Source organism: Rhinopithecus roxellana, chromosome 15 (assembly GCF_007565055.1).
Source record: "Rhinopithecus roxellana isolate Shanxi Qingling chromosome 15, ASM756505v1, whole genome shotgun sequence".
In the NCBI taxonomy this organism is placed as follows: Eukaryota; Metazoa; Chordata; class Mammalia; order Primates; family Cercopithecidae; genus Rhinopithecus; species Rhinopithecus roxellana.
Window position 1 is genome coordinate 94436384 of NC_044563.1, and position 144179 is coordinate 94580562.

The 144179-nt window shown below is 39.5% G+C and overlaps 2 protein-coding genes, 1 non-coding gene and 1 pseudogene across 9 annotated transcripts; 2 read left to right on the top strand and 2 right to left on the bottom strand.

Moving 5' to 3' along the window:
* Positions 1-13690: 13690 nt before the first annotated feature.
* On the top strand, positions 13691-14592 carry LOC115893529 (annotated as a pseudogene). The gene has a single exon (XR_004053560.1). The product of XR_004053560.1 is annotated as a cytochrome c-like (transcript).
* Positions 13777-68063, bottom strand: COPB1 (coatomer protein complex subunit beta 1). Of its 5 annotated transcripts, none has more exons than XM_010388381.2 (23): positions 67896-68063; positions 67027-67174; positions 62415-62644; positions 61839-62008; positions 58107-58221; positions 56017-56109; positions 53898-54035; positions 50562-50681; positions 48517-48624; positions 48287-48433; positions 46908-47053; positions 44561-44657; positions 43408-43568; positions 42147-42267; positions 36161-36388; positions 35500-35679; positions 26627-26771; positions 25234-25353; positions 21840-21985; positions 20871-20960; positions 19232-19387; positions 18496-18591; positions 13777-13866 (listed from the first exon to the last, which is right to left on the bottom strand). In XM_010388381.2, the coding sequence occupies exons 2-22, from the start codon at positions 67115-67117 to the stop codon at positions 18532-18534; spliced, it is 2862 nt and encodes a 953-aa protein (XP_010386683.1). In that variant the 5' UTR covers positions 67118-67174; positions 67896-68063; the 3' UTR covers positions 13777-13866; positions 18496-18531. The 5 variants fall into 5 exon arrangements, with proteins under 5 accessions (XP_010386683.1, XP_010386682.1, XP_010386685.1 ...); XM_010388380.2 differs by having other exon boundaries at positions 13789-13919; XM_010388383.2 differs by lacking the exon at positions 13777-13866 and adding an exon at positions 62751-62939 and having other exon boundaries at positions 18209-18591; positions 67896-68035.
* On the top strand, positions 46240-46301 carry LOC115893731. Its single transcript, XR_004053788.1, has one exon. It is a non-coding gene; the product is annotated as a U7 small nuclear RNA (small nuclear RNA).
* Positions 68064-73080: 5017 nt separating the features above from the next.
* On the bottom strand, positions 73081-88965 carry PSMA1 (proteasome 20S subunit alpha 1). Of its 2 annotated transcripts, none has more exons than XM_010388378.2 (10): positions 88312-88965; positions 86995-87039; positions 85906-86007; positions 85678-85781; positions 82444-82532; positions 81862-81932; positions 81616-81745; positions 78616-78695; positions 75847-75957; positions 73081-73453 (listed from the first exon to the last, which is right to left on the bottom strand). In XM_010388378.2, exons 1-10 carry the CDS (start codon positions 88312-88314, stop codon positions 73397-73399), a joined length of 792 nt encoding a protein of 263 aa, XP_010386680.1. In that variant the 5' UTR covers positions 88315-88965; the 3' UTR covers positions 73081-73396. The 2 variants fall into 2 exon arrangements, with proteins under 2 accessions (XP_010386680.1, XP_030773184.1); XM_030917324.1 differs by having other exon boundaries at positions 87920-88375.
* Between the last annotated feature and the right edge of the window lie 55214 nt (positions 88966-144179).

The window sequence follows — 144179 nt, forward strand, 5'->3', positions numbered from 1 at the left end:
GAAGGGAAATATGGAGAGGAGTGATGAACTTGGTAGAAAATGGTAAGGTCAAAGACCTGGTGGAGTCCAGGATATGAAGGAGAATGTATGGTGGGAGTAAGAGTGAGAGAGCTAGGGAGCCAGAAGGTGATAGTCTGAGATTTAGTACTCCAGACCTTAAGATCTCAAAAGTGGAGCAGTGCCAGGTCTTTAACAAATCCAAGACATAATCATGGAAATGAATGAGTGGAATGGCTGTAAGGTGGTGGTTACTGTTGCCAAAAATAAGGAATACGGAGGCTAGGATGTTAAATGGTTCCATATAGTGAAGTTACCTAGGTGACGGCGAGCCTTAAAGTGAAGAAGACTTTCTGCCAGGTACCAAAATCTTTAAGGACTGAAATGGTCAGAGGATGACTCCTGTAAAGATAGCATAGAAGAGGCCGGGCGCGGTGGCTCAAGCCTGTAATCCCAGCACTTTGGGAGGCCGAGACGGGCGGATCACGAGGTCAGGAGATCGAGACCATCCTGGCTAACACGGTGAAACCCCGTCTCTACTAAAAATACAAAAACTAGCCGGGCGAGGTGGCGGGCGCCTGTAGTCCCAGCTACTCGGGAGGCTGAGGCAGGAGAATGGCGTAAATCCGGGAGGCGGAGCTTGCAGTGAGCTGAGATCCGGCCACTGCACTCCAGCCTGGGTGACAGAGCGACACTCCGCCTCAAAAAAAAAAAAAAAAAAAAAAGATAGCATAGAAGATGGCATGAGCCTCAAACACAGGCCTTCCCCTCATTTCTTCCATTCTTGGATCAGTTATACAGCAGTCAAAGTTCCAGGACAGAGGGTCTGATAGGCTGAGCTGGATGGTATAAGCCTCAAATGACAAGTAGATTTTGCAAGGGGTAGAAGTAATGTGGTAGGTTAGTGTCAATGGGAAATGACAAGACTGCCAGTGAAGTCCCCAGTAGTATATGGAAGATGTGAGAAAAGCCAGTGTCTAATCAAGAAGCTGGAAGGCCCGGGCATGGTGGCTCATGCCTGTAATCCCAGCACTTTGGGAGACTGAGGCAGGCAGATCACCTGAGGTCAGGAGTTCAAGACCAGCCTGGCCAACATGGTGAAACCCCGTCTCTACTAAAAATACAAAAATTAGCCGAGCGTGGTGGCATGCGCCTGTAATCCCAGCTACTCAGGAGGCTGAGGCAGGAGAATCACTTGAACCTGGGAGGTGAAGGTTGCAGTGAGCCGAGATCACACCATTGCACCCCATCCTGGGGGACAAGAGCGAGACTTCATCTCAAAAAAAAGAAGCTGGAAGAAGATATAATGGAGGTATGGCACTCAGAAAGAGCCAGGTTTCCTTTAAGCAGGAGGCAGAGAAAGTAAACTGCCAAGAAATTAAAGTTCATAGGAGGGGTTTTTGCTTATTTGCCTATTTTTCAATGGATGAAGGATTATTCCAGCAGTAAAAGTAACAACATGTAATAGAGAGAGGACAGGCCCTGGTCAGAGGTCAGGGTTCCATTCCTGGCTCTATCACCTACTAGCCAAGCAACTTTAGCCAATTACTTTGCCAGAGCTCAGTTTTCCCACTTGTGAATCAGTAACCTTATAATTCAGTTACTTTGCGGATCAAATGAGATAATGGGTGCAAAATTGCATTATAAACTATAAAGTATGGTCCCTACATATTGTTATCATTAATGTGTGGTGAGTTTATGCAAGCATTTGGACCAAGGTTCTTATTCCTGACTCAGTTTGGAACAGTACTGGGAGGAATGCAGGCCAAATACTAACACCATTTTAGAGGTGGGACAAAGTACCATGCTAAATTGTGCTATGTGGTATAATGGTGGAATAGAGAATGCTGTGTGAGCACAGAAAAAGGAACAATTCAGAGCCTAAGTGAACTTTATAGTGGAAATGCCATGTGAGCTGGCCATTGAAGATTAAGTCTGAGAAAGGGAAAGCTATTCCACTCTCCTTAGTTAGTGGTAGAGATCTAAGTAGAAGCCAGGGCCATAAACATGCAGTTAGGTGCTGCTTCCCAGTGCTCTTTGACCCCCATATGCTGCAGCATATTCTCTTTGCTTTTGCTAAGGGCCTAACTGCCATGGGAGCACCACCATTCTTGCTTAGTCTCTTTGCAATTTGCTGTCAACAACTTACTGTCAGTGTACAGATGTACAGTTCACATCCCCCAGATATGCAGCATCACACTTCAGTTTCTGCCTCTGAGCCTCTTCCAAGTTGTCTGATGATGCCTGCTGTTGGCTGACTGCCATGCCTTATCTGGGAATCAATGAGACCAGCAGGTCAACTGTGAGCAGCTCTCCCAGGAAACCAGCAGGGTTTTAAAGGAATCGTGACTTGTCACACACACTGTGATTGACTTGTCACACACACTGCGATTGACTTGTCACACACACTTGAATGAGGTTGCTAGAGGTCCCTCCATCCTATCCCCTCCTCCCCTATTTCCTTCAGTGACTTTGCAGAAAAACCAGATCCTATTTGGTTTCCTTCTTCCTCAATCTCTTAGGTTCCCAAAGTCTGTTTCCTTCATACTTTTTCAAAGGGCATTGGTGGGGACCTGGTAACTCACCTTATTCATAAAAACTTGGTTACCCAGTGGTGGGCCATATTTCTATTTAATAGCCTGCCATAATAATAACCATGGTATATCTATTTTATAGATGAAGAAGGTAAACCTCAGAGAGGGTAAGAGGTGAGAGGCTCAGGGTGGGGAAAAAGCAGAACATGAGACAGTAATACAGCCTAAGGCAAGGCAATAATGACTATCTGTCAATGTTTGGTTGCCCAGCATCCATTTCCCCACTTCCTGATAGTACCCTGATTTCTGTACACATTATGTGCAGTCTTGGTGGAAGCAGACATTCAGAGAGGCCTGTTTCCCACTGCAGTTAGGGGAGGGCTACAAAATTCTGACCTTTGAGATTTAAGGGAAATAGCAGAAGTTACCTCCCTGCTGAGACTAGTATGCAGCCTAGCCCACACTCCATGTTTAGTAAATGTCATTTCTGCCCAGCACTGTCTTTTCTTACAGTCTGAGTGGTGTTAGGCAAGTCACTTAACATTATTTGCCTCAGAAATGATGTGTGTAGGCCAGGTGTGGTGGATCACGCCTGGGTGGATCACTTGAGGTCAGGAGTTTGAGATCAGCCTGACCAACATGGTGAAACCCTGTCTCTACTGAAAATACAAAAATTAGCCACGTGTGGTGGTGTGTGCCTGTAATCCCAGCTACTTGGGAGGCTGAGGCAGGAGAACCACTTACACCAGGGAGGCAGAGGTTGCAGTGCGCCGAGATCTGGGCAGCCAGGGTGAGAGAGCGAGACTCCATCCCGGAAAAAAAAAAAAAAAAGAAATGTTGTATGTAACGTCGCCATCGTTCCTAACGCGTGTTAAGTGCTCAGTGGTTAGTTACTGCTCTGATTGTCATAATTATTCTTTTGTTCCCAGTGAATGGGTTGAATCAATTGTGGTATATATCATCAGCATGACAGAAACTATTTAAAGTAATGTGGAAGCAGATATTGACTTACTGAAACAGAAACTGATTTATATGGTTGAATAAAAAGGTCAAATTATGATCATACTTTGATTAAAATATGCCCATAGGCCAGGCGTGGTGGCTCATGGCTTTAATCTCAGCACTTTGAGAGGCTGAGATGGGTGGATCACTTGAGGCCAGGAGTTCAAGACCAGCCGGCCAACATGGTGAAACTTCATCTCTGCTAAAAATACAAAAATTCGCTGGATATGGTGGCGTATGCCTGTAATCCCAGCTACTTGGGAGGCTGAGGCAGGAGAATCACTTGAACCTGGGAGGTGGAGGTTGCAGCAAGCTGAGATCACGCCACTGCATTCCAGCCTAAGCAACATAGCGAGATTCTGTCTCAGAAACAAACAAACAAACAGAAAAACAAAAGAATAGAATACACCTGAAACAGTATGTCCCAAAATGTTAACCAGTATTTATCTCTGTTTTATTTTTGCCTTTCTTCATTTTCTATTTTCAGTGAACAGACATTAGTTAATAGTTACTAATTTTTAAGTTTAAAAAGGCCATCACTTAGTGGAGAATTAAGGCTTGGTTTCAGCCAGGGGCAAATTCAAGCAGATAGCACAAGGCGGCCAGGTTCCACAAAATGGGGATTAAGTCAGAATAGCAGTCACATCAGATATCTGGATGGCATACTTCTGGTTGAAAGGGCAGTCCCAGGCAGTGGCTAGATACATAATTCAACCCTCCAGGGGAGCTGGGGGCCAGAGCAACTTAGGTCCTTGTAACTACTTTAATTCCCTGAAAACCTTTCTTAGTTACCCTCCCCATCTACCAGCCACTGTCTACTCCATTCGCCTAATTTATTTCCTTCCTAGGACTTACTCACTCTGAAAACACCTTATTTTGTTGTTGTCACAGGAATGTAAGCTCATGTGTGCAAATATTTTGTCCGTCTTATTCATCATATACATGCTGTGATATGAAGAGCGCCTGCACAAAATAGGAGCTCAATTAAAAACAGAGAATTAGCTGGGCGTGCTGGCTCACGCCTGTAATCCCAGGCTTTGGGAGGCCGAGATGGGCGGATCACGAGGTCAGGAGATCAATACCATCCTGGCTAACACGGTGAAACCCTGTCTCTACTAAAAATACAAAAAAATTAGCCAGGCGTGCTGGCAGGTGCCTGTAGTCCTAGCTACTAGGGAGGCTGAGGCAGGAGAATGGCGTGAACCCGGGAGGCAGAGCTTGCAGTGAGCCGAGACTGCGCCACTGCACTCCAGCCTGGGGACAGAGCAATTCTGTCTCAAAAAAAAAAAAAAAAGAAAGAAAAAGAAAAGAAAAAAACAGAGAATTATTGCAAAATCAAAACCCACCAGGGAATAAAAATAAGGGAAACTGAGGCAGAAATCCAGCTGTGCCTTTGGGATCTACAAGTGTGAGGGGTCAGCAATTATGAGTTCACCTTTTGGGGTTGGATTCAAAGTAAGGAATATAAGCAAATAAATACAATTTCAATGATATTTTTTCTTTTCAAAAAGCAGTTATCACATTTTTTAAAAATGGTGATGACACTTGCAGAAGAATATGACACAGTCTCCGTGTATGAGCTTATTGGAAGTCTAGGCTAAATGAGTAACTTCCTGAATGACGTGAAAAGTGATGAGGCTCTGGCATTCTGGGAAAACTTGATACAAATACTAAAGCAATTCCATGGAATGATATTTAAAAGTTTAAATGGCCACTTAGTCTAAAAGATTTTGGCTTGAAACTAAATGAATATTTCTTATAAACATCAAAATCCCTGGCATAACTCAGCTTTTATGAGACACAAGGAAGCAGAAAATTCTGAGTTTTATGTCAAACCTTTGGTGAACAAGCAAGTAGGAAAAATGAAAGGGAGAGGGGACACCTGAGACTTTCATTCAACATCTTTTATATGCCACACACTAACAAGCCATGACTTTTCTCATTTAATAACTCTACAAGGCAGGCACTATTTATTTCCATTTTCCAGAACAACAACAACAAGAAGCTGAAACAGATTGACTTGCCCAAGATCACAGTTAATAAATTACAGAGGAAAATCTAATTCCAGGTTTATTTGATTCTAGAGCCTGCATACTTTTAATTTACCACACTTGCCTCTCCAGCATTCCTGGAAATCCCCTTGATGAAATATATTGCTCATCTTAAAAAAAAAAAAAGAAAAAAAAAGGCAATAATATGGCTTAAAAGGAAGCAGGAAGTAATAGGAAAAACTAAGTAATTCACAAACTATTAGGTTGAATCACATACAATTGCTGATACTTGACTTTTTTTAACCCATAAAAGAAGCAGTTTCATATCCTTCAACCTCATGATAGGGTATTATTTCTGTGGATAAAGATCACCATGACAACTCTATTAATCACTACTCCATCACTCATCTGTACACACCTTTACTGATTAAATTTCACGTCGTTTCAGTAACAGTTTAAGACAGGAAGGGTTTTACATATGAGGAAGAGCAGATTTGGTAACCCTACCCATTTTTCAGAGCAGCATTTCCCTTAGGAAAACATGTAAGTTTTTTTAAAGGCTCCCATCTGTCCCTGACTCCCTGCCCCTTCCATGTCCCACTTTCCACATCATGTTCTGTCAAAATAAATTTTTTTTTTTTTCTAAAAAAAGACAGGGTCTCGCTTTGTTACCCAGGTTGGAGTGCAGTGGCACAATCATAGCTCGATGCAGCCTTGAACTCCTGGGCTCAAGTGATCCTCCCACTTTAGTCTCTCAAGTAGCTGGGTCACCATGCTGGGCTGATTATTTTAGTTTTTGTAGAGACAGGGGTCTCAATATGTTAACCAGGCCGGTCTCAAACTCCTGGGCTCAAGCAATCCTCCCACCTTGGCCTCCTAAAGTGCTGGAATTACAGGCGTGTGCCACTGCATGCAGCCTAAAATTACTCTTGAATTTTGCTTCTACAGTTGGCTTCTAACTGGTCTCCCACACTTCCAATCTGTTCTCCAAAGGTTTTTTCCTAAATGCAAACTTGGGCTGGGCTCAGTGGCTCACACCTGTAATCCCAGCACTCTGGGAGTCTGCAGCAGAAGAATCACTTGAGGTCAGATGTTCAAGACCAGCCTGGACAACACAGCAAGACCCCTATCTTTCAAAAAAGAAAGAATTTTAAAAATTAGCTGGGTGTGGTGGCATACACTTTAGTCCTAACTACTTGGGAGGCTGAGGTGGGAGGACTACTTGAGCCCAGGAGTTCAAGGTTACGGTGAACTATGGTTATGCCACTCACTGCACTCCCGTCTAGGTGACAGAGCAAGACCCTGTCTCTTAAAAAAGAAACAAAAAGCAAATCTGTCACTTATCTGCTTACAATTTACCATCTCCAGCCTAATCATATTGCCTCCCAAAAATGCTATGTTGAATAGAACCCACTTCTCTGTGTCATGCACCTCTGTGACTTTACCCCACCTATTTTGTGGCTGGAATGGTTTTTTCACCCCTTTTCCCCATCCCTTACTTGACATTAAACAGGCAAATTTATGCTTTTCAAGGCTTAATTCAAATGTCACCTCTTTATGAAACTATGCCTGACTCTCCTCTGATAGCCACCAGTTTTCTGTGCTCTCACAGCAATTGGTACATTTTTCTATTTTAAGACTTTCAAATAGTGCTCTGATTAGGTGTTTCTGTGCCCTTAAAATATTGACCAGACTGTATCTTACTATTAGTAACATCAGGATGTTGCATAACACTAGATGTATAGCAGGTATTACCAGTCAGAACCCAAGGGTCCTTAGTACTGAGTCCCTGTGTTATATCTCAGGTTGGGGAATGAGGGAAAAAGCATACAGGTTGAGTGCCAAAAACAAGGGTGCACTCTTCCAGGGCATTTCCAGAGTTCTTTTACAGTGAAGGCATAAGTTGGGGACTACCTGAACTTGGATTTATATTTTCATTACCAAGGCTTATTTCATTAGGGTAAACAGTGTTTATGAGCACTATATATAGATTACATAACAGCATTTGAATTTTATATTTTATACAAACATCTAGGATGGTAGTGGGGCACCTAGAAATCGAATTGTCCTTTGCTACAACCATGAAATACTGAGACATTTCATTCAATTTGATAAACAAGAAACAATTTACTAGCTGAAAATATATCTATGCAATATAAAACCACCAGGAGTACACATGGCCACAAAGACAAGCTGTTAGATCAAGAACATTCATCCCATCAAATATTAATATTGCCATAATGCTTCTTCAGTACTTTTAAATTTTGGTAGCAGGTATTAAAGTGTTAAAAATCTTTATAGAGAAGAAACATAAAATTGACAAAATTTGTTCTACTAACTTGGGAAAAAGATCATCACTATCTGATTTTAGCTGTGGGAACACATTTGTCTAGTTTGTGGAATACTAGTGTTTTAGCAGGGAAAGTTCGAAAAATATGCTCTTAGCCTAACAGAAAGCAGTCATACCTTTACTCAAAGCAAAGGATCACTAAAAAAAAAAAAAAGTGTGACTTTAAACAAGTTTGTAGAAAGAGAAAATTTTGATTATAATTCATTTAATTCACTTTTTTAGTGTTTTTGGGCTTTCAGATATGGTTTGCGTAGCTCAGTAGGGGTCAGTAATTTTCCCAGACTCCTTGAGCCAGATGGGCATTTTCCCTTTCCCCACACCCTGGCTGGTGAAGTCCTGTGTGGTAGGAGTCTATCCCCACTGTCTTATAAGGGAATACAGTGTTAACTCACAAGAGGATGCCCAGAAAAGGCTGAGGTTTCAGCCACTTTGAAGCTCAAGAGATCAAGATCACAGATCTAAAAATCACAAAAGCTGGAATCAGGGACTCTAGCCAATAAAATAGCTACACCCAGTAACGGTTAGACAGCATTTATTTTCAAGATGTACTGGAGATAAGACTGATGTGATATTTCAATTTCCTATTCACTTGGAAAGATAGGCAGTGTATCTGCAACATATCCTGACTCATCTTTTTTTTTCTTTTGGGACAGAGTCTTGCCCTGTTGCCCAGGCTGGAGTGCAATGGCACGATCTGGGCTCACTGCAACTCCCGCCTCCCAGGTTCAAGCTATTCTGCTGCCTCAGCCTCCCGAGTAGCTGGGATTACAGGTGCCCACCACCATGCCCAGCTAGTTTTTTTTATTTTTATTTTTAGTAGAGACAGGGTTTCACCATGTTGGCCAGGCTGGTCATGAACACCTGACCTCAGGTGATCCACCTGCCTCGGCCTCCCAAAGTACTGGGATTACAGGCATGAGCCACTGTGCCCAGCCCTGATTCATCTTATATAGGAAATATTATCATAATGTAGGAGACTGCTGTCTTTTTTCTCACCTAACATTTTTTCCTAGGCACATCCCCACAGTGCAATTTAGTCCACACCCTAGTCATCTTTATGACTATATGCACCATTCATTTGGTCACTCAACAAATATTTATTAAGCATGTACTATCTACTGGGTACTCTGGTACAGACTATAGACACACCACCATTGCTTGTCAATACTCATTTTGGAGCATCTTGATCATTTTTCATTTTTATTACTAAAAATATTAAATCTTTGGACTTTTTTCAGTGGCCTCTCAAAAATAGCATTAGCAGTGAAGAGTCTGACCACGTCCAAAAATTGTATAGAAACTGTTGTATGTGATTAAAATTAATGCATAGGCTTTAATTTTAAAATTATATGTGAAATTTATGGTTAGGCTACTGTAGTAGACCATGTTAAGGATGACAGAGTCTAAACCAGGACAATGGCATTGGAGTGGGGGAAAGATTAGAAAAATATTGAGGAAGGGAAAAAAATGAGTCTTGGTGTCTGATGAGATATAGGCATGAGGGCAGAGTTAAGGATGATTACTGGGTTTCTAGCATAAATTACCAGAGAACACAGTAGAGGAACAAGTTAGGGGAACAAGATAAATTCCATTTCATTTTGATGTGCCCATTGGTGACATCCAGGTAGATATATCCCAGTTGATTTACAGAGTTTGTTGAAGAGGTAGCTGTAAAAACACAAGGCTTTCCTGCTCCTTGTTTATGGCAATAAGGATATTTTTAAAAATATAAAAAACAAAAACAAAACGTACGGCTTTTTAGTATAGATTTTAAAGCCAGAAAGCCAGAAAGTCAGTTAACTGAATTGTTTCATTTTACAGATAAGGACATAGGCCCAGAGACATCTGTCTGTTTTCACAAAGCTACTTAGTGAATTGAGAATAGATTTAGAAAAATTCATTCAAGACTCTTTCAGTCCACCATGCTGCATGCCATTTGTGTATTTTGTTGGTTTTACAACTGTGATGGTTAATACTGAGTGTCAACTTGATTGAAGGATGCAAAGTATTGATCCTGGGTGTGTCTGTGAGGGTGTTGCCAGAGGAGATTAACATTTTAGTCAGTGGATTGGGAAAGGCAGACCACTCTTAATCTGGGTGGGCACCATCTAATCAGCTGCCAGTGTGGCTAGAATATAAAGCAGTCAGAAGAACGTGAAAAGACTAGACTGAGGCCGGGTGCAGTGGCTCATGCCTCTAATCTCAGCACTTTGGGAGGTTGAGGCAGGTGGATCACCTGACATCACAAGTTAGAGACCAGCCTGGCCAACACGGTGAAACCCCATCTCTACTGGAAATGCAAAAAATTAGCTTGGCGTGGTGGTGGGCGCCTGCAATCTCAGCTACTCGGGAGGCTGAGGCAAGAGAATCATTTGAACCTGGGAGGCAGAGGTTGCAGTGAGCTGAGATCATGCAATGGCACTCCAGCCTGGGCAACAAGCGCAAAACTCCATCTCAAAACAAACAAAAAAAGGCCGGGTGCGGTGGCTTACACCTGTAATCTCAGCACTTTGGGAGGTCGGGGTGGGCTGATCACAAGGTCAGGAGATCGAGACCATCCTGGCTAACACAGTGAAACCTTGTCTCTACTAAAAATAAAAAAAAATTAGCCAGGAGTGGTGGTGGGCCTCTATAGTCCCAGTTACTGGGGAGGCTGAAGCAGGAGTATGGCATGAACCCAGGAGGTGGAGCTTGCGGTGAGCCGAGATTGTGCCACTGCACTCCAGCCTGGGTGACAGAGAGAGACTCCGTTTCAAAAAAAACAAAAAAACCAAAAAGACAAGATAAGACTGGACTAGACTGGCCTAGCCTTCCAGCCTACATCTTTCTCCAGTGCTGGACTGGAGGACTGCAGGACTGGAGGACTGTTGGACTGCAGGACTCTTCCTGCCCTCGAACATCAGACTCTTCAGTTCTTCAGTTTTGGGACTCAGACTGGCTTTCCTTGCTCCTCAGCTTGCAAACAGCCTATTGTGGGACCATGTGATCATGTGAGTTAATACTTTATAAACTCCCCTTTACATACATATCCTATTAGATCCTATTAGTCTGTCTCTCTAGAGGACCCTAATACAATTATTCCACATACAATTATTCAAAAATACATACAATGCAAATTTTTCTCAGAATCCTATAATTATATACAGAGCCCAGATAAAAGACACAAATCCCACTTGCATTCTTTTGTCACTGCATGACTGACTTCTCAGAGATTCTGCCATTGCTAGATGGAGAAAATAAAAGAGGAAGTGGTCAGATTATTAGAAGTGACTTTTGATCACAGTGAGCAACCCCTAAACATCACACGGTTACTGTAACCTGGATGCACATATCTCTGGGCTCATTTTTAAAGAACTAGTCATTTGATTGTCATTCTGAAAGCAAACAAAGCCAGTATGTTCATCATAGATGATCTATCACATGAGGAACATGGGTTATGACAATCACGTTTAGCTAACAATAGTTGATAGGCAAAAGTGCCCAGAGCTTATTTAAAAAAACTACACAACAGACTGGGCACTGTGGCTCACACCTGTAATCCCAGCACTTTGGGAGGCTGAAGCGGGTGGATCACCTGAGGTCAGGAGTTCGAGACCAGCCTGACCAACATGGAGAAATCCCATCTCTATTAATAATCCAAAAATTAGATAGGTATGGTGGCAGGCGCCTGTTCTCCCAGCTACTCAGGAGGCCGAGGCAGGAGAATCGCTTGAACCGGCAAGGCAGAGGTTGCGGTGAGCTGAGATCGCACCACTGCACTCCAGCCTGGGCAACAAGAGTGAAACTCCGTCTAAAAACAAAAAACAAAAAACTACACAACAAATAGTTACAAAGTCAAGGGGTCAATGATACCTCAATCAAATAATTCTCAAGACATGAAGATTCTTTTAAGTCAGTTACTGTGTAAAATGAAGACCTAAATTCTGAGGGAAGTATAAAGATAATGAGAACAGGGTTCAGTCTTCTCTGTAAGGTAAGGAAGGTCAATACAGGAAGAAATGGAATGAATACTTACTGATGAGCATCTACTGTGTGCCAAATATTCATAATAAATACATTATATCATTTCATTTTCATATCACCTCTGTGAAATACATGTTAAAAGCACCTTACAAATGAGGAAACTGAGGTACAATTTATTAAGCTGTGGTGGCAATGTGTGACTAGTTACAAGGGCTTTAGTGTCAGATGCCCTGGCTTTATATCTGAGTTCATCTCTTACTATTAAACCTTGAATAAGTGACTTAACCTCTTGTAAGACTGTAATCATCATCTTTAAATGACGATATTAACAGTATTTGCCTTAGAGTGTCATTGTGAACACTGTAAATGTCATGGAAAAAGCATTCATGGTTATACCCAGCACAAGTAAGCACTAAGTTAGCTATTTACCATTGCCTGAGACTACATAGCACATAACTAGCAGATGTGATTCCATACTTTCCTAATTCTAAACTGAACTTCTGCATCACACCTGGTTACTTCTGTAGGTTCCTGAGATCCTGGAGGTAGAGAATGGAGCTGGGGACAGGTAACATTGATGGTGTACTGAGAATCTGGGAGAGGAAAGTAAGGCAGGGAGCTGGTATCCCTAACCGTTTTGAGGACAGCATTCAGAACTGTTAAAAGACAAACTATAATTTTAACTCAATCTTGATTTAAGAGAAAGGCTATACATTATTAGCTGACTGGAACATTCATCAATGTGGAAGGAACAAGTCACAAATTAAACTACTTACTTTACCCAATACATAGCAGAAATATTTCACCTCTGATACTGAGTTTCTAAAGATAGTATATTTTGGTTCTCTTACCTTTCTGATATCCCTAAAATGACTTTTTGTCTCCCACATTATTTCTCACTTAACTAGAAAAGTTTCTGACAGGTAGCAAAATATCACTATCAACTTGGCATTTTTTTGTTGTTGTTTTTCTGAGACAGGGTCTCACTCTGCTGCCCAGGCTGGAATGCAGCGGCATGATCACAGCTCACTACAGCCTTGACCTCCTGGGCCTTATCAGTCCTCCTACCTCAGCCTCCTGAGTAGCTGGGACTACAGGTGCATGCTACCATGCCCGGCTAAGTTTTGTATTTTTTGTCGAGACAGGGTTTTGCCATGTTGCCCAGGCTGGTCTTAAACCCCTAAGCTCATGCCATCTGCCTGCCTCAGCCTCCCAAAGTGTTGGGATTACAGGTGTAAGCCATCGTGCCTGGACTGAAGTTGTTTTTAAAAGAAGAAAAAGCAAGTTTTCTATTAGTAAGTAAAGAACTTGATGTATCTGCCAACGATATTAACTTCCTTCTCTTTGTTCTCATTTATTAATTACCTTGCAAATAGAAAAATAGCCAGGTGCAGTGGCTCACCCCTGTAATCCCAAAACTTTGGGAGGCCAATGTGGATGGATTGCTTGAGCTCAGGAGCTTGAGACCAGCCTGGGCAACATGGCAAAACTCTCTCTACAAAAAATACAAAAATTAGCTGGGCATCATGGCATATGCCTGTGGTCCCAGCTACTTGGGAGGATGAGGTGAGAGAGGTGGAGGTTGCAGTGAGCCGAGATCGCACCACTGCCAGACCCTGTCTCAAAAAAAAAAAAAAAAAAAAAAAAAAAAGGCCAGGTGCTGTGTCTCACACCTGTAATCCCAGCACTTCGGGAGGCCGAGGTGGGCAGATCACGAGGTTGAGATTGAGACCATCCTGGCCAACATGGTGAAACCCCATCTCTACTAAAAATATATAAAAATGAGAGAGTGGGGATGTCCTGCTCCGGAGCGGGAATCTTCGTTGCGCCAGCGACTAAAAAGAGAATTAATTATGGGTGATGTTGAGAAAGGCAAGAAGATTTTTATTATGAAGTATTCCTAGTGCCACACCGTTGAAAAGGGAGGCAAGCACAAGACTGGGCCAAATCTCCATGGTCTCTTCGGGAGGAAGACAGGTCAGGCCCCTGGATACTCTTACACAGCCGCCAATAAGAACAAAGGCATCACCTGGGGAGAGGATACACTGATGGAATATTTGGAGAATCCCAAGAAGTACATCCCTGGAACAAAAATGATCTTTGTCAGCCTTAAGAAGAAGGAAGAAAGGGCAGACTTGATAGCTTATCTCAAAAAAGCTACTAATGAGTAATAATTGGCCACTGCCTTATTTATTACAAATGTCTCATGACTTTTTTATGTGTACCATACTTTAATAGATCTCATACACCAGAATTCAGATCATGAATGATTGACAGAATATTTTGTTGGGCAGTCCTGATTTAAAACTAAGACTGGCTTGTGGTTAAATGAATATTTCAGTTTTTGAATTTTAACAGTAATTCCAATTCAGTAAATGCTATCACTGTTTACCCCTTCTAAAGATATGATTAGACTTTGTTATTAATGTTCAACTTTTCACAAAGATGGTGAGTGCCGTCTTAAAACTTACTGGAGATTGGTTTTATATTTAGATTTATATACCTGGTTATGTGAATATATTTAAATACTGGGGAAATTCCTTCACTGTCTCAGAACCAAGCAAGATTCACCTGTGTTTTGTGTTCATTTGCCTCTTAAAGGCAAGGGTTGAAGATAAATAAGGTAGCAATGTCTAGAGTTTTGGCCTTAACGATGCCAATCTAATTATAATTCCCTGTATTTAAAATGGTTCCTTTTACTTATTGAAAGGCATTTTAGTATGGTTTATATGTAATATTAAAGATCATTCAACACTTCTCACATCTTATAAATCTGTAAGGTCATATGCTTTTAAAATAGTAGCAAGTTAAACTTCACTCTTGAATTCTTTACAGTCTAAGTCAAACTAAGTTATAATTTAGGATTGTCTTTAAACAGCCATTCAGAAACATAAAACTGTAGAACTGTGTATTTGTGATTGGGAATGGTGCTTTTGCCAACTTAAAAGGATTAAAGGAGCGGAGATACACACAAATTTTAAAATTATGTGTGATCACAAGACTGAAGATAATTAAAAAGAAAACCACACACACACAAAATAAATAAATAATGGACGTGGTGGCACACGCCTGTAGTCCCAGCTACTCAGGAGGCTGAGGCAGGACAATTGCTTGAACCAGGGAGGTTGCAGTGAGCCGAGATTGTGCCACTGCACTCCAGCCTGGTGACAGAGCCAGACTCTGTCTCAAAGGAAAAAAAAAGTTAAAAAAAAGAAAAATAATCTTGCTTTTTCTTAATTTTTTTTTTTTTGATGGGGGGGATCTCTTTGTTGCCCAGGCTGGTCTTGAACTCCAGGGCGCAAGTGATCCTCCCACCTTGGCCTCCCAAAGTGTTGAGATTACAGGCATAAGCCACCATGACCAGGCTCCTTTAAAAAAAAATTGAAATTTGTTTTAAAAGACAGGGCGTCTCACCCTGTCACCCAGGATGGACTACAGTGCCAGAATCATAGCTCACTGCAGCCTTGAACTCCTGGTCCTGAGAATTTCTCCTGATTCAGCCTCTCAGGCACATGCCACCATACCAGGTTAATTTGTAAATTTTTTTTTTGTAGAGACAGGGTCTCAACTATGTTGCCCAGGTTGGTTTTGAATTCCTGGCCTCAATCCACCCTCCAGCCTTGGCCTCCCAAAGTGTTGGGATTACAGGCGCCAGTCACCACACTTGCCCCTTTTTCTTCTTATAAAACAAATCAAAGTGCCAATCACTTCTAATTGCAAAATGAAAAAAAATCACTGCATAGAGCTCCCTCTAGTGTTGTGACAGTGCAATGTAAGCCATTTAATTCTCTTGTAAGTTTTACAGGTTTATCCATATTCAAAACATTAATATATTAAGCTTTCATTTGGTATTGAATAATGTTTATTCCCTTACCAGACATCATGGTCCTAATTATATGGTATCTTATAATGTGAACAGCTACTACTCTTAAATGTATATCCTAAATACGGCATAGCGTAAACAGCCTCTCTCAACAATGTGCTGCTATCCAGTTCAGTTCGTATTATGCACAAAGCTAATGAAATGCTAATGAAGTAAACAGTTTAATGTATCTGACAACTGTGTTAACTTCTCTTTGTTCTCCTTATTTATGAATTTAAGAAAATAGCAATGTGAGGCAATCTGATTCCCACAAAAATGGCCCGAGTATGTCAGGCAGGCAACTTTCTAACAGTTATCAACAGAGATATATTCTAGGATGTACACAGGCATAATTCCTTCAGATTTGAAATGTGATACTGGTTGACTGGGATTACAACACTAATATCATGAACATGCTAAGTCACTTTTCCTGTCCCATATATTGCCAATAGGTCATGGAAAAAGGATTCCCTGGTAAAGTAAGGTTAGGATATACTGGGTTAAACCAAACTAATCTGCTTTCGTCTCAGAATCCGAGATCAGAATCAGAAATCTCTGGTATGCTAATGTGCATCGTGAATCTCCAGTGCAGGACAGTTTGAAGCTTTTCCCCAACTTATTTGACTATGGAATTACTTTTTCACTCAGAGTATCTAATGACATCTAAGGAAGCCAATGTTCAGTAAAACAGAGTTTGGGAAATGATGATCTAATCCAAACAAAGTTGCACCGGCTCCTTCGCTCTCATTGCAAATCTCTACCCTTGAATAGACATCCCTTCTCTGCATTTCCAGTATATCTTTCCCATTTGATAGGCCCTGGCTTTTTTCTAAGATCTCAGTGCTCTGGAATCTCAAATGCCCTGTAATCTTCTAGGCTTTTTTTCTTTCTTTCTTTTTTTTTTTTTTAAATGAAAGGCCTCACATATTTATTACTGAACCCAGCCAACCAACGCATTCATAATAGATTCAGAGAGGAAAATACATCGAACTCTCCAGAGACTGGTGACATTTTCAGTTTGATATGGTAATGTGATCGTGACCTTCAGACAGCACAAATATATGTGCCATCTCATGTGCAATTCCTTATAGACCCAGCTTGGTTCTTCTCCAATGTCTCTGGTTGGAGTTGTACCTTATTTTATTTCCAGTTTTCATCCGAATCCACTGGGGAATGGGACGATTTTGCTTTTGTTTCTTGGCCAGGAATCGCTTAATCCTGCAAGTCTTGTGAGAAGACATGGCAAGAAGTGGAGGCAAGATCACACCACGATGGCGGAGAAAGGAAAAGAGGGGGCTCTTTCTCTTTTTTTTTAAAAGCAAGTGGCTTCACAGTTTATGACATCATACAAGGTATCAATCTCTTTATAATCCAAACCAATCATTTCATTCTTATTGAAATAGGAGATGCTGCTTTCAGTTTTTCACAGGCTAAGCTTGTCTAAGGACTCATAGGGAATGCAGCCTGAAGCCTAGCTGGTAGATAAATAATAGTCTTAGGTTTAGACTTAGCTAAAAAATCAGACTACCTCAATCACCTCCAATGAAGGTAAAGGCCAAAAGGAAAGCACAATCAGACTCTGGGAAAGTTAGCTTGCAAATGCATTTGGAATTATACTGCAGTGTGATGGTACCCAGCCCTAGTGTGAAGTGAGGAAAAGGACAGGAATGAGTAAGGCACAGAGGCAAAGAGTTTAAAAAGGCAGCTTTTTGAATCCTCTCTAGTTGAATCCTCCCAGTACCAGCTTCAGTAATTGGTTAGAACCAGTTTAATTCCTAACAAACGTAGAACACCCCAAACTAAGTGTGAATGATTAAAAAAATCTATTTTGGATTATCTCTACTCTTCACTGTGATTCAGGATAATTAAGAACAGTATGTCAGCTGGGTGCGGTGGCTCACGCCTGTAATCCCAGCACTTTGGGAGGCTGAGGTGGGTGGATCACCTGAGGTCGGGAGTTCAAGACCAGCCTGACCAACATGCAGAAACCCCATCTCTAATTAAAAAATACAAAAATTAGCCAGGCATGGTGGCACATGCCTGTAATCCCAGCTACTCGAGAGTCTGAGGCAGGAGAATCGCTTGAACCCGGGAGGCGGAGGTTGAGGTGAGCTGAGATCGCACCATTGCACTCCAGCCTGGGCAAAAAGAGCGAAACTCTGTCTCAAAAAAAAAAAAAAAAAAAAAAAAAAAGAACAGTATGTCTGTTTCAGTCAGGGTACATAATACTTCTTTAAAGTGTAGGGCGATCTGTTTTTCTCAAGTTATTTTGATACCTTCTCCCTGGAGCTAAATTTGAGAGAAAATCCCTTCAAAACATAATGCATTTTTAGGGATAGCAATGTTTGAATATTAAGTAAGTAAAAAACAACCAAGTGAATCAAGGCCTACCTTATTTTATATCATTGAATTTGTAAATTCTCTTAATAAAGCTGCATATATTCACAACTCAGTAATTTAAATTTGTATGAGAAATTTATAACCCAACTAAAAGAAATCCATTGTCACATAACTAAAATTATGTAATCATTTATTTATAAAATAACAAAAATGTATGAATAGATCTGTTTATTGTACTGTGAAAAGGGTCTTGGTACATGAGAGAAATATTATATACTTTGAGGATAGCATTCAGAACTGTTACGACAAAAGACAAACTATAATTTTAAACTCAATCTTGATTTAAGGGAAAGGCTATAAATTATTGACTGAAATGCATTCAGCATGAACTCAGATTCTATGTAACATATAAGCATGAAAGAGTAAAAAAGATGTTGGAGTCCAGTAAGCCCATACCTAAATTAACTGTAAAGCTTCAAGGACTTTTTATTTTTATATACTAGTTTTCTTCTGTGACAAGTTGATTTTATCTCCAAGACTTAAGGCCATTCCCTGTAAAGAAAAATGAAGATATTTATAATTACTTAAACTATGTACAATCAGTAGGTTATTCCATATTATTAAGCCCCGATTCAATGACACCATTATCAACAATAAAACCAAGGACATACCAAACAGACTCACCAAAACTTTGCTAGGTTAATTACCTTTTAGTGCTAGATTTTCAAGCAGTCACTAGATTTTTTTTTTTTTTTTTTTTTGAGATGAAGTCTTACTCTGCCACTCAGGCTGGAGTGCAATGGCAAGATCTCGGCTCACTGCAACCTCCACCTCCTGGGTTCAAGGGATTCTCCTGCCTCAGCCTCCCGAGTAGCTGGGATTACAGGTGTGCGCTATCATGCCCGGCTAATTAGTCACTAGATTTATACCTTGGCTTTCAAAAAATTCTAGAGAACCCATTTCACAAACACCCCATAGGAATCAATCTGGTTTTAGGCAAATATCCCAGAATGAGGGGCCCAAAAGGTGAGAAATTTTAATGAGAAAAGTTATACTTCTATTCAGATAATATTATTGTTATATGTGTATATGCATGTAATGCTAAAAAGATATTACATATAAAAATAATAAAGTCATAAATTCCTCCCCCCTTGTCAGTCCAGAGATGCTCTCAAAAAAAAGGAATTGTTACCTGACTCTTTGCACGAATTCTTATATGGCCAGTAACAGCAGCATCTGGTCCCTGGTGAATTGGCTTCTCAATGCTGACATTTGCAAGTGCATCTTCACCAAATATGGAACGAGCATAAAGGTTGGCTGCCATAAAGCCACAATAACCAGAAAGGGCCTGAAAAAAAATTTGTGGTAAATTCATTACTTTACCAGATACCTACATAGAGGCAAAACAGCATAGATGATTTTTTTTTTTTTCTTTCTTGAGACAGAGTCTCACTCTGTTGCCCAGGCTGGAGCTAGAGTGCAGTGGCGTGATCTCAGCTCACTGCAACCTCCCCCTCCCAGGTTCAAGTGATTCTCCTGCCTCACCCTCCCGAGTAGCTGAGATTACAGGCGTGCACCACCACACCTGGTTAATGTTTGTATTTTTAGTAGAGACTGGGTTTCACCTTGGCCAGGCTGGTCTTGAACTCCTGACCTCAAGTGATCTGCCCACCTAGGCCTCCCAAAATGCTGGAATTACAGATGTGAGCCACCACGCCTGGCCCCATAGGCTATTTATCACTTAAAACAGTACTTAAGTGGCGGTGGTTACACAATCTTATGAGTTTGTCAAAACTCAACTATACATGTAAAAAGTGTGAATTTTACTGTGTATTATATCTCAATAAATCTGACGTTAAATAGTTCTTATTCTGATTTGTATTTATATATTGTTTACTTAACGTGCTTGACTGCCTCCCATATCAGACCTTAAGTGCCATGAAGGAAGAGACTACTTTTGTTGGACTCAGTATATGCTAAATAAACTAATATATAAATTAACACCTACCTGTTTGGTAGCAGACATTATTTTATTTATAAAATGAATATTATAACATTATAGAAATTTTACATGAAGAAAAAAAGTTCCTTAGAGCTCCAGCTTCATTTTTCTTTCTTTCTAGTTTTTTTCATACACACACAAACACAGCAAAAAGTATTAGAGCACATATATTTTAACTAACAATCAGAGCCCACGGAAGAGCTCATGGACATTTTCTAATCCAGTATTACAAATAAACGATTTTATTTAATTTATCTTTTTGAGACAGAGTTTCGCTCTGTCGCCCACGTTGGAATGCAGTGGTGCGATCTTGGCTCACTGCAACCTCCACCCCCTGGGGTTCAGGTGATTCTCCTGCCTCAATCTCCCAAGTAGCTGGGATTACAGGCATCCGGCATCACGCCTGGGTAATTTTTGTATTTTTAGTAGAGACGGGGTTTCACCATATTGGCCAGGCTGGTCTCAAACTCATGGCCTCAGGTGATCTGCCTGCCTCAGCCTCCCAAAGTGCTAGGATCACAGGAATGAGCCACCATGCGCAGCATAAACGATTTTAGAATGTGCCTCTAGCTGAATGGGGGAGAAGACTGAAAAGAAAACAAAAAAAATTAATCTATTTGGTTGGGTCACTGCACTAGGAAAAAGTAGGACGGCATATTCCAATAGAAAGAGGTAAGCAGACTCAAACATTCCATGGGATAACCTCTTTTAGACACCCCAGAATGGCACTGCATGTTGAATAACAAAAATGTGCTAGAGGAAATACAGGAAGGCCAGGAACCTACTCTACTATTCCATCAGATTTCAGAATTTCCTAGTCAAATTTTACCTTTTCTGGAGTCAGGCATTTCATATTGGTTGACTTTAATATGTGCTGTAAGTAGTCATTTAAATCAATCATATTGGTGTTAACTGTCACCTGTAGAGAGGAAAAAAAGTCAAGGAGATCATAAATCTTACTATGAGAAAGCTGTGAATCACTGGTATGTGTTATTAAAAACTCGTTCCAACTGTTTAGGTTGGAAAGAGTAGACACCAAGAAACTAAGTAACATCTATAAAATCCAACAAGCTGTAGGTTGGTATCAGTACTTCCCAATAAAGATACCTTCACAGAGATTCAGTATGAAACACACAGAATATTTCTTTTTTTTTTGAGACAGGGTCTCACTCTGTCACCCAGGCTGGAGTGCAGTAGCATGATTTCAGCTCACTGCAGCCTCAACCTCCCATGTTCAAGTGATCCTCCCACCTCAGTCTCTGAAGTAGCTGGGACTACAGGCATGCGCCACCACACTGGGCTAATTTTTTTTCTTTTTTGTAGAGATGAAGTTTCACCATTTTGCTCAGGCTGGTCTAGAACTCCTGAGCGTGAGCAATCTCCCTGCCTTGGGCTCCCGAAGTGCTGGGATTACAGGCATGATATATGCCCAGCCTCATATAGAATATTTCTAATAAAAGTCAAGGCTCCTCAACAGACCATGAACTTTGTAAAGCCTTTTTTGGGCACTAGATAAAATGGTAAACTCTTGGTCATACACAGAAGGGATGGAATATTATCTATAATGTCTAAACCTATCAGATTAGCTATAGAACTGCTAATCAATTTATAACAGCAAATTACCAAACTACTTATAAGATTTTTAGTTAAGGCTAATCTGCAAGAACAGATACTGAAAGACTATTTGCTTTTCATGTTAAACACTTTTTTAGCGAGATTAATTTTATTAGCAGACTCCTCAACAGCAGGCAAAAGGACGAAAGATAAAGGAGTATAAGAAAATCTCCCAAGGACTAACTTTGTTTTCCCATTCAAATTCGGCCCACATCTGACGGAATTCTGCATCAGTGCAAGTTGCAGGCTGGATATAGTCCATGATGTCAATGTGAATATCACTGAGAACCACACAATTTCTGTCACTTGCTGCTCCAGAGACATCATAAACTGCAATTACACATACAAAAAGATTCGCAATCACTGGGGCAAACTTGAATTTAAAAAATCTTAATATCCAAATATCCAAATAACTACACTATTAACAATAAGATTGTTTATATAATACTTATTATGTACAGTGCTCTATTCTGCATGCTTTCCAAATATTACTTGTTTAATACTCCCATCAATTCTATTGACAGTATTATTATTTTCCATCTTACATAAGAGGAAATGAAAGCACAGAGAAGTTAAGTAAGTTGTTCCAGACCACACAACTGATAAGTGGTGGGGATAGGATTCAAACTCTGGCACACTTTATTTTTTGTGGTTAAACAAATAATTCAATTCAGTGAGTACTTACATAGCAGTTGCAGCATACTAGGCACTGCAGTGGATATACAAGTAGATGATGTTCCCATAGGAGGTGCTTAACTAATACTTTTGAATAAATATTGCTGACCCACACTACTTAATGATACAAGATTACTCATCCCTCAGTATTAACAGGGAATTGCTTCAAGGACTCCCTATGGATACCAAAATCTATAGATGTTCAAGTCCCTGATATTAAATGGCATAGTATTTGCATAACCTATACACATCATCTCATATATTTTAAATCATCTCTAGCTTACTTATAGTACCTAATACAACATAAATGCTATGTAAATAATTACACTGTATTGTTTAGGATATAATGACAAGGAAAAAAGTCTATATATGTTCAGTATAGACACAACCATCCATTTTCATTTCTTAAATATTTTTAGTTCGTGGCTGGTTGAAGACATGGATGTGGAACCCATGGATAGGATACAGAAGGCTGACTGTATTTGCTTCTATGACCATCTCTTCCAAAGTAGAGAGTTATAATCTGATTGGAGCCTACATTCCTCTTTCTAGGCTCCTTTCTTGACATTCTTACACTCTTTCAGAGAAAACTGAGGCTACCAAGAATAAGCTCCTTTAATTTCAGCCCCACATCTAAAAATAACTCTCTCTCTTGGAATCCACTCTCATATCCTTCCCTCTCATACGTATCAGAGAAGTACTGCCTCTTTTCTTCAAGATTAATACTTCCTGCCATCTGTGATTCCTGCTTTGGTCCAGGACCCCACTCCAATCATTATCTCTTCCATTCTTATGTCTTTACTTTCCCATTCTCTACCAACTTTCTTCCCTTATAGTCTATAACAATACTTGAAGTTCTCCGTTATCTTCAAAAAATAAATCCTCACTCATTCTTGCCTTCTCTTCTTGGTACTGCCCTTTCTTATTTCTATCAAAGCCAAGTTCCTACACTCAGAATAGTCTACACTACCTGTATTTCTTCATGTCGTATTTAGTCTTCAACCTACTACCAATGACCAAGATGTCCCATAAGAAATGTTTTAAAATCACTAATAGCCAAAACCAAAGGACCTCTCTTTCAGACTTTAATAACTAAAGTTATTTTACCTTGTGGAGCTTCAGGTTTCTCCTTACTTTTCTAACCACACTTCAGATACCTTTGTAGGCGATTCTCCTTTGACCAAGCTTTCAGTGTTGCTGTTTGCTTGGATTCTGTTTTCATATCTCCCCTCTTTTTAGTCTTTATGCTCTCTCCAGGTGATTTCTTCTATTCCTATGGCTTTTAAACAAATACTTATCTCTAGTTTATTTTTACTTATTTATTTATTTTTGAGACGGAGTCTCACTCCGTTGTCTAGGCTGGAGTGCAGTGGTGTGATCTTGGCTCACTGAACCTCTGTCTCACAGGTTCAAGCTATTCTCCTGCCTCAGCCTCCCGAGTTAGCTGGGACTACAGGCGTGCACCACTATGCCCAATTAATTTTGTATTTTTAGTAGAGATGGGGTTTCGCCATGTTTGCCAGGCTGGTCTTGAACTCCTGACCTCAGGTAATCCGCCTGCCTCTGTCTCCCAAAGTGCTGAGATTACACCACACCCAGCCTGTCTCTAGGTTAGACCTCTTGTTCGTGTCCCAGACTCACATCAAACTGTCCCTGAATATCTTTAGACACTTTAATACCGAACCTGCTCAAGATTTAACCTATTATGTCTCTCTAAAGTTTGTTCATCTCTCCTGAATTTCCTGTTTTGGTGATGACATAAACAACCCAATAAACCCAATCTGGAAATCTGAGGGTTACTCTAGCCACTTCCTCTTCAATCATTAACCATATCTTTAACGTTATATTCATCCTTCTCTCCATTCCACTACTGTGTTGGCTCAAGTCCTCTGTCATCTCTCACTTGGGCTTCTATAATAGTCTACTAGTTAATCTTCCTGCCTCTTCCAATCAATCTTCTATAGTACTGTTGCAAAAAGATGTAAGGCCATAAGTCATTCATTTGTAATTCCTCAGTGTTTCCTCTCTCCACAGATAAAGTCTGAAATCCTTAGCATGACAAGTAAAATATGGCTCCCACTAACCTTTCGAACTTCATTTTTTTTCCTGCCATCATCCTCCAACCCATTCTGAACTCCAAGTATATCAAATCATTTTGCATTTGTTCTAACTGCATCCTTGTCTATCTGTAGTCTTCTACTGAGTACTTGCTCCTCCACGAAGCCTTTTCTAACCTTTTCTCCCAATCCCCCACCACTCTGAGAACTGACCAAATCCCTTTATGGATTCCTACCTTACTTAGTACAGGTATACTTATTTATTTTTTTCACAGCACTTACCATTACATATTGCACATATTTATTTTATGTATCTGTTTTCCCTTACTCAACCATAATCTCTTATTTGTTCCTCACCATGGTAGCCCTATCCTTATGACAGAAATTGCAATAAAATAAGCTTATTGACTGAATGACTCTATACAAGCTAATCCCTAGGTCTGAGATGCCCTTGTGTGTCTAGCAACAAATGACTCAGGTAAAATATTATCCTTTGATAATATACCATCTTCCTTTATAAAGCCTTCCACACTGTTAGGATTTTTTTTTTTTCTTAACCTCAAAGCATACAGTATATAAACCATCCTGTATCGCATTGGACTACAATTATATATTGCCTTAGCTAGCTCCTCCTTTTGCCTAACAGTTTCTTGAGGACAGTGACCCTATCTGGTTCATTTCTGTACATCCAGAACATAGTACAATGCCTGGTACCATAGAAAGTGTCTCATAAATTATGAATAAATGGATTTAGATCCTCTCCTCATACAATGTCCCCAGCTACTCACTATAGAAATTCTTCAGTAAAAATAGTCAAACATTACATGCCATAAAACAGCACCTTACCTATATTACCAAAAATTATTCCATTTTCTGTTGATGCTACTTTGACGTTAGCTTTAATATTTGCGAAATCATGAGGAGCAAGAGTCAAAGGAGATGGCTTTTCCACAAGTTTCAGATCCCCTGAAAGAGTTGGGATATGGTTAAAAAAAAAACATATATACACACACACACGCACACACACATTAACCATAAAACCTTAAATGTATGCAGCTTAATAGTTTCTAGGAAAATAAGGACAAATATGAGAAGAGTATGAATCAAATATAATGAGGACAAAATAAAGAAACCACTTAACCATCCTTATTATTCACCATCGATACGCATATTTTTCTTTTACAAGGTAATAGGCATCTCGGAGTAATTCCATATTTAATTTGTGGGAAGGGAGGATACTTTGAGCCTACCATTTATTTATTTATTTTGAGATAGGGTCATGCTTTGTTACCTAGGCTGGAGTATAACTGCATGATCATAGCTCACTACAGCCTTGATCTTCCAGGCTCAAGCGATCCTCCTACCTCAGCCTCCTGAGTAGCTGGGACTACAGGAATGGCCCACCACACCTGGCTAATTTTCTTCATTTTTTTGTAGAGATTGGGGTCATTTTGTTTCAATGAATGAATGCAAACTTCTCAAAAGGCTTAGGTCTTAAACTGTACATTTCATTATGAAGAAAGATAAAACAATCTGCAAAAAGACTTGTAAATGCTTAAGAAACATGTTTTTTTATACAGCCATCAAGCTATGCTGAGGACAACAGGGCAAAAGTATGTTTTCCCCTTGATATCTTGAAGTTCCTTAACTGTTGCATAAGCCATATGAAATGTGATGGGGGTACTTGCATAAGCCATATGAAATGTGATGGGGGTACTGCACTGTTCCCATATACAATTTTGTATTTTCCAACTTCAAAACCGGATGTGGAAGTAAGCAGTCTGACTCATGTGTCTTTATTAAGAAAAAAAAATACATCTCATATTGCTAAATGTGATATGATTTATTACTTTGGTCACATGTGGTATCTGACAGTTATGCATTCAGAAAATAACTTAGTTCTGTAATGAAGCAATTAGAAATAAACTAAGTGAGCTACCTGGTCAATCTGTGACTTAAACAGCTTGTATTATATCTAGAAATACTGACATTTGCTATATTAAGCTTATTAAATGAATCCATCTGAATGTGCCAAGAGCATAAAAAAGTCAGTATGACAAGAGGTTCAGAAAACTGGAGTTTAAGGGAACTAAATGATAAATGAAAAACTAAGCTTTGATTCAAAATGTCAGAAAAGGCTCAAGAGAGAATTTTTATACTGAAACCTGTGCACCTCCCTTAATCTGTCATAAAGATCTACTATGTGACAATCTCTTTCCTGAATGATAAATTTCCTCACCTAGTGTAGCTAATTCTAATGTGCAATTCTGCAAAGTATCACTGGTTTGGTTCACAACGAGTACATCCAGGACAATATCATATTGGTTGACGTGAACATAAGCTTCTGCATATACAGGATCTGAGAAACCTGTCAACTGGGTAACCTGTCAAAATAAAAACAAAAACATGATAAAATGGCAGATGCAATTTCACCAAACATATCCGAGCCAAATGATTAAGTCTGGTAGGTTATTAACAGAGTTGCTTAGAAGTCATTTTGAGATAGGTAAAATAAAATTGTTTTGTAATGCAGAAATGGAAATTGAAACCAGAATATTAGAAATAACAGGTCCTAGAGTTTAAGATGATATCCAGACATCTATTTGTTTTTAAGCTCAATAACTCAGTATAAGGTATTATATATGGTGACTTTTGAGCTTATAAGTTCAATAGCAGAAAAATGTTAAATATATTTAGCAAATACATTAAACATTATCCCAATTTAACCAACTAAATAAATTTGGGTACACTTTCATTTAAATCCCTCAGTAAGTATCTAAACTCACTACTTGATCTATGAAACTCAGGATCCAAATAAAATCCAAATCATGTGGTAGTCTTTGCTCCACAAACTGAGGAACTAAACAGATTATATAGTAAGAAATTATTGTAATGCCACAAAGATAAAATTACAAATGCCCTCCCACTCCAAATTTAAACACACCCAAAGTATAGCACTTTAAAAATGTAATACTGTCACCAAAAGCATAGGCAATAAAAGAAAAAATAGATTAAACATCAAAATTAAACACTTTTGTACATCAAATATCATCAACAGAATGAAAAGGCAACCTACAGAATGTAAGAAAACATTTGCAAATCATGTATCTGATAAGGGGGTTAGTTTCCAGAATATAAGAACTCCCAAAATTCAAACCAAAAAACCAAACAACCCAATTTAAAAACAGGCACAGGACCTGAACATTTCTCCAAAGAAGATATACGAATGGCCAATAAGCACATGAAAAGACACTCAACATCACTAATCATTAGGAAAATGCAAATCAAAACCACAGTGAGATACCACTTCACATACCCATTAAGATGGCTATCATCAAAAAAACAAAACAAGTGTTGGCAAGGATATGGAGAAATTGGAACTCTCGTGCACTGCTGGTAAGAATGTAAAATAGTGGGGGCGCCCAAGATGGCTGAATAGGAACAGCTCCAGCCTCCAGTTCCCAGCGTGAGCGACACAGAAGACGGGTGATTTCTGCATTTTCAACTGAGGTACCAGGTTCATCTCACTGGGGCGTGTGAGACAGTCAATGCTAGTCCGCAGGTGCAGCCCGACCAGCGAGACCTGAAGCAGGGCGAGGCATTGCCTCACCTGGGAAGCGCAAGGGGAAGGGAATTCCTTTTCCTAGCCAAAGGAAATTGAGACACACAACACCTGGAAAAGCGGGTAACTCCCACCCTAATACTGCGCTTTACCAAGGGTCTTAGCAAAAGGCACACCAGGAGATTATACCCCACACCTGGCCTGGAGGGTCCCACGCCCACGGAGCCTCCCTCATTGCTAGCACAGCAGTCTGAGATCTAACCACAAGGCAGCAGGGAGGCTGGGGGAGGGGCGCCCGCCATTGCTGAAGCTTAAGTAGGTGAACAAAGCCACTGGGAAGCTCGAATTGGGTGGAGCCCACACCACAGCTGAAGGAGGCCTGCCTGCTTCTGTAGACTCCACCTCTGGGGACAGGGCATAGCTAAACAAAAAGCGGCAGAAACGTCTGCAGATGTAAATGACCCTGTCTGACAGCTCTGAAGGGAGCAGTGGTTCTCCCAGCACGGAGGCTGAGACCTGAGAACGGACAGACTGCTTGCTCAAGTGGGTCCCTGACCCCCAAGAAGCCTAACTGGGAGACATCCCCCACTAGGTGCAGACTGACACCTCACACCTCTCACGGCTGGGTACACCCCTGAGACGAAGTTTCCAGAGCAAGAATCAGACAGCAATACTTGCTGTTCTGCAATATTCTATCTTCTGCAGCCTCCGCTGCTGATACCCAGGCAAAAAGGGTCCGGAGTGGACTTCAAGCAAACTCCAACAGACCTGCAGCTGAGGGTCCTGACTGTTAGAAGGAAAACTAACAAACAGAAAGGACACCCACACCAAAACCCCATCAGTACATCACCATCATCAAAGACCAAAGGCAGAGAAAACCACAAAGATGGGAAAAAAGCAGTGCAGAAAAGCTGGAAATTCAAAAAATCAGAGCGCATCTCCCCCTCCAAAGGAGCGCAGCTCATCGCCAGCAACGGAACAAAGCTGGATGGAGAATGACTTTGACGAATTGAGAGAAGAAGGCTTCAGTCGATCTTCTCAGAGCTAAAGGAGAAACTATGTCACAAGCGCGAAGAAACTAAAAACCTTGAAAAAGGAATGGATGAATGGATAACTAGAATAATCAATGCAGAGAAGACCTTAAAAGAACTGATAGAGGCCGGGCGCGGTGGCTCAAGCCTGTAATCCCAGCACTTTGGGAGGCCGAGACGGGCAGATCACGAGGTCAGGAGATCGAGACCATCCTGGCTAACACGGTGAAATCCCGTCTCTACTAAATGCAAAAAACTAGCCGGGCGAGGTGGTGGGCGCCTGTAGTCCCAGCTACTCTGGAGGCTGAGGCAGGAGAATGGCGTAAACCCGGGAGGCGGAGCTTGCAGTGAGCTGAGATCCGGCCACTGCACTCCAGACCGGGCGACAGAGCAAGACTCCGTCTCAAAAAAAAAAAAAAAGAACTGATAGAGATGAAAACCATGACAAGAGAACTACGTGACAAATGCACAAGCTTCAGTAACCGACTCGATCAACTGGAAGAAAGAATATCAGTGATTGAAGATCAAATGAATGAAATGAAGCAAGAAGAGAAGTGTAGAGAAAAAAGAGTGAAAAGAAATGAACAAAGCCTCCAAGAAATATGGGATTATGTGAAAAGACCAAATCTATGTCTGATTGGTGTGCCTAAAAGTGATGGGGAAAATGGAACCAAGTTGGAAAACACTCTGCTGGATATCATCCAGGAGAACTACCCCAACCTAGTAAGGCAGGTCAACATTCAAATTCAGAGAACACCACAAAGATATTCCTCGAGAAGAGCAACTCCAAGACACATAATTGTCAGATTCACCAAAGTTGAAATGAAGGAAAAAATGTTAAGGGCAGCCAGAGAGAAAGGTAGGATTACCCACAAAGGGAAGCCCATCAGACTAACAGCAGATCTCTCGGCAGAAATTCTACAAGCCAGAAGAGAGTGGGGGCCAATATTCAACATTCTTAAAGAAAAGAATTGTCAACCCAGAATTGCATATCCAGCCAAACTAAGTTTCATAAGTGAAGGAGAAATAAAATCCTTTACAGACAAGCAAATGCTTAGAGATTTTGTCACCACCAGGCCTGCCCTACAAGAGATCCTGAAGGAAGCACTAAACATGGAAAGGAACGACCAGTACCAGCCATTGCAAAAACATGCCAAAATGTAAAGTCCATCGATGCTAGGAAGAAACTCATCAACTAACGAGCAAAATAACCAGCTAATATCACAATGACAGGATCAAGTTCACACATAACAATATTAACCTTAAATGTAAATGAACTAAATGGTCCAATTAAAAGACACAGACTGGCAAATTGGATAAAGAGTCAGGACTCATCAGTGTGCTGTATTCAGGAGACCCATCTCACATGCAGAGACACATATAGGCTCAAAATAAAGGGATGGAGGAAGATCTACCAAGCGAATGGAAACAAAAAAAAAGCAGGGGTTGCAATCCTAGTCTCTGATAAAACAGACTTTAAACCATCAAAGATCAAAAGAGACAAAGAAGGCCATTATATAATGATAGAGGGATCAATTCACCAGGAAGAGCTAACTATTCTAAATATATATGCACCCAATACAGGAACACCCAGATTCATAAAGCAAGTCCTTAGAGACTTACAAAGAGACTTAGACTCTCATACAATAATAATGGGAGGAGACTTTAACACCCCACTGTCAACATTAGACAGATCAACAAGACAGAAAGTTTAACAAGGATGTCCAGGAATTGAACTCAACTCTGCACCAAGCAGACCTAATAGACATCTACAGAACTCTCCACCCCAAATCAATAGAATATACATTCTTCTCAGCACCACAACACACTTATTCCAAAACCGATCACATAGTTGGAAGTAACGCACTCCTCAGCAAACGTAAAAGAACAGATATTATAACAAACTGTCTCTCAGACCACAGTGCAATCTAACTAGAACTCAGGACTAAGAAACTCAATCAAAACTTCTCAACTACATGGAAACTGAACAACCTGCTCCTGAATGACTACTGGGTACATAATGAAATGAAGGCAGAAATAAAGATGTTCTTTAAAACTAATGAGAACAAAGATACAACATATCAGAATCTCTGGGACACATTTAAAGCAGTGTGTAGAGGGAAATTTATAGCACTAAATGCCCACAAGGGAAAGCAGGAAAGATCTAAAATTGACACCCTAACATCACAATTGAAACAACTAGAGAAGCAAGAGCAAACACATTCAAAAGCTAGCAGATGGCAATAACTAACTAAGATCAGAGCAGAAATGAAGGAGATAGAGACACAAAAAATCCTCCAAAAAATCAATGAATCCAAGAGCTGTTTTTTTTGAAAAGATCAACAAAATTGATAGACCGCTAGCAAGACTAATAAAGAAGAAAAGAGAGAAGAATCAAATAGAAACAAAAAAAAATGATAAAGGGGATATCACCACCAACCCCATAGAAATACAAACTACCATCAGAGAATACTATAAACACCTCTATGCAAATAAACTAGAAAACCTAGAAGAAATGGATAATTTCCTGGATACTTACACTCTCCCAAGACTAAACCAGGAAGAAGTTGAATCCCTGAATAGACCAACAGCAGGCTCTGAAATTGAGGCAATAATTAATAGTAGCCTACCAACCAAAAAAAGTCCAGGACCAGATGGATTCACAGCCGAATTCTACCAGAGGTACAAGAAGGAGCTGGTACCATTCTTTCTGAAACTATTCCAATCAATAGAAAAAGAGGGAATCCTCTCTAACTCATTTTATGAGGCCAACAGCATCCTGATACCAAAGCCTGGCAGAGACACAACAAAAAAAGAGAATTTTAGACCAATATCCCTGATGAACATCGATGCAAAAATCCTCAATAAAATACTGGCAAACCGGATCCAGCAGCACATCAAAAAGCTTAGCCACCATGATCAAGTGGGCAAGGCTGGTTCAACATACGCAAATCAATAAACGTAATCCAGCATATAAACAGAACCAAAGACAAAAACCACATGATTATCTCAACAGATGCAGAAAAGTCTTTTGACAAAATTCAACAGCCCTTCATGCTAAAAACTCTCAATAAATTCGGTACTGATGGAACGTATCTCAAAATAATAAAAGCTATTTATGACAAACCCACAGCCAATATCATACTGAATGGGCAAAAACTGGAAGCATTCCCTTTGAAAACTGGCATAAGACAGGGATGCCCTCTCTCACCACTCCTATTCAACATAGTGTTGGAAGTTCTGGCTAGGGCAATCAGGCAAGAGAAAGAAATAAAGGGTATTCAGTTAGGAAAAGAAGAAGTCAAATTGTCCCTGTTTGCAGATGACATGATTGTATATTTAGAAAACCCGATCGTCTCAGTCCAAAATCTCCTTAAGCTGATAAGCAACTTCAGCAAAGTCTCAGGATACAAAATCAATGTGCAAAAACCACAAGCATTCTTATACACCAGTAACAGACAAACAGAGAACGAAATCATGAATGAACTTCCATTCACAATAGCTTCAAAGAGAGTAAAATACCTAGGAATCCAACTTACAAGGGATGTGAAGGACCTCTTCAAGGAGAACTACAAACCACTGCTCAGTGAAGTAAAAGAGGACACAAACAAATGGAAGAACATACCATGCTCATGGATAGGAAGTATCAATATCGTGAAAATGGCCATACTGCCCAAGGTAATTTATAGATTCAATGCCATCCCCATTAAGCTATCAATGACTTTCTTCACAGAATTGGAAAAAAGTGCTTTAAAGTTCATATGGAACCAAAAAAGACCCCACATTGCCAAGACAATCCTAACCCAAAAGAACAGAGCTGGAGGCATCACACTACCCAACTTCAAACTATACTACAAGGCTACAGTAACCAAAACAGCATAGTACTGGTACCCAAACAGAGATATAGACCAATGGAACAGAACAGAGCCCTCAGAAATAATACCACACATCTACAGTCGGCTGATCTTTGACAAACCTGAGAGAAACAAGAAATGGGGAAAGGATTCCCTATTTAATAAATGGTGCTGGGAAAATTGGCTAGCCACAAGTAGAAAGCTGAAATTGTATCCTTTCCTTACTCCTTGTACGAAAATTAATTCAAGATGGATTAAAGACTTAAATGTTAGACCTAAAACCATTAAAACCCTGGAAGAAAACCTAGGTAATACCATTCAGGACATAGGCATGGGCAAGGACTTCATGTCTAAAACACCAAAAGCAACGGCAACAAAAGCCAAAATTGGCAAATGGGATCTAATTAAACTAAAGAGCTTCTGCACAGCAAAAGAAACTACCATCAGAGTGAACAGGCAACCTACAGAATGGGAGAAAATTTTTGCAATCTACTCATCTGACAAAGGGCTAACATCCAGAACCTACAAAGAACTCAAACAAATTTACAAGAAAAAAGCAAACAACCCCATCAAAAAGTGGGCAAAGGATATGAACAGACACTTCTCAAAAGAAGACATTCATACAGCCAACAGACACATGAAAAAATGCTCATCATCACTCGCCATCAGAGAAATGCAAATCAAAACTACAATGAGATACCATCTCACACCAGTTAGTATGGCAATCATCAAAAAATCAGGAAACAACAGGTGCTGGAGAGGATGTAGAGAAATAGGAACACTTTTACACTGTTGGTGGGATTGTAAACTAGTTCAACCATTGTGGAAAACAGTGTGGCGATTCCTCAAGGATCTAGAACTAGAAATACCATTTGACCCAGCCATCTCATTACTGGGTATATACCCAAAGGATTATAAATCATGCTGCTATAAAGACACATGCACACGTATGTTTATTGCGGCACTATTCACAATAGCAAAGACTTGGAATCAACCCAAATGTCCATTAGTGACAGACTGGATTAAGAAAATGTGGCACATATACACCATGGAATACTATGCAGCCATAAAAAAGGATGAGTTCGTGTCCTTTGCAGGGACGTGGATGCAGCAGGAAACCATCATTCTCAGCAAACTATCACAAGAACAGAAAACCAAACATCGCATGTTCTCACTCATAGGTGGGAATTGAACAATGAGATCACTTGGACACAGGAAGGGGAACGTCACACACCAAGGTCTATTGTGGGGTTGGCACAGGGGGGAGGGATAGCATTAGGAGATATACCTAATGTAAATGATGAGTTAATGGGTGCAGCACACCAACATGGCACATGTATACATATGTAACAAACCTGCACGTTGTGCACATGTACCCTAGAACTTAAAGTATAAAAAAAAATTTTTTTTAAATTAATAAAAAAAAGAAAAAAAGAATGTAAAATAGTGTAACTACCATGAAAAACATCATGGAAGTTCCTCAAAAAATTAAATGTACAATTACCATATGATCCAGCAATTCTGCTTCTAGATATATACCCAAAAGAACTAAAAGCCAGGACTTGAACAGATATTTGTACATCTGTGTTAACAGCGGCATACTTCACAGTAACCAAAAGGCAATCCACGTATCCAGGGATGGATATATGGATAAACAAAATGTGGCATATACTTACAAGGTAGTATTATTCAGCCTTAATAAGGAAGGCTTTTCTGATACATGCTATAAAATGAATAAATCTTGAATACATTATACTGAGTGAAATAAGCCAGCCACAAAAGGAAAAATACTGTCTTGTTCCACTTCTGTGAGGTACTTAAAATTGTCAAGATCACAGAGACAGAATGGTGACTGGGGGTAAGTAGGGGTTGAAGGGAAATAGGAATGAGGAGTTATTATTTAATGGACATAGTTCCAGCTTTGCAAGATGAAAACAGTTCTGGAGATAGCTGCATAACAATGTGAATTTAATTAATGCCACAGAACTGTACACTTACAAATAGGTTAAAATGGCAAATCTTTTGCAACTTTAACTACAATTCAAAAAAACTAAAAAAATTTTATAAATGTAGTATTATTGATATCGATTCCCAATTTTAAGGGAGAGAAATTGTTTTAGTAGTTCCAATTCTGCTACTGACCTTATCTTAAACAAAAGCAATGTAAGACTGTTCAGTCTAATAGATGAGCGATTAAACAATATCACTGATTCTTCAATTTATGTATCTAAGAGAGAAGAATCATTTTCCTAATAAAATTCTATATGGAACTCAGTATATTAAGAATATAAAAGTAGAACTGCTCTGCTTAAAGTAGCAGAGAATAAGAGGTGAGGTCAAGGTGTGGGAAGAGGCCAGGGCTGCTGCCTGTTCAGCTTCCCTTTAAAAACCTCAGTTAACCTTTAAGGATCCCCTTCCCTCAACTTCTATTTATTGGTCTATGATTCCACACACAACTGGATTGAGTTAAACCATCTGATGGACTTACAGTACTATCACATATAGTAGTAAGGTACTTCATCAGCTTTTGAGTTTCAACTGAGGTTTAATGGACCTATCACAGTGACTTGACAAAATAGTTATCTTTCTTTTAAAAATAGCAGGACTAACAACTTCCTTAAGGAGCCAATTTAAGTAATTTAGAGTCTATCAGACATTTTGTTACCTTGTTCAGTTTAGATGCTAGGGGATCTGCTGCCTCTTTCCTCTGTGTGTTACCCATTGCTGCCAGCAAACTCAGCTGAAACTGATCTTCCTTGCAGTTCATTTCATTCTTAGCAGTTAGTTGCATGAAGGAAATGGGGTCATCAGGCTGTACTGTCACATTCCTCTTTTCAGATTCTTTCTGTGTTGAGAATATAACAAAGTCTCTCTTTAATATGAAAAGATAGTTTTTAGAGGACTTTAACAGAGACAGCCCTCACATATAAAGACAAAAATCAAAAAAACAACAAGAAAACCCACAAAGCACTTTTCTTTTTCTTTCTTTCTTTTTTTTTTTTCCTGAGACAGGGTCTTACTCTGTTGCCTAGGCTGGAGTGCAGTGGTGTGATCACAGCTCACTGCAGCCTCGAACTCTTAGATTCAAGCAATATTTCCTCCTCAGCCTCCCAAGTAGCTGGGATGACAGGCACTTATCACTATGCCTGGCTAATTCTCTCATTTTTTGTTGAGACAGGGGCTTGCTATGTTGCCCACACTGGTCTCGAACACCTGGCCCCAAGGAGTCCTCCTGCCTCAGCCTCCCAAAGTGCTGGGATTACAGGCGTGAGCCACTGCACCCAGAGACACAAAGTGCTTTTGTTGCCTCATCATATATACCTTACCTTTTGGGATAATTTCTCCTCTTCTAGTTTAGCAGATAACATGTGAGAAAGGGACTGTCGGCATTCCTTATTGAAAATGTCATTCATTAAAGGTGAACATTCAGACAAGACCTTGAGGCACAGGGAAATTCGATCCACATCATCATCAGTAATTGGCTTCTTAGGAAGAGAAGATTTTCCCAAATGCAGGATAGTAGCCATGAGCAACATAGCCTCAGCAACAAAAGACTAAGAAAGTAGAGAAATGGGTTACTGATACTGTCGTGATTCTCAGATTGCAATCATGTCACTTCATTATAACTCAAAATCTAAATTTTCACTTCAACTGAATAGGACTTCAAATTCTTTGGATTTTATGTCCATATCTGTTTTTGCATTCTTCTCCTTCCTTTCTACTCTTAACTGCCACTCTCTAAGACCTGCATTAATCCTCAATTAGAGACAGCAGCGGCTTTTTAACTGTTTTCCTTTGCTCCAGTCCTTCTCTGTAACCACTTCACATGCTGATGCTGTCCTTTTTAATCCCAACTACAGAAAAGTTAAAAGAATGATACACTTTACCAACTGTTAACATTTTGCCACATCTGCTTACCTATTCTATATATGTACACTTATCTTTTTGGCTGACATATGAAAAAGTCTTCACCTCAAAAATACTTCAGCATTCATCTCCTAAGAGTCAGAACAGTTTCCTACAAACCACAATTTCATTTTCTCACCTGAAAAATTCAACAATCCCAAAATATAGCTTCTATACTCTGAATTCAAATAAATCTCCCTAAATTGTCTTAAAAATGTTTTTATTTTTTAAATTCAGGATCAGCTTCATGCATTTTATTTGATTGTTCTCTTTCATCCCTCTTAATCTAGACCAGTTCTCTGCCTTTTTGTTTTTAATCACACTAACTTTTTTAAAGAACTGAGGCGTGTTGTTTTATAGAATATCCCACACTTTTGATTAGAATACCAGATAGGTGATGTTTTGTATTTCACACTGTATTGCATCATAAGGTACCTAAAGTTAGGCGGTTCAATTATTGGTGCTGCTAAGTGTGATCACCTGATGCTGCCATCTTAATTTTTATACTGTACCAATCATTTCACTCCGCATGTAAATACCTTTAATGAATGTCAGCCTTCACACTGAAGTTCGTATTACTTAGCCTGCTATTCAAAGTCTTCCACAAGTGATTGCAACTTACTTTTTTAGTCTCATGTAGCATTATCCTGACACATATGCTCTATGCCCTTGCCAAACTGCCTTTGGCTGAGTATTGATCTGCACACATGCATGAAAAACTACTGGAGGCCTGGGGAAAAACCAGCAGAAGAGTAAGTATATATCCTCCAAGCTTGGATACTGTCTCCAAAAGGAGAGGAAAGAGAGGAGGGGACAGAAAATAAATCTGAGGAAATGAGTGAAAATTTCCCAAACTGATGGAGATATAAACCTGCAAACCCAACAAGCTCAGTGAACAAGTACAGCAAACATGAAGAAAACCACACTAAGGCACATCCTAATCAAACTACTGAAACCCAGTGAAAAGGAGAAAATTTAAGACCAGTGGAAGATACACACACACACACACACACACACACACACACACTCCACCCAGGGAGATAAGGATAACAGCAGACTTCTCACCAAAAAGCCAGAAGACAAGGGAGCTTTATCTTTACACTACTGGAAAAAACCCAGAAAACTTAGAATCCTATACCCACAAAGGTAACTTTCAAAAGTGTACAAAAAATAGACTTTTTCCAGACAAAAACTAGTAGAATCTGTTGCCAACAGATCTGCACTATAAGAAAAGTTAAAGCAAATTCTTTAGGCAAAAGATATATGATACCAGAAACTCAGTCCTACACAAAGAAATGAAGAATGCTGGAAATGGCATAAATGAAGGAGTGCCAGTGAAATCATAAGCAATCAAACTTCTTGTACCAAACAGTGCAAACATTATTAACTTGGTATGTTACAAGAAACTGGCTCTTCTAAGCAGATATCCATAAACATTCTCAACTTCCAGAAGTGACACAATCAGGAGAGGAAAGCAAATTCAACTCTGAGATAAAAAAATATTGGAGGTTTTTAAAAAACATACTTTAAAGATTACACTGACCAGACCTGAATAAATGCCCACAAGAGTTACAAAATAAATTACTGCTCATAAATCAAATCAATTGACAAGGGATAATATACCTTATAAATTACCTGGCTCTCATTTATGGCTTTTCTTATAATGGAATTAAAACAAAAACAAAAAAAACCTGGCCAGGCACGGTGGCTCACGCCTGTATGTAATCCCAGCACTTTGGGAGGCCAAGGTGGGCAGATCACCTGAGGTCAGGAGCTCAAGACCAGCCTGGTCAACATGGTGAAACCCCCAGTCTCTACTAAAAATACAAAAAAAATTAGATGGCCGTGGTGGCAGGTGCCTATAATCCCAGCTACTCAGGAGGCTGAGCCAGGAGAATCGCTTGAACCTGGGAGGCAGAGGTTGCAGTGAGCTGAGATCACGCCACTGCACTCCAGTCTGGACAACAAGAGTGAGACTCCATCTAAAAAAAAAAATTTTTTTAGACCAAGCTGTTAGTCTCCAAAAACCAAGGAAATACGAATAATGTGAGTGAAACTGTTTCAATTTACAAACCTGCTGTTTAGATAACCAACATAATACAAAGCTGAAGGAATCAAAAGGAGTCCCATTTATACAGGCCCTATTTGAATGTCAGAAATTGCTGTGGTAGGACATTGTAACCAACTTTGCCCTACTACCACAAATGTTCTGTGGATTCTGTTTCTTAAATAATAAGAGTTGAAACAACGATCTGTGGCTGCAGAATGGATGTTGTGTTAGCAGGCATGAAAACATTAATTTCTTTCTACATCTCCATCAAAGCCCTTGGGTGACCAGCGAAACTGTCAATAAACAGTAATATTTTAAAAAGGAGTCTTTTATTTCTGAGCAGTAGGTCTCAATGGTGAGCTTAAAATACTTAGTAAACCATCCTGTAAAGAGGATGTGCTGACATCCAGGCTTTGTTGTTCCACTGACAGAGCACAGACAGAGTAGATTAAGCATAATTCTTTTTTTGTTGTTGTTGTTGAGACAGAGTCTCACCCTGTTTCCCAGGCTGGAGTGCAGTGGAGTGCAATCTCAGCTCACTGCAACCTCTGCCTCCTGGGTTCAAGCAATTCTCCTGCCTCAGCCTCCCCTGTAGCTGGGACTACAGGTGCCTGCTACTACGCCCAGCTAATTGATTAAGCATAATTCTTTTTTTTTTTTTTTTTTTTTTGAGACGGAGTCTCGCTCTGTCACCCAGGCTGGAGTGCAGTGACCGGATCTTGGCTCACTGCAAGCTCCGCCTCCCGGGTTTACGCCATTCTCCTGCCTCAGCCTCCCGAGTAGCTGGGACTACAGGCGCCCGCCACCTCGCCCGGCTAGTTTTTTTGTATTTTTTTAGTAGAGACGGGGTTTCACCGGGTTAGCCAGGATGGTCTCAATCTCCTGACCTCGTGATCCGCCCGTCTCGGCCTCCCAAAGTGCTGGGATTACAGGCTTGAGCCATCGCGCCCGGCCAAGCATAATTCTTAAGAGCCCTAGGATTTTCAAAATGGGAAATGAGCAATGACTTCAACTTGGTCACTGGTTGTATTAGCCCTTACCAAGAGTCAGCCTATTCTTTGAAGCCAGGCACTGACTTCTCCTCTCTAGCTACTAAAGTCCTAGATGGCACATTCTTCCAATATAAGGTTGTTTAGTCTACACTGAAAATGTGTTGTTTAATGTGGTCACCTTCACCAATGATCTTAACTCTTCCAGATAACTTGCTACAGCTTCTCCATTAGGACTTGCTACTGCATGTCAAATTTTTACATTATGAAGATAGGCTTCTTTCCTTAAACCTCATGAACCAACCTCTGCTAACTTCTAACTCTTCTTCTGAAGCTTCCTTACCTCTCTCAGCCTTCATGGAATTGAAGAGAGTTAAGGTCTTAGTCTGAATTAGGCTTTTGGCTTAAGGGAATCTTGTGGCTGGTTTGATCTTCTATCCATACCACTCAAACTTGCTATCAGCAACAAAGCAATTTAACTTTCTTTCTTCCTTTTTTTTTTTTCTTGAGACGGAGTCTGGCTCTGTCTCCCAGGCTGGAGTGGAGTGGCGTGATCTCAGCTCACTGCAACCTCCACCTCCCAGGTTCAAGCAATTCTCCTGCCTCAGCCTCCCGAGTAGCTGGGATTGCAGGCGCCCATCACCACACCCAGCTAATTTTTGTATTTTTAGTAGAGACAGAGTTTCACCATGTTGGCCAGGCTGGTTTCGAACTCCTGACCTCATGATCCGCCCGCCTCGGCCTCCCAAAGTGCTGGGATTACAGGCGTGAGTCACCACGCCCGGCAGCTGTTTCTCTTTCTTATCATTCCTATGTTTACTGGAGTAGCACTTTTACTTCCTCTAAGAGCGTTTCCTTTGCATGCACAATTTGGCTACCTACTTGGCAAAAGAAGCCTAGCTTTTGGCTTACCTCAGCTTTTGACATGCCTTCCTCATTAAGTTTAATTATTTCTCACTTCTGATTTAAAGTGAAAGACATGTGACTCTTCCTTTCACTTAGAAGCCACTGTAGGATTATTAACCAGCCTAATTTCAATATTGTGGTATCTCAGGGAGTAGGGAGGCCCAAGGAGAAGGAGAGAGATGGGGTAACAGCCAGTTGGTGGAGTAGTCGGAACATACACACAACAGTTATTGATTACGTTTACTGTTTTATATGGGAATGGTTCCTGGCATCACAAAACAACTATGATAATAACATTTTAAAGATCACTGATCACAGATCACCATAATAGATGTAATAATAATGGAAAAGTTTGAAACATTGTGAGAATTACCAAAATGTAATACAGACATATGAAGTGAGCATATGCTTATTTGGAAAAATGGTGCCAACAGACTTGCTCAACTCAGGGTTCCCACAAACCTGCATTTGTTTAAAAAAAAAAAAAAAAAGCAGTATGTGCAAAGTGCAATAAAATGAAGTATGCCTGTAAATGCTATGTAAATAATTGTTACACTGTATTGTTTTCAAATTTCTATTATTTTTACTGTTTATCGTTTTTTTTTTTTTTTTTTTTTTTTTTTGGGGGGACGGAGTCTCGCTCTGTCGCCCAGGCTGGAGTGCAGTGGCCGGATCTCAGCTCACTGCAAGCTCCGCTTCCAGGGCTCACGCCATTCTCCTGCCTCAGCCTCCCGAGTAGCTGGGACTACAGGCGTCTGCCACCTCGCCCGGCTAGTTTTTTGTAGTTTTTAGTAGAGACAGGGTTTCACCGTGTTAGCCAGGATGGTCTTGATCTCCTGACCTTGTGATCCACCCGTCTCGGCCTCCCAAAGTGCTGGGATTACAGGCTTGAGCCACCGCGCCCGGCCCTGTTTATCGTTTTTTAAAAAAGATATTTTCAATCCATAGTTGGTTGAATCTGCAAGTGCAGAAGCTGTGAATATGGAGGACCAACTGCATACCATTGTAAATGGGTGTTTGGTCACAACAGTCAGCAGCTACAACGAAGGTGTGAACTACAGATGAAAATAATTTAAAAGACATTCTGGGATAAAACAGACAATAACCGAATGGATGCAGATGCTGGAGAGAAGGACACTTCCTTTGCTGGTCCTGAACTAATCCTAGCAAACTGAGGTGACTTCATAAATCCTTTACCTCTTCCACTGGAATAATCACATGACATTGTTATTATATCACTTTGTCAATTTTAATTTTTTTTAAGTCCAAACAGAAGAGGAAGATACTTTATCAATTTTAGAGTAATGTATTATTGTGTCCACTTCCGCTATTAAATCATACACACACTCAACTCTTCCATGATAGAAACTTAGTATTAATTTTTGCATCCTTCACTGTTCAATGCATATAGTAGGCACTCGATGTTTAATTGTTACATAAATGTACAATAAATGAACTTACATTTTGCTTTTTCTTCTCCTGAACCAAAGCTACATAGCGCAACGCAATCTTGGTCAGAGTTGTGGCAAGGGACGCAGCAACAAAGAAATCTCCATCTAGAAGGAATCCTCTCAAGGGAGGTCTACAAAGCAATCAAGGAAAATCAAACCCACCAACTTGTTAAGCAGCATGCAGCTTTTGCATAAATGATTGATATAGGCCTATTAAACACTCTTACTACCATCCTTCAGTGAAAAGAATACCTCAGTTAACTAACTCCTTAGCTCCCAGAAGAAAGAAGGAAAAAGAAAAATAATACATGACTTTAAAACATAACTTTGGCCGGGTGTAGTGGCTCATGCCGGTAATCCTGGCACTTTGGGAGGCCAAGGCAGGCGGACTACCTGAGGTCAGGAGTTCGAGGACAGCCTGGCCAACATGGTGAAACCCCCGTCTCTACTAAAAATACAAAAATTAGCTGGGCATGGTGGCACACATCTGTAATCCCAGCTACTCAGGAGACTGAGGCAACAGAATTGCTTGAGCCCAGGAGACAGGCTGCAGTGAGCCATGATTGTGCCACTGCCCTCCACCCTGACCGTCAGAGCAAGACTCTGTCTCAAAAAAACGACAACTTATCTCCAAATGACACAAAAGTCAACAGAATATGGAAAGATAAAATATTTAATTAAGGGCATATGTAATTGCAGCTAATGAAGTACATCCAAATTCCAGCTTACCTAGTTATCTACTAGTTAAGTCTCAAATTCCTCTTCCATAAAATGGAGATAATATATTCTATCTCAAAGGCTTATTGTCAAACTACTTAGCACAACACCTAGCACTTAGTGGGTATTCAATAAAATTTTAGGGATAGATTTCACCATCTTCACCATTAAAATTTACTTAATAGAAAAATGCACAATTTTATTCCATCATTTAGAAATTGAAAAATCTTCAAAATGTTTTCAGATGCTAATAAACAACAAAACTCAAATATCATCAGTTACCCCCACTTAGCATTTTCTGAGTAAAAATAATTTGAGTTTAAACAGAACAGTTATTTCCATAAAAACACTGGAAGGGACAGAAGATTAAAACCATCAATACAATTCCTAGGGGGATGAACTTAAACATCTTCCTCTTCTCAAGTACCTTAAATGGCAAATATTTTCATTTTGGTTGCAAAAACAAAGAGAAAAGAAATCATTTGACTGCTTTACATACAAGAGTAACAATAAAAATAGTACAGCTGGCAGAGTAATAATGTGCCATACATTACCTGTCTTCCTCTTTCTTGGTGGGTCTAGAACTGCTAAGGGCACTCTGAGTTGCATAGGTACCCATTTCAGTAACCAATTTCTGAACTGGCCCCACAGTTATTTCTTCTTCAGGTTTTAATTCACCAGCTTCTTTCTTTATTTCTGACTCTACAATTGGGATCTAAAAGTCAATTGGAAACATCATTTTAGTAATAGTATCAACAGCAAGCAAAATTATATTTAAATATTTGATCGTTTCTCTAAAAAAGAAATCCCATTACCCTAATGGGATTTTTGGAACTGGGAACTCTGCTTTCAATTTATTTCCTTCCCAGGACAATGTAGTGGGTAGAACAGGGGCTTCAGAGATGGATACTCCAGGGTTTGAATTCTCACTCTGCCACTTACTACTTTGGACCTCAGTTTCTTAATCTATTAAGGGGAAATCTTAATTTTTTCCACACATTTTACCTAATAGAAAAATGCACTAGACAGTGTCTAACACAAAGTAGATGGTCATTAAACCTTATTCCTCTTTTTCATTGCTTTCCTTGAAATTTTAACCAAAACAGTACTCATCCTTCTAAAATGAAATAAATCCGACTTATTTGTACATAATAAATTCATCAACTTTTAAATTAACTGAATGGCTATTATGTATTTATTACTCAATACCAGTCCATCATCTAATGTAAGAGCACTAAGAGTATTTAATCATTACCTATTTTAATTTCTTTATTTTATAGGTGAAAAAAACTGATGTCCAGTTAGGTTGAGGAACTTATATTCAAGGTCCTCCAGCTAACTGTGGACAGAACAATGACTAGAACTAATTGTCAGGTCTCCTGACAATGAGTCCACTGCTCTTTCTATTCTACCATAAGGTTGTTAGGATGAAGAATACTGTCAGTTTTAGTACATAAATATTCTAAAGTCAGACTTACTTACTCTAAGGCATTCTTCCTTCAAAATACAGGCTAAAGCAGAATTTTACAAGCTGCTTCTTCTTAATTTTTTTTTTTAAATAAACACAGAGTATTTTGTTCAAACAAAATCTAACCCGGAGTGTAAATAATGTAGGTAAAAACACAAAAGCAAATCACTACAAAAAAGTCAGATTTTCCTAAAGGAAAAACTATCATATAAAGTAGCATTTACTAAAGAAAAACATACCTCTCCAAGGGACCTGCGGATCTCAGTCATCACACTCTGAATGTCTTCCTTGGTACTACAGTATTCTCCCAGGATCCATAATGCTCCTCGGTAAATCCTAGGGCAATACAAGATCTGAAACGTGAACTTGGCAGACAAATCTTGAAGCAGAGATCTTTCTTTGTTAATTTAAGCACAAATAAAAACAACGGCCAGGCACGGTGGCTCATGCCTGTAATCCCAGCACATTGGGAGGCCAAGGCCAGCAGATCACTTGAGCTCAGGGGCTCGAGACCAGCCTGGGCAACACGGTGAAACCCCATCTCTACTAAAAATACAAAAATCAGCCGGGCACGGTGGTGCACATCTGTAATCTCAGCTACTGAGGAAACTGAAGCATAAGAGCTGCTTGAGACTGGGCAGTGGCTACTATAATCCCAGCACTTTGGAAGGCTGAGGCAGGTGGATCACCTGAGGTCAGGAGTTCAAGTCCAGCCTGACAAACACGGTGAAACCTCATATCTACTGATAATACAAGAAAATAAAATTAAAAAAAAATTAGCTGGATGTGGTGGCAGGTGCCTACAGTCCAGCTACTTGGGAGACTGAGGCTGGAGAATCGCTTGAACATGAGAGGCGGAAGTTGCAGTGAGCTGATATCGCACCACTGCACTCTAGCCTGTGCGACAGAGCAAGACTCCATCTCAAAAAAAAAAAAAAAGAGCTGCCTGAATCCAGGAGGCGGAGGTTGCAATGAGCTGAGATCATGCCACTGCACTCCAGCCTGGGTGACAGAGCACGCTTCTGTCTCAATAACGAAAAAACAAAAAACAAAAATCAACAAGATTCTGCAGTTCTAAAGTATTTTAGATAAACATTTCAGAAAGAATCTAACAAAACCTAGGTTTCAGTTCTCTCCAGAAATCACAAAGATCAAAAGTAAAATAACTGTTCTTATTAATTATTATTAGGAACATTCTAAAACTGGTAAAACAGTAAAAATAAAATACCAAAATGTTTCCCAGAAAAGTGTCCATTTAGGACACAGTGAAGGTAAATTTGGCTTTATCACTTACTATTATAAGAAATGTATTATTTTATGGCCAGGCATGGTGGCTCACACCTGTAATTCCAACATCTGTGGAGGATGAGGTAGGAGGATTGCTTGAGTCCAGGAGTTCAAGACCAGCCTGGGCAACATAGCGAGGCCCTCATCTTTCTTTAAAAAAAAAAAAAGAAGAATAAAATAAAAAAAGAAAACCAGGAATGTATTGTTTTAATATAAAAAGTAATTCACTTTTTATTTTCAGTCACTGAACAGAGAGGCAAGGTGTTGAACTAAACAATGGAAACAAAAGAAGTACAAGGGATCAGTAAAAAAAAAAAAAAAAAAAAAAAAAGGAAAGAAAGCAACCATTCATTCATTTAGATTAAAAAAATAAATAGAGACAAAGTCTCACCATGTTGCCCAGGCTGGTCTCCAACTCCTGACATCCAGCAATCCTCCCACCTTGGCCTCCCAAAGTGCTGGGAATATAGGTGTGAGCCACCATACCTGGCCAACAATTCTTTAGTTTACAATGTTAAACTGAATAAAGTCCTTAGTCATCTTCCCCTAAGATTTTAATTCAATTTTTTCAGAAAAAATTAATTATAGAAACCAAAGCTCTAAGAGATTATGGCTGTCAAAAACAAATCCTCAGTGTTATAGTTCTTTTAAAATTTGTTTAGCAGGCTTTCCAGTTTTTGCTGGAAAGCCCTCCCACAAAAAAAAAAAAGCCAATCCTTAATATGATTTTTTTTTTCACAAAAGAAGCAAATCCTGCTCTGTTCACTTCCATAAATATTAATATATTTTCATATCATAAAAACAATTTCGTACTTGTCCCTTCCTTCCTTCCTTAGACATACTTCAAGTCTGTTATAGACTATCTATCAGATGCTTTAAATGAAATAAAATTTGATGCAACAGTCCTTTCTCATTAGCAAAGGCTCTCTGAAGGAAAAGACAGATTTAGGTTGCATTTTCAATCTTTCTCTTCATTAAATGTGAAAGGAAGATACAAATAATAGTAATAGCCAAAAAGCGATGACATTTAGAAATACGCTCTTTAGTTACTTTAAGATTCAAAATGTTTTAGAGAAAATCAGAATAGAGACACTGAGCTAAATCACTCCTAAAAAAATTATTTTTTGGCCATATATTGTGGATTAACTGAGAGTAAAGGAAGCATGATGCTTGTTGTTACACTTGTCTTATTTTGGCTTGATTGTCCTCTCCATTCTATTTTCTATCCACTGAACCTTTAAAGATAAAAACCGATACAATGCTTACTTGACCTCACATTTAAATGTATTTTAAACATACTTGACAGATTTAATAGCATGAAAGACTTCAAGCATCTTCTCAACAATAAGCATTCTCAGGTTATCAAAGCGCTGAATGGCTTCACGAACAAACTCCAAAACATCAGCAGCTGCTGCTTCATTATTGTCACTGAGAAATTCCATTAACTAAAAGAAAAAAAAAAAGGGAAAATAGAACAATTTTCCAAAAGAAAAATTATCTAGGACAATAAATAAATCCATAAATTTATAAAGAATGTAATTTTTTGGTTGTTTTCTAAGAGACAGGGTCTTGCTCTGCTGCCCAGGCTAGAGTATAGTGGCACAATCATAGCTCACTGCAGCCTTGAACTCCTGGGCTCAAGTGATCCTCCGGCAACTTCAGCCTCCCCAGCAGCTAGGACTTCAGGCATGACACTACGCCTAGCTAATATTAATTTTTTTGTAGAGACAGGGTCTCCCTATATTGCATCGGCTGGTCTTGAACTCCTGGCCTCAAGTAATCCTCTTGCCTAGCCCTCCCAAAGTGCTCGAATTATAGATATGAACCGCCAAGCCTGACTCTTGTAATTCTTAATAATTTTCAAATACACAACAAAATGTAAATTGAGAGACAAGTGCTATTACGTAAAGAAAGTCACAATGGCTTTTCTGTTTTATGATTAAAGATAAGCCAGAGATCCAAAACTCAAAATAAATTAATTTCATCCTCCTAAATTGTAACTAAAAGTAGAATCATTTTAGAAAGAACTCAAGAGCTCAGAGGCAAAAATCAAATTATAATAACATATCTCACTTATCTGATAGTGACAGAAAGCAAAATATTCGGGGGGAGGGATTGCATCGGAAGTTATACCTGATATAAATGACGAATTGATGGGTGCTGACGAGTTGATGGGTGCAGCACACCAACACGGCACAAGTATACATATGTAACAAACCTGCACGTTATGCACATGTACCCTAGAACTTAAAGTATAATAATAAAAAAATAAATAAAAAATAAAAAAGAAAGCAAAATATTCTAGGTATGTTAATTTTTCCTATAACTGATTCCTTTAAGAGCTAAAGCTATTTAAAATAAGTACCTATTTGCCTTACTGAATAATACATACACACAGCATAATTTTACTTTAGGTAACTATATCATCAATTAAAATAATATGCAAAGCTATTTTTTTGGTCACTGTTTTTGTTTTTTTGATGAATATATAAGTGAAAGAAGTCACAGTCCTCACCCTTCTGAGCTTAAAGGTAGAGGTAGACATAAAGATCACTTCTCACCATGAGATTTAATGGTCCCAGGCAGTTGAGATTTCTGGAGTTTGGCTGTCAAATAACTAGCTTTTTAAAAAAATTCTTTTAGAGAATTGCAAAATTAAAGTGATCAGAATTACATACCACAGGAATAACATTTGCAGCCATATCTGGAAATCGGACAGAACAGGAATGCAATGTTCGCACTAGGAGTTGTCTGTATTTGTCAGTATCTTCATGCTCAGACACATTATTAGTTTTTATCACTTCCTTCTTCAGGACAATAACCAGCTATAGAACGAAGTAAAAATAAGTGAGAGTTACATCACATTTGGGCCTGATAGCTACAAAGTGCTGTCAGAGTTTCGTTTTACCTCTTCAACATTCCTAGAAGAGACAAGATCCAGTGCTAACTGCAGAGTTTTCTTTCGTACTTCTAAGTCTGGTGTGCTCAATACTCTTAGGATATCCATAACCAGATCCTAAAAAAGAAGAAAAAATCAAGAATTAACACCAATCTTTCTGGTCACAAGAAAAGTATATTTACTACAGAATGGTGGGGTTTATCTATCATCACTTTAATTCTTTAATCAACAACAAAACCACTAGTGGTGGAAGAACTAGATATTTTGGGTCTCCTGATACACTGCAGTATGAAGTAATAGCACATGACACATTCAAACTGACAATGTTTACTCCGACTCTGTCAAGCTAAAGCTCAAGCTCCAACTTAGTTTATAGAAAGTAACAGAAGTCAAAAGAACAAGCTAAACAACATAAGAAAGTAGCCATACACATCCAGAAAGAGGGGCATTTTATAGTATTACTGGTCTGGTCTCTTCAACAAATCAGTGTCATTAAAAAAAGATACTGTCCAAAATTAAGAGACTGAAAGGGCATAACCACCAGATATGATGCATGGTTACAAAATGGGCAAACTAAACAAAAAGGGCTTTTGGGACAACTGGGAAAATCTACATATAGACTTGGTATTAGATAACATTAATAAATTATTAACAGTTTCGTTAAGTGTGATAATATTATTTGACCCTATAGGAAAATGTAACATTTAAAAGATGCATACTTAAAAACAATTCGAAACTGATAAAAAAGTTCTAAGAGTGAACTCCCGTATATCCTTCACCTACATTCACCAGTTACTATCTTCCCACATTTGCTCTTTTTTTTTTTTTGAGACGGAGTTTCGCTCTGTCGCCCAGGCTGGAGTGTAGTGGCAAGATCTTGGCTCACTGCAACCTCTGCCTCCTGGGTTCAAGCAATTCTCCTGTCTCAGCCTCCCGAGTAGCTGGGACTACAGTCGCACACCACCACATCCGGCTAATTTTTGTATTTTTTAATGGATACAGGGTTTCACCATATTGGTCAGAGTGGTCTCGAACTCCTGACCTCAGGTGATCCACCCACCTCAGCCTCCCAAAGTGTTGCGATCATAGGCATGAGCCGCTGCACCCGGCCCACATTTGCTCTTTACTGCTAATCATTTTAGTGTATCTCTCTCAAGGGTAAGGATAATTTCTTATATAACCACATTATAATTACCAGAGAATTTAACATTGATCAATACTATTAACTAATATACACACCATATTCATATTTCTCAATCTGTCCCAATAATGTCCTTCATAAAAATTTGTTGTTGCTGTTGTTCTGATCCAAGATCAGACTGCATTTACCTGTCATGGGGTTTTATTTTTATAACCATTATTATTCTCATGGATTAAACAAATATGGTGATAATTTTCTAGAATCAGATCAACTTTTATTCTCAATCAATTGGTATAAGAATTTTCCATGAAATGTAAATTATATTCAAATTAAAATGAGTATGTCACTCTTTCTAAGAATAGTCAATACAGTACAAACCAAAAAGATAAAAAAGATAATATCGAGTTATTTTAGAAAAAAAATTTTTTTTTTGAGACAGAGTCTCACTCTGTTGCCCAGGCTGGAGTGCAGTGGCGCAATCTCAGCTCACTACAACCTCTGCCTCCTGGGTTCAAGTGATTCTCCTGCCCTCAGCCTCCCAAGTAGTTGGGATCACAGGTGCACTTTACCACGCCCAGCTAATTTTTGTATTTTTAGTACAGACTGGGTTTTATCATGTTGGCCAGGCTGGTCTCAAACTCCTGACCTCAGATGATCTGCCCACCTCTGCCTCCCAAAGTGCTGGGATTACAGGCATGAGCCACCATGCCCAGCCATTTGACAAATTTTTTTTTTATGGTAAAGATAATACCCCAAAAGTCTATGATGACTCAATAATTAACACTTTAGCTGATCAAAATATAAACCGCTCAGTTTTCAAGCATTTAGGTTAACCAAGATGGGCAAAGCTTTAGAATGACCTAAATTTGAAAAATACTTCATTTAGGATCTCTCTCTTTCAGATAACACTTACCTGTAATACTCGTTCATGAGCAGGATGCTCTTTTAATTCTATCAAGCGATCCAAAACTATGAGTTTTACATTGTTGTCGCTCTCCTTAATAATTAAATCAATGTAACACTGAGCAGCGGCCTATATAAAAAAAGAAATACATTTTAAGAAGTTATTCATCTATCATAAACATAAAATCTGAAAATAAGCATGCGCGTGAGTGTGCGCACGCGCGCATATACACACACACACTCCCATGAAGGCACAATACACTCATTAATTAATCCCTGTACTAGAGTTTATATATTATACATTTTGTTCTGAGGAATGGGTTCCTCTAGTCCCTTGTTATTTTTCAAACTTATAGAAGATTAGAGGCATTACAAATTAAAAGGATGAAAAAAAGCTGCTACAGGTAGAAATACTAACAGCCAAAAATTAAGGATTGAAACTAAGGAACAAGCCAGAAAAAAGCAGGAAAAGAATCCCAAGAAGTACATCTATTAAGCATATTTCAGTTTAGAGGCAAAGTCTAACTCACCTGCATTGCAGTACAGAAACAACAAGAATATAAAGATCACCCAGAGTTGTTAAAATATTTTAGTATTTATAATAATTATTAAGACAAAAAATGTGTATTTTAGAATGATAGAATAAAATATCCATACTGATATAAAGAAAGAAGGAAGGAAAAGAAGGGAGGGAGGGAAGAGAAAGAACAGCCCTTCCTTGCACAAGAATTTCATTAATAAATATTGAATGAGAGAAACAGAAAACCACCATTAGAATATCATAGCAATAATGTTGTAAGAAAATCCACTGATGGATGCTGAAATAAGTAGGTGTGAATTTGAGGAACAACAGTGTATTTGCATAGTTTCAAAGTATCTCCCCCCTACAACATTTACTGATTATACTAGAAATCATAAAACTGGAAGATCTGGCAGACAGCACCTTCACTGATCAAGGTTAACATCATCAGTAATAAGATATATAGAAATTATGTACTCCTTGATAAGATACACTGAGAAGGACACATCACTTCTATGATATTCTTTCCAAAAATGTACAACCTCAATCTGAGAAAACAGACAAACCCAAGTTGAGGGATATTTTACAAACAAACCAGTCAGTCTTCTTCAAATGCGTCAAGGTCACGAAAAATAATAAATGACTAAGAACTAGCACAGACTGGAGGAAACTATGATATGACCACTAAATGCAATATGAGATCCTAGATTAGATCCTGAACAAAAAACGGACATTAGTGGGAAAACTGATGAAATATAAATAAAGCCTGTAGTTTGGTTAACAATACTGTTCTAATGTTAATTCTGTAGTTTTAACAATTATACAATGATTATAGAAGATGTGAACATATGAGAAAGGTTTGGTGAAGAATATATAAGAACTATGTCCTGGTCGGGTGTGGTGGCTCACGCCTGTAATCCCAGCACTTTGGGAGGTCGAGGTGGGTGGATCACAAGGTCAGGAGATCAAGACCATTGTGGCCAACATGGTGAAACCCTGTCTCTACTGAAAATACAAAAATTAGCTGGGTGTGGTGGCGTGCGCCTGTAGTCCCAGCTACTCAGGAGGCTGAGGCAGGAGAACCACTTGAACCTGGGAGGCGGAGGTTGCAGTGAGCCAAGATCATGCCCCTACACTTTAGCCTGAGCAACAGAGTGAGACTCCATCTCAAACACAAACAAAAAAACCAAAAAAAAAAGAACTTTGTACTATGTTCGCAATATTTCTGTAAGTTTAAAATTATTTCAAAACAAAAAATAAAAAAAAATTTCAAGTTTTGGAGGGTAAAGCAGTAAATTCTCTAATTTAAACAATTTGGCTTTTAGAACAGCTCATTCTCTGAATAGATTAGGGGTTGCTGATGTAGTCTTGATAGACTAAATTAGAGAAAGGGAGAAAGGTAATACTCTATTATTGAAAACACTCACTAAAACTTCAAATCTACATGTAACATTTTTCTTTTAATTTTTATTTCCTTAGAGACAGGGTCTCACTCTTTCACCTAGGCTGGAGTAATCACAGCTCACTGCAGTCTTGAACTCCTGGGCTTAAGCTATCCTCATGCCTCAGTCTTCAGAATAGCTGGGACTATAAGCACACACCACCATGCCCAGCTAATTCATATTATTTTTTGTCTTGCTCTGTTGCCTAGGCTGGAGTACAGTGGCACCACCATAGCTCACTGCAACCTCGAACTCCTGGCCTCAAACAATCATCCCACCTTGGCCTCCCAAAGTACTAAGTCTCCAGGCATGCACCACCACACCTAGCACCAGCTAATTAAAAAAAAAAAAAAATGTTCTGAACAGATAGGGTCTCTCTCTGTTGCCCAGGCCGGTCTCAAACTCCTGGTTTTAAGCAATCCTCCCAGCTTGGCCTCCCAAAGTGCTGGGATTTTAGGTGTTAGCCTCTGTGCCCAGCCACACACATAATTTTTGACTCTCCAAAACTTAACTACTAATAACCTACTGTTGGCCAGAAGCCTTACCAATAACACAGTTGATTAAAACATGTTTTGTGGTCAGGCGTAGTGGCTCACGCCTATAATCCCAGCATTTTGGTAGGCTGGGGTAGGCGGATCACTTGAGGTCTAGAGTTCGAGATCAGCCTGGCCAACATGGTGAAACTCCATCTCTACTAAAAATACAAAAAATAAGATGGGCATAGTGGTGGGCACCTGTAATCCCAGCTACTCGGGAAGCTGAGGAAAGAGAATTGCTTAAACCCAGGAGGTGGAGGTTGCAGTGAGCCAAAATTGCCCCACTCCAGCCTGGGTGACAAAGCAATACCCTGTCTCATACAAAACAAAACAAAAACAAATAAACATTTCATATGTTAAATGTATTATATATTCTTACAATCAAGTAAGCTAGAAAAAAGAAAATGTTAAGAAAAGTGTATGGAAAATATTTACTACTCATTAAGAGGAAGTAGATCATCATAAAGGTCTTCATTCCCAACCTCTTTACACTGAATAGGCTGAGGAGGAGGAGGAGGAGGAGGAGGAGGAAGAGGAATTGGTCTTGCTGTCTCAGGAGTAGCAGAAGTGGAAAAAAAGTCCACGTATAAGTTGACCTGCGCAGTTTGAACCTGTGTTGTCAGAGGTTAATTGTACTGTCATTCTCTGTCTGTATCTATATACATGTGTATGAAAGCAGGAAGGAAGAAGGAAGGATGAACAATGTAAGGCATCAAATAGTTTTACAAAATTTGTAGTTGTTCTCTCTGTGCCATGTAACCACACAGTGAACTGCAATGTCACTAAATCATGAGTGCTAAGACAGAAAATCAATCACCTAACCTGGCCTCAAAAGAAATACACAGTACCTTGATTGCAGTTGGTGCACTAGAGAGTGTCACTAATGTCCCAGCAGCTTCATATTTTACAGCAGGGCTGGATGACTGTAGTAAGTTATAGATGCAGCGAATAAAACGAGCTCTTTCTGATGGATTAGCATGACAGACCTGGAAAAGAAAACATTAAGACTTCAATTGATTTCAGGAACGCTTGTTTTCAAATGGAGTTTTTTCATGAACGTCAGCTTATGGTATGCTAGTTTTCTCAATATGAAAGCTAAGAACAGTCTTATGAGGACATATGAAAATGTCAGCCAAAATGGGATGAGACACTATGACACAACAATGGTAATTTCAGAAAGAAGTAAGAGGCCAACAAAAACATAGATAAGAAATGGCTTTACTAGATAGGATGGTGTGAACAAAGTAATTTTTATAGCTATGCATTCATTTATTCATCCCATCATAATTTGTATTTTTACTGTTTCGTAACAGGTTTTCTGATGGCTTAAAACATGTGTATGTTATACACAAGTGAAAGAGAAAAAGAAAATGTAAAGTAACAAAAGTAAAGACACATTAACCCAGTACACTAATATGGGTACTGTCACAGGATATTAAATTTAGTCCTACATTTTTATTCTGGATGCCAAAGAGAAACATGACGGATGATATAAATCTCAATAGCTAATAAAAGGAAAATACCAGTTTTTCAAGCAAGAAAGATAACACATTTTTCCCAAGTACTACTACTTATTATTTGAAACTATATTTAACTTTGGAGAGAAAACTACAAATTTCTATCCCATTCTAAACGCATCCTGATACCTTTACTTGCATAGCAAATATCTCTTATTTTTTCTCTTTTGAAGTCAGTATTCATATTAGATTTTCCTAAAATATATATAGTCAAATCTCTATTACATGGACATGACTTAAAAGCTATTCCCTTTTACTAAAACATGGACCCTACTAAACAAGTCATTAGATAGCAGGGAACTGCTAATTTTGAGAACCTCAGTGGCATCCTAATACACATGAATTAAAAAGAACTATAGGCTGGGCATGGTGGCTCACGCCTGTAATCCCAGCACTTTGGGAGGCTGAAGTGGGCAGATCACGAAGTCAGGGGTTTGCGACCAGCCTGGCCAACATGGTGAAACCCCATCTCTACTAAAAATACAAAAATTAGCCCAGCACGGTGACATGCACCTGTAATTCCAGCTACTTAGGAGGCTGAGACAGGAGAATCGCTTGAGCCCAGGAGGTAGAGGCAACAGAGAGCCACGATCGCGCCACTGCACTCCAGGCTGTGCAACAGAGCGAGACTCCACCAAAAAACACAAAAAACGAAAACAAAAACTGTATATTTACAGTCTTGGTTTCATTTTAAACTTCCATTCCAAACTACTGGTACCTTGTGTTAAGAGGAGCCCCTTCCCCCAGAAGCAACGACAGCTATAATCAGTTAGTAGTATCTACTACAGATGTTTTGACCATACTACTGTATTTAATAAAGTCATCTGGACCTACATTTTGTTGGCCTCTAATGGTATCAATAGCAAAGTTGGATCTTACTGTACCTTTTATCAGAACATTAAGATGTAATAAACTCTTTCAAAGGATATATCACATTAAAGTATTGCCAATATAGTACTTCATTTAAAAATCCAAAATTCTTAGCTGGTTTTAGATTTCCTGTCAATGGCCTACAATGTCATATTTCATGCATTTAAATTTTTTCTATTCTCTTTTACAAACAGGGAACATAAAAGGTATTTAAGACTTTTTTGTTTGATTTTAGTAGTCTGATACATGCTCAAGAAAATCTTGAATTTTATCCTAAAGCTTAATTCATAATCTATTCAGTGACTGGGAAGTTCACAATGATTTATGTGAGCTACACTGGCTCAAGCCATGAATTTTTATCAGAATCTTTACGGAAGTTTGAAAGGATATAAGCAAGTATTCTACTTGGAAAACACAATAAACCAAAAGTAAAAGAAAAAAAGGCTTTACTAGGATATGCTATAAAATATTTATACTATTAAAATATATTATCCTAGCAATTATTATCCCAGAAAGAAACTATTTAACCCTGTCTTAAACTGCTGAGTTTATTTTACCCATCATAGATTATCATTCTTACCTTATAAATCAGTTCAACAATAACCAACTGCAGAATGTCTCCAAATGTTTGAACTTGATCAATACAAGTACTTAAGTAATCCAAAGCTCGATCCTAAAAAAATAAGAATATATTTATCGTCCTCCACCTCATTCAATAGAAGAATTTAATGCATCTTAAAAAACATTACAACTCAATATAAAACAAATGAGGAGATCAGGGCAAAGAGATATTAACTGGGAACAAAAATCAAGAATAAAGTTAACATATATAAGACATAAAGTTAAATATATTTTCTGGAAATGAGGCACAAACCTAGGGTCTGATTTTCTAGCAGCTAAACCAAAGAGGGAAAAACTACGTGTTATGGGATTCAGGGTATCCATACAATCAAAACCAGCTGCTTAGGTATGTAGTTATTCCTATTACTGAGACCTAAAAGAAAAATCTCCTATGTGTTCTCATATATTGGACACTGTAATATAAAGAACTACAATACTGAAAACATCTCTCCAGTAAAAGTATCAATAAATTTTATTGAACTATTTCTGATTATGTCCCTTAATGTAGGTTAACAGCATAATGCCAAAAGCATTGGTCAGTAAAACCAATTACACAAGAGGACAAAACACTGTGGCTCATATAAACAGCTTTCTCATAATCTTGTTTAGGAAGATAAAATGACAATATTGAATACTGCTTCACATGCCCACTAACATTGCTACTATCAAAAAAAAATAGTAACAAGTGTTGGCAAGAATGTGGAGAAGCTGGAACCCCTGTGCACTACCAGTGGAATGTAAAATGGTAGAGCAGCTGTGGAAAACAGTATGGCAGCTTCTAAAAAAATTAAAAACAGAAGTGCTATATATTCAGTAATTCCACTTCTGGGTATATACCCAAAAGAACAGAAAGCAAAGTCTCAAACAGATACGTTTACATCTACGTTCACAATAGCATTATTCCTAATAGCCAAAAGGTTGAAGCAACCCAAGCGTCCACCAATGGATGAACAGGTAAACCCAATGTGGCATATATTTACAATCGGGTATTACTTAGCCTTAAAAACGAAAGAAATTCCAACACATACTGCAACATAAATGAACCCTGAAGACATTATGCTAAGTAAAATAAGCCAGTTACAAAAGGACAAATATTGTATGATTCCACTTATATGGACTACTTAGAGTAGTCAAAATCACAGAGACAGCAAGTAGAATGGTGGTTGCCAGGGACTGGGAGGAAGTGGTAATAAGGATTTTTTTTTGATGGGTACAGAGTTTCAGTTTTGCAAGATAAAAAAAGTTATGAGGATGGAAGGTAGTGATGGTACTACATTATAAATGTATTTAAAATCATGGAACACTTAAAAATGGTTAAGGTGATAATTTTTGTTATGTGTACGTTACCACAATTTTAAATAATTAGGGGACAATCCATTAAAGGAAGATCTGGGGGAAAAAAGTAACAGTATCTAGATTTCAGAGGAATGGAAGGCCTCCATATTTTTCAGTCTTCATGCATATTATTTCCCATATTTTGATGATAAATACTGGCTAGAAAATTTCAAGATTAGATGGCATCAAGGTGTACAGAGTAATTGCTAACCAAAAGTAGATCCATATACTTTAACCACCAGCACAGCAGGATGCAGAGTTGGCACCCACGTATGAAAGTTGAAGAACCTAAAAGGACACACATCTACACTGAAGGCCACTCTATTTCCACAGGCATGGCTAAGGATGTACCTATGCAAAGCTACTATTTTTCTCTACAAAACAATTTTAGATCTATACCAACATAAGAAAGAACAGGTCATCAAAGCCCCAAAATAGAACACAGCCATAATAATTTCAATTTTAAAAAACTGTAAGGTGGCTGTTCTAAAATGCCTCTTCAATGTTTAATTGAAAAAAAGAATGTATATGTATGCAATATTTTAGAGAAGGGTTAAAAAAAATGTATTTTTCTACAAGCCTAAAATTATCAAAATACACAAACCACATGAACTAGAAACAAAATTACTGACTAAAAACATGATTAAGCCTATGTAATACTTTTAATTCTCACTTAAATACAGTAATGAAAGTATTTTTTAAAAAGTACTTCACCTGATCTGCATGAATTAGCATCATAAATGCATTCCTTTTGCAACTTGCATCCTTCTCATTCACCAGAAAATCATGTATCAGTTCAGGAGCATCAGGTATAAGATGTTCAAAATTTCTTTAAATAAAACAGATATCCATATTTAATAAAAACCTACTTTACTATTTTAATAACTCTCTGGACAATACCAAAATTAAATTTAATCAAACTTTACAACATAAATTATTCTTTTGCTTTTTTTTTTTTTTGAGACAAAGTCTTACTCTGTTGCCTGGGCTGGAGTGCAGTGGTGCGATCTCAGCTCACTGCTGCCTCCACCTCCAGGGTTCAAGCGATTCTCCTGCCTCAGCCTCCCGAGTAGCTGGGATTATACGGTGCCCACCACTATGCCCAGCTAATTTTTTGTATTTTTATTAGAGATGGGGTTTCACCATGTTGGCCAGGCTGGTCTTGAACTCCTGACCTCATGATTTGCCCACCTTAGCCTCCCAAAGTGCTGGGATTACAGGTGTGAGCCACCGTGCCCAACCATTTCATTTGCTTTTTAAAACTTTTTTTTTTTGCCGGGCGCAGTGGCTCAAGCCTGTAATCCCAGCACTTTGGGAGGCCGAGACGGGCGGATCACGAGGTCAGGAGATCGAGACCATCCTGGCTAACACGGTGAAACCCCGTCTCTACTAAAAAATACAAAAAAATTAGCCGGGCGAGGTGGCGGGCGCCTGCAGTCCCAGCTACTCGAGAGGCTGAGGCAGGAGAATGGCGTGAACCCGGGAGGCGGAGCTTGCAGTGAGCTGAGATCCGGCCACAGCACTCCAGCCTGGGCGGCAGAGCGAGACTCCGTCTCAAAAAAAAAAAAAAAAAAAGAAAACTTTTTTTTTTTTTGAGACGGAGTCTCGCTCTTTTGCCCAGGCTGGAGTGCTGTGGCGTGATCTCAGCTCAGTGCAACCTCTACCTCCCAGGTCAAGTGATTCTCCTGCCTCAGCCTCCTGAGTATCTGAGACTACAGGCACGCACCACCATGCCAGGCGAATTTTTGTATTTTTTTAGTAGAGACGGCATTTTGCCATGTTGGCCAGGCTTGTCTCATACTCCTGACCTCAAGTGATCCACCCGCCTCAGCTTCCCAAAGTGCTGGGATTACAGACATGAGCCACCATGCCTGGCCTGCATTTTGAAACTTCAAATCAATTAGAACTGGGAGAAGGAAACACAAAGTTACACCTTCATCTATTAAGTTATCAAATTATACGTTTTCTAGTTCAATACAGAAAAAGCTGATTTATTCAACATGCCATCTGTTAACTAGTGTCTCTAATAACTGTTGTGCATACATTTTAAGCATATGAATATATTAAGAATTACATTAAGAGGAAGAAAATAGTACCTTGGATTTTATTAGTTGTGCACTATTTACTTACTGACTTGACTCTTCTTTTGGAAATTTACAAATATTAGTACACAGAAGAGTGAACACTAGCTTAATAAAATGCATCACCTTGCTTCAACAATTATTAATTCATAGCTAGTTTTGTTTCATCTATATCCTTGCCAAATTTCCCTCTTGCCTTATTATTTTGAAGCAAATCACAGGCAACAGGCAATGCATCCTTTCTTCTGTAAATATATTGGTAGATTTCTCTAAAATCGAGGACTCTTGTAAAACTAATTATTCATCATCATATCTCACAAATTTGAACAAATTTGTTCAAATTTCCAACAGTCTTATAAATGGCCTAATTTTTCTATATGCACTATAGTTTAAATTCTGAAATTTGTGTAGTCTGTATGGTAACATTAAAGGAACTCACCTACATTATTAATACTATTTTTGAGACGGAGTTTTGCTCTTGTTGCCCAGGCTAGAGTGCAATGGTGCGATCCTGGCTCACCGCAACCTCTGCCTCCCAGGTTTGAGCAATTCTCCTGCCTCAGCCTCCCGAGTAGCTGGGATTAAAGGTATGTGCCACCATGCCCGGCTAATTTTGTATTTTTAGTAGAGACGGGGGTTTTCCATGTTAGTCAGGCTGGTCTCGAACTCCCAACCTCAGATGATCGGCCCTCCTTGGCCTCCCAAAGTGCTGGGATTACAGGCATCAGCCGCCACACCTGGCTCACCTACATTATTAACCAGAATACCACTTTCCTTAATGGGTAAAATCTAATAGTAAGATAACTATGAAATTGTATCTTAACCAACAAATCTACTAAAGTACAAAGATGCTTATAAACATTACATTGTAGTGCTTAATGAACTGATACCTGTGACTGTAAAAACTGAGCATTCTAGCTTCATCTAACTGATTCCTTGAATTGGTTTAAAAATTCAAAATCTCAGCCAGGTGTGGTAGCCCATGCCTACAATCCCAGCACTTTGGGAGGCCAAGGCGGGTGGATCATTTGAGGTCAGGAGTTCGAGACCAGCCTGGACAACATGGTGAAACCCTGTCTCTACTAAAAATACAAAAATTGGCTGAGCATGGTGGTGGGTGCCTGTAATCCCAGCTACTTGGGAGGCTGAAGCAGAAGAATCACTTGAACCCAGGAGGTGGAGGTTGTTGTGAGCTGAGATCGCGCCACTGTGCTCCAGCCTGGGCAACAAGAGTGATACTCCATCTCAAAACAAAACAAAAACAAACAAAATTTCAAAATCTTCAGCTTTCTAAGAATTAGAATCAGTTATAACTGTAGCCCTTCTCATTTAAAAAGTTCCTTCCTGGCCGGGCGCGGTGGCTCAAGCCTGTAATCCCAGCACTTTGGGAGGCCGAGACGGGCGGATCACGAGGTCAGGAGATCGAGACCATCCTGGCTAATACGGTGAAACCCTGTCTCTACTTAAAAATACAAAAAACTAGCCGGGCGACGAGGCGGGCGCCTGTAGTCCCAGCTACTTGGGAGGCTGAGGCAGGAGAATGGCGTAAACCCGGGAGGCGGAGCTCGCAGTGAGCTGAGATCCGGCCACTGCACTCCAGCCTGGGTGGCAGAGCAAGACTCCGTCTCAAAAAAAAAAAAAAAAAAAAAAAAAAAAAGTTCCTTCCTCAAAGCTTCTGACAGTAAAATGAAAAGACCGACATTCCACAAAAAGAATTCTAAAACAAGGTCCAAAGTTAAAAGCTAAGCAAGTGAACATATAAAGTGGCTTGGAGTAATATGGTTGAGAATGATAGGCACTGTCATAAAATGTAAAGTATATAACTTATTTAAAGGGGGTTATTGTTATCCAAGTTCAGCAGAATGTTGTTATGTGGAAGCTAGGGCCAGCGCTGCCAGATCTTTCGACTTTTCAATGTTCATAATAAAATATACAGTGCTGGCCATACAAAACATAGCTCCGGCTGGGCGCGGTGGCTCAAGCCTGTAATCCCAGTACTTTGGGAGGCTGAGACGGGCGGATCACGAGGTGAGGAGATTGAGACCATCCTGGCTAACACGGTGAAACCCTGCCTCTACTAAAAAATACAAAAAACTAGCTGGACGAGGTGGTGAGCGCCTGTAGTCCCACCTACACAGGAGGCTGAGGCAGAAGAATGACGTAAACCTGGGAGGCGGAGCTTGCAGTGAGCTGAGATCCGGCCACTGCACTCCAGCCCCAGCGACAGAGCAAGACTCCGTCTCAAAAAAAAAAAAAAAAAAAAGCTCCAAGCTATATTCAGTCTGCAAGCAACCATTTTGGAACCATTAGTCTAAAAGACTAAACAGTCTTCACAAAATGAAGCTGAAGCAGTATCTTTATTTACCTATAGATGGTATAGATGGCCAAAACAGCATTTCTTCTAACATAGCTGTGTCGATGCTCCAAACACGCACGAATAGCTGGCATTAAAGGTTCTAGCAATTCTGCTTCTTTCAATTTGCAAAGAAAACGAAGAGTAGATCCTCGAATAAATTCATTAGGATGCTGAAGATCCTGATATAAAAATTAAAATATGAAATGCTGAGTTTCAGCTTTTTACAAAAAGAAAATTTTAATGCAAAACTTTCCAATGGAAAAAATATACATTTGAGAAAAAAGACCTAGATTACCAGACAATTTCCATCATATTCTTGTTGACTGAAGCAATTTTTACCTATCTCATCAATGTCTTATATGTGTCACTGTTTTTTAATTAATATATACACATAAAATGTATAGAAAATGTCTGAAAAGAGTGACAATAAAACTTTTTACAATAACTCTTTACAACTTTAATTCCAAATCTCTACAATTTACATCTTATCAAAGACTCAATTTTAACAATTAAAACAAAGTCCATTCTACCAATTTTACATCTAAATTCAAAGCAATATTCAGACAAAATTAAGATGTGGTTTACCTTTCTATATGCATCACATACAAGGATCATCTCGTGTAAAAGTCTCCCATCTGGAGTTGTTTTAGGAACAATTTCCCAAAATACCAGAAGTAATTTCTTGATAGTGTGATCCTGAAGAGGTAGCACAAAACGAATGATGGTCATCAGAAGTCCAGGAAGCTTTTCACCATTCAGAATCATAATGATTACTTTCTTCAATGCTTCAGTCTTTGACTTTACATCTCCTTTTTCTGAATCACAAATTAAAAAAAAAAAAAAAAAAAGCACAATTATTTCAAAAGAAAACTCATCACATAAATTTAAAAGCAATTAACAAAATAAAATGTATCTTCTTACTTCAGTATCAGCAATGGTAATAAAAGTATAAACCCAAGTGACAAGCGTTCTTCACCTGGTTCTCCACCAAACAAGTTGTCTTTGCTCAAGTCATTTATCTCTGGAAATCAGACTCTTCATATACAATATGAAGGCACTGGATTAGATTTCTGGTTCCCAGCCAACTGAGTTAATGCAGACTCCATGAATCTACAGTCATACCAAGTAAACATGTGCTTCAAAACACATATAGCTATTTTTCAAAATGTAAACACATGTTATTAATGGCTTCTGAATTCAAAACAGCTTTTAGCTATTTGTGTGCATTTTAGCAAAGTTAAAACTACTATTAAGGGAGAATAAATATGTAATTTTTTTAACATTAGAAAGAGAAACGTCATACTCAAAAAGGCGGAAAACTAAAATAGTGCATTATTTCTAAAATCTCATCATAGTTCTACAGGCTGTAAAACTTTAGAATCTTTCTTATCATCTGGAAAACTGGGAGGTAATTCAAATGTTCTAGATTAGTAGTCATCATTTAGAATTAAGGATGACACATTTAAGATAAAATGCTAGTTTACTGTTATTTAGCCTAAAAACTCTGCAATATAAAGTATTTTGTGCAAAACTACCTATAATTTCACACCATTATCATTGCATACTGAAGAATTTATAGTACTAAAAATCTTCTGGATGCAAAATTCAAAGGCAGAGAAGTATGTAGTAGCACACTGCTACTACAACTGTTTAGATCATCAAAATAAATGAATTATCTTGGGAAGGGGAGAAGAAAGAGTGATCACAAGTCTTCAATAATCTCAGGACCATTATGAGAAAAAGAACTACAACTAATGGGTAGTAGTTACCGGGAACCAGATTTGGGCCTAAATATGAGAAATAAATTTATAATGATTAGAGTTAAGCAACTATTAAATGAAGAGTTCTGAGGGTCAGATGAGGTGGCTCATCTGGCCCACAGAACTCTTCATTTAATAGCCACTTAAACTTTTTGTATTTTTACTAGAGATGTGGTTTCACCATGTTGGCCACACTGGTCTCGAAATCCTGACATCAAGTGATCCACCTGCCTCAGCTTCCCAAAGTGCTGGGATAACAGGCATGAGCCACCGTGCCCAGTCTCAACTCTTCTTAATGGCAAAAATATACATTAAACTGCAGAGTACGTATTTATTTATTGGTTGGAGGAAGGTAGTTAAGGCAGCTTCAATTAAGACTAGGGCATCGTTCCAACTAGGGGCAAATTTTGTTCTTTACCTTCCTACCTATAACCTTAAGTATCCTGAGGATCTAATAATGAAAAATTTTAAATTTTGAGGGGGAAAAAACACTAATGAGTGTATTCACTATTTTGCATTCAAGTATCCCACATGAATATGGAAACGGAAATATATGTGGCTTATGCATATAATGGTATCATTTTAAATGTCATAAAAGTGGGTTTCTTTTCCCCTCTCTAAAAATAGACCTCTATAGAAACCTAAAATCAGGAGGTATTCCATTACTGCTGATTAAGAAGTGAGATTAGGCAAGTAAAACATTAAGTTTCTTTTCAAACTGCAAACTATCTTCTAAAAGACACTTTCTATATTTGAAGCATAATTCTCACTCTGCTCTGTTTAAACAATATTTATCAGTTTAAGTTATATTTATTTTTAGCAGTTCAATTAAACAAGAATCATAACTTTGGAAAGTGTATTAATTATAAATTTTTTTTTCTTGACAGAATCACTCACAAAGCGGAGACAAAGTATACATTTTTAAAATTCAGAAATATGATAAATTCAGTAAAGTTTGAGGACACAAAACCAACATACAAAAATAAGTAGCATTTCTATATGCCAATAGTGAACAATCTGAAAAAGAAATTTAAAAAACAATTTAATCCCATTTACAATACCCACACATAAAATTAGATACCTAGGAATTAATTTAGCCAAAGAAATGAAAGAGTTCTACAATGAAAACTACAAATACTGATGAAAGAAGTTGAAGAGGACATCAACAAATGGAAAGATCTTCCATGATCATGGATTAGAAGAATCAATATTGCTAAAATGTCCATACCACCCAAAACAATCTAGATTCAATAAAATTCCTATCAAAATACCAATGACATTCTTCATAGAACTAGAAAAAACAATCCTAAAATTTATATGGAACCACAAAAGACCCAGAACAGCTAAAGCTATCCTGAGCAAAAAGAACAAAACTGAAGGAATCACATTATTTGACATCAAGTTATCCTACATAGCTATAGTAACCAAAACAGCATGGTACTGGCATAAAAACACACACAGACCGATGGGAAATAATAGAGAACCCAGAAACAAATCCATACACCTACAGTGAACTCATTTTGACAAAGGTGCCAAGAACATACATTGGGGAAAAGACAGTCCCTTCAATAGTGGTGCTTGGAAAACTATATGCAGAAGAATGAAACTTGTCCCCTATCTCTTAAATTATACAAAAATAAAATCAAAATGGATTAAAGGCTTAAATCTAAGACTTTAAACTATGAAACTACTACGAGAAAACATTGGGAAAAATCTCCAGGTAACTGGTCTGGCCAAAAATGTCTTCAGTAATACCCCACAGGCACAGGCAACCAAAGCAAAAACGGACAAACGGGATCATGTCAAGTTAAAAAGCTTTCGCACAGCAAAGGAAACAATCGACATACGTGATGAGACAACCCACAGAATGGGAGAAAATATGTGCAGACTGCCCATCTAATAAAGGATTAACAACCAGAATATGTAAGGAGCTCAAAAAACTCTATAGGAAAAAATCTCATATTCTGATTTAAAAATGGGCAAAAGATTTGAACAGACATTTCAGAAACACATACAAATGGCAAATAGGCATATGAAAAGGTGCTCAATGTCACTGATCATAAGAGAAATGCACATCAAAACTACAATGAGATATCATCTCACCCCAGTTAAAATGGCTTTTATCCAAAAGACAAGCAATAACAAATGCTGGTGAAGATGTGGAGAAAAGGGAACCCTTGTACACTGTTGGTAGGAATGTAAACTAGTACAACCACTATGGAGAACAGTTTGGAGGGTCCTCAAAAAACTAAAAACAGAGCTACCATAGGATTCAGCAATCTGACTGCTGGGTATATATCCAAAAGAAAGGAAATGAGTACATCAAAGAGATATCTGCACTCCTATGTTTGTTGCAGCACTGTTTACAACAGTCAAAACTTGAAAGCAACCTGTGTCCACCAACAGATAAATCAATAAAGAAAATGTGGTACATATACACAATGGAGTACTATTCAGCCATAAAAAAGAATGAGATCCTGCCATTTGCAACAACATGGATGGTACTGGAGGTCATTACGTTACGTGAAATAAGTCAGGCACAGAAAGACAAACTTCACATGTTCTCACTTATTTGTGGAAGCTAAAAATCAAACAAACTCATGGAGATAGAGTAAAAGGATGGTTATCAGAGGTGGGAAGGGTAGTGGGAGGAAAGTGGAGATGGCTAGTGAGTACAAAAAAAAGAAAAAATGAGTTAGACCCAATATTTGATAGCACACGGGGTAACTACAGTCAATAATAATTTAATTGTACATTTAAAAATAACTAAAAGTGTAACTGGTTTGTCACACAAAAGATAAATGCTTGAAGGGATGGATACTCCATTTTTCCATGATGTGATTATTATGCATTGCATGCCTTTATCAAAGCATTTCATGTACCCCATAAATATATACATCTACTGTATACCCACAAAAATTAAACATTAAAAAAATAAAATTCACAAATATAGTTGTTTTCTTGTTTGCAAAAATGCTTAAAAAATGAAAAGTTAAACTTTTCTGGAAAATACATGTTTATTCCAGTGTTGATCTAATTGTCTGGGTGGGTAACCCAAAGAACAAAGTTCTTTTGGTTTTACAAGCTAAGTAACATGAAGTTAAGTGCACAATAAAGATATTCCAATACACATCCTCAATCTGCTGCCTAGAGAATATCAGCTACATTAAGTATAATATATTGAACTCCACAAAAATTATGACATTTTGAGGAATATCTAAACTATTAAAATTTCTTTAGGTTTACTGAGATGTTCTATTTCAAACAACCAATATTTAAAGAAGTTTGCATTTTTAATAGAAGGTCTATTGAAGAGATCCTAGAAACACTTTAGACAAAAATTAAGCATTTCTAATTATAAAGGAATATGAAATATGAGTTTTTTATTTTCGTCTTTTCTTTTTTCATTTCATTCTCAAAATAATATCAAAGTTTACCTAGATCATTTTTTAAGCTAATTTCAGATGGTGGTTCTGAATCCATTGGCACGTTAATTAACGTGTAGCACACGTTCTCAGCTGCCGTCATGGTTTCTGGTTATATTATAATTAATCCTTGATACAAGATTTAAGGATGCCAGAAAATCTAGAAAAATAAACACAGGTACATGATTACAAACCGCCCCCCCCCCCCCAAAAAAACAACAACAACAAAAAACCACAAACCAGTATCTATAGTGACATTTTAAAGTATTAGAAAGGACAGGTCAATCTATATCGTGTTCCCATAAAAATAAATTCTAGTAAAAACCACACTGTCAGCTCCCGCATAAGGTATATTATCTATCACTCCCTCCTTCGCATGCCGGTCCAGTGTTTGAGAATGCTGTACAGCCGAAGGAAGGCCCACAGAACAGTGCCAGTCCCCCAGCCAAACCCTACAATGTTATGGAACATACAGTTTTTAACACAACACACAATCTGCATGCTCAAGTTAGGAGACCTTGTGCCTGAATACTCCGCCAAAACCCCAAAGCGCTTTATCGCGGTCCTTGGTGGGTTCCGACTACATGTCCGCGGGTCCCTTAATCAGCGCGCTGCACCCCCACCTCGCCCCACCCGCTTCCTCCTCCCCTTCCCCCAGCAAAGCAGGCCTGGGCCGGAAAGGGTAAGCCTCCGGGTCTTGGGAGGGAAAGACCCCTGACCAATACAGAGGGCGGGATGGAGCGTCCGAACCGGAGCTTCCTAGCCCCCCGCCCCTACTCCCACTCCGTCCCCTCTGCCAGGCCCAGACGCAAGCGGCCTAGTCAATCCCTTTCCGCATCTTCCAGCTAGAGAGCCAGTTCTTCCGACTCTGCCCGACCCACCACTCCTCCGGGACTGGGGGACTTGTGGCCCAACTACCAGGCTCTGAGGGGTAGTGGTTTGGGGCAGCCGTGGATCCGTCTACTCCGGCTCCAACCCGCAGCAGCGGCTGCGGCTCCAGAGTCCTTGGCTGACGTGGAAGGGGGTGGGTTAACGACCAAAGCCACAGCCACCTAGCATCTACGGCGACTCAGAGAGGACATGCCTTCTTTGTGCAGCGCTTGCGCGCTGCAAGTATATCCTATTTTCTTACTCTTCTCTCGTCCAGGGTTGGATTAGGCCGCAGAGCAAGGAAACCACGTATTTTCTAGTTTTCCCTGAAAGCCAAGCGCTGAGTTAAGCACTATGCTCATTTAAACTCTGACTGGAAATCGTTCCTTCTTCCAGGAACAGTCAAGGGGAGGAAGTGCTTGGAGAGAGGGAAACTTTTGCGGGGCTGTATTCCTGTGAAAAACAGCTCTGGACTCGAAAGTGGAAACCCAGGAATCCTTTTTCTTGCTCACCCCTTAATAAACTGGGAAAGTAACTAATACTATTGGGAAACTAATTCAGTTATTTTATTAATGGTCTCTAGATTAAAATCCATTTCAGTTCTTAACATCGCTTGTAGTTTGAATCTGCCTCTCTGCAGGTAGGGCTCGAGTTATTTGAAAATCCAAAGCCACATTGGTATACTTTCTTTTTATTTAATAATGCCCTCTTTCCGTGATCCTTCCTGAGCACCCAGTAGATTAGAAAAAATTTTTATGCATAAAGGAAGATAGTCACTGTTATAAAGGATTTTACGTATCTCCAAAGACCTAATTGTTACAGCTGCAATCAGCCACAGTACTTTCGGTTTTGTCCATTTGAAGTTCCATAGCACGCCCCACCCCTACCCCTCCCTCTTCCTCCAAAAAGGTTTTATGGCCATAATAACAAAATATTTTAAAGCTTAAGCAAAATATTGTGAATAAAAAGAGATCTGACGGCAACTGCCCTAATTAACAGGTTCATCTCAGAAGATGGAACACCAATAGTACCTCATTTATGTAGGATCTAGCTCTTTTGAGATTTCTCTTTTTAGAACCATCAAGCAAACTACAAATTCTTTGAGCACCCAAAATGTATTACAAAAGCCATGTGTTGACAGCACTTTAAGAGTGCCCCCTCTGATTCTGTGCACTCATTTTTAAAAAACATTTAATCTTAATTGTAGAGTGACATGAATACAGAGTTTCCATATACTCTTTACCCAGTTTCTCCCAGTGGTAACATCTTGCATATAGTACAATATCAATTTCAAGAAATTGACAGACATAATTCACCCAACCTTATTCAGACTTCACTAGTTTTACATGTACTCGTTTTTATATTCACTTGTAGACAATTTTATCATGCTTATATGTCTGATATGTGATCACCAACACAGTGGAGACACAGAACAGTTCCATCACAAGGATTCTCATGCTGTCATGTTGTCCTTTGATAGCCATAGCCACCTCCCACACTAACCTGTGGCAACCACTAATAATTCTCTATGATTTTTATCATCTCAATGTTATATAAATGGAATTATACAATAATATTTTGAGACTGGATTTCTTTACTTAGTGTAATTCCCTTGAGATCAATCCAAGATGTGTGTACAACAGTTTGTTCCTTTTCTGTGTATTCATTTTTAACATGAAATTTTACAAATGCAGTTATCTGGTTTCCAAGCCCACTTAACTTACCAAAAAGTGGCAATCTGTCAGCAAAAGAGGTATAAAAACTAGACTTACAGTAAGAAAGCTCAGTTTAGGGCCATCATGGGGTAGGACTTAAACCGTACAGACTTCATTTGCCCCAGGGGTTCATTGTGTTACAGAATAACTTTGAGGTTTCTCATGACCCCAAGTCATTAAGTACTAAATATGAAAAGGCAAGAAAATGTAGTGTTTTACATATTACTTTAGTTAGATCTGAATCTACAATTGTTGTTGGCAGTGCATATATTTTTCCATATTCTTAAGTACAAAGCTTTTTGAATGGGTATAAGGACCTTAATATTAGCCTCATTAACTCTTCCTGATCTGTTGTAAAACACATTGTTTTGGGCTTTTTTACTCTAAGATGTAATCATATAATTTTGAATGCCTTTTAAATTATAAATGCAGAGCAAATACCTTGTCATTATATCAAGGACCATAGAAATTGTGATATCTAAAAAGTCAAGGCCTAGAGAATAGGGACTTGCCCCACCAAATCATGTAATGGCCAAACACTGAGTTAGAACTAGTACCTGAATCCTGTCATCTACTTATTACTTTTATTTTTTTGAGACAAGAGTCTCACTCTGTCACCCAGGCCAGAGTACAGCGGTGTGATCATAGCTCATTGCAGCCTCAGACTCTGGGCTGAAGTGATTCTCCTACCTCAGTCTCCTGAGTAGCTGGGACCACAGGTGTGTGCCACCACACCCAGCTAAGTTTTAAAAATTTTTGTAGAGATGGGGTCTCACCATATTGCCCAGGTTGGTCTTGAACTCCTGAACTCAAGCAATCCTCCCACCTCAGCCTCTCAAAGTGTTGGGATTATAGGCGTGAGCCAACGCACCTAGCTACTGCCTTTTATTCCATGCCAGTTTTTCAGAGCTGCACATATACATGCTCAATAAATGTCAGGTGAATTGAGTATCTTTGTATCAAAGTGACAGACTTTATAAAACATCATTAGGATTTTACTGTTTGTAATTATTCAGCAGACTAAATGGAATATGTGAGTACAACAGACTAAACGTGAAAGGGCATCACAATGAACTGTATATACAGTGGGGTTGAGTATTACTGGAGTGGGAGGACTTTAAGTTCTAAAGTCAGTATATAAGACTAAAAATCATGTTGAAAAAATTACTTAAATTGCTCCCGAAATACAATACAGAATATTTATTTATTTATTTATTTATTTATTTATTTATTTATTTATTTATTTTAGTTGAATACAAGCCAGCTAGTGGTTTGCATTTGTGGAACAGGTGCATGTTCCACAATGATAAACATATACAATCTTTGTTTTTATTTTTTGAGACAGAGTCTCGCTGTGTCGCCTGACCAGGCTGGAGTGCAGTGGCATTATCTCAGCTCACTGCAACCTCCGCCTCCCAAGTTCAAGCAATTTTCCTGCCTCAGCCTCCCGAGTAGCTGGGACTACAGGCGTGTGCTACCATGCCCAGCTAATTTTTGTATTTTTAGTAGAGACGGGGTTTTGCCATGTTGGCCAGGCCGGTCTCGAATTCCTGACCTCAGGTGATCCACCCTCCTCGGCCTCCCAAAGTGCTGGGATTACAAGTGTGAGCCACAATATTTTTAAACAACAGAATCATTCAGCAAAGACAGAGGCTCACCCAATGGAAGGCATGTGGAAGAGAGACCTGCCTAAGCAAAAGGCAGATCATTACATTTCCCGCTTATGCTCCCTCCCCAGACTATATACCCATTGAGTGTGGAGGCAGGTGGGAGTTCCTGAGTTCAGTATTGTGTGTGTGTGTGTGTGTGTGTGTGTGTGTGTGTATGTGTGTGGAAAGTTACATGTGCTTGATGCCAACTCCACTGTAGGTCAAATAGCCACATGGTACTTGCGTCTAACTCCCAAGATTACATGGTAGATTCCTGAGGCTACTGCTGGAGAAACTGACATCTTTCCCTTAATAGGACTCCCAGAGCTACTTTTACCATTCTCTAAGAAATCAGGGAGATTTAAACCTACTAAGGTTTTTGAAGATTTGGGAAAGTTGGGGGGAAAAATAAACTAACATTGTATGAATTTTAGAGTTTAAAAGGTGTTATCATATAAATTCTCCCTTTTAACCCTCAGTATAATTCTCCAAAGGGTTTCCTTAAAATAGTTAAGTAACTTGCCCAAAGCCAGTAGCAGCTAATTAGAATTAGGTCTAAAATGGGTTACTATCTGTAAATTAATTTCTCTTCAGAAAGATGTATTATCTCAGAAAATAAAATAATTCCTCTAGACTTCAACAGCCAAATTTTGGATTATGGGTTTTTTAAAATTAAATTAAAATTTTTTTTGAGATGGAGTTTCACTCTTGTTGCCCAGGCTAGAGTACAATGGTATGATCTCGGCTCACTGCAACCTCTGCCTCCTGGGTTCAAGCGATTCTCCTGCCCAAGCCTCCTGAGTAGCTAGGATTATAGGCATGTGCCAGCACACCCAGCTAATTGTTTTGTATTTTTAGTACAGATGAGGTTTCTCCACGTTGGTCAGGTTGGTCTCGAACTCCCGACCTCAGGTGATCCGCCCACCTCGGCTTCCCAAAGTGCTGGGAAACAGGCATGAAGCCACTGCGCCCAGCCAGGATTTTGTTTTGTTTTGTTTTTTTTTTAAATCAGATTATTTCCTCTAATTTCATTTTACATGGTCTAAGATAAAAATGGTTCTGCAATACCTGAGTATACCACTCATGGGAATAACAGAAGGCAGCCTAAAGATCATGCTGGAGTGGGGCTGGAGAGGATAAAAGGTTTAGGATTAAAATTTCCCATGTGTTGTTTTTACAGAAGTTCCCTACACAGATCAGAGCTACAACTACTGCCATCTGTTGGTTGGAAAGAAAACCATTCATATGATAATTGATGCTTATATCAGTAAGTGGTGGTTTCTTAGGTTTTAATTAAAATCACCACAGTTGAACCCTGAAATTTGTTTTTTTTTTTTTTTTTTTTTTTGAGACGGAGTCTCGCTCTGTTGCCCAGGCTGGAGTGCAGTGGCGCGATCTCGGCTCACTGCAAGCTCCACCTACCAGGTTCACGCCATTCTCCTGCCTCAGCCTCCCATGTAGCTGGGACTACAGGTGCCCGCCAGCGCGCCCGGCTAATTTTTGTATTTTTAGTAGAGATGGGGTTTCACCGTGTTAGCCAGGATGGTCTCGATCTCCTCACCTCGTGATCTGCCCGTGTCGGCCTCCCAAAGTGCTGGGATTACAGGCATGAGCCACTGCGCCCAGCCTGAAATTTGTATTCTAAACCAAATCTCCATGGATTCTCATGCAGCCTGTCCATACACTGGAGAATTGTTATACGGCTATGATAGATAAGAGGTATTATTTTTCTCCATCACTAAAAATAAGGCAATTTAATTAGGCAAATGACCAGTTGTAATCCCAGACTACTATATACAGTTGAAGCTACTTAAAAAAATAAAAAGCCAATATACCAGGCATTGAAACAATTTTATTTCACAGTTGTCTTTAAAACCACAAAGACACCTATATTCTTCATATAAAAACATTAGTATAGATACCCATACTTTCTAGAAAATGATTATACAGACCCTCTCAAAGAAAAATGTATTCCATTATATAGGTTTCAGTGAGGTTGCTTGGAAAAAACTCACATCTGGACTGACTCCTAAAACATAGCATTCCACCACTCTGCAACTTTTGGTTCAAAGTATAGATTATTGTCATCAGTATGTGGTGCCTATATTCTTACATATTTGATAATACATATATAGACTGGCTTATCACTTAATGTTCCATTGGTTCATCAGCCTTTTCTGCAGGTTCATCAGCAGGTTGAGCAGGCTTAACAGGGAAAGAAAAAAAGAAAATATGTAAAATGAACACTTGATCAGTATACACATCTAATCACAAATATTACATTATAAAAAATTGAGAAAAAGGGGTAAAGAGATATTCTGAATACACAATTTTAGTTCACTGTTCTGTTAACATTTCTGAGCAGTACTTTTTTTCTCCTTGAGTGCTCATGATTTGGGGTGAATAAAGATTTTTCATTAAAAAAAAAAAATACAGTTGACCCTTGAACAACAAAGGTTTAAACAGTGAGGGTCCATTTATATGCAGATTTCTTTTTCTTTTTCTTTTTGTTTGCTTTTACTCTAACATTGTTTAGGGTGAAGCTTTTGTTTTGTTTGTTTTTTTCCAATAAATATAAATTAGCAGACCAACTGTGTAGCCTAGAAATATAATAAAAAAGAATAAGAAAAAGGTATGCCATGAATGCATAAAATATATGTAGAAACTAGTCTATTTGGTTGGGTGCAGCGGTTCACACCTGTAATCCCAACACTCTGGGAGGCTGAGGCAGGAGGATTGCTTGAGCCCATGAGTTTGAAACTGGCCTGGGCAACACAGTGAGATCCTGTCTCTACTACAAAGAAAAAAAATTTGCTGGGCATGGTGGCACACACCTGTAGTTTCAGCTACTTGGTGGGGTAGGGGGAGGTGGGAGAATCGCTTGAGCCCAGGAGTTCAACCTTGCAGTGAGGTCTGATAGCACCACTGCACTCCAGCCTGGACAAGAGGGCAAGACGTTGCCTCAAAAAACAAAAAAAAAGAAACTAGTCTATTTATCTGTTAATTGCCAGTTTATGTAATCGGTAAGGCTTCCAGTCAACAGCAGGCTATCAGAAGATTTTTAGGAGTCAAAAGTTATATGTGGTTTTTCAACTGTGCTAGGGTTTGGCACTACTAAACCCCACACTGTTTGAGGATAACTGTACATATAATTTCACATTTCTGAAAACCTAAATATCATTGAACAATTCTACCATTTTATCATACTTTGCATTGCTCAGGAGTAAAAGCCTCCCTTGTATTATCACTATTATGCTTAAAATACAATCAGTACTTTTTAGACATTCTTTTCCCCTTTACCAAACTAGTTGTGTGGTATTCCACAGCATTCTTCCCAACAGTGCTAGTTTTTTACCAAAAACAGTTTAAATATTGCAAATCTTGCTCCCCCAAATAGTACCAACAATATCCTTTTCAAGTTCAAAATACTCATGCTGTAGAAATTTCCATACTAGATTCTTTTTTACTTTCAATTACACAGCTATCAAATAAGCATCTATAAATAGCAAATGTGTATTCTAAATATCCAGCAAAAAGACCCGTATTTAACCTGAGATTCACTTCTTGCTGCTTTTCTCTTCATGAAGAGCCATCTTAGTGTCCAAAGCTGGCCCCCAATGAGCATTTCTTCCAGTCTCCGCTCACACAGAATCTGGGCTGGGCCACTGACTCACTTTAACCAACCGAATGTGTATAAGTGATGTTGTGCCAGTCCTGCGTCTCAGCCTTAAGAATGCCTGGCGGCTTTCACTTCTGACTTTTGCAAGCCCCGAGTTGCCAACATGCTAGAGAGACCCTGCTGAAGAAGTGGCCCTGAAACTACATGGATAGAGGCTCAGTCATCCTAGCAGAAGTCTTTGCCTTATAGATGCTCCTCTAAGACACCTAAAAGGTGTTAGTAAAAAAGACATGTGACTAAAGTTTTCTTGGGTGTTCCAGTTGCACCCCACAAATGACTGCAATGTTTGAGAGATCCCAGACGAGACCAGCAAAGAACCATGTAGCTGAGCCCCAGTCAGCTGCAAAATTGTGAGAAGTAGTGCTTTTTGTTCTAAGCCCCTAAGTTTTGGGGTAGCTTATTACCTAGCAATAGATAACCAAATAATCAACACTTCTCCCCTGCCTTTTTTTTTTGAGAGAGAGTCTCACTCTGTTGCCTAGGCTGGAGTGCAGTGGCGGGATCTCGGCTCACTGCAACCTCCGCCTCCCAGGTTCAAGCGATTATCCTGCCTCACCTCCTGAGTAGCTGGGACTACAGGTGCCTGCCACCACGCCCAGTTAATTTTTGTATTTTTAGTAGAGACAGCCTTTCACCATGTTGGCCAGGATGGTCTCCATCTCTTGACCTCGTGATTCATCCACCTCAGCCTCCCAAAGTGCTGGGATTACAGGCATGAGCCACCGCACCCGGCCCCCTTTTTGTGTTTATGGAGATCACTGCCCTTTCAATATTTAACTTTATTCAGTTCTTAATTTTCCTGTTGCCATTTGAATTATGGGCCCATTTCAATATTTAAGACAAAATGGAAAATTTACAGACACAGTTGTGGTAAGAACAGCAGCTTATAATAGAACTAAAGCCTCTTGTATGATTATACCTGTGCCTTTCTCTGTGGCCTTTCTTCAAGACCTTCGAGGAATGGAGACACATCATCATCATCATAGATTGTAAACTCCAAGTCTTTACCAACAATTCCAATGGAAACATTCTGAAGGGTAAGAAATGGTAAAAGTAAAATAAGAGAATTTGGATGAAAAAATACATATGATAAAATATTGGGTAAAAAAAGGAGAATAAGAATTTATATAGCACCTGAATAAAACCTTAAAAACCATTTATGGGTAGGGGAAAAAAGAAGGAAACTAGCAGACCCTTGTCATTTGCAGATTTAATATTAATACTCACTTTTGATTATCATGAGTAACTCCAAAGATCTATATTATCTACAAACATTTTTTAAAAAAATTATGCAGGTTATAAAGTCTTCACATTGATATTAAACAATAATTATCTAATCACTATAAAAAATGGCTTGATAAAAGTGACTAATCTCACTTTATTAATGATCATTAACTTCAAGTAGGCCTTAGTGGTTCCTGGATCCCACTATACCTGTTCCTACATCATTCATGCTCCCCTTCTTTGAGACACTTCTAACATTCTCCAAGGTCTTTGCAGCTGCAAACCTTGATCCTTTATTACTGCAAAAACAGAAGCAATTGGAAGAGAACTTTCACAAGTTCCCACTGTATCCACTCTTTCCTGTACCTATGTCCCTAGATTCTCTCCTTTCCCATTAAAATTTCCTCTCTAAGGCCAACCCTTCCATCTATGTACTATTAAAGGACATTGCTCTAACAATTTTCTCATTATTTTTCCTCATAAATGCTTCCCTAAATTTACTTGGATTACTCTCACAATCATGCAGCAAATGTGATGTAATTTCTTGCATCTTAAAAAACAAAACAAAACAATTTCTCTCTCCTCTTCCAGTCACCACTCCATTTCTGTGGACCATCAACAGAAAATATCCTCCAAAGAGCTATCTCCAATTCCTCATCTCTCATTCTCTCCTGATTCCACTATCACGTTTTTGCCTTATTATTCCATGAAAGTTGTCTTGTCAAGTCCTCAGTGACAACTTCATTGCCCTTCCTCCTTGAAAGTTTATTCATTTGCCTCCAAAGATGCCTCATTTTCCAAGTTTTCCTCTTACTTCTTTGACCACCTTTCTCAGTCTGACTTTGCCAATACCTACTCATCTCCCTGTCACTAAAGGTTAGAGTGTTCTTGGTCCAGTCCTCATAATGCTTGTCTAACTATTCAAAATTCCTTTAGGAACCCCTTCCAGTCCAGACTCTAAATGCCATTTCTATATAAAGACTTCAAAAATTTGAAATGTAAGTTGGACCACTCTCTGTGGAACTCCATTGGTTGCTTATAACTGCTTACTCTGTACCGTCAATTGGACAAAAAGGCATTTCCAATTTTACATGTCCACAACTGACTGCCTGACCTTCCTTCCCAACGCCTACTTTAAAACCTGTTCCTCCCACTGTCTTCTTCACCTCAGTAAATCATAAATCTTTCCTTCCAATTAATCAGGCCCAAAACCTCGGAGACATTCCCCGCTCACACCCTACAACAAATCTATTAGCAAACTTTTTTGGCTGTAATTTCAAAAGATATCCAAAATTGAACCACTACTCTTCATCTTAAACTCTGTCACTCTGTTCCAATCACTATCATCTCTCACATGAATTACCTGAATAGCCTTAAAACTATTTCTACCGATAGCCCCACTATCTATCTACCCCTACAATCTGTTTTTCTTTTTTTTTTGAGATGGAGCCTTGCTTTGTCACCCAGGTTGGAGTGCATGCACCACCACGCCTGGTTAATTTTTTGTATTTTTAATAGAGACGGGGTTTCACCATGTTGGCCAGGCTGGTCTCAAACTCCTGACCTCAAGTGATCCACCCACCTCAGCCTCCCAAAGTGCTGGGATTACAGGCATGAGCCACCGTGCCTGGCCCACAATCTGTTGTTAAAATGCCAACCAGAGTGACTGTTTTACAACCTAAACCAAATCATGGTATTCCTCTGCTCAAACTCTTAATAGCCCACTCAGAGTAAAATGCAGAGTACCCACAATGGCTTATGGGACCTCCATTACCTCTCTGATTTCTTTCCTTTTCCTCTTCCTCTTGATGATTGACCTCAACACTACTGGCCTCCTTGCCTTGAATACTAGGGCCTTTGCATTTGTATTTCCTAGAATAATTTTGCTCTAGACATCTGCATAGCTCACACTCACTTACCTGCTTTATATCTTTTCCTCAAATTTCATTTTCTTGGTGAGAATATCCTTGACCACCTACCTACATCCAATTAGTCATTCTTTCTCCTTTTACCCTTTTTTATTTTTTACATAGCATTTATCTTCTTCTAATATACTATATAATGTACTTATGTGTACACTATCTTTCCCTACTAGGATGTATGTTCCATGAAGAAAAAGGTATTTGTTGTGTTTACTATATTTTGAATGCCTAGAAAGTGCCTGCACATGGTAGGTGCTCAATATATATATATTTTTGTTAACTAAATAATACCAAGATAGGCCAATCTGCTGAAAATAATGAAGGACATTTTGCATGAGATTTACTGGTTTTACTGCTTTGTACCAAAAAGAAATGCTTAAAAAATAAAATTGGATTACTTAGCAAATAGCTTAAAGGGAAAGAATCTGCCAAGACAATCATATCCCAAATTAAAGAATATTGTATCTATACTCCATTACATTTATGCAATAAAGGTTTAAACTGTAACGTTTATATCTACAATTGGAAAAGACAATACTTACCTTTGTAGTTAGGTCCTGTTCTGCAGGAAGTGTCTCTCTTAAGGCACGCAGACCATGTTTAACTAGTTCATTTAAATTGCCTATATGTAATAAATCAACAATTATTTCTTAATTTCATTGTTAGGCTTCTGTTATTTATCAAATCTACAGTCTGAAATTGTGGTTTTTAGTTACACACTAAATTTATCACAGTAAAAACAGCCAAGTTTAATGCTAGTCATATAATCTTTTAATAGCATTCTATGACATTGCTGATTATTATTTAATGAGAGGACTCATTATTTCTGTTACAATTTTGATCTCCTCTTTTGCTAGGTCAAATCAAAATCCCGACAACAAATTATACAACTCCAAGTTTTGTAGAATGTGTTCTGTAGAATCCTAGTCCCTATATTTGCTCATTGTAAAAAGGAGTCTCCAACTTATTCTATGTGGCCAGTATTACTGATACCAAGAATAAAGACATCACAAGAAAAGAAAACTACAGACCCAATATAGATGCAAAAAATAATAACAATAATAAAAAAATAAAACCCTCAACAAAAACTACAAACAGAACCTGGCAACATATTAAAAAATTATATACCATAGACAAGCGAGATTTATCCCAAGAATGATAAGTTAGTTTAACAACTGAAAGTCAGTGTAACACACGTTAACAGAAGGAAGGGGGAAACCTGCATAACCACCTCAAGAGATGCATAAAAAGCATGTGATAAAACCTAAAATCCTTGCATAATAAAAACACAAAACTAGTAATTGAAAGCAACCTCTTATAGAGGGCATCTACAAAAAGCTGACAGGTAACATCATTTTTTTTTTTTGAGACGTAGTCTCGCTCTGTCGCCCAGGCTGGAGTGCAGTGGGACAGTCTCAGCTCACTGCAAGCTCCGCCTCCCGGGTTCATGCCATTCTCCTGCCTCAGCCTCCTGAGTAGCTGGGACTACAGGCACCCACCACCACGCCCAGCTAATTTTTTGTATTTTTAGTGGAGACGGGGTTTCGTCGTGTTAGCCAGGATGGTCTCAATCTCCTGACCTCATGATCTACCCGCCTTGGCCTCCCAAAGTGCTGGGATTACAGGCGTGAGGCACCGCGCCCGACCAGGTAACATCATTCTTAATAGTGAATGACTAAAAGCTTTTCCCTTAAGTTAAGAAACAAAAAAAAAAGAATGTTTGTTCATGCAACTTCTATTCATCATTGTACCAGAGGTTCCAGCCAGGGCAATTAGAAAGGAGAAAGTCAAACTATCTCTATTCCCAGATGATACGATCTCAGGAATCTATAAAAAAATGACTAGAACTAATAAACGAGTTCAGCAAGATTGCAGGATATAAGATTGATATACAAAAATCAATTGTATTTCTACGTAGTTGCAATGAATAATATGCAATGAAATTAAGAACACAATTCTGTTAACAACAGCACCAAAAATAATAAAATACTTGTAAGACAAATATGATTTGTACACGGAAAACTACAAAACATCAGTGAAAGAATTAAATACCTGCCCGGGTGCAGTGGCTCACGCCTGTAATCCCAGCACTTAGGGAGGCCGAGGCAGGTGGATCACCTGAGGTTGGGAGTTTGAGACCAGCCTGACCAACAACATGGAGAAACTCCGTCTCTACTAAAAATACGAAATTAGCCGGGCGTGGTGGCGAGCCTGTAATCCCAGCTACTCAGGAGGCTGAGGCAAGAGAATTGCTTGAACCTGGGAGGCAGAGGTTGCAATGAGCCAAGACTGTGCCATTGCACTCCAGCCTGGGCAACAAGAGTGAAACCCCGTCTCAAGAAAAAAAAGAAAAAAAGAATTAAATACCTAAATAAATGAAGATATTCTATGTTCATGGATAAGATGCCTTATATCATTAAAGAAGCAAAATTATCTATGGATTTATTCAATCTTTAGGAATTTCCTATGCAGGTTGAAATGTGCTAGGCAGAGGGTGCCGATATGAGCAGTTCTGAATCAAACTGTGGACACTGAGTTTCCAATGAGCTTCCCTGGGCAGAAACATCACATACATATTGCTGCAAGTGTACTCTGTGACTCCTTCTGGGAAGGAAAGAGCATAAGGAAGCCTGCACATAGATTCCTCTGAACTGTATTTTTCCTTAATGATCCACCTATGTATTGTTATTTTATTGTTATAAGTCTTACCTGGGAGTACAACTATATGCTGAGTGCTTTAAGTCTTAGCAAATCTCCCAATTTAGGGGTAACCTTGGGGACCCCAATCCATTTACCATAATTTAAAATGTTAAACTTTAAGCAAGCATTTACCAAGCTTATTTGTCCAAGGAATCCTCTTTTCCCAAAGTTAAACCTATTGTCATCCTACAACAGTTTGCTTTGAGTAATGTCAATTAAACTATTTTTCTCTGCATTCACTAAACCCCAAATATTTCCTCCAAAGAACGCTATGTCACCAGAAAACAGATAAGATGACAAAGAGAAATGTAAAACCCAATACCCTCCTTCCAATGCAAAGCAAAACACTTGAAAACCTGCCCTGTCATAACATCTTACCTCTTTTACCTTCTTTTCCCTCAGCTACACTGCCTTTTTATTTCTTGTTTATGGACTACTAATGCAGAAATGTCTGTGTGGCTTAAAATAAGACTCACAGAAAACTAAAAGCGAACAGAGCTTACAACTGGCAGGTAGTATAGTGGTTCTCCACTCTCCACTCCACAGGGCACACTTCTGACCAACTGAATCAAGAATTTTCAAGGTTGGGAACACATTTATATTTTGAAAAAGTTCTAGTCGTGATTGAAACTACGGTATCAATTTTAACTTCTGGCGGTAACCAGAAGTTGAAGTTAGTATATGTGACAGAAACAAACTCTTCCTGGGCTTAATTAAAAAAAAAATTCTTTCTGTAAGACTGATAGTTTTATGCAGTTAGGATACTATATTTATTTACTATATAGACTGGAAGAGGCCAAAAAAAAAATAAAATAAAATAAAAAAGCAAGGCTATCACTTACACTCCATAAATTCAGACATATGTCTCTCCAAGTAAGTACGAGCTGACTGGGATCGGGCTCCAATGGACATGGCTCTGCAGTCAAAATAGTTGGCAGATGGACAGGTTTGGAAAATGTGAGGGCCCATATCCTACAAATAGAAATAAATACACCACATAATTATTTACGTTGGTTGAACTAAAAATTATAAAAATTTCTAGTTAATAAAAAAAATCATTAACATATAACAATATTCAATGAACTTACATCATAACCGGCAATAAGCAGCCCAACACCATATGGTCTCCGGCCATATCGTTGTGTTGGTATCTGGGTTTCTTAGACTGGTTAAAGAGCTTGTTTTAACAAGGAATGAAGTACTGTCTTAATTTTCAAATTATACATTATTAACAAAGGTATCTGGCTTATTCCTTAATTGTTACATAATCCACCAGAGAAATAACGCAAAAGGACACTATTTATTTGGCCTAATATAAAATGTTTGACTTTCTACCAAACCTAAGAAAGAGTGCCAACAAAATGATTTCTTCCCGTGTAAAACCTGATTTGTTTTGGATACAAGGGGTCTAGGGTTTCTTGGGACATCTAGAACCATTAAGAAATTTTAAATCCCCTCTAAAAAGATGCTTAATTTTCCTGAAGTTGGGCTTATTTATGTCTAGCAAATATCAATTGCTTATAAAGGCTAATGAAAGAGCAACTCAATTTGTTGTTTTAAAGTTTTCACAATCTTACCTATGTCACGTTATTATCATATTCCTAATAATTAACAGAAGTATCAAAACCCTTCAAAGTTCATATCCATAAATGCTAACATAAAAAGGATACTGCTTCCAATTAGAGATACAAGACGAGACACAGGCAGTGGTCTATCGAATACAAATCTGGAATCCAAACACTCCTGACGCATAAAATTACTAAAAAAGAAACAAAGTTTAGTAATTGCAAATTATATACAACTATTCCAATCTAAATTGTTTGATTTCACTTCACATTATTCCAAGTGTTTACATGGATCACATCCATATAAGAAAGACAGAAGGTAAGAAAGACATGCCTGCAAGGGTGCGTTTTTGTGCCAAACTCTGGAGCCACATAAGGTTTTTAAAAAATACTGAAATATTTTTTAGCTCTAGAGAATCTCTGTCTCACAGCACTTATAGAACAGAGAAGGCTGAACAAGAGAAAAAGAGCAACCTCTCTTCTCTTATCCTTCCCACTGTCAGCAAGCTTGTCTTAATTCTAGATCTTGAACCAGCAAAAAGATTATCTACTCTGTCCTTTTTTCTTGAAAGCAGACTAACATTTCCCCGAAAGAGCAACTATAAGAAATGGAAACCACAGCAGAGGGCATCTTTACGTGTTCCTGCCACTGTTACTTCTATTCATAAGAAGCACTCTAGAGGAGATAGTGGACACTAGCCGCTGAGTCTCACTGTTAAATCTGATGAAATTCAAGCAAGGTTAACATTGGGGAGAAGAGAATTCATGCCTGTAAATAAGATCAACAAGAAATGGATATGCTCCTTTCTTTCAATGTTGCTTTGTCCAGTATATGTGTATGTCACATCTGATCATCACATGGTTGACTACGGGAACCAAGCTATTTGTTCAGTACTTATATCCAAGTCCATTTCCCAATGCTGTCTAAAAGTAAACTGCCCAATATCGCATGCAATAATCACATGTGGCTATGGAGCCCTGAAAAGTAGCTAGACTGAATTCAGATGTATTGCAAGTACAAAATAACATACCAAATTTCAAAGACTTAGTACCTAAAAACGTGCAATAACTCATTAATAAAGTTTTTATATTGATTATGTATTGGCATGGCAATATTTTATAGATTGAGTTAAATAAAATGTTTGATAATATAATACATTTTCCATTTTGAAGAGTAGGTGGAAACCCTTAAGGCTGTCATTATATTGCTAACTTAGAGTAAGGGATTGGCTGAATAACTTGAAATTCTTTCTTTCTTTTTTTTTTTTATACTGAGTTTCACTCTTGTCGCCCAGGCTGGAGTACAATGGCATGATCTCAGTTCAATGCAACCTCTGCCTCCTGGGTTCAAGCGATTCTCTTGCCTCAGCCTCCCGAGTAGCTGGAATTACAGGCGCCTGCCACCATGCTCAGCTAATTTTTTTTTATTTTTAGTAGAGACAGGATTTCATGATGTTGGCCAGGCTGGTCTCAAACTCCGGACCTCAGGTGATCCACCCACCTCAGCCTCCCAGAGTGCTGGGATTACAGGCATGAGAAACCACGCTCAGCCTGAAATTCTGAAAACAATAGCACTACTATTTACACTGCTTTTGCTGCTGCTGTTGTTTTAAGAATAGGGTCTCACTCGGCCTGGCGCTGTGGCTCACACCTGTAATCCCAGCACTTTGGGAGGACGAGGCAGGCGGATCACAAGGTCAGGAGTTCTAGACCAGTCTGGCCAATATGGCAAAACCCCGTCTCTACTAAAAATGCAAAAATTAGCCAGGTGTGGTGGCACATGCCTGTAGTCCCAGCTACTTGGGAGGCTGAGGCAGAAGAATCGCTTGAACTCTGGAGGCAGAGCCGAGATCATACCACTGCACTCTAGCCTGGGTGACAGCATGAGACTCTGTCTCAAAAAAAAAAAAAAAAAAAATAGAGTCTCACTCTGTCACCTAGGCTAGAGTACAGTAGCACTATCATAGCTCACTGCAACCTTGAAATTCTGGACTCAAGCAATCCTCCCACCTCAGCCTTTTGAGTAGCTAGGACAACAGGTGTGTGCCACCATACCCAGCTAAGTTTTAAAATTTTTTGTAGAGATGGGGATTCACTATGTTGCCCTGGTCTCAAATTCTTGGCCTTAAGTTTCTCAAAGAGCTGGGATTATAGGTAGGAGCCACTGTGCCAGGCCCACCCTTATAATTTATATTCTTTCTTTCCTATCAAATCACAAATTTAAGAGATTAGTTTTAGCTAACTACCTGCCATCCACAACACACATACTCACATAATACCTGAAAGGCTCTGTGTTAGTGCTTTACAGTAGGCAATTTAAAATATTTAAAAATAGGCTGGGCATGGTGGCTCACACCTATAATCCCAGCACTTTGGGAGGCTGAGGTGGGTGGATCACCTGAGGTCAGGAGTTCAAGACTAGCCTGGCCAACATGGCGAAACCCCGTCTCTACTAAAAATAGAAAAATTAGCCTGGTGTGATGGCGGGTGCCTGTAATCCCAGCTACTCGGGAGGCTGAGGCAGGAGAATTGCTTGAACCTGGGAGGTGGAAGTTTCAGGTAGCTGAGATCGTGCCAGTGCACTCCAGCCTGGGTGGGAGTGAGACTCCATCTCAAAAAATAAATAAATAAATAAATAATATTTAAAAGTAGCCTTGATAAAGAAAACACTGGAAAAAATTCAGTGTTTAGGTATTTAGCCCAATCTCAGATACTAAGTGGTGAAGGTGAGAACTCAATCTGTGCAATTTCAAAGCGCTATCTCTTCATTTACATATTGCCTTTCAACCATAAATAATCTGTCTCTTCTAGACTCTTACAGAAATTTTTCTGTTATATTATAGATAAACTAGATTTGAGTTTATAGATAAACTTGCCTTCAAGTTCCTTTAAGACAAGATCCATGTCTGAGTCACTTATGTATACCCTGCGGTATCCAGTATTGAGCATTGCAAAAAATAAATGTCTAATAAATACTGATATATTGAAGAAAACAAGCACAAAGAAAACAAGTATGGTTCAGCTTCTCCTTGGAAACCAGACAAAAGTATCAAGCTCTTCTTAGACATAACAGAGTCTCAAACAATATACATTGTATTAACAAATATCACATTACTCAGTGACTTCTAAAAAGTGCTAATGTTTAATTTTATGAGTTATTCCTACGGGGATCACAAAATGGAAAATTTAATAACAAACTCAAACCCACCAAGGTATTCATAATCTTAATTTACAAGCATTCTGGCAGACAACTTCCTAAAATATCTTATCTGGATCTTTTTGAGAAAACTAATCAATTATGAATCAAAAAGGATGTTTATTTTTCATGATTATACTTACCATAACAGTCTAGCATCAGCAGTAAGCCCCGCAATTGAGATACCAATATGGTTGTCAACATGGAGAATTTTTTTCTGATGAGCTGCAAGCTCTGACTGCGCCCTCTAAATGGAGACATTATAAGATGTTAAAAAAAAATGTAAAAATAAGTTTACAACCTTACTGTCTATGGTGAAATTTACATTAATAGTTTTCTACAGAGGAAGACATATTTATTACTTTACTTACTTTCAGTGCAACCAACACTGCATGAGTTTTTGATTTCAAACCAACTGTGGCTGAACCTTGTTTAACAGCTTCCATTGCATATTCAATTTGATGAATCCTGCCCTAAAGAAAAAAAAAAACAAAACCACATCTTAGAAGACCTTTTATAAGCTAAAAATTAGAGTTTTCAAATGTCAGGTGGGCATAGTTAAATCTCAACTGATTTTTTTTAAAATCAAGAAACTTTTTTTTTGAGACAGGTTCTCACTCTGTCACCCAGGCTGGAGTGCAGTGGCACAATCTTCAGCTCAGTACAACCTCTGCCTCCTGGGCTCAGGCAATCCTCTCAACTCACCGTTCCCAGTAGCTGGGACTATAGGCAGGCATCACCATGCCCAGCTTATTTTTGTATTTCTTGTAGAGACCAGGTTTCATGTTGTTCAGGGTGGTCTTGAACTCCAAAACTCAAGCAATCTACCTTCCTCGGCCTCCCAAAGTGCTGGGATTACAGGCATAAGCCACTGCGTCTAGCCAAAAGCTTCTTTTAAAATAAATTTTGTTGTATAAATGATGTTGTAAGATACACATATATAGTAGGGTCACTATCACAGAATGAACATATCCATTGTCTCACATACTTACCCATTTTCCTTTGCTGTGGCAAGAGCTGTCAACTACTCATTTAGCAAAAATCCTGAATACAAAACACTACCTGCATTATTAGCTGTAGTCTTCATGTTGTACATTAGATCCTTCCACTTGCTCAACCTACATATTTGCTACTTTGTATCTCCTCTTTTTTCCTCCCCACTGCTATTCCCTACCCTGGTAACCACTGTTTTATTCTCTCTCTCTATATATTTGCTCTTTTAAACAAAATGTTCCACATATAAGTGAGAGCATGAAATATTTTTCTTTCTGTTTCTGGCTTATTTCACTTAACGTCCTCTAGGTCCATCAGGAGACTTATTTTAATTATAAACGCAACTTCCAAGAAGGACTAAAATATTATATTCCATTTTCCCCAAGCCTACGCTCTCACAATCTTCTAAATATATTGCAGCCACAAAAAGCCATTTCACAGAAATGGTTTAAAAAACATTATTTTACCTGCGGGCTCCAAACAGTGACATCATTGTCGTACTGATTTCGAAACTAAAAGTAAAAGAAAAAAAGACCTGTTAATAGAAGAACATTTCAAATCCCAACTCTTAACATTCATTAAGAAATATGCTTGTGTTTCCATTCAATGTTAAGGCACTCTGTTCATGCAATCTTACTGGAAGATTACTATTGTACTCAGACGTAAGCCAATTCTACATTTACCATAAACTGGTGGGAGAGGGAGAAGCAGATCTAAATGGGTCCTATTTTTCCAACCTCTTATTCTAACACCCTCCATAGCAATCCCTTTAGGCTCAATTACTAAAGTTCACAATCAACTTTCTTGCCTATTTTTGCTTATGCTGCTCCCTTTTATTGGGACCTAATAAATGGTTAAAAGCCTTCCTTTTCTTTAAGTTAGCTTAAATGTCGATTTCTGGAAGTCTTCTCCTTTTCTTCCCAAATCCCCCTAACACATACTCCCACAGTTCTTTATCTAAACGTCCCTTTCTGCTTTTATGATTAGGGACATGTATGACTTACTTTTGAACGTTCACTGTAGTTATGCTTGTACAAATGCTCTGTCTGTATATTCATATTGAATGAACAAAAATGTCCTCAGAAAGTTAGAGGTGGGCACAAATAGCTGCAGCGATAGAATCATTACGGCTATTATGACTATTATAACAAGTCTAGCAGTGCTGGGGAGAATCATCACGGGAGTGAGATTGAGTGCGAGCACAGCACTGGAAACCCAGAATCCTATGTTGTAACCCAGATTCCATCACTTCCCCTCTCAGTCTCGGCTTACTCATCTGTAAATAGGTGACTGGACAAAATGATTGAAAAGGGCCTCTTCTAACCGAAGTCTAGGGGAGAGATAAATCAGACGGACCCACCAGGAAAACGGACACGGTCCAGGAACACAAACCTGGGGGTCAAGTCCGCACTGGTGGTACAGGTAGGCCTCCAAGTCAAGTGTCTGTCTTCTCCTCTCCCATACACAGCACTAGGGGCTATTCTGGACCGCTCAGAATCTACTCCACTGAAGGAATCTGAGGGGCGAACTCATCTAGCTGACAGAGGAGGAAGTGTCGGAGGCTCCCCGGGAAGCGAAAGCGGTGGAAAGGCCGCACTGGCTACCGACAGCCCCTAGCCCGGCCAGGCCGGAGATGCTGAATCACTGCCGGAGCCCGGCCGTCTGCCGAGGCTCCCATACCTCGTGGCCCCGGGCGGCGCTAAGGATGACAGGAGAGGTGGCTCGTCATCCCCCAGTCACCGGAGCTCTGCCCTAAACCTTCCAGAGGTCGGGATTCAACGTACCATGGTGGTGGCGCGGGCCTGGTTGCTGCCTCCAGCAAAACTGAGAATCAAGGAGGTATTGCCGAAAGTATCGCTCAGCGATCTACAGAGAAGTCTGCCGGAGTCTGATGGCGGCAGCGCAGGGTAGCGCAGTCTATTCCAGAGATATCGATAGGCTTGCAACACTTCCCCTTCCTTAAAACTCTCCGACCGCTCGGCGGCGGGCGGAGCCTGGGAAGATCTAGGAACTGAGATTGGCGGGAAACCCAGGGCTGGGAGTGCCGGCGGCTGAGAGCTGCGGGGCGGCCCCTGTCAAGTAGCCCTTCTTGGTTCCTGTGTATTGCCGATTCCCTCCAGTTTCTCCCGGTGGCGGGCTGCATCTAAAGTCTTAAGAGGCAACAGCCGTGACTCCGGGTGATACTAGCTCTCATTCACCGTCCACAGATTTTGGGGTGTTATGTGACTGAAAGGAACGAGGCTGCAGGAAAGCCCCAAGATAACGATCCGTTTCTGTGTGTCAGCCGTATTCTTCCTCGAGTATCTTGTTTGTATAGACGCTTTTATTTGTATTAAGGTTGGTGCAAAAGTAACCGCGGTTTTTGCCATTTGGCAAAATACCTTGGAATGCTCTTCCTTATTCCCTGGAGATGTTATCTTTCAAGGCTCTGTTGTCGTTAACCCCTCATTATTATTATGATTGGTTTCCTCCACCAGACTTTGAACTCCATGAGGGCGCTTTCTGTGCCCTCAAAACCAAGCATGATACTTGATAGATTAGGCCACTGAGAAAAAAATGGACACTTTCTTTCGATTTACCTATTTTGTCTTTTGAGAGCATCTTTCCGTAATGAAATAGTCTGACATCTTTGCAAACAGCTGCCCATCTAACATCCACAGGTTATTTACATTCTTTGTAAAAAAAGAGACTGGGCGCGGTAGCCTGTAATCCCAGCACTATCGGAGGCCGAGGGCGGAGGATCGCTTGAGCCCAGGAGTTCGAGATCACTATATTATTTTAATACAGTGGGACCTCGTCGCTATAATAATAATAATAATAATAATACTAAAATAAAAAAGGCTGGGCATGTTGGCATGCGCCTGTGGTACCAGTTATTAGGGAAGCTGAAGTGAGAGGATCTCTTAAGCCCAGGAGGATCTCGAGCCCGGGAGATCGAGGTTGTAGTGAGCCGTGGTCACGCCATTGCACTCCAGCCTGCCTGGGCGACAGAGATTCTGTTTCAAAACAAAACAAAACAAAAGCCTGGCGCGGTGGCTCACGCCTGTAATCCCAACACTTTGGAAGGCAGAGGCGGGTGGATCACGAGGTCAGGAGATCGGACCATCCTGGCCAACATGGTTAAACCCCGTCTCTACCAAAAACACAAAAATTAGCCGGGCGTGGTGGCGTGCGCCTGTAGTTCCAGCTACTCAGGAGGCTGAGGCAGGAGACTCGCTTGAACCGGGGAGACGGAGGTTGTGGTGAGCTGAGATCGTGCCACTGCACTCCAGCCTGGGCGACAGAGTGAGACTCCGTCTCAAAAAAAAAAAAAGTACTAAATTGTTCTCCAGAAATGTTTTACCAACATATACTCTCAACAGTAGTATATGAGGTTGCCTCCTCTAATTCATCAACACTGATTATTGCTGTATTTCTAAAAAACACTGTTGAGTTGGTGGACTAAATTAACAGATTAAATTAATAGATTGTTCTCTTTCGTTTCTCCAGAACCTAGCACAATGCGTAGCACATATTGTTTATAAATAGTGCTAAATGATTAAATAAATGCTCATTTAAAAATTGTCATATACGACGTAAACATTTTGACAATTCTTTCCATATATATCTCTCTAGTCACATGCCTCACACAGATGTGTAATAAATATACAATTTCAAAAAATAAGATGATACTGTTTTTATTAATACACTTAAAAAGTTATAGCTATCATATGTCCATAAGTAATGGTCTATATTATTTTCAATAGTTGCATTAGTATTTTATTTTATGGAAATACAATAATTTGCCTAACTATTGGTGTGCAATTAGATTGTTTCCAAGTTATTGGTGTCATAAAAATACTATAATGAATATTCTTGTACATACACACCTATTGTGTGCATAATTACCTTCCCTCATGAAGAATTCATATAATTGTGGGGTCAAAGGGAACTTACATTTACAGTTATGATAAATATGGCTGAGTTGCAAAAAAAGTTGTATCCATTTAATATTCTACGCTGCCTGAGAGTCAATTTTCTCTATATTCTCACCAACACTGGATATTATAAGTACTTTTTACTTTTATCAAGTTGATAGGCCAAAAAAGAAAATGTGTTTCTTTTTAAATTGTATTTATAGTTTTTTATTACTAGTAAAAAAAAATCTTTTGTTGTATTTATTGGCTGTTTCTATTACTTCAGTGGATTGCCACTTCATTCCTTTCCTCATATTACTGTGTTAATCATTTTCTTACTGACTTGTAGGAGCTTCCTGCAATTAGGGATGGTAACCTCTTATTACTGTGTCACTTTTATAGAAAGCGCCTTTTGGATACAAATAAAAGAAACCCACTGAATCTAGTTTAAATAAAAGTTGAAGCACACATTGTAAGTATGCAACAGGGAATCACATAAATATCCAAACTTTTTTTTTACTTTTTTAAAACATTAAAAAAATTTACTGAGATGTTCCTAGTACCTGAAACAAAGCCTGGCATATAGTAGGCACTCACTAAACATTTGTTGAATGAATGAGTGATAGATCACTCCAAAACCTGTCCTTCTGATTATTATTTCCTAAGCAAATATCTGGGGCTTTGTGATACATCCTTTATTCACAGCAATTGTCTGGACTCTTCAGAATGGCTGTTATCAAAGCTCTACTTGTAGACCAAAATAAGGGGCGTTTGGTTGACCTTTTTGTTAAAACTGAAAGTCCCAAGGGCTTATTAAAGGTTTATATGACTTTCAGCTCCTCTTTGTGTGTTTTGGGGATTTGACTCAAGATACATCTTTAAAAACAACAACAACAACTTTTTTTTAAGAGATCTCTAGCTGTGTAGCCCAGGCTAGAGTACAGTGGCATGATCACAGCTCACTGTAACCTTGAACTCCTGGGCTCAAGCCATCCTATTGCCTCAGCTTCCCAAGTAGTTAGGGCTACAGGTGCACACTACCATACCTGGCTAATTATAAAATTTTTTGTAGAGGCAGGGTCCTACTATGTTGCCCAGGCCAGTTATGAATGCCTGACCTTAAAGTGATCCCCCCTCCTTGGCCTCCCAAAGTGCTGAAATTACAGGAGTGAGCCACCATACTCAGCTCCTCAGCTCTCAAGAGAGAGAGAGAGAGAGAGAGAGAGATATTTTTTTTTTTATTTTTTATTTTTTAGACAGGGTCTTTGTTGCCCAGGCTAGAGTGCAGTGGCACAATCACTTCAGCCTTGACCTCCTGGGCCCAAGTGATCCTCCCACCTCAGCCTCCCAAGTAGCTGGGACTAAAGGCAAGTACCCCCATGCCCAGATAATTTTATTTTTTTTGTAGAGACAAGGTCTTACTTTGTTGCCCAGGTTGGTCTTGAACTCTTGGACTCAAGTTATCCTCCTGCCTTGGTCTCCCAAAATGCTGGGATTACAGGCAAGAGCCACCATGCCTGGCCTCAAGATACATCTTGAGCATTAATCAGAAGCTGAAAAACTGATCAATAAAGATAAGTTGTAGTAAGACTAGGTCAGCGAACATAGCACTACTTCTTTAAAGGTCACTGGAAGCCAGGCAAAGTGGCTCACACCTGTAATCCTGACACTTTTTTTTTCCTCCTGCTAATGCAGGAGAATTGCTTAGGGTCAGGAGTTACCAGCTTAAGCAACATAGCAAAACCCTGTCTCAAAAAAAAAGAAGAAGAAAGAAGAAAGAAGAAAGAAGAAGGGAAGAAGAGAAAGAAGAAGAAGGAGAAGGAGAAGGAGAAGGAGAAGAAGAGGAAGAAAGGAAGGGAGGAAGGGAAGGAGGGAGGGAGGGAGGGAGGAGGGAGGAACGAAGGCAGGCTGGCAGGCAGGCAGGCAGGCAGGCAGGAAGGAAAGAAGGGAAGAAAATTCGCCAGGTGTAGTTGTATGCACCTGTAGTTCCAGCTACCCGAGAGGCTGAGGTGACAGGATCACATGAGCCCAGGAGTTCAAGTTTGCAATGAACTATGATCAGCCTGGGTAACAGACTAAGACCCTGTCTCAAAGTAAATAAATAAATAAATAAATAAATAAATAAATAAAGGTAATTGGTAAGTTATGTTAGGCTTTTAAAAGAATCAAATAAAAGTAAATTCTAATAAAAGCCAAGTTGAATATTTTTTTCATGGATGTGTAAATCTTATCGTGTTATTATATTTAACACCTGTAACTGGTAAACTGAACAAATAGATGTATAGGGTGCAATTTGTAAGTAACTTATTTTCACTCCACATGTTAAAACACACCTGGTGGAATTAATCCTTCCATGCTCATTGAATAAAATAAGATACACATCTCATGACTTTTCTGGTTGTTCAAGTAAAAAATGTTTGACTTCCCTTTTATTTCCCTGTCTAAAATTTCTCTCCTAATCCCCACCACCCCCACCCCCACCCCAACTCCCATCATCACCAACTCCAGGTTTCCTTCCTTCTTTCAAGTTCAAACAGAGAAAGAGGCAAGAAAGTTCTTAACTTGGCTACTACAGTTCTGTGATTAAGGGTTGCTACTCTTTGAGCTTGGCAGATGTTTACAGTTGACACTCGTTACTTAATGGGTTCTTTGGTAACACCTTAATTCTCACCTTAGCTCAATGAGAAAATACTGGTAATCTTGTGCTTACACTTGGGTAAATATATTTCATCTGGCTGTCAGCTCAATGTTAATTGCTAGCATGTATAGCTATACCCCCGGCTTTTTTCTGTGGAAATCTTATCCTTCTTTGTGACCGTTTCTAGTAGCCCTGGTCTAATCCAAATACTTACAGAGTGGCTTTGCCTCTGAGAGTGCAGACTTTGACCATATCCCAAACTAATTTTTGCAATTAGCCAAAATTTATTGCTCTCATCCACTAGAATGTTAGCTCCATGAAGTGGGGAATTTTTATCTATTTTGCTCACCACTGAATTTGCCTGTACCTAGAAAAGGCAAATACAGTGCCTGTACTTAATAAGTGCTACATTAAGTATTGAATGAATGAATTCCTCAGATATAAGTCAGACGCTAGTCCACTGTGACCTCAACCCCTGCCCTACCCCCCTGCCAGGTGTAGGGATCATACATCAAAGTTTCATTAAAGCCTCTTTCCCTAGGTGTGAGGTGAGGAAAAAGCAATGTCCACTCACAGCACACCAAAAACTCTCTCAAAATCTTCTAAACTCCAATCTCTGAATTAGGAGTAGATGGACAGCTAAGAGTTGCAAAAACAGTTCCCTTTCCACTCCCCCCACCCTTTTTTGGGCAATTTCTACTTTTTGTGGTTTTCCACTTTATTATAAAATGTAAGAATAGTTGGCATTTTACTTTCTTGGAGCCTCAGCCAAACTGAGACAGAAAGAGTCCCATTTTAAAATGCAATTACACATACAAAGCTTAATTGCACTTATTTGTTCACATGTTGTCCTCACACTAAATCAGGAGCCGCTGGAGGATAGAGAATGTTTCATATTTATCTTCGTACATATGTTTAATGTGTCACACTAACTAGATGCTCAATAAAGTTTAGTTAAAAGAGTTAGTGGGCTGGGTACGGTGGCTCATGCCTGTAATTCCAGCACTTTGGGAGGCCAAGACGGGCAGATCATGAGGTCAGGAGATCGAGACCAGCCTGACCAACATGGTGAAACCCTGTCTCTACTAAAAATACAAAAATTAGCCAGGCGTGGTGGCCCACACCTGTAATCCTAGCTACTTAGGAGGCTGAGGCAGGAGAATCGCTTGAACCTGGGAGGTGGAGGTTGTAGTGAGCCGAGATCACTCCACTGCACTCTAGCCTGGGTGACAGGACAAGACTGCATCTCAAAAAAAAAAAAAAAAAAAAAAAAAAAAATTAGTGGATGAAAAAAGTTCTCTAATAGTAGTAGTAATAATTTCAAATACTTTACATAGTACCAAAGGTTGAAGTCTAAAACTCTATGTTTCTCGTACTTTCCACAGTTGTGGAATTGCTTATACTTTAATGTCATTGTGCTAGATATTCTCTGATGACCCTATAGATATACTTCACCCTTTTTTTTTTTCCTTTTTTCAACTTTTGTTTTAGATTCAGAGGGTACATGTGCATGTTTATTACATGGGTAGATTGCGTGTTCCTGAGCTTCGGTGTACAAATGATTTCATCATGCACATAGTGAACATAGTACCCAAAAGGCCCTTCTTCCACTCCCTCCACTCAAGTCAGCCCCGGGATCTATTGTTCCCATCTTTGTGTCCAGATGTACTCAATGTTTAGCTTGCATTTGTAAGTGGAACATGTGGTATTTGGTTTTCTGTTCCTGTGTTTGTTCCCGTAGGATAATGGCCTCCAGCTCCATCTATGTTACTGCAAAGGACATGATTTTGTGTTTTTGTGTTTTGCTTTTAGAGATAGGGTCTCATTCTGTCTCACAGGGTAGAGTGCAATGGCGCAACCTTGGCTCACTGTAGCCTTGACCTCCTGGGTTCAAGTGATCCCTCTACCTCAGCCTGAGTAGCTGGGACCACAGTCCCATGCCACCACACCCACCTAATTTTTGTATTTTTTGTAGAGACGGGGTTTTGCCATGTTGCCCAAGCTGGTCTTGAACTCCTGAGCTCAAGTGATCCACCTACCTTGGCCTCCCAAAGTGCTGGGATTACAGGAATGAGCCACCATGCCCAGCCTCCTGTATTTTTTATGGCTGTATAGTATTCCGTGGTACCTGAATCTTTTATAGATTGCATCAGTAAGATTCCTTCCTCTCTAGCTCCTGGTTGGGCTCAGCTAATGGAAGACACTAGTAGATCAGAAAGCAACAGGAAAGAGATATCAGATTATTTATTACCTTCCCCCATTCCATGTTGGCCACAGGTTGGCAGTGGTGCTGCATTATCACTTGCTGTTCCCCTGCCCACATGCTGATTATACTCTCTTCAGTTACTCCTTTGGAGAGTGCATCTGTTTCTTGCTGAGACCCTGACTAATATAATACCATTTTATTTTTTTTCAGGATACAGGAGATAAACAATACTTTTTTCTGTGAAAAAAAATCCTCATCTTTTTTTGAGGTTAAGTTTATATTATACTTCTAGGAATGTTAATATCAGTAGGTCTAAAACAGCTGGAAAATAGAACCTAAGTTTATTATCTATGCCCTTCCCTATTTTCGACCTGTTCAAATATATAGGAAAAACAGCTTACAGCTGGTTTTATAATATACGTTTTTTTCTAATTAAAAAAGGGAGGCCAGGTGCGGTGGCTCACGCCTGTAATCCCAGCACCTTGGGAGGCCGAGGCAGGCAGATCTCCTGAGATCAGGAGTTCGAGACCAGCCTGGCCAATATGGTGAAACCCCATCTCTACTGAAAATACAAAACTTAGCTGGGTGTGGTGGCGCATGCCTGTAGTCTCAGCTACTCAGGAGGCTGAGGCAGAAGAATCGCTTGAACCTGGGAGGCAGAGGTTGCAGTGAGCCGAGATTGTGCCATTGCACTCCAGCCTGGGCGACAGAGTGAGACTCCATCTCAAAAAAAAAAAAAAAAAGGATATACATTTAAGATTTATTTTCCAATAAAGATAATATGATTGGCCAAGCGAGGTGGCTCATGCCTGTAATCCCAGCACTCTGGGAGGCCAAGGCGGGCAGACCACTTGAGGTCAGGAGTTGGAGACCACCTTGGCCTATATGGTAAAACCCCAGCTTCTTGGGAGGCTGAGGCATGAGAATTGCTTGAACCAAGGAGGTGGAGGTTGCAGGTGAGCCGACATCTGCCACTGTACTCCAGCCTGGGTGACAGAGCAAGACTCTGTCTCAAAAAAAAAAAAAAAAAAAGTAAAAAAACTAAAAATAGCTACTAAAAAAAGACAATATGATAAATTATTATATTGTACTAAGTAGTGAGACTTACTGTGTTTTTTCCCCTTCAATACTATCCATCTAGAGAAGGGAGACTATTCTGAGAATATATTTTCCAATATGTGTAATATGTATATACATTGTGTGTACATATGCACATTGTGTATATGATTCTTATTTCATAGAAATAAATACTGCATTTCTTTAGGTCCACTTGAATCTAAGCCTGAGCTCCCATCCTGCCATGCTGGTGAGAAATTCTATCTTAGTTATCATTGAGCATTTCCTCTCCATTCAGGGCTGTACAAAGTTTCTAGGACTTGAATTATTATAGAAGTACCTGGAATTATCTCAAATTATTTGGTCATCCACATTGATTTGCTGCTGGGATTCTCTTTTGTGCCATGTTTACTTCAGATCTGGTGACTCTCACATTTCCTTCCCTCCCTCCCTCCCTCCCTCCCTCCCTCCCTCCCTCCCTCCCTCCCTCCCTCCCTCCTTCCTTCCTTCCTTCCTTCCTTCCTTCCTTCCTTCCTTCCTTCCTTCCTTCTTTTTTTAGAGGGAGTTTCACTCTTGTCGCCCAGGTTGGAGTGCAATGGTGTAATCTCGGCTCACCGCAACCTCCACCTCCTGGGTTCAAGCGATTCTCCTGTCTCAGCCTCCCGAGTAGCTGGCTTTACAGCCACGTGCCACCATACCTGTCTAATTTTGTATTTTTAGTAGAGATAGGGTTTCTCCATGTTGATCAGGCTGGTCTCGAACTCCCGACCTCAGGTGATCCACCCACCTCGGCCTCCCAAAGTGCTGGGATTACAGGTGTGAGTCACTGCACCCGGCCAACTGTCATATTTCTTTACTACTCTTGGTACTCAAGAATCTGGAATCAAGTAAGTGAATGTGGCAGCCCCTGCACCCAAGTACAGCTTCCTAAGGTACCCCATATGGCTTTCCTCTTTGAGGTTTTGCCACTATCTGGGCTTTGTTACAGAACAAGATGGGAATCTTAGCTATTCACTTAAACTATAGGCTTCAGACTTTTAAGTTTTTTTTCTTCTTTCTTTCCTTCCTTCCTTCCTTCTTTCTTTTTTTTTTTTTTTAATAGAAACAGGGTCTCACTATGTTGCCCAGGCTGGTCTTGAACTCCTAGACTCAAGCCATCTATCTACCCAGCTCGGCCTCCCAAAGTGCTGGGATTATAGGCATGAGCCACTGAGCCTCGTCCAGACTTCTAACTTTTGAGGAATCCCTCTTTTACCTCCCTCTTCTCATTTCACAAGACAGAGCCTATGATATTTCTGAACAGTGTTTGCTTTTTGCCTTACAAAAATCTGAAGTCTAGATACTTGCTTGAATGGGAGAAAGGGGTAGTAGGATAGGAGAACACATAAAATTAATATCTCAAGGCTGGGCATGGTGGCTTACGCCTGTAATCCCAGCACTTTGGGAGGCTGAGGAGGGTGGATCACCTAAGGTCAGGAGTTTGAGACCAGCCTGACCAAAATAGTGAAACCCCCATCTCTACTAAAAATTCAAAATTAGCCGGGCATGGTGGTGAATGCCTGTAACCTCAGCTACTTGGGAGGCTGAGGCAGGAGAATCACTTGAACCCAGGAGGCAGAGGTGGCAGTGAGCCGAAATTGTGCCACTTTACTCCAGACTGGGCAACAAGAGCAAAACTCTGCCTCAAAAATAAATAAATAAATACATAAATAAATAAAATAAAATAAAAATTAATATCTCAAAATAAACTGCTATGAAAAATTTGTATCAAATTATATATGATTCTTTTTAAACCTGCTTTTCTATGTAAACATTAAACCATGAACATTTCTTCATGTCACATGCTTTAAATGTCTGTACAACTATAAGGTATTATATCATATAAATGTTTCATAATTTATTTGACTAATATTTGATAGCCTTTAAACAGCTTGCTTTAAACTAACCTTGTCTGCACCCACTCCCACCTTTTTAAAATTTTAATTTTAATTTATTTGTTTATTTTTAAGAGAGGCTCTTGCTCTGTTGCCCAGGCTGGAGTGTAGTGGTGTGATCAAGGTTCACTCCTGGGCTGACAACCCTCCTGCCTCAGCCTCTGGAGTAGCTGGGTCTACAAGAGTGAGCCACTGTGCTGACAATTTTTTTTTTTTTAATTACTGTGTTTTTTCCCCTTCAATACTATCCAACTAGAGAAGGGAGAATATCCTGAGAATATATTTTCCAATATGTGTAACATGTATATACATCATGTATACATATGAATATTTTAAAAAAATGAAAAAAACAGACAAACCTGCTTGTAGGAGGCCAGGCGGGGTGGCTCACGTCGGTAATCCTAGCACTTTGAGAGGCCGAGGTGGGCAGATCACATGAGGTCAGGAATTCGAGATCAGCCTGGCCAACATGGCAAAACTAAAAATACAAACTTAGTGGGCATGGTGGCAGACGCCTGTAATCCCAGCTACTCGGGAGGCTGAGGCAGGAGAATTGCTTGAATTTGGGAGGCAGAGGTTGCAGTGAGCCGAGATTGCACCACTGCACTCCAGCCTGGGTGACAGAGGGAGACTCCATCTCAGGAAAACAAAAAACAAAAAACAAAAAAAACCCTGGTTTTCTAGAAGCTTTTTATTTTTAACTGGTTATTCAGAAGCTAAGGTTTTTTTTGTTTGTTTTTGTTTTTGTTTTTGGTTTGTTTTTTGTTTTTTTTCTGGCAACAGATAACACTTGGAATAGAGCAAGCTGGAATTAACAGACATAATTGGGAAGAATAACAATTTAGAGTTATATCTAAACTGTATAGTATAATCTTCCTCCCTCAGTGTGTGACTAAAAGAGAGGCCTGTACAAAAGCCATGGCACACTTGAGTTGTTTAGAAATTTTTTTTTTTCCAGAAATTAAGCAATTATTACAGACTGTCATCTAGATAGTTGAGTAACAATGAATCTTACATGTTCATGGGAAAATTTCTTTTTCTTTTTTTTTTGAGACAGAGTTTTGCTCTTGTTGCCCAGGTTAGAGTACAATGGCACGATCTCGGCTCACCGCAACTTCCCCCTCCAAGGTTCAAGAGATTCTCCTGCCTCGGCTTCCCGAGTAGCTGGGATTACAAGCATGCGCCACCACACCCGGCTGATTTTTGTATTTTTAGTAGAGACAGGGTTTCTCCATGTTGATCAGGCTGGTCTCGAACTCCCGACCTCAGGTGATCCGCCCACCTCAGCCTCCCAAAGTGCTGGGATTACAGGCGTGAGCCACCCCGCCCGGCTAGTCGTGGGAAATTTTCAGTTTGGCTTTTATTAGGATTTTTTTTATTCTAAAAAAATCCTGAAATAACTAATAATTGTCTTTAAATTGGAGAATTAGTGTTGCTTTTCTGTTCCATTCTTCCTGCAAGATACCTCTATTGATCAATTTTGCAAATACTGGATAAGAATCAGGGTGTATCCTGATCCAAATCCCCAAATCATGCTTCGAGGAGTTGAAAGCCATTAAAACACCAAGAAACCAAATATCTCTTTTGTTGGTCCACAAGTAGGGCTTTTATATAAGAGCCACTCTGAAGTGTCCAGCCAAGTACTTTTAGCCACCAATATATAGGCATAGAAGGTAATAGTGAAAAGAACAGGAACAGGCTTTGGAGCCAGACATTTCTCATTCCTTCAAAAAATATTTGCTGACCACCTTACTATATACTAAGGGTTATTACTAACAATAATAACTGTTATTACTAATCCCGGCCAATGTCTTCTAATTTTCTTTTCTTTTTTTTTTTTTTTTTGAGACGGAGTCTCGCTCTGTCGCCCAGGCTGGAATGCAATGGCTGGATCTCAGCTCACTGCAAGCTGCGCCTCCCGGGTTTACGCCATTCTCCCGCCTCAGCCTCCCGGGTAGCTGGGACTACAGGCGCCCGCCACCTCGCCCGGCTAGTTTTTTGTATTTTTTAGTAGAGACGGGGTTTCACTGTATTAGCCAGGATGGTCTCGATTTCCTGACCTCGTGATTCGCCCATCTCGGCCTCCCAAAGTGCTAGGATTACAGGCTTGAGCCACCGCGCCCGGCCTCTAATTTTCAAAGCCTCTAATTTTCAAAATAAACCTCTCTTAGGCCGCGCGGTGGCTCACGCCTGTAATGCTAGCACTTGGGGAGGCCGAGGCGGGCAGATCACCTGCGGTCAGGAATTCAAAACCAGCATGACCAACATGGCGAAACCCCGTCTTTACTAAAAATACAAACTTTAGCCGGGCCTGGTGGTAAGCGCCTGTAATCTCAACTACTGGGGAGACTGCGGCAGGAGAATCGCTTGAACCCGGGAGGCGGAGGTTGCAGTGAGCAGAGATCATGACACTGCACTCCAGCCTGGGCGACACAGCGAGGCTCCGACTCCAAAAAACAAACGAACAGAAAAAAAAAAACAAAACAAAACAACCCAGATATTTCTTCCTCTAATAGGATAAAGGCAGTCTTTTTTTTTTTTTTTTTTTGAGACGGTGTCTTGCTGCCTCTCCCAGGCTGGTGTGCAGTGGCGTGATCTTGGCTCATTGCAAGCTCCACTTCCCGGCTTCAAGCCATTCTCCTGCCTCAACCTCCTGAGTGGCAGGGACTACAGGCGCCCACCACTACGCCCGGCTAATTTTGTTTTTGTATTTTTAGTAGAGACGGGGTTTCACTGTGTTAGCCAGGATGGTCTCAATCTGCTAACCTCGTGATCCGCCTGCCTCGGCCTCCCAAAGTGCTGGGATTACAGGCGTGAGCCACCGCGCCCGGCCAAAGGCAACGTTTTTTCTTTAGCTTGTTGCTGGAGTGGCAAGGGCAACAAGAGAACCGAGACGTCTTATGATGGAAGGAGTATGCTTACAAATAGGCCAAATATTTTCATTTGTTTTATTTCTTTATCTTTCCTCAAGACAAGAGAGAAAAAATTCAATCTTTAGTCTGCCAACAGACCAAATAATTGCTAAGATATTGTTTACAATAAAAGTAATATGTCCTTTAAAACTAATGTTTTCTAGAATTTCAGTGGCAAGTTAAGTGCGCAATTCCTTCCTCTACTGCTAGGTGGCAATTAATGCCTTATTTAGAAAAAAAAAATTCTTCCTCCCTGACTCCATCACCCTCGCCCAGAAAAATATGTGCATTTTCTCTTCCTTAAGGTAAGATTTCCCTTAAGGATAATATTCTTTTATTCCTGTTTTGTTTTGTCCAAGTGAATTTACATTCACCTTTTCCTTTAATTGTTAAGAATAACACATACAAATCAAACGCAGACTGCAATAGCTAAGGAAGAATAGATCATATCTTTTATAGAGGGTGGTTTCCAAACTGAGTGTATGTTCATGAATGATACAGATTAGGAAGTTGCTATAATTTTCCTACAGGGTTTTTTTTTTCAGTTTCGCTAAAGAAAAATTTCCTGGCCCATGCTAACATTGTGCCTAATGTGATTAATTATAAATGTAACATTATTAAATATAAAATAAAAGTAGACAAGGAAAATTATTTTAAAGACCTAAAGGCAATTTTAATGTGGTAAAATTGCTTTATTTATTTATTTATTTTTGAGACAGAGTATCACTTTGCCACCCAGGCTGGAGTGCAGTGCCGTTATCTCGGCTCACTGCAACTTCCATCTCCCAGGTTCAAGTGATTCTCATGCCTCAGCCTCTCCAGTAGCTGAAATTACAGATGTGCACTGCCACGCCTGGCTAATTTTTGTATTTTTAGTAGAGATGGGGTTTTGCCAAGTTGGCCAGGCTGGTCTCGAATTCCTGGCCTCAAGTGATCCGCCTGCCTCAGACTCCCAAAGTGCTGGGATTACAGGTGTGAGCCACCGTGCCTAGTCTAAAATTGCTTTTTAACGTGAACTATGGGAAAAACAATGAAATAATTATTCATAAAAGTAACTGAGGGGGTATAATATAAAAAAAATGTATTTTCAGGCAATCTTTCAATATTTATTCCTAGCAAAATTACTTAAAAACCACACATAGTTCCTACGTATTTATAAGTCCTATGAATCTGGTCTACGTTTTTTTCTAAGTATGTTTAATTGTGTGTACATTGCTCTCTCTAACCTTTTTTGCCAAAAAGAATACGTGTAGTGGATGTTTGTTTTATATAAAATTCAAATATTGAATCCCTGTTTAAAGAAGACTCAGTTTGGGTCTTTTTTTTTTTTTTTTTTGAGACGGAGTCTTGCTCTGCCGCCCAGGCTGGAGTGCAGTGGCCGGCTCTCAGCTCACTGCAAGCTCCGCCTCCCGGGTTCACGCCATTCTCCTGTCTCAGCCTCCGGAGTAGCTGGGACTACAGGCGCCCGCCTCATCGCCCGGCTAGTTTTTTGTATTTTTTAGTAGAGACGGGGTTTCGCCGTATTAGCCAGGATGGTCTCGATCTCCTGACCTCGTGATCCGCCCGTCTCGGCCTCCCAAAGTGCTGGGATTACAGGCTTGAGCCACCGCGCCCGGCCTAGTTTGGGTCTTAAACTAAAGACTTTCTCCAGGCTGGACTCAATGAAGTCTAAAAAGAAAAAGAAAAGCTGCTTCTCGCATTCTAGGCCTTCCCTGCATCCAGATGGCCTGTCTGTAGCCTAGCCAGAACCAAACCCTTCCTGCTGCCTTTTCAGCTGGTCTTGGATGACAGCCCCAGGCTACACCAGCTTCCATATCCCTTAACTCTTGAATGTCCAAGATTTTTAAGAAGAGGTGGGACTTCCCATGTGAATTTGGTTGAAAGGGTAAATCAAGTATTATACTTGAAGTTTAGTTTATAAAATATTTATTCACATCACTACCACCAACCCCCTTACAGGCTTCCTCCCACAGTAGCTCAGTCAGCCAATTGGCATCAGAGGGAGCACCGTTTGGAAGGGAGTGTGTGTGGGCAGCTTGCAGGTGAGGACAGGGCTGCCAAGGCAGACCATGCGGTCTGTCTTGTGCCTACACCCAGTACCTGACTTGTGCCTTTCCAGAGCATTTGTATACACACAGCAGTTCTGCTGTTTGGAGTGTGAGTAATTTCAAAAAGTATTTTTTAAAATAACTAATTGACAAGACTTACATTTAGCAAACAAGAATATATAACGGGAGATATAAAATGACCATGCATGGATTTAAGTGGGAACTTCTCTGAAGTCGTTGGGCCAGAAAAACAAATCTACTTCATGTTTTAAAAGTACCTTTGGAGATCTTACTAGTGGCAGCCATTGTTTTCATTTGGGTTCTGAAAGGCTTATTTGTCTGTGGGAATTTCAACAGAAGGTAATACACAGCCAAACTCTACACTTGAAGGCAATATTTCTCTCTGGCTTTGCTTTTCTCCACAGGAGATATTCTAACTGATTTGCAAGGGTGCTTCTCAGTTGGCTGGAATAGATATTTTCAGATGAAAGCCTATGACTCTGTGTCACTTTCCCTCTTATTTTTGAATCTCATGTCTTAGTTCTGCAGTCACTGTTATTTTTAATTATTATTATTACTATGCCTGTTGCCAAGCTATTCCACTTTATACAGAGTTGATTAGAGACCTGACAAATTCAGGCCAACATAAAGTCCTGGCTTCCAGATCAGACTATGTGAACAAAGAAAAAAAAGAAATCTAGCAAAGTGCCAGCTTTCAGAATGTTCTTCAAGGAAAAAAAGAAGGAAAAAAATAATTTTAAAAACCAAAAGAAACTAGAGTTATAAAGAGTGGAGCTTAAAAACAGGACCCATGGGAGGAAGATAAAGGATAAAAGATCCTGTATTGCTAAGATAAAAAGGAAAGATATAAATGAGAGAATAAAAATAGATCTGATATCACTACCGATTTGCAGCATTTAGCCTGGAGTGCTGGGTGACTACTCTCAGCAGCAGGAACCTCTCTCAACGGCTAACATAAAAGGGGCACTCTGGCACAGGCTTTCCATTTGTGGCTTCAGAACTGAAATGCTTCCCTTGACCCTCTCTACCCACCCAGCTCTGTTCAGATCTTCACTCCCTTGTTTTCAGCTTCCCTACTTGCTCTCTGCATTTGCCTGGCCCACAAATGCACAAAGTTGCCTTCTGTGGGTGACCTTGTCTTTTTGAAACTAAAATGATGAAAATTGGAACTCTCCATCCAGCTATGTTGTCTCAGGCCACCCTGGGTAACACTCCTCCCAGTTGGATCCAGTCCTCAGGACTTTTCCCTCTGAAAAACACAGTGAACTAGACAGGCTTTTAGGAAACATTATGTCCTTAGGAGAGATATGATATTGCTTATGGTTCAGCACACACTTCCAGAAAATAAACTGAGATCACCTAAATGCAGAAAGATTAAAAAAAACTCCATTATTTCTGGAGGTAAATGTCTCTTTTTCAGTTTTACACATACTACCTTACTAAAAGCTGATACCTGATGGATTGCAATTGGGTTTTCACAGAACAATAAAATACTACTCCTATCAGAAAGGAAATGTGGAAAAAATCGTGAAAGCAAAAAAGGAACATGTGGAGTTAAACATCAACTTTTCTTCTTAGAAAATCTGCAGAAAAGCCCAATTAAAGGGGAAGATTGTTTTAGAATAAGTCATCTAATGCTGGTTTACTGTTCTTTTTAAAAAAGGTATACTTTTTGTGAAAAGAATTTTACTTCCCCTGTCATTTTGGGATGGGGGACAAAAACTTGGGAGTATCATTCCCATGTTCTAGTGTAAAAGAAAAAAAAGTTGCTGGCATGAAAAATGTTCTAAAGTTATATATAACAATAATTTTCTTCCCTAATTAAAATGTATTTTTCTACTTTTCCACATTAACATGAGAATATATAAAAGGCATCCTTGCATAAAACCCTTTGACCAGATTTCACAACTCTAGTCCTATGCTAATAAGAAGTCTTTATTTAGTTTCAGTCTTTTCAAATAAGCCTGTATGCTTCTGACGCAGCAAACACCAGTTTGGTCCTCTTTGTCCTCTGTCCCTTGACCCCCTGGCTCAGTCTATTCACCTAAGGTAAAACTAGACCCTATTTGTACAAAACATATTCGTCTTTGTGCAGGCACACACAGAACTAGGGGGAGCTCTGCTCTGGCCCAGGAAAGAGATAGAGATTGGCTGCCATCCAGTTGAGTTGGCTCAAGAGAAGTTCAGCTTCCTTGTCCTCTCACAGACGGTCCCGTCCGTGCTGACCTTTAACTAATTGGCAGGGCTCTGGAGCCCTAACTCTGCTTCCTCACTGCCCACACTCTTTCCCCCCACATTCTTGGTACCTTTTGGAAGGCAGAAAAGCTGGAGAAAGAGGCACTAGGGAGAGAAAAGTGCAAGTCTGAGCCTCTTAGGAGTTCCCCTCCTTCTTGATAAGGGAGTAGGGCTGTTAATTTCAAAGGAAACCAACACATGGCATGGACACATGGAGAATTTAGCATGGTCTATGCATCAGGGTAGATAGTTTATAAACCTCGGAAGAATATGCTAGCCCTTCTGCAGATATCCCATATTCTTTTTGAAAGTCCATATTTAATGGAGCTTTTGCAAATACATTGCTGCTTTTTTATAATGAGCATTATCAGTATTTCCACTGTGAAAGATTAGATTCCAGGCAAAATTAGAACGCATACAATGATGAAATATATTTATATTACAGCTAATAGCTAAAGCTTTTTAAAATGCAAATTATAATTATTTAATTTTGAAAAAGACCCAACAATTCTATATTAAAAATTCTCTATACCATGGTGGAAACTTTAAAAAAAGTAAATACTACACAATAAAAATTATGAAATTGTGAAAGTACCTTTACAATTGTAAAAGCAAAGATTTGATTGTATTTTCCTGATTTTTGTTCCCCTTTCATGACATCAGTGATGATGGCTCAGTTACATGCTTGGCATCCTTCCTCCTGCTAATTTTGTACAAACAATCCTCTCCCTCATTTGGGGGCATCTGTAACCGATATATCCAGCCCACTCTATTTACCTTTCAAAGGCTGGCATTCAGCTGTAAGCAGGGTGGGGGGAGCCCAACAACTTTCCAGTTTGTTGGCAACTTGTTGAAGGCAATTGATTGCTTTTCAATAGAAAATGTTTCCTTCCCCTATTGTGTCACCTCTACCCCCTAAAACATTTCACAAAGCTCTGGCTGAGCCCTCCCATGATTGCCAGACAATGGCTTCCTTTGGAAGAAAAATAATAGAAGTAGCTGGTGTCATAAACCTGAGATTTTTTTTTTTTTTTTTTTTGAGATGGAGTCTCGCTCTGTCACCCAGGCTGGAGTGCAGTGGCCGGATCTCAGCTCACTGCAAGCTCCGCCTCCCGGGTTTACGCCATTCTCCTGCCTCAGCCTCCCGAGTAGCTGGGACTACAGGCGCCGGCCACCTCGCCCGGCTAGTTTTTTTTTTGTATTTTTTAGTAGAGACGGGGTTTCACTGTGTTAGCCAGGATGGTCTCGATCTCCTGACCTAGTGATCCACCCGTCTCGGCCTCCCAAAGTGCTGGGATTACAGGCTTGAGCCACCGCGCCCGGCAAACCTGAGATGTTTTTCTTAAGAGTCATTGCCCTCCACCTACAATGTCTGCACAATAAATGGCACCACAGAGCTGAAAGGGACTTCCTAATTCAATCCTACCTATTAAATTTTACAGGGCAGGAGCCTGAGTTCCAGAGAAGTAAAGATATATAATTCCCATTCTAGAGCAAGAGTTCTTCACATTTTCTGTGTCAGAAACCATCTTTGCAGGTTGGCGAAGCTGATGGATTCCTTCTCAGAATGACTTTTTTTCTTTCTTGAGACGGAGTCTAGCTCTGTCTCCCAGGCTGGAGTGCAGCGGCAAGATCTAGGTTCACTGCAACCCCCAAATCCCAGGTTCAAGTGATTCTCCTGCCTCAGCCTCCAGAGTAGCTGGGATTATAGGCGCCCACCATTACACCCAGCTAATTTTCATCGTGTTACCCAGGCTGGTTTTGAACCCCTGAGTTTAGGCAATCCACCCACCTTGGCCTCCCAAAGTGCTGGGATTACAAGCCAGGGCAGAATAAGGTTTTTAAGAGCATAAAATAAAATATATGAGACTGGACCTTTCCTTGCACCAAATTTCAAACATTAACTCAAAATGGAGCCAGATGCAGTGGTATGTGCCTATAGTTCCAGCTACTCCGGAGGCTGAAGGGAGAAGATCCTTTGAGACCAGGAGTTCAAATCCAGTCTGGACTACATAGCAAGACCCAGTTTCTTAAGAAAACAGGAATAAATCTGAAGACTGGATTTGGCAGTGGCTTCTTTTGTCTTTTGAAAGATAGCTTTATTGAAATATAACTCATATAACCCTAAAATTCATCCATTTAAAGCATATACAATTCGGTGGTTTTAGTATATTTACAGAGTTGTGCAACTATCACCATGACCTAATTTTAAAACTTGATTTGGTTTCTGTTTTTTTTTTTTTTTTTAAACAATAAGGAAGATTTATTGGCCTGTGTACAGAGAAAGTCAAATAATATAATAACACCAAGGTCTGCATTTTTCTCTGTTCTTCTGCCATTTTGGCTTTTATAAAAAACAGCTTTGTTGAAATTAATTCACATACAGTAAGTCCTCACTTAAAGTCCTTTCCAGGTATTTGGAAACTGCAACTTTAAGTGAAACAATGTATAGCAGGTCCTTGAATAAGACTGTTTAGTTCAACTTCATTTTATTATAGTGATGAGAAAAAAATACTGGTTTTGTTTTATGTCCTATTGCTTATAAAGTCATAGTTTCCAAGAACCTATTGACAACATTGAGGACTTACTGCACTATACAGTTCACTCATTTAAAGTGTTCTTATGCCAATAGTTTTTTGGCATATTCACAGAGTTGTACAACCCTCACATAGGCAGTGACTTCTTAAATATGACATCAAAAGCTCAAGCAACAAAAGAAAAGATAATAACTTGTACTATCTCAAAGTAAAAACTTTTTCTTTTTTGAGACACGATCCTGCTCTGTCACCCAGGCTGGCGTGCAGTGGCACGATCACTGCCTTGACCTCCTGGGCTCAAGCAATCCTCCCAACTCAGTCTCCTCAGTAGCTGGGACCACAGACGTGCACCACCAAGCCTGGCTAATTTTCTATTTTTTGCAGAGACAAGGTTTTGCCATGTTTGCTGCCCAGGCTGGTCTCAAACCCCTGAGCTCAAGCAATCTGCCCAGCTTGGCCTCTCAAAGTGATGGGATTATAGGCGTGAGCCACCAAGCCCGGCCGGTAAATTAAAAACTTTTATGTTGCAAATCATATCATCAGGAAGGTGGAAAGGCAGCCCACAGAATGGAAAAAAAAAATTGCAAATCATACATGTGTTAAGGAATTATATCCAGAATATATTAAGAATTCTTACAGTTCAACAATAAAAAGACAACCCAATTAAAGAATGGACTAAGGTTTTATTAAATAGATATTTCTCTAAAAGAAGATATACAAATGGCCAATAAGCCCATGGAAGATGTTCAACATCAGTAACCATTAAGGAAATATAAACCAAAACTACAATGAAATACCACTTCCTACTTACTAAGATGGCTACCATAAAAAAGACACATAATCACAGGGGTTGGAGAGGATATTGAGAAATTGAAACCCTCAAACCAATGCCAGTAGTAACATAAAATGGTATAATCACTTAGGAAAACAGTCAGGCAGTTCTTCAAAAGTTTAAATGTAGAGTTACCATATGACCCAGCAATTCTATTTCTAGGCAATAACCCAAGAGAATTGAAAACATACATCCACCCAAAAACTTGTACGTGAATGTTCATAGCAGAATTATTCATAATAGCTAAGAAGTGGAAACAACCTAAACATCCATCAACATTGATAAACAAAATATGGTAAATCCAAAGAATGGAATATTATTTGGCATTAAAAAGAACTGAAGTCCTGAAGTTCAGAAGATGGAGTGGAGTAAAGTGGAGAGTAACAGCTAATGGGTACATGTTTCTTTTTGTGGTGATAAAAAATGCTGTAAACTTAGATTATAGTGAAGATTGCATAATTCTGTGATTAGAGCCAGTGGATTGTATACTTTAAGTGGGTGGATTTTATGACTTATATCTCAATAAAGATGTTTTAAAAAATAAAATACGTAAGAATCCAAAGCAAACCAATTCTATTGAAATGCAGTTATCAAAATATTAAAAACAAATTTGGGATATAGTGATACATGTGATTGTTTAATTATTTTTTTAATTTAATTTAATTTTAAGTACCAGGATACACGTGCAGGACATGCAGGTTTGTTACATAGGTAAATGTGTGCCATCGTGGTTTGCTGCACCTACCAACCCATCACCTAGGTATTAAGCCCTGCTTGCATTAGCTATTTGTCCTGATGCTCTCCCTTCCCTTCCCCTCCTACAGGCCCCAGTGTGTGTTGTTCCCCTTCCTGTGTCCATGTGTTCCAATTGTTCAGCTCCCACTTCGCAGTGAGAACATGCAGTGTTTGGTTTTCTTTTCCTGTGTCAGTTTGCTAAGGATAATGGCTTCCAGCTCCATTTATGTCCCTGCAAAGGACATGATCTTGTTCCTTTTTAAATTAACACATTAAATTTAAGATATAGCGATAGATCTATTAACTATCATAATTTCAAAGTGTAATTAGTATATATGATGTTTTAGATATCTGCAACAAATGTGAAAGCAATAAAAAAAAGTCTGTGATTTCCACTGGAGAAAATCATAAGGACCGCTAATACTTTATGGTTTCTTGTCTACATTAATAATTGAAGAACCACGTGCCAATCTAAGTCTACAAATAGGAAGAGGTGAAAGATAGGGCAGAGGTTGGGGGAGATCCTGAAGGAAATGCTAAATTTCAATTAGAGGTCAGTGAAAATAAAGTAATTTTGCTTTCCTTCCAAGTTCATGCATACCCTAAATTCTGTCTGTAGACTCCTTTGGGGCATCCATCAAGCTCAAGTTAAAAACCTCTGTAAAGAGAGTTAGTGAAATAGCTGTTTTAAAATTCAGGCCTCCTGTTTCTAAGTTTCTTGTTACCTAATTCTACCTTTCTCTCTCTGTCTCTCTCTCTCTTTTTTTATTTTTATTTTTATTTTTTTTTTAGTAAAGGGGATTAGGTGGAAGAGATCGAGTTTTTATTTAAACTGCTAGACTGAGTCAGTTCTAAAAAGAGGGGGGCAAGAGGGTTGCTTATGTAGGAGTTTCCAAAGAAAAGAGGATTTTGATTATGACCCTCCCCATTTTTCTCCACCCTGCCCTCCTACAACACCAGCACCCATATAACCATATACAGCAAATGATGTTAGAATGTTTTTCCCTTTCACCAGAAGACATTACTTTAGAGAAATAATTGTTGTTTAGAGCTCTTGTGGAAATGTGGCTTTTTCTTTTCCCCCAGATGGATTCTCATTCTGTCGTCCAGGCTGGAGTGCAGTGGCATGATCTTGGCTCACTGCAACCTCTGCCTCCCGGGTTCAAGCAATTCTCCTGCCTCAGCCACCCGAGTAGCTAAGATTACAGGCATGCGCCACCATGCCCGGCTAATTTTTGTATTTTTAGTAGAGATGGGGTTTCACCATGTTGGCCAGGTCTCGAACTCCTGACCTCATGATTTGCCCGCTTTGGCCTCCCAAAGTGCTGAAATTACAGGCGTGAGCCACCGCGCCGAGCCTGGGAAATGGGGATTTTAAATTTTTCTCAGAGGGACTACTTTCTAAAATTTGCTTTTGAATGCCTGGAGAGGCAGAAAAGCTGCCAGCAGAGATTGAGTCAGTTGGATATAGGGTGGGGGTAACCTACCTCAAACCACTCATTTTGGATTTTGCAAAAATTTAGTCACTCTTCAATTTAGACTGGTGCTTACCAGAACATGCCTTATGATGAAGATTTAAATAGACAGGTGCTAATGTACACATGGTCACTAAGAGATGGAATAAAGGAAAACAGTGGCTCAAGTTGTTTGTTTCCATCATAATGCAACAACAAATATCAGATGATTACAATATGCATACACAAATAGAGTAAAATAATATTTTAAAATAAGAATGGAATGTGTGGATGCGTGGCAGAAATCTGCCATTAATTTGAAAACTGGGGCAAGGAGATTTCTGGGTCCTCCTCTGAACTTTGCCTTCTTTCCAAATCACCTCTATCATGTAATATGGTACAGCTTGTTAGAGTAGTAGGGCCTGGGCACTGGTTTAGAATTGGTCATCACTTCAGTGCTACAAATTAGAAGGTTAGAGAAACCTTTTTAAATGACTATATTTTGTGAATTTAAAAATTCAGGGAATTTTGCATTTTTGTCATTAACAATTTTCTGGGCAGTATACTTTGCATACCAAAACATTAGAGTCAAAAGGACAGAATATTTAAAGTTGACTCTCTCTGGAAAATCCAGGTTAAATGGTCATTATAGTTACAGATTTCAGGGAAAGTATCACAGATAAAGGGAACTGGGAGTGCAGTAAAAATGGATAGGAACTGGGGAAAGTCCAGAGCAAGATCATCATTCAGGATTCCAAACCAAAGGAAGGTCATGGGGTCAAGGTCCAGAGATTTAGACAGACACTACGAACAGGGATCATCAGTCGGAAACCAATAGACAACAGACAACCAGATGAGCTCAGAGGCTCTGTGGGGGACCAGAATAGGTAGCCAAAAATCTAGGGCCACACTCCTTAACTAGAGCTCTCCAGGGATTGATGGAGGGAGGCAAAACAGGCAAGATAGCAGACACGATGCTTGCTTAAAAACAGCTGCCGCCTCAGGTCTAAAGATTTGCTGTGGTAGGGACATGGATGCAGCTGGAAACCATATTCTCAGCAAACTATCACAAGAACAGAAAACCAAACACCGCATGTTCTCACTCATAGGTGGGAAATGAACAATGAGATCACTTGGACACAGGAAGGGGAACATCACACAGCGGGGGCCTATTGTGGGGTCGGGGGAGTGGGGGAGGGATAGCATTAGGAGATATACCTAATGTAAATGACGAGTTAATGGATGCAGCACACCAATATGGCACATGTATACATATGTAACAAACCTGCACGTTGTGCACATGTACCCTAGAACATAAAGTATAATAATAATAAAAAAAAATTTGCTGTGATTCTGATTGGAACAGAACTTAATCCCTACTTGGCTAACTTGAACCTGCAAATGGGAGGAGGAGGGAGATGGAGCAGAGGTCCCAGAGTAGAGGAGGAGATGGAGATGAGCATCAGCTGCTTCTGGGGGGCAAGATCCTGAGAGAGCACTATATACAACACACACAGACACACCACAGAGTAGTATATGCAGATAATAATGATAGCAAAAATAATAGCTGATGTTTATATAGTTCTTATATGTTACTGTAGTTAGCACTTTATATATATTAATTTAATATAATATATTAAGTACTACTTTTTATCTTTTATCTTTTTTTTTTTTTTACTTGGACAGGACTATTGCAGTAAGTGGTACTATTATTATGTTCTATTATTATTTTCTATTATTATGTTCACAAAAAAGTTAAGTGATTTACCCAAGCTCATATGACTAGTAGGTGGTAGAGGTGGATTTCAAGGTAGACACTGGCTTCAGTCTCTGTCACTACTTCAGACTTCTTGATATATGTATGTGGTGTATACACATCTGTACACACAGGTATGTGTGTGTGTGTGTATACACATACTTTTACATACATATGTATGTATATATACACATGTATAGATACAGTAGTCTATATGTATAGATACTGGTGTACAAGAGTCAAGAGTGCATATCTCTTCCCAACTCCATATTCAGGGACATCATATTGGTAGCTTGAAACTGGCCATAGTGGAAATATTTACAGTGTGGAAATGAGCAAAGGACTGAATTTTTTTAAGAGTTGACTTATCAGCACCCCACTGGATATACATATCACATAGACACACATATCATATGGATAGACATATGTAACATAGGTAACCAACAACATAAATAATTTAATTCGCATCTTAAGCCACAAATTAAAATATATTGTCTTTTCTTGACTGTGTAATAACTATTTTGATCTACTTTCCCTCACACCCAACCTATACTGATTAAAAGATCAAATAAAGAGATTTCCTTATAAGATACTTATAAATGTTAAACTAAATTTCAGTATAGAAAATAATGCCTTGCTACTGCTCTGTGGACAACACTTTATGACAGATCTCTATCAGTCCTATATCTGCTATGTTGTTATATGAAAAATACTGATTTTTTAAAAAGCCCTGATGGTTGCTATTATTGTTTTTTTTTTAATTTTTTTAAATTTTCAGGTAGACTCATGATAGAGTCAGTAGTGAAAAAGATACATTACAATATCTATTTATGGTTTTTGATGAAATGTGCTTATAGGTTGCTGTTAATTTTAAGTAAAAATTATTGCCTGGGACCTGCATGACTTTTCTGTTTAACTTAATAAAATCATCTGGATGTGGATTAATCTCCTTTGCTCAGTATTTATTATTGTTTCATCTGCAGTGAAATGGGAACTGTACACATTTTGATAAGTGGGTTGAAAGGCTTCTAAATCTCACTCTAGTCTGTTGGAGTGAGCCCCATTATATGCAATCTGATTTTGTGATTTCCTGCAATGAAAAATCAAATCTAGAGACATTCTTGGCCAGGCATGGTGGCTCACGCCTGTAATCCCAGCACTTTGGGAGGCTGAGGAGGGCAGATCACGAGGTCAGGAGATCGAGACCATCCTGGCTAACACATTTAAACCCCGTCTCTATTAAAAATACGAAAAATTAGCCAGGCGTGGGCCGAGCAGTCCGAACTGCTTGGGAGGCTGAGGCAGGAGAATGGCGTGAACCCAGAAGGCAGAGTTTGCAGTGAGCCGAGACGGCACCACTGCACTCCAGCCTGGGCGACAGAGTGAGACTCTGTCTCAAATTAAAAAAAAAAAAAAAAAAAAAAAAGAGACATTCTTGTCACCTCATATAACATAGCAATAGTAGGCAGCTCTCCCTGTGCCTACTGGATTCTCTTGGTCAAATGAGTGCACACAGTGTGCTCAAGGCCAGCACTCTGGCTGGGGCCATGAGAATGTGAACAGATTTTGCCCTACTGCTCCAATGGCAAGAGGATGGGGTCAGTAGATGATATGTTGGACAGGATCTTTGTTATCTTAGCAAAACAAAACATGTTAACTCTTCTCAGCCTCCTCTTCTCCTAATGTCTGGTACTCTGTATTTAACAAAATGTATCATGAGTAAAACAATCATCTGAACAGATTCTGGGCACAGTCATTATTTGTAATCATGCTGAGATGCAATGGAGACCATATGATTGCCCTCTGGGGTTATGACTGCATCTCTTCATCTCAAAGGACAGAGCTGAACACAACTAGCTTATTATTATTATTTCAAGTTTACGTGAAAAGGGGTTGTTGTGCATGAGTTAGAGGCAAACAAAACTCAAAGTAAATATATTCATGTATTTCATAAACATTAATACGTTTCAAAAATACTCAAGGAATCAAATCAAAATAAAACACAGCTTGATAGAAGCATTATGCTAAGTTTTATCCCCAACCCAGTTGAAGTGATCTTTAAAAAACTTCAGTTTATCATATACTGCCTCTGGAATCCTCAAATTGTAATGGAATTACTTCAGAAGCCCTAACATGCTACAGCTTATCTATTCATCTTGATAGATAAAGCTATTACAAAATCCCTCATAAAGCCAGTTGCCTGCTATTTTTTCCTGGCTTTATTGGACGTAATCAATTGATAAAGTTTGGAAAGATCTTATTAGTAATGGCGGGTACCCTGAAGGTGTCATTTTAAGAAAACTACAGAAGAAGAAAAACATTGAAAAGACAGGTAAGGCAAGCAAAAGGATTCTAGAGAATACCAGATAACTAAATAGAGTTTGAGGGTAAGGGATCAGTTGGAGTGTTATTTTTGCTGACGTGAGTGATGAAACTTGTTAAATTTTTTATGGGAAAATAACCTTATAATTTATTATCATTATATTTTTTTATTCTCCTGTAAGGTAGAAAATAGGATAATTCTTTGTGTGTGTGTGTATATATACACATACGTATATATATGTGAGGAATTACCATAAAGATTGCATTTAAGCCTTTTGCAAATTTGGAGTATCATACTTTCATTAGAACATCCATTATTTCTATGCAAAGAGTGGAAGGAAATGTCATGGACTTGCTTGACCTAAGTAGGTTATTGATATATCTAAAGTTGAGGTATCTAAACGTAGCACACAGCATGGTGTGTGAACTCAACACTTAAAAATCTGACTTCGGTGACATTACTGTTGTGTCATTTGCATCTAGCAGATTTCATCATTATCATACATGCTGCAATTAACTAGTCTTCAAATACTACAATGATGTAATTTTTTTGATGTATAATTATTTTTAAGTTCCTTAAGACAGTTTCTTTGGTTGGATGCTTCTGGTGTTTTGAATCCTAGATTGAAGATCTAATATAATTTGTTTTATATATGCCATTATCAGGATGTGATGGGTACTGGAAGGCTAACCCAAAAAGCAAAGAAGCTACATGGCTTTTAGAGAGTTCAAATTTAGAGTCCCTTCATAATTTACTGGAACAGATCTTTGCAAAATCATCCTGAAGAGACATGGATGTTTGGTCAGCAGAATTGGCCTGTTATTTGATGGAAGGGGTGGTGAGCTGTTGAAGCATAGGAAAAAGATGGCCTCCAGGACAAATGTTGACAGTGTTCATCCAAGTGCCCTCAGGGGAAGAGAGTCCCAGCCAGCCAAATGCCTCTGAAGACTGCAGCTCCACAGACAAGGACATTCTCAAAGTAAACACGGATTTGGGAGATCATAGCCAATGAACTTTCAGTGTTCCCAGCTCCCCTACCATGATGTGAATATTCCTATTGTGGGATTAATACATCAGACTCTGATAACCTGATCCCTTTAAATGCTGAACTATTCTAAAGCCCCTGGCTGGTTCATGTTCACCAAGTGACAGTCTAAGGAGAATCATGAAAGTCTACTTTAAAGAGGGGACAGTGGGCTAGCCATATGGATGTAACCCACTGCTGTGACATTTATTGCAAATTAATAAAGTGGCTTTTGTAGTTTGGTACGGCGATTTGTTAAAATATTAATTTTATTTTATCCTCTTTATAATTTCCTGTTCTCTGCATTTCAGAAGGTAGTGAGGCTTTATAATTTCTTATCATAAGCATGTTGGCAGGACAAAAATTAGAAGCAGCTTCAAGTTAGTGGTTTTCCTCAGCTCTGGAAAAGCTAAGCTGATTGACTAGATGTTGCTGGATTTCTTGGAGGGTTGAGAGAGAAATGATCTTAGAGGAAAGAGCCTTCTTTAGGAGTTTCCCTGAGGCTGGAGAGGGTGAGATGTCAGACCACAGAAAGATGGCAAGACCTCAGAGAGGAATGGCTACATGGAGTGCCCATGGAGGCTGGATCCTCGGCATGAAAAGTTCCTGAGTCCCAAGCATCACAAAAGCCACAGTCTCTACTCCTGAGAGTGCACTTCAGACTACAACAGTGGGTGTCTGGACAGTAACCAGACCAACAGTGCCTTGGCAAGGAATTACTTAGGCTGAATTTCTCTCCAGCTCATATGATGGGGATTTGGAGTTCAAAATAAGTTGATTTAAAGAAGAGAGAGAAACTTGTTTTCTTTTCTTGCACATCTGAAATTGCGGTTGAGATCGTCACACATAGTACATCAGTCCTGTGAGCTCAGTTAATATGAATTCATGCTAGGAAATCAAAAATTTGAACCTGAAAAGATAAGGGCAAGACAATTACTCTATGATAATAAGTGCTATTCTTTAATGACTCTTGAAAATATGCTACTTGCCTTCTTGAAGCAGTGAGCACCTGCATTAGAGTCCCCCTGGGTCCCTCTGCCTTCAAGTTTTGCAAGAGCAAAACTTGAGGAATTTCTGTAATTTCTACCAACAACCCAAATGTTTAATTTTATACAATACGTAGTTTGTCAAATAAAGGTGAACTTTAATCCCTAATTAATGAACTTTTATTATAGAGCTTATATAACTTTTTTTTTTTTTTCGAGACTGGGTCTGGCTCTATCACCCAGGCTGGAGGGTAGTAGTGCTATCATAGCTCATTGCAGCCACAATTTCCTGGGCTCAAGCAATCCCTACACCTCAGCCTCCTTAGTAACTGGGACTACAGGGATGCATCATGATGCCCAGCTAACTTTTTACTTTTTGTAGAGATGAGGTCTTCCAATGTTGCCCAGGCTGATCTCAAACTCCTGGGCTCAAGCAATCCTCCTGCTTTGGCCTCCCAAAGTGCTGGGATTACAGGTGTGAGCCATTACACCCAGCCTATAACATTTTTTATAAGATACATTTTTTGGAAACTTTTTATTTTAAAATTATTATAGATTCATAGGAAATTCACAGTACAGGGAAGTTTTGTGTACCCTTTATCCTGTTGCCCCCAGTGGTAACATTTTACATAACTATAGTACAATATCAAATTCAGGAAATTTATATTGGTACAATCTATTGAATTTATTCAGATGTCACCAGTTTTACCTATACTCGTGTGTGTATGTGTGTAGTTCTATGCAATTTCATCACATGTAGTAAATTCATGTAACAACAGTAAAAGGGAAGATACAGAACTGTTTTATTACCACAAATATCCCAAATGCTACCTCTCTATGGTCACACCTGTACTGCCCCCCAACCCATCCCTAGTGCCACTAATCTGTTCTTCATTTCTGTAATTTTATCATTTTAGGAATGTTAGATAAATGAAATAAGACAATATCCAACTTTCTGAGATTGGCTTTTATTTTCACTCAGCATAATTTTCTTGAGACTCATACAAGTTGTTGCATGTACCAATAGATTGTTTCTTTTTAATACTGAGTAGTATTCCATGATATAGATGCACCACAGTTTGTTTAGCCATTCACCCACTGAAGGACATTTGGGTTGTTTCCAATTTAAGCTATTACAAACAAACTTACGGCCGGGCGCGGTGACTCAAGCCTGTAATCCCAGCACTTTGGGAGGCCGAGACTGGCGGATCACGAGGTCAGGAGATCGAGACCATCCTGGCTAACACGGTGAAACCCCGTCTCTACTAAAAATACAAAAATTAGCTGGGTGTGGTGGTGCGTATGCATGCCTGTAGTCCCACCTACTTGGGAGGCTAAGGCAGGAGAATCGCTTGAACCTGGGAGGCGGAGGTTGCAGTGAGCCAAGATCACACCACTGCACCGCGCGGCCTAAGAGAGGTTTATTTTGAAAATTAGAGGCCGGGCGCGGTGGCTCAAGCCTGTAATCCTAGCACTTTGGGAGGCTGAGACGGGCAGATCACGAGGTCAGGAGATCGAGACCATCCTGGCTAACCCGGTGAAACCCCGTCTCTACTAAAAAAATACAAAAAAACTAGCCGGGCGAGGTGGCGGTGCCTGTAGTCCCAGCTACTCGGGAGGCTGAGGCGGGAGAATGGTGTAAACCCGGGAGGCGGAGCTTGCAGTGAGCTGAGATCCAGCCACTGCACTCCAGCCTGGGCGACAGAGCGAGACTCCGTCTCAAAAAAAAAAAAAAAAAAAAAAAAACAACAAATAAACTTACAATTGGTATTCTTGTATAGGTTTTTGTGTGAACATAAATTTTTCATTTCTCTGGGTAAATGCATAGGAATGTGATTGCTAGATCATGTGGTAAGTATATGTTTAGATTTTTAAGAAATTGCCAAACTATTTTGTAGAGTGACTGTACCATTTTACACTACCACCAGCAATATATGAGAGAGTCAGTTTTCTCCACAGGGATTTGGTATTGTCATTATTTTAGCCATCCTAATAGGTATGTAATGATATCTCATCATGGTTTTAATTTGCATCTTCCTAATGGCTAATGACATTGAACATATTTTATTTGCCATTTGTATATCCTCTTTGCAGAAATGTATCTTCATATCTTTTACCTATTTTCTAATTAGATTGTTTGTTTCCTTGATGTTGATTTTTGAGCATTCTTTATGGTCCTTTGTCAGATGTTTGGTTTACAATATTTTCTGCAATGCTTTTTGGTTTGCAGACACCTTCTTTCAGCCTGTGTCTGTCTTCATTCTCTTAACATGATATTTTACAGAGCAAAAGTTTTCAGTTTGATGAAGTCCAATTTATCAATTTTTCTCTTAAGGATCATGTTCTGGGTATCATGTTGAGGAACTCTTCACATTGCCCTAAGTCCTGAAAGTCTTCTTCTTTGTTTTTGTGAAAACATTTTATAGTTTGACGTTTTACTTTTAAATCTGCTATCCATTTTGAGTTCGTTTTTATATAGGGTGTGAAGTTTAGGTTGAAGTTCATTATTTTGCCTATTGACATTCAGTTGCTCTAGCACTATTTGTTGGAAGACTATCTTTTCTCCATTGAATTTTTAATTTTTTTTGCAATATTGTTGAAAATCAGTTGGTTATACTTGTGTGATGTATTTCTCTATTATATTTCGTTGATCTATGTATCTATCTCTCCATCAATATCACACTGTTTTCTTTACAGTAGCCTTAACATGTAAGATCCACTTTTTTAAAAAGTGGATTTTTTAAATGGATTTTTTTAGTGCTTATATATGCCAGGCATTGTTCTAAGTACTTCACATGCATAAACTCACAAAATTCTATGAGATGGAAATATTAGACCAGTTTTATAGATGAGAAGACTGAGTACAAAGTAGTTAAGTAACTTGTTTGACAGATTTGGAACCTAGGCCAACGATCTAACCACTATGCTTTATTGCCTCTCTAAACAGAGTTTTGTTTCTTCATAGAGTTGCTTTTACTGGGCACTGCATTGGCATTTGCCATTCACCTATGTTGAAAGACATGAGAAGACACAGCTCTATGAAACTTACTGTTGCATTTACTGTTGGCAAGTTAAGGAGGATGTGGTTCACTGCATCACATGTGTCCTCTTTAGGAGAACAGATGGGAGAACTGTCTCTCAGATCACAGTACCAGGAATAGCTATATTTCTCCTGAGTAAGTGGTTTGTTTTTATCCCTTGGACATTGTGAAACCATGTAAACAATTACATTTCCCACTTTATGCTGGCTGCTAAAAAGCTCAGAACCAAATTTTCGGCCTATCTTTAGCAATGATGTGACTGGATGATGTGTATTACTTCTGACTTCATCTTATTTTTTTCTACCCTAATTTTCTCTTCTCTCTTATTCCCTTTTAATTTTTTTTTTTTTGCTTTAGTCTTTTAAAAAATAGAAACACACAAGCATTCTTAAGGCATCATATCTAGATGAATAAAAATAAAAGAAAATATATATAAGCACATAGGATAAAAAGTCAAATCCAAGGCTTTTAACAACAACAAAAAGAAACAGTACTTTGCTCACTCCTCCCCACCTTGGAGTTTTGCTTCACACAGCTAACTGTAGTCACTACTTTAGCCATTTCTTCTGGTGCTTATACTTTTTCTCTCTTGACTTTTCAGTTTTAGATATCATCTCTTGATTTCCTATAAAGGTGGTTAGGATCTAGTTTTCTTCCACCACCCTCTCCAGCATAAACCCTTCACCTATCCCCATCCTCCCATTATATCACAATTTCAGTGTTTGCATTATTAGGCCTAAGAAAATATTGTTCACAGGTGAACTGCTTGCTGTTCACTTCATATCTGATACAATCATTTTGTTTTCCCTTTAGTTAATAATTGTCTTTTTAAAACATCAATGTTCATGAATTGATCACTAATTTCTCCCTAGCCCTCTGACAGAATTATAAATCTCTTCTTCTATCAGTTTTGTTTTCTCACTGCCTTCTCTTCTGGATGTTATCCTGGAGCTCTTCCTTGTCCAGCTCTGGTCTGGGTTGTTGCTGTCCAGGGCAGCCCTCCAGCTGTTTGAGATGCCCCCTTTTTATCATTTTGGGAATTCCTCCGCATCCCCCTTTTGTTGGATCTCCTATCTCCCTTTTGGTTTACTCACTGGGTTTGGTGGAGCTCATCCTGCAATAGCTTCCTGAGAAAAAGTTTATGGAATATATATTTCTTTGAGACCTAGCATGACTGAAAATGTTTTAAATTTAGCATTGCACTTGAATGAGAGTCTGAGTATAGACTTCTAGGTTGGAAACATTTTCTCTCAGAATTCTTCTTTGTCTTCTAACTTTCCATGTTGCTGTTGATATGTTTTACATTCATAATGTTTCCTATGGGACATGAAAGAGTTTTTTCCCCTCCTCTCTGGAAAATTTTGGAATCTTTTTTTAACGTTTCATGATGATACACCTTAGAATAGTGTCCTTTTTCATTCTCTATGAGGAATGAACGTCAACACAATAGACCTTTTAAATCTGAAAACACGTTTCCTTCAGCTTTGAGAAATTATTATGTGTATTCTTTTTCAAAAGGCCATATCAGCTTCAGGCATATTCTTATTTTAGTAATTCCCTCCCTTCCATTTTCTCTGCTCACTCTTGAGGAAATTTTTTTTGACATTTTACTTTTACTGTTTAACCTTTTTTTTTTTTACTGTTACCCATTCTGAGTTAGTTTTTCTATAGGGTGTGAAGTTTAGGTTGAAGTTCATTATTTTGCCTATAGACATCCACTTGCTCTAGCACTATTTTTTGGAAGACTATCTTATCTTCATTGAATTTTTTTGACATTTTACTTTTAAATCTGTAGAACTGGGGGACTTGCTCTGTTGCCCAGGCTAGGGTACAGTGGAGCAATCCTGGCTCACTGTTGCCTCCAACTCCTGGGCCCAAGCAATCCTTCCACATTGGCCTTCCAAGCAGTGGGAACTACAGGTGCATACCCAGCTACTTTTTTTATTTCTACTTTTTGTAGAGATGGGGGTATCACTGTGTTGCCCAGACCAGTCTCAAACTCCTGGCCTCAAGTGATCCTCTTGCCTTGGCCTCCCAAAGTTCTGGGGTTACAGGCATAAGCCACTGCACCCTGCTCTTTCTTTCTAGAACTCTTGATTCAGTTGTTGGATCACCTGAACTGACTTTCTAGGTTTCTTATCTTTCCTTTGGGAGATTTTTTTATCTTTTAATTTTTATTTTCTTTTTTTTTTTTTTTTTTTGAGACGGAGTCTCACTCTGTCACCAGGTTGGAGTGCAGTGGTGTGATCTTGGCTCACTGCAACCTCCGCCTCCCAGGTTCAAGCGATTCTCCTGCCTTAGCCTCCCAAGTAGGTGGGACTACAGGCATGCATACGTACCACCACACCCAGCTAATTTTTGTATTTTTAGTAGAGACGGGGTTTCACCATGCTGGCCAGGATGGTCTTGATCTCTTGACCTCGTGATCCTCCCGCCTCGGCCTCCCAAAGTGCTGGGATTACAGGCACGAGCCACTGTGCCCGGCCATCTTTTAACTTTTCTACTGAATTTTAAAATTTCTGCTATCACATTTTTATTTCTAAAAGCTATTTCTAGTTCTCTGTTTCCCCCACACTCCTAGAGGGGTGAGCGAATTCATCATTCAGTCTGTAGACTTCCATTTAAACCCCTTGTTTTCAGTTGTGTCTAGCATATACTGCCCAGGGTGTTTGACCCAGCCTTTCATGAGAATAAACCTTCGGGCTTCTTCCTGGATAGTAGAAGAGCAGTCATTTGACAATAGTATGTTGGGGAGAAGATTTGGGGATCTAAATGGTCATTATAAAGCTTTAAAATAATCTTTTCTTTCTACCTACACCCCACAATTCCATCTTCAGAGACATCTGGTGCCTCTAATTGCAGAATTGTGCAGGGTTCCATGGTGCTATTTATCTTCCTTCTTTCAGCTTTCTCTGATTTGTCCCAGTATGAGTGACTCTGAATCCTGATTCAGGAGCAAAACAAAAGTTTGAAGTCAAAGCCAGAGAAATGGTGCCCATAGTCAGATACAAAAGATGAGCAAAAACATGAAAGTTTCTGCAAGTGGAAGGATAATCATATGAAAAGTCACAATCTGGCTGGGCATGGTGGCTCATGGCTACAATCCCAGCACTCAGGGAGGCCAAGGTGGGGGCACTGCTTAAGGACAGAAGCTCAAGACTGGCCTGAGTAAGGTAGTGAGAGCCCATCTGTACAAAAAAAAAAAAAAGAAAAGAAAAAAAAAAATCGGTGCCTGGTGGCACGCATCTGTAGTCCCAGCTGCTAGAAAGGCTGAGACAGGAGGATCACTTGAGCCTAGGAGGTCAAGGCTGCAGTGAGCTATGATCGTGCCACTGCAATATACTCTGGGCAACAGAGTAAGCTCCTGTCTCTAAAAAAATTTAAAAAAAAAAAAGTCACAATCTTTGTCTACCTTCTCTCTACAATTTCCTGTTTGAAAAGACTCTGCTTTGAGATAATGTGCTAAAGAGGAGCTGTAGTTCCCTGTAGTTCTCTCTGCTGACCCAAACTATTCCCTGAGGGAGAAGCAAGGCTATAAATGGGAGAATGAATTGCAAGATCAGAACCTGGAGGTTGGGGAAAAGTTGAGATGTGTGTCCAGGCTTTAGGACTAAGGTCAACAACAATGTGAGGATGGAGAAGATCCAATTGTATGTGGTTTTTGATTTAGAAGTGCACAGGAGGGCCTGGTGTCTTAAAGGAGCCACTGGGAGGGGGCTAGGTTGTGGTTTCCATCCTCCCTGTCCAGTTGGCCTTTGAAGACTGGCTGGTTGATAGAAATCTGCTGGTTAGGAACATTCCACATTACTACACTAAATATAGTGGGCCTTTACAAAACTTGGAGGTGTTCCTACACAAAGAGAATGCTGTTAATAAATTCTCCATCCAAGGGCATGAGCTCTGGGTTGTTGGTCCAGTGGGATGTGCTGTAAGACTCAGCCAGACCAGCAACTTGCTGCCAACCTTGGGCCCTGGGGAAGTTTTGAGAGGGAATAGTTGTGTCCTTAATATCATATTTAATAACCTTAAATAAGCATAGGTATAGACTACCTTCACTTAAGAGATGACTCAGAGTTAGTGAGCAACAAATTTGCTTAAGGAAGGAGAGAAGGAAGCACAAAAGAAAGGAAGGAAAGAACTTGTTTCCATTTACAGCTTTGTTATTCAGAAATTGGAAAGTATGTCATGAATACAAGGATTTGCTGTGAAAAGGTGTTGAAATCCCAATGGGAAGAGGAAGTTGAAGATGTAGTGGGTTAAGGAAGGAACTTTCTAATCATGAGAGAACAGGGCAAAGGAAAGAAACAGAGAAACAAGATGGTGACTGCTAGCCAGAGGAATTTTAGTTTCCTTCCTCCTGGCAACACTGGAGAGATTCCCACAACTCTCAGCATCCGGAACTTAGTTCACAATGGGTGCAGGCAGATAAGTGACAGCTAGTGGGACGAGTGGCTTTCCGGAAGGGTGGGATGGAAAAGCTCAGGACTTAACACAACCAGAGAGCAGAAGGGGATAGAAAATGACCACCAGACAGAAGCTGAACTGAAAGTCTGGCTGCTTTTAGTATTTAGCACATGCAAGGAGGGTTGCAAGGAAACAAGGTGTCCATGCTGCTGGTAAGGTAAACGAACTTTCCAGACACAGATGACCCAGGGATTCTTAGTATCTACATACAGTCAAATGCTTAGAGCTTTCAGTGTTAGTGTTTTCTGTTAAAATATAAATACAAAAAATGAATATAACTGTGGTATGCTGAGTTCCCTAAAAATAGATTCTGAGATGGATATTTGCATGCAGAGAGTTTATTGGAGAGTGCCTACAGATTCAATATCAGAGAAAGAGTGAAGGAAGTAGAATTGGCTAGAAGAAGTTAAACTGCAACAGGGTCACAACAAAGGACTCTTGGTCAATCCGACAGGGAGCTCTGGAGTTGTCCTGCTTTGAAGCAAAGAAGGCTGGGCCTTAATACCTGGGCATGGACTAGTCATTAGATGTGGGCTACCTATGAACTTGGGCAGGATGACTCTCTTTAGCTGAAGATAATTATCAGGAGATAAATTATCTGAGAGCCATCAGCAGCCAATATTCCTAGTAGCTGAGGGAATAATTGCCTTAATCCAACCAGGGGATCTGAGTGGCAAACCACAGCATTCATTACAGCCAACCCTTTGTGTTGTATCTACTAATTTTGCATAAGTTCTAGGAACAGTTCCTCTGGTATCCTGGTTAGACTCTTTCCCGGGTCAACTTAGAAGCAGAAAGCTACTGGGGTAATCTAGGACCTTGTTACCGACCTCTGGTCTGAAAGTTGCAACTGATACTCATTGTGTTCCTGTTCTATAACCCATTTTAGTTTCACTCACCCTCAGCTCTGCCATCCAGGTGGATTACCTGGTGGGTTTCTGGTTACTATGTCCTTCTTGGGCCATGGCTGCTGTTCTTGCCTCCATTTACCATCAAAATTGGGCAAAGTGATACCAAGAGATGTCCCAGTCAATCACCAGGACCTCCAAACCCAGAAATCCCAGAGTTGCAGGGATAAGAAGCACAAATAACACAAGTAGATCACTGTAAGCAGTGGTAAGCAGGGCCCAGGGCCACTCCAACTTCTTACTTTTGGTTCCCAGACTTATGTGTTGTACCCGTTGAGAACACATGCCCATATAATGATGGTAGATTTAGAGTGTATGCTGCATCCAGGAAGATGTCACTCTGTCTTTGCAGGGTATCACCTATAAAGTAGCACCTCAGTTGCACCTGCAGAAGGTGATTTCATTACTCTGTCAAGCTGAGTAATGAAACAGGAACAGTGGAATAATTTTGGTTTTAAAATATAGGCATATAATCATAGGTATATACATACAATATGCAAGTATAAAAGATATGGAAGGAAAATTTTAACAGCAGTTAACCTTGGATGATTGGATTACAGATGGACATATTTTTCTTTTCATGTATCTGAATATTTTAACACATATTACAATGAACACATATCACTTTGTTGCTTAGAAGAGGAGAAACTAAATAAAATGAACATAAAAATATTAACTGTTAAATAAATCACAATTATTTAGAAAATAAAAAGAAGAGGAAGGTTGGGAATATGTCACATTATGGGCAAACTCAGATAGATGGCATTTTCTCCCTTTATGTGGCATTTTTCCTTCACCATGCTGACTCAAAACAGCTCTTTCAATATCCGTTGAACTGAGTTTTGATCATTGCTGCTTTATAACATCACCTGACTGTCCAGTCCACTATCTATACATCTCTGCATAGTTGCCTGCTAATGTGTCTGAAATGCCTAACTCTCCTATTCCAGTCTGTATCAGTCCTGTTCCTGGAATCTATTTCCTGTAATTGCAACTGCATCTGCCTTTGGCTTTTGCAGTCAGCTGGTTACCACAGTGACTAGTGTCACTTATTTCTTTCTGGATTTCTGGTAACAGATTTTCTTCTTTGTGTGTTTGTGTAATTCTTCTCAAATCTCTTTGTAGTCCTTCCTCAATTGTCAACCCTCCTCACTCTCATATTACCTACCCACCCATTCCCAGCTCCACCTGAACTGTCCTACTCTCAGTTGCATCAGAATGTTTGGGATGACAGACTATCTGCTCAATGTAGCCATGCCCTGGGCCTGTTTTGGGGGGCACAGAGGTGGATACCTGCCCAAAAGGGCAACAGCTTATGATTTGTGCACTCTGGTCCTAAACTAAACTAAACTAAACTAAACTAAACTAAACTAAACTAAACTAAACTAAACTAAACTAAACTAAACTAAACTAAATAAAGGGCAGTGTTGAAGCTAACAATGTATCAATCAGGGTCTAATCAGGAAATTAGAAACCACTCTAGATACCTTAAACGGAAGGGATTTAATTCATGGAATTTCTTACACAGGTGTTGGAAATCTAGAAAAGCAAAAAGGGGAAGCTAGGAAAACCAAAGATTCGTATTTCAGGAAATCATTACTACCTTCAAGACTGGGAGAACAAAAGTGAGCCAATGCTATGAACATCCTCCAGAGCTGCCACTGCTTCAGGGGCTGAGACTCTGGGAGGTGGGATGAGGTGTCCCCCAGTGAGTGCTCAGATCTCAGGGAGCAGCACCATGAAGAATTCTTGCGATATGGAGACAGTTGCCATGGTTCATAGTTTCAAAGCAGTGAGGTCCAGGTGTTCTGTGTTTCTGTCATTAGATGAATTGAGACAGCTTGTTATAGCTTTTTTTTCCCGCCTTGTACATGAGCTACTTTGAAGGAGGTCTCTGTGTCTTGCAAACCAAAAAACCTTTCCAAGACACCCATTGCCTCAATGGTCTCTAGGCCAGACCTCTTTCCTAACATTTTCCTTTACCATACTGGCTCAGAACAGCTCCTTCAATTTCAGTAGAACTGCCCAAGAGTTTTGATTATTGCTGCTTCATAACATAACAATATTTTTAAATCCATGCAAGAGTTCTACAGCATTATCTTTTTTCCTTCGTGAATCAATATGCTTCTCTTTATGAGCATTTTTTTTTTTTTTTTTTTTTTTTTGAGACAGGGTCTCACTCTGCCACCCAGGCTGATATGCAGGAGCATGTTCAGGGCTCACTGAAGCCTCTGCCTCCTGGGCTCAAGCAATCCTCTACTAAATCCTGTAGTTTTAGTAGAGACTCGTCTCAAACTCCTGGACTCAAGTGATCCACCCACATACTGGCCTCCCAAAGTGCTGGGATTATAGGTGTGAGCCACCGGGCCTGGCTGTATTCATTAGCATTTTACAATTATTATGTCAAATTCTGGTTTATAAAACTCTTAATGCCCCATTCATTATAATCTATGAATTAATATGGAAAGTGTTATGTCGGTTATGTAGTCTTTCCAGTTACGAGCAAAGATGGATATCCATCCAGTCTAATTACCTTTATTTTGTCATTATGGTTTCAGAGTTTTCTTTTTAGTTCTTGTTAGGTTGGCATTAAAATATTTAATGAGGATTTAGAATTTCATGTGGAGATGGGATTGCTTTTTATACTTTTATTCCTGGCTATTGATTGTAACAACTATTTTACAATCTGTTTGTGTTTCCTGCTGACCACTTGAGGAAATGAGAAATTGTCCAGTATGAGAAGAGGTGCTTAGCAGAAATGGATTTGAGCTGCCTGTTTACTTTCACGTGTTTGGGTCTCTTGTGGACATTGTTTGAGTAGTGCCTGGCCCTTGTGAGCCATGCCGGCAGTGTACCTTTACCACTTTCCTCTATGAATAAGCAGAGTTAATTGACCTGTGCTGGGATCAAACCCATATTCTTAAACCCCCTAATGGCACAGGCAGTGCAGACCTTTGCTTTCAACAGCTCTCATTTCAAATAATTAGAGCTGCCTGGGCTGCTTTGAGAGCTATTGGTTTCTATGGTATTAAAGACTGAAGTGACTAATTATTTCAGAATTGGTTGCAGGTTTTCAAGCAATGGATTAAGGGTTGGTCTAAATAATGTCTTTAAAACATTATGTTTCTTTAAAATAACGTCAGCAATATGTGTTCACTGTAGAAAAACAAGAAAATGCAGATGAGCTAAAAAAAAAAAAAAATGCCCATAATTCTACCATTTAGAGATAATCACTGTTAGGAAGACTTTGTTGTCTTTTCTTATTCTAAATGGTTCCCTATTTCTGATGCAAATAATTACACAAATAAATATGCATACTTAATATATTTCCTAGTTTCTAAGTTATACTTAACCATTTTTCACATTTCTGAAATTTAGGTGCAATTTTATAATCAATGATTAAATTTAATAATGTGTTTCTCTTCTCCTATGAGAGAACCATAATTAAATAAAGTCTGTTGGGAGAAAGATTTTTAATTAAACTTTTAATTTTTAGATCATTGTAAATTTATACATAGTTGTAAGAAGTAATACAAAAAGATATATCCTTTACCCAATTACTCCTAATGGTAACATCTTACAAACTTATAATACAGAATCACGAGCAGCATAATGATATTGATACAGAACATTTCCAACATCATAGGATATCCCATGCTGCCCTTTTATAATCATACCCACCTTCCTCCTACCCCCTCACCCCACCTACTCTGTTACCCTGGTAGCCATATATGTTCTTTATTTCTATAATTTTGTCATCTGAAGAATGTTTCAAAAATGGAATCATACGATGTGTAAATTTTTGGCTTTTTTTCATTCAGCATAATTCTCTGGTGATTCATCCAGGTTTTGCATGTATTGATAATGTGTTCTTTTTTATTGTTGAGTAATATTCCACAATATAGATGTACTCAATTTTTAAACTATTCACTCATTGAAGTATATTTGGATTGCTTCCAGTTTTTGGTATTACAAATAAAGCCGCTATAAAGATTCATGTACAGATTTTTGTGTGAATATAAGTCTTCATTTGTCTGAGATAAATGCCCAGGGGTGCAATTGCTGGGTTGTATGGTAGTCATACGTTTAGTTTTTAAAGAAAGCACCAAACTGTCAGAGTGGCTGTCCATTTTACTTTCCACCAGCAATGTATGAGTGATCTGTTTTTCCTTCATCCTTAGCAGCATTTGGTGCTATTTTTTATTTCAGCCGTTCTTACAAGTAAGCGAATTTCTTTTAGTAGTTATAGTACTTTTCTTTTCTTATTTTTTTTGAGAAGGGTCCCACTCTGTTGTCCAGGCTGGAGTGTAGTAGTACAATCACAGCTCACTGCAGTTCAACCTCCTAGGCTCAGGCCATCCTCCCACCTCAGCCTACCAAGTAGCTGGGACTACAGGTACACATCACTATGCTTGGTTAATTAAATTTTTTTTTTTTTTTTGTGGAGATGGGGTCTTCCTTTTTCTCCAGGCTGGCCCTGAACTCCTGGGCTCAAGTAATCCTCCTGCCTCAGCCTCCCAAAGTGCTGAGATTACAGGCATAAGCCACAGCGCCCAGCCTATAGAGCTCTTCAAATAATCTATTTCATATTGGGTGACTTGTGGTTGCATTTTTCAAGGAATTGGTCTATTTAAACTAAGTTGTCAAATTCATGTGTATAGAGTTGTTTTTAGTATGCCTTTATTATCCTGTAGATGTCTGCAGGGTCCGTAGTGGTATCTCCTATTTCATTCCTGATATTAGAAAGTTGTGTCTTTTATCTTTTTTCTTTCTCAGTCTTGCTAGAGGTTTATCAGTTTTACTGATCTTTCAAAGAACTAGCTCTTAGTTTTGTTAATTTTCTCTATTCTTTGTTTTTCACTTTCATTGATTTCTGCCCTTTGTTATATTTCCTTCCTTTGCTTTGTGTTTATTTTGTTCCCTTTTTCTAGGTTCTTGAATGTGAGCTTAGACTATTGATCCGATAATTTTCTTCTTTTCTTATATGTGCTTTTAGTGCCACGAATTTCCCTGAGAGACATTTTATATTGCATAGAGAAAGCCTTAGTGTATCTGCTATGTTTATAGCTACCTACCAAGGAATTCAATTCAACAAATATTTATGGAGGGCTTGGGCCAGGCACTGTTCTAAATCCTTGGTGTATCATGGAACAAAGCAGACAAAGATCTCTATCTTTGTGGAGCTTATATTCTAGCAGGGAGAGATAAGCAATAACTGGTAAGCAAAATATATATAATATGTTAGAAAATGATAAGTGCAAGAACAAAAGGTAAAGCAGGGGCAAGAAGGAATAGATCTGTGGGGAATTATAGTATTTATTTCCACAGTGTTTACTGTATGGCATTTATCCACCATAGTTATAGAATAACATAAATTAGTCAGGCAAGCCTTCTGGAGAAGATGAAATTTGAATAAGGATCTAAAGGAATTAGGGGAGTTACTCAAGTCATTATCTGTAAGAAGATTTTTTTTTCAGACAGATAGGGCAGCTGGAGAAAAGGCTCCATGGTGGGAACATGCCTGGATATCTGAGAAAAAGCAAGGCCAGTGTGGCTGCAGTGAAATGAGCAAGGAAAAGTAGTAAAGATGGAGTTGGAGGTAATGGGACTAGGGCTTTGGCTTTTACCCTGAGTGAAATGGGGAGCCAGGAGTGTATGTGAAACAAAGGAACCACAAGATATGACTAAGGCTTTAAAATAATCACTCTAGCTGCTACATTGGGAATAGACTATGGGTAGAAGCAGGTGGCCTCTAAAGCTACTGGAGTAATGCAAATGAAAGGCAGTGTGGCTTGGAGCAGAGGGGTAGTAGTGGGAGCAATAGGAAGTGATTATATTCTAAATTTATTTTGAGAGTAGAGCTAATAGGATTTCTTCACAGTTGGACATGAGGTGTTAGAAAAGGAGAAGGGTCTGGATAACCAGCTTGATGTAAATCCTTCAACATAAGTGGCCACATGCGATAACGTATGCACACCTCCAACCCCTTCAACTCTGCTTACTGCTTGTTAGGCTATGATAGGCCCTTACCTAGGGGCAGCTGATCAATAGGCTGGACACTGGCCTGTAGGGTGTCCTGGCAGGAAAATTCTGCCCAAACACATGGCAATTAACTATGTCAATAAGATATTTTCTTTCAATAATCAGAACTGGAGAGACACAGGGAAAAATTCATCAGTGAATGAAAGCTGAAATGTGCAGACTGAAGCCAGTATTCAGACTTAATGAGTAAGCAGGAACCATGAATAAACGGGAGCTCTGAGCAAACAAAAGTCACAAGGCAGCAAAAAGACACAGAGAATAACAACAGAAATGATAGACGATAACCAAGACAGATCAAACCCTCAGGAGAGAGTCAATGGCTGGTCTCGCTCACAGGCCAATCCTAGAGCCAGTCAGTTCCTGTTACCAGAACGGGGAGGGAGAATGGTGCTAGACAGGCAAAAATGAAAGGTGTGCACCAGACATGTAGAGTCAGGCTGGAATCAGTGCCATGGAAGTCAGAACCACATGAGAGTCAAAATTATGAAGGTGCAAGAAAGCCAGAGAAAGCAGAGGAAACCAGTCTGCTGAGAGAAGCATCTCCAGCAGATGCTCAGAGAGGCACAGAAGGCAGAGGATGCAGCCACCTGAGAGTTGGGACTTCTGATCTTCCTGTTTCAGTCCCATCACAGGGTGGCCTAGCTATGCTGAACCCTGCACTTCAGTGCCTCAAGAGATTGCCTCTTGTATCTGTTCAAAACACCTTCTTTTCTATTTGAGCTGGTGTGAGTAGTTTTTGGTCTATACTCCCAGGATAAAGATGAAACACTTGGCTGGAAGTTACTCAATATATACTTATCTCTCAGATTGAGCATGGCAGATAAGGTACAGGAAGTGAAAATATAAATATCTAGTATAAAGAAGAACTGTAACCATGCAAGGCATTTTACATACCTGCTTTCATTTAATCTGTAGTGTGAGGGAGGTATCGTTACTAAGGCTCACAGAAACTTAGTGCAGTTCATCCTCATTATTCATGAATGGATTTGCCTACTTGCTAAAATTTATTTGTAAGCCCAAATCAGTGCTCATGGAACTTTTGTGGTCATTTATGGATATGAGCAAATCTGTGACAAATTTGAGTTGTCTTAACATGAATATTCCCCGCTGAGGTTGAACAAAGCAATGCCTTGCCTTCTTGTTTCATCTCTTATACTGTGAACAACAACCTTTTTGCAGTCTATTTAGTGCCACGTGTTTCTCATTTTTGTGTTTTTTGGTAATTTTGCTGTTTACAATGATTCCAAATAATGATGTTGCAGTGTTGTCTGGTGTTCCTGAGAGAAAGAAGGCTGCGATGTGCCTTATAGAGAAAAAGTGTGTTAGATAAGCTTCATTCACGTAGGAATTATAGCCCTGTAGGCTCTGAGTTCAGTGTTAATAAATCAACAATATATATTAAATAAGGTGTCTTTAAACAGAAACACACATAAAACTAGGTTACGTATTGATTGGTTGATGAAAATGAGACCAGAGGCTTGCAGGAACCTAACTTTGTATTTCCCCTGCAACAGCTCATAGCAAATGCTAAGTCAATGCTTGAGATCTTACAGAATATTAACTATCGTAAAAGAGCATGAGAATTGACTGTAACATGTTTAGGATCAGGCAATCTGTGGAAGAGTGGAGTGCCCAACTCCAAAGCCATGCCTTTCTAATTCTGGGCACCTTGTGCTCGTTCCATCCCACCATGCTTCCTTTCAGAAGAGAAAGAAAAGCTGCTTTGCTCAGCTTCCACTGCTCCTTCCACTGCATAATGCTGCCTTCCCTGGAGCTTGTTGCCCAGTTGGAAAATCAACAGGTATGTGAAACAATTGTGAAAAATGTCAGATAGTCTACATTAGGGCTGGGATAGTGATGTGTGCCACATTTGCCCTCATTCATCCCTTAAATACATGTGGCTGACATTGCTAATCTATCATAGCTTCTTTTCCTGCTGAACTCAGATGGAACTTTCCAGTCCTTAACTCAGGACTCTAAACCACAACTACCAGTTACTCGGAGTTGGCATCTAAGACGGAATCTTTATCTTCCTTGCATAAGTGTTCTTACAAAATCAAGCATACTCCTGGAGGATCTGAGTTGCCGGGCTTAAGGAAATTTATTTGTCTGTTTCAAAGCCTATATCCTCTTAGGGAGCGCTTAGTGTCTTGGCTTGTGGTAGCTCTTAGTGTCTTGGCTGACTCTGCTTTGGAAAGGCTTTATGGAGTCCTTTGTGTAAGACTTTGCTTCTGCAAGATTCACTGTAGTGGGGACCTCTTTCTTTTTCATCTCTGGATCTCACCTGTGCCTAGAACACCGACTGGTATAGAATTGGTGCTCAATGATGTCTGCTGAATAAATGCTTAGGCACCTAGATCAACACCTGTCTTCTCCAGGGAGAAAGAGCTCTCATGTAGGCCAATCACAAAAAGGAATTCTTATGGGTATACAGTGGGGCCAGCACAGCTAGGGGTAAGAGCTCTTTAGAGGAGGCAGTCAAAGGATTCTAAATGAAACTGAACCAGACAAGCATTCTATTGACTCTCTCTGCTCCTTTCATCTTCTCCTATGACTTACCTCTATACCTCTGGTAAAATGGACCTGGGAATCCCAGACAAGAATGGGGTGGAGGCACACAGGGAAGAGGAGGCATGAGGTACACTGCTTAGGCTGGGATCTAGTCTTGGCTCTGAACTAAAGGTCCCTGGGCTTCAGTTTCTAGGCCTGCTTAGCATCAGTGCTGCCCAGTCTCATGTAGCTCTGGACTCTTACTCTTCTATCTGCCCAGTCCAATTCCTCTTACTTCACCCTATATCCTTTTCCCTTCTCTTCTTCATCAGTCATAGCAATAGAGGTTTGAGAGGACATAAGGAAGAGGAGATGGGAAGCTAGACCAGGAACCATGTTTGTTATTTTATTATTGGAGGTGATTTTTCAGTTCAAATCTCTGCTCTTGTGTTAGGAGAACTACAGGAAGCTGGAGACTCCCAGTCTGCAGCTGGTTCTGAAGTAGTATAGTACTTAAGGCAGTGGAAGATAATGGTGAAAGTACATAAGAGTATGGACTCTGCAGTAAGATTGGGCTGGGTTATCACTTGCCAGCTCTATGATTTGGGGCAGGCTCCTTAATCACTGTGTATTTTAGTTCTTTTATTTGTAGCATGTTCTTTATGCAATCATGACGGTTAAAAGAAATGAAGTTTATAAAGATTTTTGTGAAGTGTGTTTACAAAACTCAAATGGTATCCATTATCATTGGTAATACTAACATGTTATTTACTTGCAAGTGGTGAGGGCTTTCCTTTCCTTCTTAGCTCTGAGGAAGAAAGCAAAATAGACTGAGTTTCCAACAACGTATAAGAGGAAGACAGGCACTCATAGGAATCTGTGACTGTATGTCCAAGAAGCAATCCTGGTAATGTTAGGAAGCCTGTAGTCTTCCCCATCAGGGACTACAGTGGAGGCTTTGGAGACCATTAATTTCTAAAAACATATGGTGACCGACTAGGAAAAAACTTTACTTTGGGAAAGGTTGCTCTCATTGCCTGCTGCCCACCTCTGCAGTCTTGGAGGGTAAAGAGTGGCTATTTCCACCTTAACCAAGAAACAAACCAATAAGTCAGAGAGAGGCTATTATGGTATTTTAAGCCTTGAAATACTTAGCTCTGTGTTCCCAGCTTCTTGGATAGTTTCTCATAGCTGGACACATTGATACACAGCTCTCCACCCACACCCACACTGTCCTGGTGTGGACAAAAACAATGGGTATTTTTCCATTGCCCATTGTATTTGTTTTTTATTGCTGCTGTAACAAATTATAACAAAGTTGGTGGCTTAAACAACACAAGTTTATTATCTTGCAGTTTTGGAAGTCTGAAGACCAACTGAGTTGTCTTCAACTAAAAATCAAGGTGTTGGATGCCAGGCGCAGTAGCTCACGCCTGTAATCCCAGCACGTTGGGAGAATGAGGCAGGTGGATTGCTTGAGGCTAGGAGTTTGAAACCAGTCTGGCCAACATGGCGAAACCACATCTCTACTAAAATATATACAAAAATTAGCCGGGCAAGGTGGCTCACACCGGTAGTCCCAGCTACTCGGGAGGCTGAGGCATAAGAATTGTTTCAACCCAGGAGGTGGAGGGTGCGGTGAGCTGAGATCATGCCATTGCACTCCAGCCTGGGCAACAGAGTGAGACTCTGTCTCTAAATAAATAAATAAATAAATAAATAAATAAATAAATAAAATAAAATAAAAATCAAGGCATTGGTCAGGCTGTAATTCTAAGAGCCTCTGGAGGGGACAATCTATTTCTTTGCTTTCTCCAACTTCTAAGGGCCACCCTGGGTCATGGCCCCCTTCCATCTTCAAAGCCAGTAATGGAGAGTTGAGACCTTACAATGAATCACTTCAACCTCCGCTTCCAATATTACATTTCCTTCTGTGATGGTTTGAATGTGTCCCCTCAAAATTCATGTTGAAACTTAATCCCCATTGTGGCAGTGTTAAGAGGTGAAGCCCTTTGGGAAGTGATTATGTCATGAGGGATCTGTACCTTATAAAAGAGATGGAGGGAACTAGCCTAGGCATTTTTTTTCTTTCCTTTTTTTTTTTTTTTTTTTTTTTTTTTTTTAAGACAGGGCCTCACTCTGTTGCCCAGGGTAGATTAGAATTGCAGTGGTATGGTCACAGTTCACTGCAACTTGAACTCCCAGACTCAAGCCATCCTTCCACTTCAGCCTCTTGAGTAGCTGGGACTAGAGGTGCATGTCACCATGTCTGCCTATGTTTTTATTTTTTCAGTAGGAATGGGTTCTCACTATGTTGCCCAGGCTGTCTCAAACTCTTGGGCTCAAGTGATCTTCCTGTCTCAGCCTCTCAAAGTGCTGGGATTATAGGCATGAGCCACTAGGTCTGGCTGCTTAGGCCCTTTTTGCCCTTCTGCTTTCTGTCATGTGAGGACACAGTGTTTGGTTCCTCCAAGATGCATTTCATTAAAAAATGGCAGCAACAGGGTGCCATCTTAAAAGCAGGAAATCGAGCCCTCCCCAGACACCAAACCTGCTGACACCTTGATCTTACACTTCCCAGCCTCCAGAACTATAAGAAATAAATTTCTGTTCTTTATAAATTACCCAGTCTCAGGTATTTTGTTATAACAGCACTAACAGATTAAGATACCTCTGACTCGTCTGCTTGCCTCTTCTGCAATTAAGAACCCTTGTGATTACATTGGGTCTGCCCAAATAATCCACAATAATCTTATTTCAAGGTCCCCAGATTAGTAAACTTAATTCCATTTGCAACCCTTGCCAAAATTCCTCCTTGCCATGTAACATAACATACTCATAAGTTCTAGAGATCAGTACATAGATGTCTTGGGGTGTCATTATTCTGCTTTCCACAACCATTAGCCACTATGTCCTGCTCTCTAATTCTAGAATTAGGACTGAAACTAGTAAATTGCTTTAGATAGTGGGCCTGACCCATCATCTCTTTGATGGTGTCCATGAATCCTATGCCTGAAAAAACTGGTCTCTGTTTGGCCTGATGTTCTCTCTCCTTCACTTGACCTTTATATAAAGTGGTTCACAGTGCATTACACTGAGTATGAGAGTATTTTAATTGATCTTCCCAAACAGGTGAGTAGAATAAACTATTATTTCCTCAACAATATTTAGATTATTTTTTGTGACAGCTAGGTTAATAGATCCAATTTTTCTTTAATGCAGTTTTCAAATATAAAAAGCCTGTCTGTTCACAGTATATCACAGTCTTATCTGATAGTACTTTCGTTAACTCAATTAATGCCTGGGGACAGTTTATACAAACTACAATTATCATTAGCTACCAGTTCCTGAAACTACTCAGACGTGACCTGTACATTTTTTTAGATGAATGTATAAAGGCACACTCATTGATATAGTTTGGGTCTGTGTCCCACCTAAATCTCATGTCAAATTTTAATACCCAGTGTGGAGATGGGGCCTGGTGGGAGGTGACTGGATCATGAGGGCAGATTTCCCCTTTGGTGCTGTTCTTGTGATAGTGAGTGAGTTATCATGAAATCTGATTGTTTAAAAGTATGTAGCACCTCTCCACTCCCTCTTTCCTCCTGCTCCAGCCATGTAAGATGTGCCTGTTTCCTCTTTGCCTTCCACTATGATTGTAAGTTTCTTGAGGTCTCCCCAGCCATGCTTCCTGTATAGCCCGTGAAACCTCTTTTCTTTATAAGTTAAACCTCTTTTCTTTATATGTTATCCAGTCTCAGGTATTTTTTAAGTAGTAGTGTGAGAAATGACTAATACAAAAAACTGGTACCTAGGAGTAGGGCATTGCTATAAAGGTAGCTGAAGATGTGGAAGCAGCTTTGGAACTGGGTAACAGGCAGATGTTGGAACAGTTTGGAGGGCTCAGAAGAAGACAGGAAGATGAGGGAAAGTATGGAACTTCCTAGACCTGATGAACAGTTTTGACTAAAATGCTGATAATGCTGATAGTAATATGGACAGAGATGGTCTGGGTGATGAGGTCTCAGATGGAGATGAAGAACTTATTGGGAACTGGAGCAAAGATCACTTTTGTTATGCATTAGCAAAGAGTCTGGCGGTAGTGTGTCCCTGCTCTAGACATCTGCAGAACTTTGAATTTGAGAGACATGATTTAGAGTATCTGGCAGAAGAAATTTCTAAGCAGCAAAACATTCAAGAATTGCCCTGGCTGCCTCTAAAAGCCTATGTTCATATGCATGAACAAAGAAATAACCTGAAACTGGAACTTATATTTAAAAGAGAAGCAGAGTGTAAAAGTTTGGAAAATTCACAGCCTGGCCATGTGGTATAAAAGAAACACCCATTTTCAGGGAAGGAATTAAAGGAGGCTGCAGAAATTTGCATATCTCAAAGAGAGGGAAGTATTAATAGCCAAGACAATGGGAAAAAAACCCTGAAGATATTTTAGAGACCTTCACAACAGCCTCTCTTATCAGAGGTCCAGAGGCCTAGGAGGGAAAAATGATTTTGTGGGTCAGGCCCAGGGCACACTGCTCCCTACATTCCAGCCACTCCAGCTCCAGATGTGGCTCAGAGTAACCCAGGTACTTGGGCTGCTGCTTCAGAAGGTGCAAGCCATAAGCCTTGGTAGCTTTCACCCAGTGTTAAGCCTGCAGGTGCACAGAGTGCAAGAGTTGAGGCTTGGATGCCCCTGCCTAGATTTCAGAAGACATATGGTGATATGGCTTGGTTGTGTTCTCATCCAAATCTCATCTTGAATTGTAGTTCCCATAATCCCCATGTGTTGTGGGAGAGACCCAGTGGGAGGTAATTGAATGATGGGGGTAGTCACCCCCATGCTGTTCTCGTGATTGTGAGTTTTCATGAGATCTGATGGTTTTATAAGGGGCTTTTCCTGCTTTGGTCAGCACTTCTTTCTCCTGCCACCATGTGAAGAAAGACATGTTTGCTTCCCCTTCCACCTTAATTGTAAGTTTCCTGAGGCCTCCCTAGCCATGCAGAACTGTGAGTCAATTAAACCTCTTTCCGTTATAAATTACTCAGTCTTGGGTATTATCTTTGCAGCAATGTGAGAATGGACTAATACAGTAAATCAGTACCAGTAGAGTGGGGTGCTGCTATAAGGATACTCAAAAATGCAGAAGTGACTTTGGAACTGGGTAACAAGCAGAGGTTGGAACAGTTCGGAGGACTCAGAAGAAGACAGGAAAATGTGGGAAAGTTTAGAACTTCCTAGAGACTTGTTGAATGACTTTGACCAAAATTCTGATGAGCATTTTTTCATGTGTCTGTTGGCTGCATAAATGTCTTCTTTTGAGAAGCGTCTGTTCATATCCTTCACCCACTTTTTGATGGGGTTGTTTGATTTTTTCTTGTATATTTGTTTTTTTCGTGTACATTGGTTTAAGTTCTTTGTAGAGTCTGGATATTAGCCCTTTGTCAGATGGGTAGATTGTAAAAATTTTCTCTGATTCTGTAGGTTGCCTGTTCACTCTCAGGGTAGTTTCTTTTGCTGTGCAGAAGCTCTTTAGTTTAATTAGATCCCATTTTTCAATTTTGGTTTTTATTGCCATTGCTTTGGTGTTTTAGTCATGAAGTCCTTGCCCATGCCTATGTCCTGAATGGTATTGCCTAGGTTTTCTTCTAGGGTTTTTTATGGTTTTAGGTCTAACATTTAAGTCTTTAATCTATCTTGAATTAATTTTTGTATAAGGTGTAAGGAAGGGATTCAGTTTAATCTTTCTATAAAAGGCTAGCCAGTTTCCCCAGCACCATTTATTAAATAGGGAATCCTTTCCCCATTGCTTATTTTTGTCAGGTTTGTCAAAGATCAGATGGTTGTAGATGTGTGGTATTATTTCTGAGGTCTCTGTTCTGTTCCATTGGTCTATATCTCTGTTTTGGTACCAGTACCATGCTGTTTTGGTTACTGTAGCCTTGTAGCATAGTTTGAAGTCAGGTAGTGTAATGCCTCCAGCTTTGTTCTTTTTGCTTAGGATTGTGTTGGCAACGTGGGCTCTTTTTTAGTTCCATATGAACTTTAAAGTAGTTTTTTCCAATTCTGTGAAGAAAGTCATTGGTAGCTTGATGGGGATAGCATTGAATCTATAAATTACCTTGGGCAGTATGGCCATTTTCACGATATTGATTCTTCCTCTCCATAAGCATGGAATGTTCTTCCATTTGTTTGTGTCCTCTTTTATTTCACTGAGCAGTGGTTTGTAGTTTTCCTTGAAAAGGTCTTTCACATCCCTTGTAAGTGGATTCCTAGGCATTTTATTCTCTTTGAAGCAATTGTGAATGGGAGTTCATTCATGATTTGGCTCTCTGTTTGTCTGTTATTGGTGTATAGGAATGCTTGTGATTTTTGCACATTGATTTTGTATCCTGAGACTTTGCTGAAGTTGCTTATCAGCTTAAGGAGATTTTGGGCTGAGACAATGGGGTTTTCTAAATATACAATCATGTCATCTACAAAACAGGGACAATTTAACTTCCTCTTTTCCCAATTGAATACCCTTTATTTCTTTCTCCTGCCTGACTGCCCTGGCCAGAACTTCCAATACTACGTCGAATAGGAGTGGTGAGAGAGGGCGTCCTTGTCTTGTGCCAGTTTCAAAGGGGATGCTTCCAGTTTTTGCGCATTCAGTATGATATTGGCTGTGGGTTTGTCATAAATAGCTCTTATTATTTTGAGATATGTCCCATTAATACCTAGTTGAGAGTTTTTATCATGAAGGGCTGTTGAATTTTGTCGAAGGACTTTTCTGCATCTATTGAGATAATCATGTGGTTTTTGTCTTTGGTTCTGTTTATATGATGGATTACGTTTATTGATTTGCATATGTTGAACCAGCCTTGCATCCCAGGGATGAGGCCAACTTGATCATGGTGGATAAACTTTTTGATATGCTGCTGGATTCGGTTTGCCAGTATTTTATTGAGGATTTCTGCATTGATGTTCATCAGGGATATTGGTTTAAAATTCTCTTTTTTTGTTGTGTCTCTGCCAGGCTTTGGTATCAGGATGATGCTGGCCTCATAAAATGAGTTAGGGAGGATTTCTGTTTTTTCTATTGATTCTATCTGAAGTTAGTCAGAGGGTGAGATGCCTGAATTAGTGATTTGAAGATGAGGCAGGTTGACGTGATGTGAGGGTTTATGGTATGACAGTGGAAGTGGATAGCAGAGGTGGAATGGAGGGAAGATCATCATTGGAAGGAGAAAATTTGTAGTAGTATTAAAGTATGTTCTTTATGAGACTGGAGTACCTGAGTTTAGATCCTGCCTTCACTACTTAATGGCAGTGCAACCACGAGCAGATTTAATCCAATAGCTAGGAAGAATACTAACTGATTAGCTGGGGATAGCTCAGGGCAGCAGTTTGCAACTCATTAATGTGATGGGTTCTACCATAAGAAGAAAGCAGAATGAGAAACGTAAAAAGGCATTTTTGGCATGGGCCCAGGGGAAAAGCAGTCTGGCTGAAACCATTCAGTTTTGTCAGTCAGGAAGCAACTATCTACGTAAACAGGAAGTAGAGAAGGTTGCAGGAGAGGGCAGTGGTTAGTTGGTGACAAACAAGAGCTGATACCAGATGGGTGTAAGTGGTTACATGTAAAAGACATTCTGATAGAGGTCCAGGCATTTCATGTTAATTATCCCAGTCTTCTCCTGGGAGATCTTGTTTCAACAGAGTGTCTATGCAACATGTGTTGAGTCCTATTCTCAAATAGACAAGTCCTTGAGAGCCTGGTTCTTGCCAGTTGTCTGCTGGGTAGTTTTATTTCATCTCATTGAATCATCTCAACATTCTGTGAGGATGGGATTAGGTGAAGAAACCAGCTCAAAGGGATTAAGTTACCTGGCCTAAATTCATTTACATCATACTATCATACAACACTTTGGAAATTATCTCCTCTCTGAAAAGTAACTGTTAGGCATAACCCATTAGAAAGAAGGTGTATTGGCTTTCTAGAGATGCCATAACAAATTACCACAAACCTCGTAACTTAAAACAACATAAATCTATCCTTTTACTATTCTAGAGGCCAGAAGTCTGAAATCAAGGTATTGGCAGGGCCATGATCCTTCTGAAGGTTCTAGAAGAGAATGCTTCCTTGCCTTGTCCAGCTTCTGATGTCTCCAGCACTCTTTGGCTTCTAGCTACATAACTCTGATCTCTGCCTCCATCTTCATCTGGCCTTTCCTCTTTGTCCTTGTCTTTTACTCTTCTATTATAAGGATACTTGTAATTGGATTTAAAATCCATCTGGATGATCTCATTTCAAGATCCTTAACTTAATTACAGCTGCAAAGACCTTTTTTTTTTTTTTCCAAATAAGGCAACATTAACAGGGGCCAAGTATTGGGACATGGACGTATACTTTTTGGGGCCAACTTTTGACCAACTATAAGAGGTATCACTATTATAATATAAATGCAGATTTTGTAGTATTTTAATAACAACTAAGGGATTGAGAGGAATATGTCTTGATTAGAGTTTCCATGTCTAGATTTCTATTCTTTAAAATAATAAACTTTTACAAAATGCTAGTTCCCCTAGAAACCCCCCTCAAACCTTTGGCCTATTAGAATTTCAGAGCAAGAGAGGAGTGTGATGCAAAGGCACATGTACTTTGAAAATGCCCTCCAAGTGAACATGATATATCCTTCCTACAAGGTACACACCCACATGTGTTTGAGAATTGCTCCTCTGAAGAAATACCATTCTCAGACTGATGGATGGGTAAGAGGGAGCTTCAAGGTATATTGATTCTGTGTTGAGGGAAGAGACAGAAAAATCTATCTGTAGTGATAATGGAGGCCACACATTGGGTTGATCTGAAGAACCTCAAATCCAAAGAGCAGGGCTGGAAAGAAAGATCTGATTACTATAAGAGAGTGACACTGTTGTTCATGTGATCTGTCTGCAATACAAATCTAATCATGTCACTCTAGCTTGAGATCTCACTGGCTCTCTATGAATAATGGATGAATTTCAGATTCCAGAACACAACACACAAGAATTTCACAAGCTGGCCTCTACCTACTCTTTAGACTCATCTCTCACCACTCTCCCTCAAAGACTGTCTGCTCCTGCCATACTAAAATTCTTGCTATTTCTCAAACATGTCTTATCCTTTATTGCTTTCCTAGCCTTGAACATGCTGTTCCATCTGCTTAGAATGCTCTCTTCTCTGCTGGATAAGTCCTACTACACCTCCAGACCACTTTTCCTGCCACTCTATTTTCTGTCCTGCATTAAAAAGCCTCCTCATTCTCTTCAATGAGTTTGCATCTGCCTTTGCTGTGATTCTAAGTCACTCCATTCATGGGAACTGTTGGCCTTGTGTCCCATCTTAACTTCCCCTGAGTCCAATACTTTGAGAGCTTTTAGAAAGATAAAACTGTGTCATACTCATCCCTAAATCCCCAGTGACTAGTAAGTCCTTAATAAACATTTTCTGAAAAATGAAAGGATCAGATCATTATGGCTTCAAGTCTGAAATACATACTTGGTTTGGTGATAGTGGGATCCAGGCTTTAGACCTTAAGCCTGTCAGACTGGAGCCATAGGCAGAAAAGAACACAAGGGAGTAAGACTGGAAGGGGCACAAGAAGAGGGAATTGTAGGAAACTGAGAGGTTAATCCAGTTTGGAGGCATAACGGGGGTTGTTTAAGAAGATTAGGAGCCCTCAGTTCATTCTCCCATCTTCAGCATGAAAACTACTGAAGTGGAATCATGTTGGAATTCCCCTTAATACCAGTGACAATACATCAGGAGTGATGGGAATGACAGATGAGCTACAGATAGAAAGTGTCATACTGACACCAGGGAGCTATGTAGTTATGGGATGAATTGAGGGAAAGAGGACAAAGGGAAACACATACGAGAGAACCTTTAAAAAGTTCCTGAATAAGAAAAGAGGGATTTGATGTTGGGTCCCATTGGCTGGTGTACATATATTGGCTGGTGAATAGTCTATTATATTTTTGGTAGCTGTCATTCTCAGCCAATTCTGACAAAAGTGAACTATATTGCCCACACTTGCATTTGTTCTAAGGGCATATAATTCATAGGCTTGCAACCTCTAATGAAATCTTGGT

Coding starts and splice junctions, on each gene's coding strand:
- COPB1 (XM_010388381.2), bottom strand. CDS start 67,117: ATGACGGCAGCTGAGAACGTGTGCTACACGTTAATTAACGTGCCAATG. Junction 36,389..42,146: donor AGGAGAAGAAAAAGCAAAAT/GTAAGTTCATTT, acceptor CTACTTTCTTAG/TCTTTTGTTGCTGAGGCTAT. Junction 35,680..36,160: donor AGGAGAAATTATCCCAAAAG/GTAAGGTATATA, acceptor TTCTCAACACAG/AAAGAATCTGAAAAGAGGAA.
- PSMA1 (XM_010388378.2), bottom strand. Junction 81,746..81,861: donor TGCTTATTGCCGGTTATGAT/GTAAGTTCATTG, acceptor TTCTATTTGTAG/GATATGGGCCCTCACATTTT. Junction 73,454..75,846: donor GGCCACAGAGAAAGGCACAG/GTATAATCATAC, acceptor TTCCCTGTTAAG/CCTGCTCAACCTGCTGATGA.